Source organism: Aspergillus tubingensis (genome assembly GCF_013340325.1).
Source record: "Aspergillus tubingensis WU-2223L DNA, scaffold_7, whole genome shotgun sequence".
NCBI classification, from domain to species: Eukaryota; Fungi; Ascomycota; class Eurotiomycetes; order Eurotiales; family Aspergillaceae; genus Aspergillus; species Aspergillus tubingensis.
In genome coordinates, this window is record NW_023336281.1 from 2868775 (window position 1) to 2982640 (window position 113866).

Here is a 113866-nt window from a genome sequence, read left to right on the forward strand (position 1 = left end):
TGGCACGCCAACGCCAACGCTACACCTAAAATTGCAAAAGAAGATTCATGGAAAGTTCACTTCTTGTTCTAGTTTACTGTTTAGTATATTATTTTTTTTTGCCTCTTCGTCTTGGTCCCCACGTCCCATGGCTATACTACTTACTATTCAGCTCCGCTATTCGCTGTTCTTGTGGTCTTAATTTCGGGGTTCTTTTTTCGGTTTCCCGCGGGAATCTCGAGTATCTGGTTTTCTGCTCCTAGGGAATAATAGGAGGGATTTTAGTTGAGATACATCAATGCGATCTATGGATACCATCACAGATGGAGCTAAAGTTAGGTTTCGTAGTAGTGTTTTTTTTTTGTTTTATATCTCGCTTTATACTTTCCGTGGATGGTTCACTACTACTACTACTACTGGAGTGTAAATGAGTAGTAGTTTCGTATGTACTCGTATCTATGGCACATGATACAACTCCCATACCCTCATCATTTGTTTCTTTTACGTTGAAACAAGAAAATAAGCGCGCAGCACTAATCTTACGTACCCTCTTCTTGTTCCCTTCCTTCCTTCCTTCCCTAAGTATGGTATAGTCTGACCTAAGAATGCTATACTTACATCTATCCCTACAGTAAGATAGGAGCAGCAAAAGTAAGCCCAGAACGCCATCATGCCAATCAACGACGATCTGCCGTGTGGGATCTGCCAAGAAAGGAGCCCCGTGCAGATTGACAGATGGTGTTTTTTTTTTTTTAAAAAAAAAAACCCCCACGAAAATAATAATAAACAAAAAAAAAAGGGGGGGGAAGGAAGGAAATGCCTGACTCGTTGCCCAGCTTCTAGGTTGATAAATTTGATTGCTAATGGCTGCTATGCTTACTTAGGGTTATTAGTTCGACTCCATAGTCCTACTGTAGTGTATGCTGCTACTAGATACTTACTGCTTGGCTTTGCTCTGTGGTAGGTAGGGGTCCGCAGTTTGAATGATGATCGTCCGTGTTCCTGAAGAAAATGGGATTTTAGATTATTGCTTCGATGTTGGCGTGGGTTGGTGATTGGGAGAGAGAGAGAGGGGTGCTTGGTGCCACTTATCTATCTATTGATCTAGCTAGCTAGGTTAGCTAGCTGGTAGCTGGCTGGCTATTTATTGCCGACGTCAGAATGATCGACGAGATGCCGAGTTCAAGATTGTTGATGATGGTCGTGATGTTCTATCTGATCGGAGTGGAATGGTAGATTTAGTTTACACTACTACTGCTGCTACCTGCTTGCTGGCAATCATACAGTAGTCAACTCTATATTCAATACGTAGTATACAGTATTCAAGCATCTTGGTAAATATTTCTATTTCCCCCCTCTCCTTTCATCTCGGAATCCTCGGAAATGTTCTTGGTTCTATGTCCCTTGGCGCCGATAGTCAAGTGTATAGCCAGTCTAGACGTTCGTTGTTTATCCACCGCCCAGTGAAGAAGCGAAATTAAAAAGTCCTAATTATAACAACACGACGGATATGAACTCTCCCTAAGGTGGAAGAATGAATGGATTCACCGGCAACGATGGAGTACACCAACCATCTAATTAGCGAGAGGTGCAAGGGCCCTACTACTTACCCACCGCAAGTAGTAGTCTACTTCCTGTGTATGGCTCATATCCAATTGGCGATACTACTACTACTGCCCATATGTTGGATGTTGCTCCATGCTTTGCGTCGATGCTTTCTGTCACCAAAGTCAAAAGCGTGGAAACTTGGCTTCGGGGGGGAACAGACTACCGTCCAATCCCGGAGAATAGAGTGTCTTTCCCCGAGAGTTTCAATTGGTTTCTGTAAATTTTTCTTTTGTTCCTTCTGCTCAAGCCATAATTTTTCGCCACCGAACTAGTGATGCTTTGCCTTCTCAACCTACAGAGTAAGTGAGTACGTACTAAGTAGGCTGGAGCTATACAAGACAGAGACTAAGGTAGGTAAGTAGGGGAAAAGAAGGCTGGCTGTAAGGCCAGACCACAAAGCCAAACAGCAAATGAGGAAGGCGTAGCGGTTCCGTTCCAATTGGGCCCCGACTCGGTACGAGCTGACTGACTGACTGATTTAGTTTGATTTCTTTTTTCTTTTTGGAGAGAAGCAATTGGGAAAAGGGTTCCCCACCGGATTACCCGATCGGGACTCCCCGCAATGGTTTAGGGGAAAAAAGGGTCAGGACGGGCCCCCTCCCACCCCCTCAAAGTGGCTTGTGGCTGATGATTGGCCGACCGTTTCTGGGTCCAGTTACGCGTTTTTGGGGATGATGTGCCGTGTCAAGGGGGTGGGTGCGCTTCCTCATTCGGTAGTTTACGAGCTGCCGGGATAGGCTTAGGTGCAATCCCTGCAAAAGAGGGCAAACCTTATGCCGCTAAGGCACGGATTTGATGGGAACCTACACAAAGTCTCGCCGCTGAGTATGGAGTCTATCTATCAATGGACTGAGTCGAGGTGAGCGTTAGTTGCTGCTGCTGCTGCTGCTGCTACTGCAGCTGGGCCCCTCCTCTTACCCATCCCCTCCTCCCCGCCCTCCCCTTTAGTTGTTGTTGTTGTTGGAGACCCCCGGGGATGGTTGACAGCCATAAGAAAAGCGGTGAGATGCGGATGGTTGGCGCTCAACTTGGGTGGCGTTTTTTTTCTTTTCTAAAAAGGCACGGTTCCGCCCAGGAAAAGCGGATCCGGCGGTCAAGAGGCAAATCAGCCAAGCCGGGAGCTGGGCTTTTCAAACAAACACCCCCTCCATTGAAAGGAACGGAACTGGACCTCAAATTTGTGTGACCATCTGAAGCTGCGTCTCAGATGTTGTCGTCGTCAGCCAAAAGTACCTTTTCTGATTTGATCCTATAGTAATCGTTAGATTCTTGTTGTATAGGTTGCCTGAATATACACACATTCTCTCTGTCTACTCCGTAGATACTACTCATCACCCATTCCTTTCGACCAAAAATAGCCCCGAACAAAAATTTCGTCATTATTATTATTGTTATTATTTTTTTTTTGTTCTAACCCAACCTCCAGTTCCCTTTTCTCCCCCGTCCCCTCCAATCTCGGGTCGCGGGATTATTCTTGCTGAAGTTTACGCAATGCACACCCGCTTGGGCCTCTTCAACTTCCGTACAAGCCCCCCAGCCCGCGCATACCTATCGTTCTTTTTCCATTTAGCGATTTCGGCTCGCCTCTTCGGGGAATCCCACACCCTCCTCCTTTCTGGTGGAGCAAAGCAAGCAAGCAATCCTGGTTGCCCGAGAATGAGCAATTGCGTAGAATAGATAGATAGATAGATAGACAGATGGGAGTATTTGGAAAGACCAGACATAGGCGCATAGATCAATTTGCCTTTCTCTCGTTGCAAAATGAATTCGTTATTATTCTCTGTGTTATTATTATTACTATTTACTTACTACAGTAGTTTAGTTCTCTGCGACCGTAGAGTGTAAGTAACTAGTACTGTAGTAGTTGAGGTGTTTGTAAGCGGACTTTGAAGGCATTTCCTGGCCCGCCGTCGCCAATTGCATCATAACTAGCAACAACCCAACCCCGAAGTCGGCCATCACAGACATCCATTACCCGTCACGAGTATGATTAGGGATATGCGCTTATGTTCGTCTAACTACACTACTCCGTATAGTACTATGGAATAACCGAACCCTCTCGGTCTGAAGTTGCCCGTAATCATCATCATTATCCTCCATCCTCCCGTTATTTCCGTGCCGAGAAAACGGAGCTGATACGGTTCTAGGTAAGTAGAGAGTTGGGAAGTATCATGCGTCAAGAGGAAATACTACAGTAGGTAGTAAGTAAGTGTGATCGCGATCTCTATTGGCCCAAAAAGCCAAGTAGATATTACTATCACAGGTGGTATGTATTGTTAAGGAAAGCATTGCGAATGACCGGGGGTGGACGGGTGTGTTGAAACAACCCTAGGTACAGAATATATTATTGCACATGAATATGAGCCAGGATTCAGACAACCGTTCTGAGACGCTTCTCATAGGTGAGTAGGTAGTATTCCTCGGCCATTGACTGCAGGACTTGTTTGTGTGTGTGTTCAGTGGATACGAACCAGGAAGGTAGACTACGGATAGAGATGGAGTAAGAAGTAAGTGAGAAGGTAAACTCTCGTCGCTCTCGCCCCCTTCTGCAACGCCTCACTGATGATGCGTCCCTTTCCCACCCTCCTCTTCCTCCTCCCTCCTCTTTTCCCTCAAATAGGAACTCCGGATGGAGTAAGTATAATTAAAAAAGAAAAGAAGCAAGATATTACTACTACCACTTAGGTATAACTGTAGATTGTAAATTGGAGACTCGTGTGAAAACTGCGACCGGGAGATTTGTAATTAACCCCCCTCACAGCTTGCAATTTCATCCCCAACACCATACATACTACTAATTGGCAGTAAGCAATGAATGTTTGCGTATACACCTTCAAATTGCAGGCTGAGTTCTTCCTCTACCCACAGCCATATACAGTAGCTACTACTCACTACTGCGACTGCTTACTACTAAGCTAACATTTGATTGCCTCTTAATGCGGTTGGTCATTTAAAGTAGACGCCTCATAACCTTAGTGGCTAATCCACACCCTGCGCACTGGGACACTTGGTAGGTCCCGGTACCATGTTTCCATCCCATAGTTTCGCCTGTCGACTTGCCATTTTGCGTAAAAGTCCAATTTGTGTCTCAAGTCTGAAGAATTGGGGAGGCGAAAGTGGGAAGCTTGGCCTGGCGCTGTCACCCAGACTTATCCCGATTGAGACGGAGCCACGGACTACTATTGATTCCCCCAACCGCGATGAATCCACTCTAAATCACTGCTAGTGCTAGTAGTTCAAGGGGGGCGCGCGCGCGCGGATGGGTGAAAGGTGTGGCCCAACTTTGTTTCTTTTGCGGTTCCTCCATTGAATCGATCCACGGGCCAGAACTTTGAGCGTTTTGGAGATTTTCGAACCTTTTTGAGGATTTTCAAGGAAAGGCTCCTCTTGTCGCCCGCATGGCCAGCCTCGTGCCAAAAAAACCGTGTGGGCTCTCCGACCCACGTTCCCGTCGCCGCTTTTCTTCTTCTTCTTCTTCTTTTTCCTTTTTCACCTTCTCTTTTTGATTTCTTTTCGGCCAACCGCCCCTCCCTATTGGGGCATTTTAGCAATGGGGACCTGTTCTTGCACCTGCTCGATCCGGTATGACGAGAGGATGGTTGTTGGTCTTGTAGCCAATGGGAATTGGTCCCTTTTTTTCTCCCACTACTCCATCCATTGAGCTCATTCGAGAATTCCAGTCCCTTAGTAATGATTTTCTCCAGTTACAAATGTCACCAAGAGTTGTGCACCACGCGACAGCCCCCTTCCCCTAGTTGAGCCATTGTGTCTCCAGTCCCCCATTCAGCTCAGTCCCAGGGATCCGACCTAAACCGGTTCGCGCAGCCATCTCCGATGGTCGGCATGCACGACGAGTGACTCGATCTTGGCCCGATGCATGTGGTCATCCACCAGCATCAATCTAGTAAATTTCCCCTGTCGCTCAGTCCTGCAACCCTCGCCTATTAGGCTGTTATCGTCGAATCGAAGTGTTCCACCCTGTCTCCTGGAGGGGACCAGGAAGAAACTTTAAGTTAAGCTAAGCCCGAGAGGTGATGAGCTGTACCTATCATATTGATCCTTGGTGGTCCTCACCAGCTTCTCTTCCGGGCTCCAGTGGCCACACTCACAGACCATCGCCCTGGGGGCTAGGATTGTGGACAGCAATGAAAGAGAAAAAAAACGCCCCAGCCGAACGGTTGCAGAAAGTGGGCGTCCGTCAGTCGGAGTCATGGCCATCGCGGCCGCCACCTCCCCGGCATCCACCTTGACGTCGTTACTATAGACTGTGCGGCTTGGAGACGGGCGTAGGAGTAAGTAGTATTTTGGTACACATTTTGAATGTGGTGTTGGAAGTCTAAGATGAGCCTCTTGGAAGGCACGGCCTGGGTGGTTGGATTAAGCGTGATAGTCGGTAGTGCTTTCCTGACCAATTGCTATTCTTGGGTGATTTTTTTTCTTTTCTTTTATTATCTTTACCGTCGTAGTAGTAGTGCGTGTATGTTCAGCCGCTCATGGCCCCAACCAACAACAACAACAAAGCAAAGAGTTGGGGGGTTACCAGCTTGAATCATAGTATCTCGAGCCTCTCCGTCTACTAGGACAAACTCAAATCATCTCTTCTCAGCTGCTCTCGCATCCACCAAGTCCTTTCTCCTCTAGTCTATCTCCGTACCAATGATGGGTACTCGGCTGAGTGTTGTCAACTGGAGAGAGTGTGCCCCATCCTGCTGCTCCTGCTTGATGGAGGTGGATGTTGCGTGTGATGTGTTCTATCCTCCTCCTTTTTCCGACCTATAGCGGATTTCAAATTTCTTGAGCTGTGCCGCTAGCGTAGGGCGCGGCCTACCCAGTTCCCGCGCTCTGACGTCGGTGAGAGACGGTTCCTTCCCTCTCACCCACCCACCCACTTCCATCCCTAATAGTGTCAAGTCAAGTCACATCTTTCAGGAGGAGAAAAAAAGGACGATGGGGGGCAAGCTAAGACCAAAGCATGGACTCTCTTGCCCCGTTTCTCGTCTTGCTGGATTGGCTTTAATCCCAGAGAAGCAAAAGCAGAGCAGAAGACAACTGGGGGACCCAGAAGCAGGAAGCCATGGGAATGGATGGAAATTGGTTTCCAGTACCATGTCACTAGCCCAGCCAGAACCGAGGAAGGAGCGGGTCAGCCCATACAATCCCGGTAACGTGGTCGCGATCTGAATCGGAGATGGTTCCAATTAATTTATCTCTACTATCAACAGTAGTGTAGTGTAGTACTGTGCTCTTCCTGGGGGTGGGAGATAGTACAAGAGTAAGTTGATCACAAGTCTAGTGGCTGAGGAAATATCCGGTGTAGCGACCTCTAATGTATATTTTCTGTTTTGGAGGTCACGTTTGGAAAATTACCATGACAGGGTCTCGTAGCATTTTGCGACCGCAAGAGATTGATTCATCATCATCATCATATTACCATCACCATCATTAGCTTGGCTATTTTATTTACGGAAACAAATCAAGAACCAGGTTGGCGTGACCCTGAATTGACTGGTTTATTTTGACACCGCGGGTTAGAGATGAGTTTAGTGGTTTCTAATTCAGTATTGGAATGCCCGCGATGGATGGAAGTGCTCTCTTCCGCATCGTCAGGCGGGGCGTGTTGGATATTACTTGTTACCAACAAGAGGAGGGGGGAAGAAAGATCCCTCGCATCCACACAATCTCATGCAAGCACGGGTGCTTGTCTACCTACTTTTACCTCGTCAATAGTCTAGTCGTCCCTCGGAATCATTCTCGCACACCCTCGGGCTACGAGAAGGAGGATTGTGGTCGACTCCGCACCAAGAGAGGCAAATACCTCATGACGGCAGACTCCGACCCCCATATTAATTAACACGCGAGAGCTCCAACTCTGCAGACCACGCAAATTGCAAATGAAGTTCCGGTCCAACGCGTTGCAATAAAAAAGCCATTTCGTCATCCTGCATGACCCTCTGCCCTTTTCCGCAGCAACCCTTCCCCGATATCATCACCTACAGCATCATGGCTGAAATTGTGCAGCAAATGTTGATGATTAGTCCGATCTAATTTGCTCTACTTGCATGAGAGTGCGGGTTGAGCTTGCTAGTTATGTAGTATATGTACTGTAGATATCTGACCACCCAAAAAGTATGTGACGACAGTCGCCCTATAGTCTGAACCAACCTTTCATCCCGGTCTATACTAGTCAATCGGCTAAGAACCATGAACTGGTCGGACAAGGTTGCAATACGAGTTGACCTTTCATGCCACGAAAATAATACCAAAGAGAATCAAACTTTCATTGTTAGATCTCTGATGGATGGATTTTCCCTGTAACGCACGGTGCACCCCATCGCATGATACATTTGGGCCTTGCGCCAAATGCTGCACCGCCGACCATGCATGCACACAACGAACCCGAACAATACCTTCGACAGGAAGAATATTCGATGGAAACTCCGCGCAGAGAGGCATGGGAGTAGTGCTCCATAATGTGCAGCTGCAAAGGGGTACTTACTTCCTGTGTGTACCAAGAATCTCCCAGCATTCAGCATGAGCCGCCCCGTTGCGTTGCTATACCGCCTCAACCAGGATCCCTACTGCTTAGCGGTATTACGGGGATTCCTAGGCCCTGCAGCCAGCCCGCGCGCCCTATAGCCCTCCGGCTACGGCGTTCCCAGTCGGCCAAGTCATCAACTCTACCAACTTAACTCCTAACCACATCTTTACTAGACTCAGATGAATTATTCACCAATCATCGTGCTTGGAGTCTCTGGACTTGGGTCTTGGCTGCTTTCTTGCGCAACATGTCTTCTGCATTATGGCGTCGCAGGACTGCCGCCATTGGCTGCCGACTGTGATATAGAAATCTTAAAGGGGGGTGGATGAAAATCGACGTAAAACCAACAATCATTATTTTCTCCTTTGACAGAATGAGATCGAGGCAGCCGTTTGGCTATTACCCCCTCCTCCATGTGCCGTCTGCTGTTCTTCCTTCTCGCCTCTCTTCGGAAGAGCAGTTCAGTTTTGGTGGTGTACCTGTGGTAACATTACCGGTATCGCAGTTGAATGCGCATTTGGATTACCACATCAGCGTACTAACCAGGTACCTGCTAAAAGGCCTGCCAGATCCAAAAAGGCAAAAGAAAAGGAAAAGGGACAGCCAGTCAATCATGGCTAGCAGGTGGGGTTTTGGCCCACTCCTTTCCTGGGAGCTTTTTTATCTCTAGTCGTCCAGTGACTTCCTCCCCCACGGAACGGGTATACCCTTTGACGTATCTTTGTGATCTGCCGCCACTTCCCCGCTACCTTGAAACACCCTCAAGGGCTCAAGGCGAACCTTGGTCGCTGCATCTAAGCTTAACTCTTGGCGTTGCCTACCCTCCTGCAATCTTTCCCGTTTCCCTATTTTCTTTTTTTTTTTCCCTTTTCTTTCCCATTATTTTCTTTTCCCATTGATCCACACCATCTTCGTGTCTACCCTCCTCCTCCCACGCCTTTCTCTTTTGGTCACTGGTCACTCCCCTCCCGACACGCTACTTTGTATAGACACGGCACAAACTACACCATTCTCTCTTCCCTCCCCCCCGCCCCCCTTTGCACTCACAATCCCTTTTGGGCGTAGCCTACTTTCCTCACCCAGGTTCAACCTACTTGCCTTCCTCTGGAAGCTTGCGAGCCCACCGTACTCCGTAACCTCTTCCACACCCACGCCGCCCCCCTATGGATATGATGAATTCCCGCACGCCAAAACTGCCACAAATGGAGAGTGCACGGAACGAAACGTAGAGTCAAATAAAATGAAAAGAATTATGGAGTAGGTTCTCCATATTCCACAGTGGCTAACCATGAAGGAGAAGACTGTACAGTAAAGAAGAAGAAAAAAAAAAATTAGGACCTGTGCCTGACTGGAGTTGTCGTACTCCATACGCCATTCCATGTTTCCCTATTGCTTGTATTTTGCCTTTTCTTCTTTTGCGCAAAAATCCACACTTTGTTCACCCCCATTCATTCCGCGCTCTCTCTCTTTTCCCCTTCCCCTACGTACTTGCGTTCTCTTCTACTAACTACGGAGTACTATCTACCTTCTCTCCTTTTCGCTTTTGCCCTTTTGGTCTTTTGACTTTGGGCTCAACGCTCGTTTCTTTTTTGTGGCCGTCCCGTGTCCGCCACTTAGTAGTTTAGTTAGTTAGTAGTAAGTAGATATTTGTTGCTGCTTAGATAGAAAAACTACTTACTACTTAACATAACATAATACTTTATTATTACAAAATACATAGTCATTTGCCGTCTGCATCAGCAAAGTAAAAAGCAGTAGTAGTAGTAATAGTAGTAGTCCTTGTGTCTCTCGTAATTAATATACATACATAGTTACATACATACATACATACATGCCTACTTTGCCTGCCTGCCTACTACTTGCCTGCTTGCCTCCGCTCAACTCAACAGCGGAGTTTCAGGTGTCCCCTTTTCCGCACACCCTGCGCGTTTTAGCCTTCTTTTCTTTTAATTTCTTACAATTACTTAAAATGCTGCAAGTATGAATTATATTAACAATTTTCGAATTAAATCAAAACATAAGTAAGCAAAGTAAGTAAGTAAGTAAGTAGTGTCCGATTGCTAGCTAGCTAGTCTAGTTTCTTGTCTCGCATTTGAATCTGGAGATGACGCAAGATTTTGTATCGCCCAGTCCGATTGTTATTTCATCTATCTAACTAGATACCCTATGCATTTCGTTTCCCTTAGATTATGGTGATCATATTAGGAAAGTGAACACAAAAATAGAAAAGAAGCAAATGGGGAGAGGAGGGGAGGGGGGGGCTATGGGGAGGGACCTAGAAATTCATTTTCTGGAAAATGAAATGGGGCTATGGGGGTGTGGGAGTTGAGAGAATGAAGAAAAATAAAAAAAAAAATAAAATAACATGAAAAATAAAAAAAAAAAAAAATGGGAGAAAATAAAATGGAAAATGAATAGGGGAAGGGAAAGGGAAAATAGGTGAGAAGAGAGAGGGAAAAGCCAAAAAAGAAAAATGCAGGAAAGGGAAAAGGAAAAGGGAAAAAAAAAAAAAAAAAAAAAAAGGGCAATGCTCAATTCAGAAAAAGACCCCCCCCTCTTCCTCTCTCTCACTCTCACACTCTTTCTGCTCTCCCCTCTTCTTTGCTCTGCTCTCTCCCAGAAAAGAAAGGTATTAAAATAAATAAATTATAATTATAATAATAATAATAAAAAAAATAAAATTAAAAAAGAAATAAAAATCGATCTAAACCAGGGAAAGTAGAAGACCCATCCAAAACCTTGAGAGTCACCCGAGGAACTGGTTCCCATTTGGAGATTTCCACTGCCACTAAGCAATTCCTCTCGTTTTTTTAACACTGGCGCCGTTTCGAAGCCTAAGCGGCCCAAAGTAACGATCTGCAACCGTCCCCGACGGGACGTCGTCAGTGGCACTAGGCCATCACCAACACGGCAACGCCAGGGCTTCCCTTCGTCCCTGCGGTCCATCCTCATGCTGAGATCCTGTATTTGTTCATAAGCTTCGCCGATCCCCTTCGGGGCCCTTCCCCAGACTGTCTTGTCTTTCCTTCTTCCTGTCTGTCGGGTTCTCACCTTCAAAAGGGATTTCTGAATTGTTTTTCTACCTCGAGCTGACCTGGCTCTCTTCTACTCTTTCTCCTCTCTCTCATACTTATTTCCTGGTCTACTACCCTCAGGGAAACTACTTTTACTTTGCGCCTCTCCCATCATCCTCGAAGCTTGTCCTACACTTGCATTCTCTATACATTTTGCGCGGATCAATTCATCCTCTCCTCCCACTTCCTCCTTGTTGATCATCCTCGCGATCTATTTTCTCTCCCACCCCCTTCCATTCTTCTGCTCCTCCCCACCTTCTACCATTCCAGTTCACCCGCGCAATCCCCTTCTTGTGTCGTCAACCTTTTCGCGGGGAAACACCTGTGTTTTGGTTCCTGCATTTTCCAGGGATATCTTGCGCCGTGAATCTCGTGCCCCCCAACGTCTTGTCTCACTTTTTTTTCTTCTCTAAATTCAAATCCACGCGATAAACCAACTATCCTCCATGACGATGGTCATTGAGAACCAGAACCGCCAATACGGCGGGATGGGCTTCGATAACGTGTATCAACACAACATGCACCACAGCGCTCCGCAGTTCACCGACCCATGGACCGCTCAAACTTCGTCCCATTCCACTCCTCCGGTCTATGCGACTTCCATGGGACCCAGCCAGATTGGCCTCAGCCATGTTAAGCAGGAGGAAGTGAGCCGCCCACCGATGTCTATGCCATACTCGAGTATTCCCGTTTCCGCTCCCTCGATGGTCGCCGGGAGCAACTACCCTACTGCTACTGCTTCGAGTTACCCCGGACCGGAGATGATGGGTTTGTCGCACGACATGCCGCGCACTTCTTTCGATCAAGCCCCGGCCTACACTACCGCCTCGCCCATGACCAGCTTCGCACCCGCGAGCTACGCCCCGCTCAGCTACGCTCCGTCTATGCACCAACACCAGGACCGTCGGATATCTCATGCGTAAGTTTACTCTTCATCTGGAGCTTCCAGCGGTGTGGAAATATGCTTACATTTCATTTTCATCCTGATTAGTGATGCTCGCGTCGGTCAATCGCAACCCCCTTCCGCCCCAACATTCGGAGATGCTCTTGATGCCAGCCGTGGAATGGTCGCGCTCAGCCAGGATATGACACCCCGCAATATCTACGGCCCTCGCAGCTCGCGAGGCTCGGGTGACTCTTACGGTTTCCCCTCGACACACTCATCGGGATCGTCGATCTCTTCCGGCGGGAACTACCCCTACTATTCCGCCTCTGTCGCATCCGTGGAGTCCTCTGTGACTGATTACAGCTCTACTACTTCGGAATCTTACGAGAATGGCCATCTGTCGCGGACGCTGCCTCGCCCGTCAACCCTGTTGACGGGAAGTGCGCCTCCGGGACCCCAGTCGATGATGAGCCAATTCAGCTCCAAGATGCCGTCCAACACCCAGAAGAAGCACAAGTGCAAGGTGTGCGACAAGCGGTTTACCCGCCCTTCGTCTCTTCAGACTCATATGTACAGTCACACTGGTGAAAAACGTAAGTTCCAGAACGAGCCTTTACTAGTGGTCTGTGGTACTGATATTCGGGAATCTAGCATTCGCATGTGACGTGGAAGGCTGTGGTCGTCATTTCTCCGTCGTCTCCAACCTGCGGCGGCACAAGAAGGTCCACAAAGGAGAAAAGGAAGGTGCTTCGGGCGAAGACGAAGAGTAAATCAAGTCTCTTCTCAGTCTCGAACGCCTCCCCCTTAACGCCACCTTAACGGGGCGGAGGAACAGCGGACTACGATCCTGAGACGCATCGCAACACATTGTGCGACGTCTCACTCTTGAATCTGGTTCCGTATTCTTGTACAACAGCTTCGATTCCTCTTCTACTTTTCTTCTCTTTCCGTCTCGGCCAGTGTGGCAGAGAAACGATACCCCATTTCTTTTGTTTCCTTTGTTTTTCTCAGATTCCCCTGGACAGGCAAGACACGGTACAACGGCTCGGAGGGTTGCTAGTGATGTCTTTATTACCCAAGTTATGACCATAGAGGTACCGGTTGTTTTGCTGGTTGGTGATTTGTTTTTTTCCTTTTTCTTTGGTTTTGATTACCCATTTCCTTCTTATCTCTCGCTAGACTAGGGAGTTGGTCCGATGTTGTTTGATTTCCTTTTCTGTTCGGCATGGCTTTTTCTGCTCAGATACCAGCTGGGGTTTGGTTCTTGATGATTCACTTCTTTTCCTGCGTTTTCCGTGATATGATTGCAAATCGGAATATATACGCAGCAGGCCCTTTACTTTCTCATATCTTTTTTTTTTCTACGATCTAGAGTATTTCTCTTCTTCTCCCCCCTTTTTTCTTATGTTTGTTTCCATTCGGTTACTTGACCTTTTTCCTTGCTGTGCCGCAGAGTCTCGCGCGATGATTTGTTATCGGGAATTAGCATGGGCTGTTGATCTGAGTTGGGTTTGTTTTTCTGCTGGGATAAATTGCTATAAGGAGGCGCACTCGCCAACGCGAGTGCAGGGCTGATACCCGTTGCAATTGGGCGGAGCATGGGCTGGGAAATGCAGGCTGCTTTGTTTGCCACGGTTAAACTTGTTTGGAGCATACTAGACACCCACGGTGTCACCACGGTCGCTACTATATACCTTATTGTCTAATCAAAGATGCTTGAAATGCACCCCCGGGGTTCCTTGTAGACTGACGCTGTCCTTATCTCTGTACTTTTTTCTTCGAACCAGTCTTTCCATGCTCAGTGAACAGTGACAATGACCCCTGGTCCGCACGCGCCTCTGTTTGACCTGTACAGCCTTCACGGGGGAATGGATCCATCTACTTTTGCCCAAGAAGTATGAATCCAACTCCGTGCAGCAGGTAAGCTCAGACCCTTGCTTGCCTGCTTGTGCTTGCAGCCATCGGCGTACCTTCTTCACTGGGAGCTGAGCATGCTGAATTGGAAGCTAAAGCATCTGTGCTTTAGGGGCCAAAGCAAGGGTCACCTCCCGACTTTCTCCGCATTGTCCGAGTGTCTGTCAATGCTCGGAAATCCCGAATGGACGAACATCAATGTCTTTTGTCTCTATGTCCATGATGTCTTCATCTCTGTTCGATAGGGTGTGGTTTCTCAAGATTTATGTCTATTATCCCAGCTGTATGCAAAGACTGACGCTGGAGCAGCGGGGTTTGTTCGAGGTGATGTGGGTTGTCATTAGACCAATGAGTTTATGATGGAAGGTTGGGCTAGTAGCCTTGGATATATATATATGATTATGTATATCTAGGGCTGCTATATATGGGGAAGTAGTGGGGTTCACGGCCAAATCGCTAATGGTGATGGTGTAACAGGTTGTGGGTTTGAAGCGCCGGGCGCGTTCTTGGGGAAGAGGTTATTTCATTCAAAGATGATGGCGAGGCATGCTCGTAGCCTGCAGGAGCTGCTGTTTATTCTATTTCATGTTTATCCCGAACTGGTCTTGCATATTGAAAAGGCTTCAATGTCGGGGCCATCTCCCTCTCATCGTGGTCATCCATCAGCCAAGACAACCATCCGCAAGAAAAACACAGCAGAAGCACCAAGAACATGCGGTATACAGCGACATACGGCTCACGGCAACTGGCATGTTGAATCTTCTATGCGAAGCGACAGTAATTTCACATCGCACCAATAGCTATGGAGGACATCGTGTATCCTAACCTGCGCATGACATTGTGTATGCAGGTTGTCCCACAACCATCTCCAGTATATGTCGAATAATAATAGCAGGCGCTAACTCGGCTACTCTACCGCAGGTGTACCTAAAATCAAGAGATTTCTGGTTCGGAAATGTTCTCAAAGGCCGATGCATGGCCACGAGGGCAACGGCGCTTATATCAAACCTTGTTGGTTTTATGCGCGTCTCACACCCACTGCCGTCCGCGAATGCCTGTCAGACAGATCCCAAGGTAGATTACACAGGCGTGTGGCTATATCGGCAAGGCTGTTTTTGGGTGTAGCGCCTGTGCTGCCTATAGGATATGACTTGTTGGCCTGGGGGGGTCCATGCTATGCCCGACTGACTGACTTGGTTGAATGTTGGAGGGTTGTTGACTGTGGGTTGTCTTTGCATGCGAGATATCGGGCATACTGAGATTCTTTTCTTGTGAGGAAGGCTACTTTCTCGTTCACTTCAGTTCTCACCGGTTATCTCGTGTGGAGGCAGTGTATCTGGCTATCCAATATATCGATGCTTGTGTGTATCAACTGGACTGGATTGATTTAGCATGGTTGAGAGGGAATCCTGAGGGATGTCAAGGCAGACTGGTTATGTTGCTTCTCAGAATTGGAACAGAGTGAATAGGTGGTGATTCAGTGAGCATCAGTATCTGCAATAACTGAGTGGATCGTTCTCCTGCTACTTATATCTGTCGATGCTTCCTTCCATCAGAACAATTCCCTCACCACCACCAACCCACTTCATCTTCTGCTTCAGTTGAGAATAGAACTCACAACCCAAAACTACTCGCAAGCTACTCATCTCTCATTCAAGAAACAAACATCTACATCATGATGTTTCTCAACTACCTCCTCATCCTTCTCCTCCCCCTCCTCGTCACCGCAATCCCACACTCAACCCCCGATGATTCCAATAACACCGACACCGACATTGATACCAACACCAACGCCAACGACATCCTAACCACCACCTCCATCTTCAGCTCCACCATCACTAAGCTGAAGAATCTCCACCTCACTTCATGCTCGCTCAACACCACCACTCTCAACATGAACCACAACCTCACAACCCTCCCCACCCCAGCCACCAACCTCACCCTCCAGCACGTCGCCCTCGGCCGAGGAACCCAAAACTACACCTGCCCTTCACCTCAGAATTCCACCAGCAAGCCCACCTCCGTTGGCGCCCTGGCCACCCTCTTCGATGTCTCCTGCATCGCCTCGGCCGATGAGGAGCTTCTGCACCATCTCCCTGCCCTCGTACAAGGCGTTCCCTTCGAGACGTTGGACTTCATTGCCACGATGATCAGCCTGGCTGGAACGGGAGCGGGCATTCTCGGTGAACATTACTTTACGGGCTCTGGACACCCGTCCTTTGATCTCAGGTTCAGTGGGGATGACGATTGGGCTACGATGAAGAAGGTCGCTAGTGCCAATGCTCCCAAGAGTGTGGATGTGCCGTGGCTCAAGTTAGATGGGATTGATGGAGTGGGAATCAAGGTATGCATTGCCTCTATTTCTGTGCTTGTGTGCCTGAGTTACATGGTACTAACTGTGGTGTGTAGGAAGTTTTTCGTGTTTATACAGCTGGCGGTGTTAGTCCGGCTACGTGCGCGGGACACGAGGGCACGTTTGAGGTGGAGTATGCGGCGGAGTATTGGTTCTATGGATGATATCTCTTCTGAGGTGTAATGAGCCTCGTTGTTGAAGCTGTGTGCCCGTGCTTCGATGGGACAGAGGATATGCGTTTCTTATCTGGTGAATATGGTACTTTGCGATGGTCTATAATTGCCTAACGTATTGAGCAACCTAAATTCATGATAATTCTGCTCACAGACGCAGAAGCAATCCAAGCTCCACATTGTAGAGAAATAAACAAAGGGAAGAAAGATATCATTGCAACTTCCCGTCTCCTACAAAACCACAAATCACACTCCCCATCTCAACAGACCCATCCGAACGTCACATCTATACCTACACACGCTATACTCAACACATCCTATAACCCACGCCAACGCGCTTAAACCCAGCCACGTCCGGATCCCTCCGCCACTCAAAGGCTATCCAAGCACCACGTCAACACAAAGTCTATCTATGCTTTTGCTTCAGCTGGCAGCTGCGCCCAATCATTCCACATAAAGTTAAAGCAATAGACTGGCCCATCATATAAATTCAATAGTTAGTAACTTCAGCCACATTTTAACCGATAAACCACCGCCACCACTCAAACACTAACTACCACTAACTGGCAATTAAGCGGGATCTATCATCTAACTATTCCCATCTTTCTTTCTTTCAGCTGTCATCATCCACGATGGCAAAGTTTCAGAGTAGAAGTAAGCACACATGCATAATTAATATCCCGTCAAGAGTATCCTTTCATTCTGGGTGAATCCCATATTTTCCTAACAAATAGCTGAACAAAGTATACAGATTCATGCTAGAAGTTAAAATAGAATCAACAAGCGATTATGTCATACCCACCACACTCACATCACGTGACTTCCATAATCTCTCCCCCAAAACCGGTAAGCTCCGGCAGTAAGGCTCACTCACTCACAGGCCAGACAAGCCAGAACAAGCCCGCAGCTGAGAGAACAGAACTGGGAAGCCTGGAACACCCGCGTTTTCCCCCCAAAAACGCGTAGCTCAGAGCACCACCACCAGTTCCGGACGGACCTTCATCCCATCCACACCCATCTCTTTCCCCCCAATCATCAACCTCTTTCTTTCATCTCTTCTTTTTCAGTACAACCACAATCATCATACCATTCACGGATTTTTCCTTTTCCTCAATTTATTTGAATTGAGTTTTGTTTGAATTGCGCATGGTGGTTGTGAGAGTGTAATCGTCTCATTCGCTTTCTTCTCTTTCATCTATCTATTTCAATCCCCCTTCTTCCCTCCCATCTCATTCATCCATCTGTCGCAACTTGCTTGCTTACAGACTTTACCTTACGAAATACTCTCGTCTACTACGATACACACTTACCTATCTTCCTACCTACCTCACATCGCATATCGCAATCCAGATCAAAATGGCAACCGACTACAGCAAAAAGACCAACGCCGAATTGATCGAGATCCTCAAGTCGCGCAATCTCCCTCACACGGGCAAGAAAGCTGAGATGGTCGCTCGGCTCCAGGAGAACGATAACAGCGCTGCTGACAAGTCGGAGGAGAAGCCTGCTGCTGCTGCTGCTGCTACGAAGGGTGACAACAACACCGATGATGTGATTGACTGGGAAGACGATGAGGTCCCTGCTGGTGAGGCGGCTGCTAAGGCGTCGACTGCGACGGGCGCCGCGGCGATCGCGGCCGGTGGACAAGGCGAGGTAGAGAACCCCGTCAAGGTGCCGAATCAGAAGTTGGATGAGGAGGCGGATCCCGCGACGGCGAAGGATTTGAAGGTCGAACAACCTGGTGATGCTGCGCAGCAGCAGGAGGAGAAGAAGGAAGAGGAGGGTGCTGGTGCTGGTGCTACGGAGAAGGAGGGAGAGGAGGAGAAGAAGCCGGCAGTTACTTACTCCGCTGGGTTGCCCATTACGGAGATGGAGGAGGAATTGAAGAAGAGGAAGGCTCGCGCGGAGAAGTTCGGTGTTACGGAGGAGTCCAAGGCTGCGATTGAAGCGGCGGAGAAGCAGCTGGAGCGGGCGAAGCGGTTCGGTACTGCCGCTCCGGCTCCTGGGGAAGTCGGTGTGAAGAAGCTGGATGAGGCGTTGCCGGAGAAGGAGGAGAAGTCGCGCAAGAGAGGTCGCGGTGATGAGCAGAGCGGCGGCGGTGGTGGTCGCGGTGGAAAGAAGAGGGATCTCGGAGGGAGGAACAGGTTCCGCGGCAGAGGAGGACACGGTGGGAACCGTAACCAGGGTCAAGGTCGCCCTCAGAAGCAACAGAATGGCGGTGGTGCTACTGCTGCTGCTGGGGCCAAGACCAACTGGAGTCAAAAGGACGTCGCGGCCCTGGAAGCTCGGAAGAAGAGGTTCGGAGCTGCTGCGTAGACCCAGAGGAGGGTCGCAATGTGATATTCCGGTTCATATTCTGCTATCTCTTCTTTCTTCTTTCTTTACAGGTTACTGGCGTTTTAGGGGAAATTCAAGCTTTGGTCTGAAAATATGCTGTTGTGTACATGTTGCGAACTGGAGTCGCGGTTGACGGTGTGAGGGATATTGTGATAACTTGGCCTGGGTGCCACTAAGAAGTGCCGGACCTGGTCGATCGGGTCGGCCATTGTGTAACTGGCAAATACGATTCGGTTATTGGATCTGACGGTGTGACAAGAAGTCAGGGCCATTAAGGAGATCCCGGTAGGCATTGTTGGATATTGCCCGGAGATTTCCCCTGGATGTGGTCAAAGATCCGTGCAGGGTGACATGCATCCATCCAATCCGCCCTTGTGTTGCTTTCTTTTTCTTACCCTTCTTCAGTCATTGTTCTCCCCATCAAACATCACTCACCATTGACGAAGAAACGAGACGAATAATATAAAAGGAGGCTGGTGTACAGCATATAAGCTATCGAATCCCAAGTAAATAGTCGAGCTGCAAGCCTAATTCTGTAGTGGAACTCGTAGCATTCACACGTTCAGCTGAAAATCCCTGGCGCATGATCATGATGGCGCCCCAGTTCCTGCAGCGCCAACCGACCGACCGACCGACCGTGGCTTCTTTCCTGGCTGGCCTTGGGATCGGATCGGATCTGCAGAACTTAGTCTATCATCACGCACATTCCTTCTGTTTTCGCCCCGAGTCGCATGTTTTATCCGTCCTAGACAGACGCGTAAACAACCAACTGTGAACAAGTTCTAGATGCTCCGTGATTGGTATATGTCACATCGCTTAGGGGAGACGAGAGAGGGGGTAAAGTTCAGATATAGTAAGTAGGCCAGAAGTCAGTTAACCGCCGTCCCACTGAATCACATTCACAAAAAGGCAGCAGGGGCGGGGGCCTTTGCTTCACTCTGTCGGGCAAAGCCCTTCGTAGTTGGTTCAGTGCGCCCGTGGTGCTAATTGCTGAGCCAGGCTCCGTTCACCTTGGATCCGTCAATCAGGCGTGATTGTCGCCCCGTGTTGAATGTCTAGCGGCGGATCAAGACCCACGGCTCAGCGACTCCGCATTTCCCTCGGATCGGGGAGAGGCAATGAGGCACTTTTCTTACTTCTTAGTTGATTTTGAAAGGATTGCAGATAGGCAATTAGGGACCGATTGTGGTTTGCTAAGGCGGCGGGGATCCACCGGGTTTAGTCCTCGGTCTCAGCTGCTGTGTGCGGCCTGTAGCTTCGGGGATGTCACTGGTTGTGTGAAAGGTACGCGAAGGAACAAAGTATATCATGTCTGGCCGTTGTGAGAGTGGATCGAGGCAAATGTCCATTTCGTTCTGTGTGATGGGGGCAATAAACGATGTGACTGGATGGGGGGAAGTTGAATGGACCGGGGCGAACCTTCCGGTGTACCAGGGTTGGGTGTGGTGTAGTACCTTGTCGCTCATTCAGTGCACACACGGCAGAGAAAGTGTGAGATAGTTGCTCTCTAGAGATAACAAAGTAGACATTGCAGTGTAGTTGGTTCCTCCAGGGACTTCGAAATCTCATTGTGGGAGAAAGAGAATGAAGGGCCTGCCTGGCATCTGCATGTGTGGTGTTGCTATAATTAAAATCGAGATGGCTAAAGTCGGCCTCTCCGAATAGTCAGTGACCATCAGTGACGGTCAGTGACCACCACCTGACCGGCTTGGGTCGCCGCCGTGAAAATCTCCGATCAGCATCAAATCAGCGCCCATCTTCTCCAAAAAAAAAAAAACACACAGACCACTTCGAGCTTGAACCTCGCTTTTTAGTCCTTACAAAGCACTAGTTGACTGCGGCAATCCTGACTGACAACTGACAGAAGACTTACAGTGACCACCAGCATGCTTGGCTGATGCCTGCATCTGCCATTCGCGCGTTGGCCCACGGCAAATGGCCGGTTCAGCGCACGACGGTCTTCCCGCTATCTCACGCCACTCAACTCCATCTCGACCTGTCAAGCGATGCCGTTGAACAATCCCCAACCCTGGAAGACCATGGTACTTACCAGTTAGAATAGCCGTAACAACCAGGAGTGGGCCGCGGGCATGGATTCCTTCCACTGTTCACTGGCCTTGCCTCTGCTGTCATTACGGCTTGTCCCCGGCCTGGTCGAGCTTGACGGCTTTCGAGAGATTATTCGCCAGCCTGCTCGTGACTTCGGCTGATTTAGATAGACTCCAGGATTGAGACCGTCGATAACAGAGGGCGGGATCACAGGAGATAATTCACCAGATCAAGAAAGGGAAGCAGAGAAAAGGAGAAGTGCCTGCGCCAATTACCATCCCGGTCACATCACTGCTCGAATCCCGACCCAGCGTCGATCGCACAAATCGCGCCAGGATTATCTGTGATGGTTGACGCTCTCTAGACGGATCGTTTACCTACGAATCGGGTTACTGGTTCCCCCACTACGCACGATGTCGCCAAACGGGGTTCGAGGGTAGTCCTGGCTTGTCCAGGTTTCGCAGATGGTCCAGATCTATTCCTGGTACGGGACTAATTAAGACTTCCAGCTCCCAGTTCGCATGCCCTTCTCTTTCTCTCCCTCTTCTTCTTCTCTTCTATTCATCTCTATCGTTCTTTTCGTTGTTTTTTCCTGTGTAGCTGGTCTTGGTTGTTCTATTCTACGCCATTTAATGTGGCTTCTGCATAGTCTACCTTTTTTAATAGACCGACGCTCTCTGACGTGGTCGTGCAGACGGAGCTCGACATTTTTTTTTTTTTTTTTTTTTCTCCTGCATTTAGCCACTCTGAACGTCTCCATACTGTGGCGCAGCGCCTGCACGGTGTACTTGTCGGTCCTTTGTATACTTTTTAAATCTTCTGCTTTCCATAGTTGCAGTCTCGTATCTTCTTGTCGGTCTTGGTTACTATTCTTCTATGACACCTGGCCCCCGCTAAATACGACCGCTTGTTTCCCCAACGCTCCATCAAACCGTGGCCCTATTCTGAATAGCTTTCTTCTGCCCCGCCTCTACATACCCCGCTGCGCGGTTACTTTCTAGGTTTTATAATTGACCGGCACCTGTCACTGTCGCAACTCGCACAATTCCCTGACATGTTATGAAGGGTAAGTCATCCCCCAGCTGCTGGCATTGGTTCAATGAAAGCTCACAAGCCTTATCGCTGGTAGCGTTCTCGTCGGCTATAAATATCATCAGACGGAATGATTTCCTGTCTACCTCGTCCTACTCCTGTCGTTAGATCGTTGGTCTTCGGACTACAACTGGAGGCTGGACCCAGGTCACACCATGTCGTCGCACAAGTCTGACGGCGGTCGAATACCCCGACTGAAGAATGTCGCCAGCCAGTCCCGGAGCGTATCGTCGCCCGCGATGGCCTCAGCTCGGCATCACGACGCCCCTGCCCAGCTATTGCCCAGGCCGCAGATACCAAGACCAACGCTTGCCTCGACTAGGGCCATCCGAGCGTCATCGGTGTCCAGTGCTGAGGAATCTCGTCACAGTGTCGCACGATCAGACCCTTCGACGATCCCGGCCGGTCAGCATGCTCGTCCATCGATACCTCCGCGAACAGCCACGCATCCGTTGCCGCCGACACCCTTGCATCCAATGCCGGATGGAGGCGTTCGCCAACCCTTCCACATGGCTGCCGAACCCCTGAATGCCCTTGACTCCGACCAGAGGTCCCCTGCTCCCGGTCGACCGCGCAATGTCTTGCGGAGGAAGGCGCCGACAATCGGTCAACATACCGCACAGAACAGACCAACTTTGGAGAGACTACGACCTGAGAAGCTGAATGTAATCATACCAGATATCCCTACCATTGGGCCAACTCTGAGCGCCTCCTTACGACCCTCTACGAACCGTTCAATTTTAGCGTCACCAATGGCTTCGGAGGATAATCTTTCAACCATCGTACCAGAAGCTCACGTCCAAACCGGTCCGAAGGAACTTGCAAGCCTCAGGACCACTATCAACACACAAAATCTACCACCCCCAACTCCGATAATCCCGTCTGCCAGTAGTCCTTCCACAAGGTATTCAGAATCTCCAGGAGTGTGGAGTAGGACTTCGACACCAACTACTTTATCCTCGTACTCACCGGGAATCGTTCATTCCGCAAAAAGTTCTCGCCTAAGGCAACCTAGTCCATCCCAAAGTCGGCTTCCGGTGTTCTTTCATCAGACACAACAGACAAGCCCTGCGAGTGACCGAGGGCAGCCGGGCGCAACACAGTCACCCTTGTTGGACCAGAGCATCAGAGCAAAGGCATCTGTTACTGAGGCTGAGACGAAACAGTCTTCGGCACAAACCGGCACAACGAACACTACCAACGCATCTTACAGCCACCTTCCCCGTAAGACATCCGCAAGCAGCACTCGACGACTCTCGACCAAAGAGAAACAGAACTCTGAGGCTGAACAGAAGGTAGAGGAGAAAAGGGTATCACGGGTCATGTCTCACGCAGATAAAGTACGAGCAAATTTGCTTGAGAAGCCTCTCCAGATACCCAAAAGGCCGACCAGGGATGGTACTCACCAGTTAATACTGGAACCGTCACCTGTAGTGCAGAGCAATATATCGCCCAAAACGGTGACGGGCCACAAACGTCGAGACTCAATCGAAAGCTCACCCGTTTTAGAGAGACGTCCAGGGTTGAATAGGTCTGCAGCCACCTCAATCGACTCACTGCACGCAAGGGCACCATCCCAGACCCGTGTACCAGCATCTCCGGAACTACCACGGAAGTCGCCTCGCCAACCAGCTAAGGAAGAAAAGCTACAGCATGATTCCGTGGCCCCAGGAAAGTCACGAGGACTTGGCCTCTTCACGAAGAGGTCCAAACATGACATGGATGCACGAAGTGAAAGTCGTTCGGCTCGCAAGGGTCCAATTGCTGGGACCGGACATGAAGGCTACGGCCGATATGCCCAGCGTGGCCGCAGGTCAAGCGTAAGCAGCAGCACTAGCCGAGCAAGATCAACTAGCACGACCAGAAGCGGCCCCAAATCGGTTGCCAGTAGCAAGGGCAGCACTCGAAGCCGGCCGGAGCTAGACCTTGACGACTTTCTACTCGATCGCCTCGAGCCAGTGATCATAAGGGGTGGGAATGTGGATGGGATTGCTTCTCAGAGGAGGCCAAGCGAACAAAGCACAAGTGGATTCAGTACAGCATCTACCTCCAACTTGACGCAGCCGTCTATAATTTCCGAGTCTCCCGGATGTTCTACAGAGACACTGGCTAGTTCTCGAGCATCTGCAGACTCAGTAGAGCCGGCAATCAAGGGCATGAAGCATCAGATCTCATTCGAAGAGCAAAGGGTGGCATATTCTCGCCCGGAGACAGGTCCGAAGGTCACAAAAGCGCCTGCAGCTTCTTCAATCCAGGACTTACATCAATCGAACCTTGAAGTTCGTCCTATGCGTCCCAGAGTACCGGTAGAGACGCAAAGTCCACCAAAGCAGACAAAGCGAGGCCTGGGCTTGAAGTGGAATTTCTTCCAGAGAAAACAAGAACCCGAAAAGCCAGAAGGAAAGATTAAATCCCGTACTGCACCTCATCTTCATGCGACTGTGGCTCCAGCGCCTGTGCACCGACCTATTGCACACTACGCTCTAATTGACATGGACTCTGATCCCTTGGAGGAAATCGTACACAACGTGGAGAACTCACCACCCACTGAGGATGACGAACTCAGCTCCCCGGTGGAAGTACCAGCTGCTTTGAACATCAAGAAAATGCCGGAATCCATTCTCCTACCATCACCACCAAAACTACACGATGCTATATTTCGAGATCAGCCTCAGTCACCGAAAGTGTACTTCAACAAGAGCCTGGTATCACAGAGCCCAGAGGTAAAGCAAGAAGGAGAGCGTCAAAGTCGCCTGACGTCCGTTGGGCGCATCCCGCGTGTAGTCTCAAGGCGCGAGAGGCCGCACAAGCCGGCTGTACAGTCCTTCTCAAGGCCATTCAGTGTGGCTCAATCACCACCGTCTATGACTGCCCCGGTTGCTGAGACCTCGGGTGGTATCTCGTTTTCACCCATCTTCACACAGGGCCCTCTTTATCCTACACTTCCCGGCAAATCTGACTACAAGTTTGATCTCACTAATCCTTTTAAGGATCCCTTGAAAGGTAGTGTCTTAGACTTCATTGCCGGGCCCTACTCCAAGGAAGAGTTCATGCGATTCTCACCCCGAAAGGATTCCGTTTTGTCTACTTCTAGTGGCTCTGACAGTCTCGCTGCTGTAACGGCCGTCATGCCAGGTCCTGATTCTGAGTTGACCGAGGATGAAATATGGGGTGAATATGATGACTTAATCGACCATGTTCTTTCTCCGCAAACGACAAGCACGCTCTTCGAATCCGAATCCGAGGTAGATCACAAGCTTGAGCTAGCGACCATGGCGAGCAAGACTCTGCAGGCAGAGATAAACGGGGGACCAGGGATGTCTGCACCATCTGAGCAACCTGCAGTCGAGCTTACGGCCTCGTCACCTAGATCTAGCACTGGCTCTGTCAGGCTTCGAAGGTCCAGAATTGTTGCAGAGCTACATTCGTCTCTGGTCCCGTCATCTCAGCCTTCGTACAGTGAGATCATTGCTAGTTACTGTGACGATCGAAGCGAGAGTAGCATAGTGGAGAAGGAGGTAGAGGACAAGCTATTGGCACCAAATCCAATAGTCGAGCAACAGTCAGGCTTGCTAAGTTCGCCAGCCCTGGCTACATCACCGAGCTTCGAGATTTGTCGACAGCGCAACACCGTTCTCTTCGACATCGCAGAACGCGATCGCGAAGGGCCCACCGCTCATTCCAACATCCGATCTGGATCTCTGATGACAAGCCGATGGCTCTCCTTTGGGCGAGTCCTCTTTAGTCCAGCACACAACCATGCCAAAGGGTCTGACCAAGAACGTATCCTGGTGGTCGATGGACTGGGAAATGATGATTGGTCATTCTACTGTGCTTTGACATATCCAAACGCGGAGGTGTACAGTCTTACTGACGGGCCAAAACCAATTGCATCCAAGCACCCACAAGCATGGCAGCCTCCATCAAACCACCACACCATTCAACACACGAGTTCCAATGATCAGCTGCCTTTCCCAAGGGGCTTCTTCGCGGTGGCTGTTTTACGATTCCCAGCTGCCTGTTCCGAAAAGGCGCAGGATAATATTATCTCTGAATGCAAGCGCGTCCTTCGCGCAGGTGGTTATCTGGAAATGAGTATCCTCGACCTGGACATGGTGAACATGGGAATCCGCACGCGAAAAGCCGTAAGGACCCTGAAGGAACGGACGTACATATCCGACGCAAATATTAGCCTCAAACCTGCAAGCGACAGCATTCAACGGCTGTTAGAGCGTCATAAATTTGACAACCTCCGACGATGTATGGTACGGATCCCTGTTGCTGGAATGATCGTCCGATCATCAGCGTCCTCCACCTCCACCTCATCATCAAATCCATCCACCATACTTGCAACAACCTCCCCAAATACCACCGTATCCCCCCTTACAGGCCTGTCAACAGCTGCCAAAGCGAAAGCAAGGGCGCATGGAAAGTCCTCCTCCAACGACACGGACCTATCCCTAGGCGATCTCCTCTCAGACCCTTCCCCCTCGCCTTCTAACGACGAATCCATTCGGAAGATCGTTGCTAAAGTCGGTCGATGGTGGTACACCAGATGCTATGAAATTCCTGTGCTTCCCAACGGCGACGTTGCCCTTAGCATCTGGTCTGACAGGAAGATCCTCCGCGAATGCCAACAGCGCGGCACTGGTTTCCGGCTGTGGATCGCATATGCACAGAAACCGAGCGAAAAACGACGAACGGCAAGTGTGTAGCAGTAATGCTCATGACTTATTATTCTTTGTGACGACCGATATGATATGACTTTATGATAATGCTGTCGCTATTGTTGCACAACCGACCAACCAACCAACCAACAAACTATGTAATGATGTCTGTCACTCTTACGATACGGGAGTCAAAGGGTCCAGGAAAGACAAAAACAGATTGCTTGATTGATTATGAAACATGATACCTTGTGCATGTATTGTTTTTTCTATTTCTTTTCGTTTTGTTGTTTTGGATCATCTTTCAGTCTTAAAGCTGGACTTGGGGCGGCTGTCTGAACATTACATTTTTATTTATATTAACAAAGTTCAATCTGGCGTTGACTTTTTCTTTTTCAACTTCTCATTTCCCATCTGTATTTATTTATTTGCCCTCCATAAAGCAGGCTTAATGGGTAACGGTACTTTCTTATCTTTTTCGTTCAATTCGATTCCATGTTTCAATGAAGTTCCAAATCTGACTACAACACTGACTATATTCGTGACACCTACATCATAAATACAACACACATCTGAATCAGTAAACGTAACATATCTATTTACTTTCTTGTTTCATGCTGTTGCCTATTCCAGGCATCTGTATTCCTGATACATGAAACATAGTAACTATCTGGCACTTCGTAAGATTAAAAAAAATTACAACAATTCATAACTGCTGACTGATAAAGTACTAGGCAAGCTATAATCATAGTACTACCGATGCTATCAAACATACCATGCATGCATCCAAACATCTATCAGGCAATAATATTTCCAATACCAGGTCACTCTTATGAGCTACTAATAGCGGTACCTTTATTCACCTAGTAGGATAAGTTTAACTTTTCTTCAAAGAATTCGCTCAATCTGAATCTGTCAGTCAGTGCATAAGCACCTAGCTACCTCCGACCCCCTACTGATATCACCATCGCAATGTCGTCCGCCCGACCGATTGACCAACCGACCGACCGATCAGTTAGTTTGCCCCTTGAAGTCAATATGAGATCAGTAGTAGTAGTAGGAGTTGAATGGATCCGGATTATATCTCCTGGCTGTTTAATGTGCCTACATACCAATGTAGTAGTAGTTGTTGGTAGGTGTGAGGTGACATTGCCACTTTGGCAGGCTAGACTCACATACTGCCTTGCCTACATACAGACTGACGTACAGGAAGTAAGGGGTTATAGTTTGTTTGTGATATTATTCAGGTAGATATTGACTCTTAGTATGTGTGGCGAGGGGGGGGGAAAGGTGAGCGACCGATCGAATTGCTCTTACATGATGATGAGGAGGAGTCTATTGAATAGAGAAAGAAGGAGAGAGAGTGAAGGAGGTGTTGTCTGTGGCGATGGCTATGCTAGGAGGGTAGAATGGGCAGCTACTATGTAAATCATGATAGAAGTGGTGGTGGTGGTGGTGGTGGCTAATGGGAGCAAGCTCCCTAGTTAACTTTCTTGGACTACGTCGGGGTGCGTTTTTGTGGCTTTGAGGGACATTAGCTGGGCTATACTGTTGATGTGCTATTATGTCGAGCATGCATGAGTAAATATTCGCTTTTTGGTTTTGCTTTTGTGGCTTTGGATGCATGTCGCGTAGATTACCTTGCGCGTTGGCATAGGAGTTGTGCAATCAGTCAATATCCTTCTCCAGGTTTCTGGAAGACAGGTAAGGAGGGCATTCGACTTGCTTGGTGTAATGCTTGGTTCATGGGGTTTGTTGTATCAGGATTGTTGCTGGTTCGCTGGAACTTGTTGAAGATGGTGGTGTGTGCCATGGCTCGTGATCGGGGTGTGAGAGGGGGTAGACAAAAGTGGTGAGAACCTAACATGTGTGGTCGCATGGGGACTGGGATGGCCGCGGAGAAGGTTCGATACCGCGATGGTCGCACATGGTGATGAGTTGGCGGACCAGGGTTGTCCGGTCTGTGTGCTTTGTACCCCGCAATGTCCATCAGAATGAAGCTGAATTCGCGGCAAGGGTTGAGCGACGTGCTGTAGGTAGACTCTGGTCATGGTGAAGGAGGAAATAAGTTGAACTTACCATAGTGAATTGGGGTCGTGTTGGGATCTAGAACCGGATGCTCCTGTTACCTCACCGGTAACATTGTTTTCAAAGGTATACTAGTCCACCCTGGGCCCCCAAAACACATACCCAATAGCACTGCCTCTGGAAGAGGGGAACGTCGTGGGCTGTTGTCCACTGAGGGGTTGCGCGCTCGGACAGTGCCTAGTCCGAGTCAATGGCATGTTTGACATCCCCGTCGCTGGCTCCCACTGGCCAGGGTAGTGTCTGTGCTCCACGGACCCCGGCCCAGTGGCATTACTACTCGGCTTGTGCGGCGGAGGACCTACACCCGGGCTAATGAGGCGCCCCCGAAATTGGCATCGGACCATCCGATATCACTCGATGAAGGTCAATCTGAAGAGCGGGGAGGGAGGTGGCTCTTAGCTTAGGCCGGTCATGGGTATGGCTGTCATGTGTACACAAGAAAGATATTGGTAGGGCGCAGTCGGGGCGATCGGAAACCGTGGGGTGGATCGTATGCTGTACTATTACTCGCTCACGCTTGTGTAGAACGTTACTAATGCGAGTGAGCTTGCCCTATGTGGCATCGACACCTAACATGACGGCCAGATTTCCAACGCAGGTATAGTTCTCCGACCGATCCGTGTTTGACAGCTTTCAAGTGCGCCATATAGATGCTGAAATAATGCTACTCGGCCGTCTGTTCACATTGCTAAAGACTGTGTTTGACAACCCCCAACTTGAACAGACAGCCGCGCGGGCCGATATGAATTGCGTAAACCTGTTGGATCTGTACGAGCCACGAGAGATGCCCGCTCAGAGAACCCCACAAGTCCCTTGAGCCAAGGGCCTAGGGGCGGTTAGAATCCACAGCAGAACTGTACCAACTCTTCTGCCGTACCCTGGCGATCAACAATCAGGTGGTCAGGAGCTGCATGGTGAAACGGAACGTGATCGCTCTCAGAGGCCATGCTATTGTCTTCTCAGGATCACGGCTACGGATGAAGTTGCGACCATCGGGTATTGACAGGGTGACGCCCGTGCCAAGCATGTTATTGTTGATCGGAAATGTCAGTAGGTAGATTTATAGTAATATACCGATGAATCAATAGCCGCAGCGGCCTGTCCATAGTATACAGGAGAGTTCCTGCATCGTGATGCACAGCATAGCCGTCATCATGCGAGTCCCAAGAATGGTCGCGATGAATGATCGATGGAGGAAGTATCGTACCGATCACAAGAGGCATCAACGAAGATACGCAGCAAGCACGCAAGCACGCAAGCACGCACGCAGGCTCGCGCGGAGATCGGTTTCCCCGTGGGGTCTCCAGCTGAGGTTCTGCTGCGCCAGCCATCGTGGACGGCACAGCTTCCCCACTGCTCTTGGGAGAGAGAGTGCGGAGTTGAGAAGCTTGCGACGCAGCCCATGGGTCGAGACCGCAGCGGTTATCGGACAGGAAGAAGCAAGCCGTTTGCGTGCAGAGACTCCGCGGTGGGCCGGAGCGATAAGAGTTTCTGAGCTGGCCCACGAGCCAATCTGACATCCGTTATGTTGCACCCTGCCGCTAGTAGCGAGCTTCCCCGCCCGGCTTCGTAGGAGATACGAGCAGAGAGTAGTGTAAACTTCCTAGACCGCCTTTAGGTGATATGCACGTCCAGATTCATACAAAGTTTAACGTCTCCGGAACGTGTATCTTTGTCAGAAGTAGCGAGAAGAGGAGCTACCATAGACATAGAGGACCTCAAGCGCTGGGGCTTGAACTCGGGGGAGCGTGGGTTGTCGATCAAGGAGGACGGCTGTGCTAATCGGCGCCGATTACCCGCTCGGGCGCTCGACCGGCCGTTGTAGCGTCAGTCGTAGGCAGAAGCTAGTCGTCCGAGGACAGCTAGTCCTGTCAGTGCTCAAACTCAGCTAGTTTCAAGGGGCGTTGATGGCGTTATGTCGGAGATGAGGAGCACGCACGTCAATTGCCTCGAGAGGTTCTAGCGGATTTTTGAATAAGAAAGGCATTGTTGTTGGCCTTTTTCCTCTGCAGTGGGATCTGACCAGCCGTAAAACCAGCATTTCCCCCTTGTTTATCTAGCTTTTTCCTCGATTGCGCGGTAGGCTGTTGGAAAATAAGATAGACAATAGTATAAAAAACAATTAAGAAGCAAACAAGTTTAGTAGTGATAGGCTTTGATGGGCAGAGCTAAGATGGGAGAGTTGAGGGAGAAGGAGGAACGCGAAAGGCTGAGACGATGGGGGCGAGGAGCCACACTAGCGCGGTTCTGCAGCTGCACAAGAGATGTCGGCGCTCGTCGAATGAGAACAGCGCCATCCGGACCTCACGCGTTCGGAACGACATTACATGACTTCCATCGAACGAGGCCCGAACATCGCTCCCGTCTAGCCAAGATCGGTGGCTTCAAGATATCTTTCTCTCTATCACTGTCAAACCCCACCACCACCACCCCAACCAATGTCCTCTCACTGACCGTCCAGATCCTGCCGATATGATTTCCATCATGGCACCCAGCAGATGGACCACCAATTAATGACTATCCGCTGTGGCTTGCATGCCCGGTGGCAAATCAGACACGCAGCCAATCGATACCATCACAGGAATTGAGTTGAGAACTACTAAAGTCGGCCAGGGGGGCGCCGCCCCTGCCGTGCGGTGAGTCGAGCCATGATAAGACCCGGATGGAAAGTGAGACAAGCGCTCGCTCGATGCTGGTCGTGCGAGCAGGGAGGAGGAGAAGGAGGAGCCCATAGGCCCGTGGCATCGAAGCGTCGCGGATTCCTACTAGATGAGACCTAGTAGTATCTAGACCAGAGGCTACCGCAGACATAAATCTCCGCGATGGGGGCGAGAACAGCAGCTTCAGAGCCAGTCATCGTCCGAATAGCCCTCTGTCAATGAATGCACCCTGAATTTAGCCACCGAATTAGTCCCCCCCTCGATGAAGAGATGAAAGGGGGTGGGAGAAAGAGTGTCCAAGCATCGGACCGGGGTGGTTCTCTCCGACATAGGCCGTTACACAAGCGATGCAACACTCATCTGAAGATTCGATTAGAAACCGAAATTGCTCAATATCAAAGGGGGAGTGCATTATCAACTCCCGATGTCTATGCAAGCCCGTTGCACCAGGGCTGGGGATGATAAGGATACCTGCTGCTGTTTCTCCTCCCCTACATACAAACCCAAATCCATACAGAATTTTCCTAAGTCAGTTGGGAAATGGGTGGTGGATAATAATGTTAAGCGTCCATGCGCAGCGGCAGCCAAGAAATGCGACGTCGACCAGGTCACTAAAAACTCCCGATGCTAGAAGCCAAGAGTTGCTGCGCACAGCCAACTTCCTTTCGAATTTTACTTCTTTGGAGAGGTCCATCAATTCCGTGTGCAGGATAGCGCGGACACTCGGTTGGCCAGATCAAGGCAGCGCTGCAGCATAAGTCTTTTAAATTCTCCCATGGTCCGTGCAGACCTTCAGCATGACGACTGACTTGACAACGCGATTCGATGGGAATGGGCAAGGAAGCGAAAGGAAGGGGAGGGAGAGAAGAAAGTATCAAGTGAGGTTCTCTCACTCTCACACTCACACTCAGGGAAATGTATCTTTTCTGATGTCATACTGGCAAGGTGCCTTGGAAATGGGTCGTTGGAGTAGCGCTAAGCGACCGGGCAGCTATCCATTCATATCCACTTCCCAACCCAGTCTCCGTATATTAGTTATAGTCTAGTCTAGTACTAGTAGTAATCTGCCTCCGGTGTGGGTACCGCAATTACTAGCCGCTTCGGCCCTAGCCCCCGCGTCCCTCCAGAAAAGTAACAAAGACGGCGCCAATCTTCCATCAGCATATTATAAAAAATGACTTGTAGCAATTTTTAGGCTGGAAGTCGACCAATGTGGCTGAAAATTGGTCACTTTTCATCATTAAATATGAGCATGGCAATGCAGACATCTTACAAAAATGCATTTTTTTTTGGGAGGACCCGCCCCGGTGAAAGGAAGAAGAAAAAAAGCAAAGAAACAGGAGACAGTCTAGAATGTCTAGAATGTCTATCCTCCAAAGTATGAAAGGCGGAGAAGATGGTGATCGACCAACCCTCGTGCGAAGAGCACAAGTGTGTCTCAAGAAAAGCAAGCAAAACATGGGATGTTGCAGGACAAGACAAGACAAGACAAGAGAGAAGAGATGTGAGAGTGTGTGAGGGAGTGTGTCTGAACGTGCGCGCACTGACAAAGCAAAGGGACAGGTCTGCATCCGCAACCCACCCTCTCCCCCCCTGGCGTTACGCTCTACTAATGTGCGTCCTATGTAGGTTGCGCATCAGTGAATAAACCCACTGGATTCTCAGGCGAGGTTATAATTATAATCGTACTAAACTAAACCCACTAGTCAACCAACGTAGGTTAATATATCCTCAGATTACTTTATGTCAGACATATTCAGTGGAGTTAGGGTGGTTAGTTAATAGACCGACCGATCGCAACCACCCACAGATATGACTAACTGACAGAAGTTGACTTCAGTACTAGCTGGATACTCACTAGCCTCCCCAACATTTCCGCCTCTAGACCGTCCAGGCCTCCTTAGTGAAAAACCACTTCCGGTCCCGTTGGTTGGGCGGTGGCAAATTTAGACTGGCGCTACGGGAGGGCCTGAAAGACTGGAAACATCCCGTAAGGTAGAAGAAATGGAGGGAAAAGATACCAGAGAAATTGGGATGAAGGAAAGAAGAAGAAGAATGGGTGAGAGGGAGAAAGAAAGCTGGGGGTGGGGACCATGGTTGCCATACGTAAAACCGCACGGTCGGACGTACCTAGACTTACTACTACTGACTAGTAGTCGTCTACTTACTTTTACTGCTGAACATGTTCGGTCGGGGACGGCTACAGGACCAAACTTGGCTTATCGGTGAGATAACTACTTCCATGGAACAGATCAAGTCAACTAATCATCTCCTGATAAGAAAACAGATCCTCCGGAAAGGATCACCAGCGGCTACTACGTAGTACTAGAGATGGGGTCTGTCTCAAGTTTTGTAGATAGGTATGAGGGAATGGCGGAGAGGAAAGGAAAAAAGTAATTAAAAAAATAAATTAAAATCAATGGTATCATAAAGGAGGTGATGGATTTGTATGGCGACATCAAGGGAAAAGACCGGAAGGATGCACGTATGCCTTGATCCTGGGCATTCCTAGTGAGCACGTACATCATACTAAAGTAGCACATACATCGTTACACACATACCGACAGAGACAAAGTGGACTGGAATACTCCGGACATGCAGCCTTGAAGATCACCTGGCCTCCACCTTGAGCCACATGTACTGTGGACTGATTAGGTGCTTTTCCATCATTCTATTCATCTATAGCATGGGTCTGTGTCTTATCTATGCAAAACAATCCATGGTTGTTCTACTACGATGGTAGCATTCATTGATATTGATTGTCCTCAGTTTCTCACCTCCATGAGGCCCAAGGAGAGAATATGATAGGAAGATAAGCAGCCAATGATGCCATCCGGGTCCAAGGTACCGGCCGGGCAAGAATGCGATCGGAGAGGCGAAAAAGCCGGGCAGGGTTTCAATTTTTCAACTCAGTCAATCAGACAATCACCACCCTCCATGATGGAACCAATTTGCTACCAGACAGTTCGACATACGACACTTTCTACAGGCAGGACCGAGATATCGCTTTACCAAGGACCCACCGGGCCGGAACGCACTGACTGGCCGGCGAGGGATCGTCTCCAGTCCCAGACCGTTCGATCGCCTATTTTAAGTTGGTTAGTAGCGTCCCAGCACCCGTATTTACCGCTAATACCACCTCCGCCCGCCGCCATCATCATCCTCTCATTGCCCTCCGTCCTGTTCCGGGTACGGCGGCAACGCGGCAGGGAATCTTCTTCTTCTGCTTGTCTTTTTTATTTTTTTTTTTCTTTCCAACGGTCGTCATCACGAAACATTCCCCCCCTTCCCCATCCCTCCCTAACTGAAGCATAAAAGACTAGAGAAATACAAGAGGGGGGTCAATCTCTGATAACAAAATAAATAAATTAAAATACAGAATTAAATAAATAAATAGGAAAAAAAAAATAAATAAGGAAATGAATCAAGGTGAACAGACCTCTTCCTCTTCACCAAACAGGTATCATTCATTTCACCTTCAGGGGAAAAGCAAGTAGAAAGTGACGGAGAGGGGAAATCCGAGCAGTGGATTTTCCCTTCTGTTTCTTTGCCCCTCCCTGGCTGAAGGTTACCAACTTTACCAGGACGTACCGAATTTTCCTTGCCTTCGATCCCTCTTGACGTCCGAGCTCCCTTATCAATATCATTCCTGAGAGGTTCTTTTCCTTTGGGATTATTTTCATTTTTCTTTTCCAACTTCCATGCTTATTTTCTCTTTTGGATTTTCTTTTTCTTCTTTTTTCCCTTTTTCAAATTAATTAATTTTTTTCTTTCTTTCCCCGTCAAGTGCGGCTTACCCTAATATTTTGCTCTCTTCTCCACTCCGTCACCTTCTCATATACTCCATTACCCATCCATCCATCGCCCGTTTCTCTTTCGATTCACCACGAACTTCTTTGTATCTAATTCCTCTTCACTGTGCTGGAAACTACTCCCTGCTCGGCTGTTCGACACACTGCCCAGCTTCTTATTTGTCTTCTCTGTTTCTCCTATTTTTTTCTTTCATGTTTGTAGTTTCTTCCACGTTCAGTCCATACTAGATGTCGAGTCCGCAAGGTGAGTGTATTCGTCGAGTCGACCTCGTGCTTTTCTTTCGTGAATCCCTCTTATCGCATGGCTACTATTCTCCCCCAAACTGCCTTCAATGCGAATCTCGGCGATGATTTGTGTGTCTGGGATCTTGATCGTTGCTCTCATCTGTGCCACTGCCCGGGATCTCTTGTCTCGTAACACCCTGTTGGCTGCATCCGCCCTCCGCCCCCGGCTTTGCCTCCAACGCTCCTTCTGATACCCTGGAACACCCTGACCTCCCAGTCACACCACTTTCCTCTTCTTCTTTTTCCGACCGTCTGGCATGATTTGTAACATCGGCCCTCCATCTTCCCTTTTCTTGATATGATCGCCCTTGTGGAGGCAATGCTGCTGCTGCTGCTCATCCTCGCCACTGTTTGATATTGTTTCCAGGCGCCGCCTCCACACTCTGGCTAACGTGGGGAAACTAGAATATATCAACAGACGCCGTTTCTCAGGACCAGAAGCCTTCTGTTCATAAAGACCTATCCTGAAACGAGCTTCACCACCCTGTCGATCTTATTTTCCACCTCATTGCCCACTCTTGTGTCTGCTTACACAAGCACTCCCGGCCGGATGCCATACACTGCGCCGTTGAAGACGTCGCCTTCCGCGCAGCACATTGAACACTCTGAACTCACTCCACAATCCTGTCCTAGCTCTCCCACCGCTGTCGTCTCTCACCATCAACGCCAGCACCTGCCTCGCTCGTATTCTTCCACCTCATATGTGCGAAGGCACCGACGAAGCCCTTCAAGTAGCAAGGTCTTTGTCTTTCCAGAGCCCGAAGGTCATATCAAAGTGGATCATGTCAACGACCCTCATGCCAGTATTCGAACGTCGCCGCCTCCCATAAGTGATGCTGTCATCCCTCCTGGGGCTTTGATCTCACCTCCTGAATCTGCCAACAATTCAAGTGATGAAGAGGTGTCATACCCATCCCAGGACGGGCTTCAGCTGAAGAAGTTGGAGGCTGCTGTGAGGTCTATTGAGCAGAGACGAGTGTCCTCGCCGGAGAGACAGCCGTCGGAGGTGCAGTCCTCGTCGAGCATGGCAGCCATTGCTGGTGGCCCTGTTCAACCTCCACGGCCGCCCCTCTCCAGAGAGGCCCGCAAGATATCCCACTCTCGATCGGTTACAGAAACCTCAATTGACCGTAGACAGGAGGAGGCTTTGACTAGCTCTCCAGAAGAAAGTGACAGAGATGACGAGCCCCCGGTCAGGCACCCTATGGTCCGCAAGAAGTCTGGGGAACTGGTGAGGCCAGCTCTTCGCCCACCTTCGGCTCGGCGGCGCCCATCTAGCATGCCGGGGACTCCAACTTACGCAAAGGCCGTTCACTTCGACGCTCAGCTGGAACATATCCGTCATTTTCTGCAATTGGATAAGCCTCAAGCCGTAAGTGCAGACACATCGCCAGTGGAAGACTATGACGCAGCAGAGGAGTTTCCGTTCAAGAAGGGTCATCGGGACATGCCCGCTTTTGAATGGGAGCTTGGACTGTCGAACTTTCCTAAAGACAGCCCTTCTCGGGCTAAGCAACGCGTTCGATTGGAACGCCTGCACTTGTCTTCGGATAAAAACACCATGATCGGCGTCGTTGGGGTTGCCAACCTGGCTTTCCACAAGCACGTTGCTGCTCGGTTTACTCTCGACCATTGGAAAACTGTTTCTGAAGTCTCAGCCGAGTACAATGATGACCCCCGACGGAAGCCTACTCAGGATGGCTATGACAGGTTTGCTTTCAGCATCCGGCTGGATGACCAAGCAAATTTGGAGAGGAAAACCATGTTTGTGTGCATTCGCTACAATGTCGCTGGAGAGGAGTACTGGGACAACAACAACTCACAAAATTACCAAGTCAACTTCCGCAGGGTACAAAAGGAAATGCCCCAGGCCCGTGCTCCTCCCTCCGCACGTCCTCGTACAAATTTGCCTAGGAGCAGGAGCTTTGCTGGATCAAACAGTCGCCCACACTCAATGCCGCCTTCATTTGATGCCCTGTCTGAGATGGACAAGTACATCTCGTTCGGCAACCCACCAACGAATGGCAAGAAGGAACATTTGGGTGATGATGATCCGCATGATGTTGAAATGGTGGCTCCGATACGTCGCGATAAGCAGAACCATCAGGTCTTTGGAAATCGTTACGATTTCGAAGCCTCCTTGTCGGCAGCCATGCGGACCAAACCTACTCACGATCGCACGACATTGACAGCCCGAGCAAAATCGAAACTCCCGTCGCATGGTAGTCACGGCCATTCATCGGAACGGAAAGCAAGCCACAAGGAGGAGAACGCACCTTTGCCTAGCAGAGGTAGCCAGCAACCAGGGTCCCCAGACCACCATAAACCCTCTACCATCGTTTCTGGCAAGCCGCATCGCGAGTCGTCGGTGTATAAAGAGTTGGTTGATAAATACTGCTTCTTCGGATCCGGATCGATGAATTACCCAAGTGGTGCAGTTGGTCCCGTCACGGGAAGTCCGGACTATGAAATCCGGACGGGGTCTAGTAGCAGTTCCAGCTCGGTGTCTCCCTGCTCATCTCCTCCCATGGATGGGGTTTATGATGGTGATTCTCGACACTCTCCTGCCGCTCCGTCGTCACCGAACCATATCGGATATCCATATCTTCAGCCTATGCAAAACAGTTTTATGAAGGATACGCAGACACCTGCTATCATCCAAGGATGAACGAAGATGCATAAGCGCTTAGACCCCGCCGCCTACGAGATCACAACGCGAACGTCCTTTGCTTTCTACATGTCTCTGTGTCCCTCCGTCGATGGAAGACACGAAATTTCTTTTTTCCCTCTTTCTTCTGTTACCCCAGTGGGGATAAGCTTTCTGAAGGCTATCAAGCATGACTTGAAACTCTTAAACGACAGTGCAGTTGTCAACCCGACCTGCTCACCTGGTGTCCATGAAGCCGCCTCGTTCCCATCTTTGACTCGACTTTTGTTGATGCGCCCGCCTAAGTATCTACGAGGATCCTTTGCGATGTATTATAAACCGCGGGATCTGACGTTATGCTGGGAGGTGCATTGTTTCCTACCTATACAACACAGGGGGGCTTTTTCCAATACATTGGGGCGCGGCTACGATTTTGCTACAGTAACGATTACGATTTGATGTCTTGTATCTTTCCTTTGCAGTTATCTTTTTCAGTTATTTACCGGGGCTACCTTTGCTGAGTGGATGGGATGCATGGTAGGTTCCTGCGCAGCATTTCCAGGGAAGCGAGGAGGCGAAGCAAGGAAAAGTGTTCGCATTGAAGTGGTCTAACGCATTTGCATCATTGTTTTTCGTCATCTACTTCCGTCAATGATGAGCTTCTGTATGGTGTTCGGAGTATGAGTTATTCTGTTTCCTGTACCTTATGTTTCAATTCTTCTCTACGCTCATGATTTCTCCAAGTTTTGCTAAGGGTGGGTGGTGCATGGGTTTTCATTTTTATTCGAATTGCTGTGCTCCAGGGAGGGTCCGTGAAGCGCATGTAGCTGCTATTCAGATATGCAATGGTACACAATACAACTGATTAGATTGCAAGAGATGCGAGTTTGCCACCGATGTTAAGAGTAGAATCCATGTATGTTGTACAGCGTATAGTGGTGAGGAAGTGACATCCGGCCGCCAAGTCTCACGTGACGGACCCGCCGCCTTACGGCCTGAGCCGCGCGGGCAGCAGCAGAAGTTGGTCCCCAGCGGGAACAGCGCCAACCCGCAACCCGCAAAATCACCACCTCGAAAGCGGTCGTTCATAACGCCCTTTTTTACCCCCGCGGCCCGCCAATCAGGCTTCTCCATTGCTTTTGACCCTTCCAGATCACCCTCTGGGGCTTAGTCATTCACTCCAAGGGGCAAAGCAGCGAGATCACGCTCTCGCTTGCCGCCCGCACCGCGAAACCTATATAAACCGGTGGCTCCTCCTTCTCCGCCACCTTCTTTCGCTCTCTCTCGACTCTTTTCTTCCTCTCAGCGACCGGCCCGCAACGCGTCACGCCAAACCACCCACCACTTTCCATCAACCTTCCATCTCATACTTCTTCCAATCAATTAATCTCATCTCAGCAATATGACTGGACGTAAGTATTTCATATTCTTTTCTTGCTTCAGCTATTAGTTCCTCGTCGTTCCCTACGCTCGGGTTGGGATGGTGGTGATGATCTTGGATGATCTTGATGATGCACCCCTGGTAACACGTGACCGCGTACCTGTCACGCCCACGCGTCGTGTCCAAGATTCCATTTGATCTTCACTCTACCCTCACATACCTCCTTTACTTAATTAAACATGGTATCACTCAACATGTACTAACGTTCTCTCACAGGCGGAAAAGGAGGCAAGGGTCTCGGCAAGGGTGGCGCCAAGCGTCACCGCAAGATCTTGCGTGACAACATCCAGGGTATCACCAAGCCCGCTATCCGCCGTCTCGCTCGCCGTGGTGGTGTCAAGCGTATCTCCGCCATGATCTACGAAGAGACCCGTGGTGTCCTCAAGTCCTTCCTCGAGTCCGTCATCCGTGATGCCGTCACCTACACTGAGCACGCCAAGCGCAAGACCGTCACCTCCCTCGACGTTGTCTACGCCCTCAAGCGCCAGGGCCGCACCCTGTACGGTTTCGGTGGTTAAATTGTCTTCAACCACTCGGAAGGGATCACTGCTCTGGTGTTTGTCATCTCTCTGGTTGTGAACCTTCGACTGGGGTGTGGACTAGACCGGCAGGATCCGCCGTGCGCCTTGTTTCTGGTTTCTGGGGGTTATTTCTTTTGACTCGTTACGGTATTGGGGTTTGGGATAACTGGGGTTCTTTTTTCTACAATTGGAATGGATTATGTCCACGGGTTTGATACTCTTACAACTTGCTTATTTTCTTGTTAATGGGATCGGATGGATGGATTCGAAATCATTGTATCTAGACGGCCCTTCGAGGCTTGATGGACGAAATATCACGTGAATGATCGTTGATACTTGTTTTTGATTTTTGCTTTTCCAGCCGTAATATGTATATATAGCACAGCCATCGTAACAGGAAATCTTCCCCCTACCAAGATGTTCTGGAATCTGTAGGAGGCAGAAAATCATCCGATCACATGCACCCCCGCACAGGCCACCTCCCACATGACGTAAGGGCCTGGAAGCATGCGGTAGCACAGAGAGAGAGAGAACTTACCTCGGTCGGCACAAGCATCCATCACATCATATCATATATCACTGTACCTGCCTGCTTACTACCTACAAGTTAGTACTCAGGCAATGTGCAAGACTGGGTGGTCTGATGCACACACGACATGCATCTTCTCACTAGCCATCCTGCGTTGATTGTCCTGTCGGGTCAGTCACTTGACTAAATAACCGTCAATCTGCACATTCCTAGTAGATTATCTTCTCTCCATCCCACACATCTATCTATCTTCTGTGAAACTCAAGCACACCTAACTTGGAGATTTATCGGGCCGAGTGGAATCAATATGTCGGAGTACAAGGTGGAGTATGATTCGGAGCTGGTAAGGCCATTGAATGATGTCATTAATATTCCTTCTTTATCCTTGAGGAAGGGGGATGGGATATGAAGAATGCTAACGAGAATCATGATATGAAAGGATTCCTTCCAGCTCTACCACCGCTACGAAGAACCCCAACCGAACCTCGACTGGAAGCGCGCCGCTCTCAGCGGGCCCGCACTTCCAGCGCTGGGCAATGCCGTCGCTGGAGCAGTCGGCTCCGCACTCTCCAACGTCGCGACATATCCGTTGAGTTTGATCGTTGCGCGCTTACAAACGCAGAAGGTCAGAAGGGGTACAAAGTCGGAGGAATCTGAGTCGGACGTCGAATATACCAGCGTCCTCGACGCAGCACGCAAAATCTACGCCGAGGAAGGAATCGCCAGTTTCTACACGGGTCTAGCACAGGATACGATAAAGTCCGTTGCGGATTCGTTTCTCTTCTTCCTTGCGTACGAGTTCTTTCGTCAGCGGAGGATACGCGCCCGGTTTGGGAATACGCGCCGCAGCAAACATACTGTTTTACCGGTGCTGGATGAGTTAGCGGTGGGGGTTTTGGCGGGGGCGTTCGCCAAGTTGTTTACGACGCCGTTGGCGAATATTGTGACGAGGAAGCAGACGGCTAAGGATGTTGGTGGTGGGAGTACGAAGGAGATTGCGGCGCGGATTAGGGCTGAGAAGGGACTACGGGGGTTCTGGTCGGGGTATTCGGCTTCGTTGATACTCACGCTGAACCCGTCGATTACGTTCTTTCTGAATGCTGTGTTGAAGTATGCGTTGTTGCCGAGGAGTCAGCGACAGAAGAGACCGTCTGCTGTGGCGACGTTCTTCTTGGCGGCTGTTAGCAAGTCGATTGCTTCGTCGGTGACTTATCCGTTTTCGATGGCGAAGACGCGGGCGCAAGTTGCGGGGAGTCGGATTACGGTGGGAGCTGATGGGGAAAAGAAGGAGGATGAAGGGGTGTCGTTGATGCCGGCGATTGTTAATAATGTGGCTGCGATTGCGCGCACTGAGGGTGTTGCTGCGCTGTATGCTGGACTTCCTGGGGAGGTGCTCAAGGGGTTCTTTTCACATGGGTTTACGATGCTGGCGAAGGATGCGGTGTATTCGGCTATTGTGAAGAGTTATTATCTGCTGCTCATTGCGCTTCGGAGGTATCCGACCCCGGAGGAACTGCTTCAGCGGGCTCGCGAACAGGCGGAGGAGCTTGCTGATGCTGCTCGTGAGGGTGCTCGTGATTTGGCCGAGAGAACACGGAGTGGCACGGAAGAAGTCCTGAGTCACCAGGCTGGGGGTGTGACGGTGGATATGACTTCCAGTGATTTGGCGGATTCGAACGAAACGGCGGAGATGGTGGGAGATTATGTCGAGGATGATGGTAGTGCGAAGAGTCTGTATCATTGGTTTTGGGAGAAGGAGGGATATGGCAAGGACTGAGTGAATAGCAGAGCAATCGTGTATCTTGTTACATTAATTTAGCGATTAGTTACTTAGTGTTGTAGAATGTTAACTAGTATGGGTAATGAATGAACTTGGTTTCTTCAGTGGATCCGAGCCGCGATCGACCCGCGGGACGCCCGATCGATTGATTCGCTCTCCAACCACCGCCTGTTTACTCGCCCTGTCAATTACCTTTTACTCCTACTTCTCTTCATCTCTTTCTCTTCCTTTCCTCCCTTTTATGACATCCAACAAATCTATCTAACAACTCTTCTCCAACCAGCATACCCCCATGCCGACCGACCCCCATCCCGGTCCCGGTCTAGGGGACCTGGAGAAAGAACTCACCTGCTCGGTAAGTAAATCCATCATCATCCATCCAGAAAGTAGTAGTGTGGGGGGAAGGAGATGTGCGGAATGCGGTCTGCGACTCCCCCGCCCACGAAATATCTCACCGTCCCTTGCTTCGCCTTGATCGACTAGCGAAATAACTGGCCGGAAAATATTCCCAGTAGATGCTAGACAGACCAGAAGCAGCAAGACGAATCCTCGGAATGTTTCTGTGCAGTTTATTAAGGTTCACCGGCTAACTCTCCCCCCTCCGACCCCAGATCTGCACGGATCTGCTCTACCAGCCTCTCACCCTCCTCGACTGCCTGCACACCTTCTGCGGCTCCTGTCTCAAAGAATGGTTCTCTGCACAAGCCTCCCGCGCCCGGTCGTCATCTTCCGTCCGCTTCACTTGTCCGTCCTGTCGCGCGGTGGTCCGTGAAACCCGCCCGAATGCTACCGTTACTACGTTACTAGATATGGTCCTGGCGGCGAGTCCCGACCGGGATAAGTCGGCTGAGGAGAAGGAGGAGATTGCGCTGAGATACAAACATGGTGATTCGGTGTTCCCTGTTTTGTCGTCGGCGGATCGGAGGGGTGATGCTTCGGATGACGAGGATCGGAGGCTGTTGGAGGAGGTAAGGGAATTGAGTTTGCAGGAAAGCCGGGTCCGGTCGAGAAATGCTAGTGCTACTACTGGTCATCGGTCGAGGCAGTCGTCGCGGACTCGTCGCACGGAATCGAGTGCTGAGGTGGATGGAGCGCGACAACGACGGCGAGAAGAAGAGCGTGCTGCGCGGCGACGACAGGGCGAGACTGCTGCGGAGCGCAATAGACGCATAGAGCATCAGTCTAGTTTGCGGTCGTTGTTGAGTTTGTCGGATACGGAGACGATACAGGACCAGATTCTACGGCAGATTCTGGAGGAGGGGCTGTTGGATGATATCGACTTCGATAATTTGGGTCCGGCGCAGGAAGAGGAGCTTAGTGAGCGCATCGCTGATGCGTATCGTCGGAGGCATAGATTGCGCTCTCGCTCGCAGCAACGGTTGGAGGCGCGGGAGACGAATCAGACGTCGTCACGGGCTCGGGCTCGCTCGCATTCTACGCAGAGACCACAGGAAAATCCTACGCAAAATGAGACTAGCCGGAATCCTCCTGTGTCGAGACCGCATCTACTAGATCCGCTGGTGGCACGAAATGGGAACCCGGGTCATCAGAGGCGGTTGTCAGATCAGGGCAGCAGCCGTCGGCGAACGTCACCGGTGCCTGCGAATCCTGCTTCTTCGTCGGAGGTCACGCTGAGGCCTGCAGCGCGATCGTCTAGTGACGTGGTTACTGACCGTCCCCGAAATTCGCAGGCTGCCCGAGTCAGAACGGATTCGTCGCCGCGCTCTCGACGTGCCACGGCATCTGAGCAGAGCACACCGAATATATGGGTGGAAGGAGCTAGGGAACGTGCCATCCGACGAGCTCCTGGTAGATTATCCATCGATTCACCAAGGGTGGTTGCAGCTCCTGAGCAAAATACACACACCGGTTCCTGGCCAGCGAGTCCGGGGATGGTTGTGCCCGCGAGCAGTTCCTTGGTAGCAGAGGTGGGAGGGACAGGCAGATCAGAGGCGCGATCTCGACCATCTTCGTCTCGGTCCAATGCGCCTCGCTCTGCTATCATGTTCCGCGAACCGTCTATTTCATGCGATCGATGTGGCAAGGAGAAGATACAATATGATTTACACAAGAAATGTCACAAATGCAATGATGGCGAATACCACCTGTGCTTGAGATGCTATCGCACTGGCGAAGGGTGTCTCGAATGGGCAGGCTTCGCCAAATCCGCAGAAGCGGACTTTGAACGTATCATAGCTTCTTCAAGTGGCCATCCCACGCCACTTCGCAGCAATTCCCAGCAGCACATCCTACAGTCGTGCAAGTACCGTCGGGCACCAGACATAGCCTACCGACCCGACCGAGACGGACGACTTATGACCACCGACGACCCAGCCCAAAGACTCACAACCGGCTTCTTCTGCGACAGCTGCCAATCCCCTGCGAACGACTGCTACTGGAAGTGCGACCAATGCAACGAAGGCGACTGGGGCTTCTGCAACCGCTGCGTGAACCAAGGACGATGCTGCACCCATGCCCTCCTCCCCATTTGCCGCATACCACCCGACAGCAATTCAACTCCAACCGCAACCACAACCGACAACACGCCCTCCCCATCACCCGAAACATACAAGATCCTCTCCATCGCAACAAACTGCGACATCTGCACGCACCCCATCCCCGACTCCACCCCGCGCTTCCACTGCCTCCAATGCAACAACGGCGACTACGACATCTGCACCAACTGCTACCTCCGTCTTGTGGCCATCGGCAAAATCCGTAAAGAAAACGGCCACAACGGCTGGCGCCGCTGCCTGAAAGGCCACCGCATGGCCGTGATCGGCTTCGAAGACCACGAAGAAGGCCAACGCCGCGTCATCCTCCGCGACCTCGTAGGCGGCCGTGCCCTCAACGACGACCACCTCATCCAGCCCCCATCTCCAACCGCCTCCCCAATCACCACCACCTCCACTGCCAACTCCACCATCGCCTCCCCTGAAGTTGGCTCCGGCGACTGGAGTTGGAAAGAGGGCTCCGAGCGCCGCAAAAAGGCCTCTCGGTTCAGACCCTGGACTATCGGTGATCGTGACCGTGATCGTGACCGCTCCTCCGAACCAAGCACACCCACCATCACCACATCCTCCCCATTTACTACATCCAGCCCAGCTATATCCTCACAAATTTTATCCCCAACAAATTCTACGACACCCACGAATGGCACCCGCCGCTACCCACCCGACGGCGGCGTCGGCTTAGTCGTCCATGCCCTATGGTCATGGTACCCCGAAGACGGAGTCAAAGATGAACTGATGTTCCCGCGCGGGGCGGAAATCACCGAAGCAGAGAATATCAATGATGATTGGTACTGGGGGTGTTATGCGGGATTGACGGGGTTGTTTCCGGGGGCGCATGTATTTGTTGCGGGGGAGGTGGTTTGATTGATTGATGATGACAGTTCGGGGTTTCTTTCATGATGTTTCGATTGAATTTGTCTTTTGTTTTCCTCTTTCTGCGTGATTTGTTTATGGCTTCACTGACTGATGATGATGATATGTTTCATGACTTATGTTTTGTATGTAGTATATGTTGTTGTTACTTTGCTATGATGAATGAATGAATGAATGAATGAATGAACGCATAGGTCAATGATTGAGGAATAAGGTATGAGATAGTAGTGCTTTTGTATATGCTCTGAGTAGATGGATTTAGCTTGGACGTATGTATCTATCTGATTATCTCAGAGGTTTGTGTGTTTGGTGTAGTGCTCGTCTTCTTCCGTCTTTTTTGTGTGAAAATTCTTTGAAGACAGATCTAAAATAAAGATTGATGATAGGGTAGATTCACAGATTAGAATCAATCTTGATGGTCTCATTGATGGAAAGAACTAGCTAAGTAGAATTAACCCGCGTTGATGATAATCATCGCAATTCAGTAAACTAGATAAAGGCAAGAAGAAGTAGCCATCCAGCCCAGTCTATCATCGCCCATAACGATAATGCAGAAACAGACCCAGCCGCACCATACCATACCCTGCCCAGTCGTAAGTCATGGCTGTTTCGTCAAGTAAACATTAAAAAAGCGATAGCAAGTACGGCTACTGCAATAAAGCAACCATCAATCGCTGGTAATCACCGCTGGTCTCCCCCTTGACCCGCTCGATAAGATCTTTATGGAACCGATGGCGATATGCCCGTTTCACCTGGTCCAAATGCCCAGGCGCCCAGTGCAGGCGGACCACTCTTGTCACCAGTTTCTCGTCCTTGGTTCCCATTCCCTTCATGCAGTCTTCGAGCTGCTCAGCGTCGTGCATGGCCGGATCCAACGCAGCCCCAAGCATATGCAGCAGTGCATCCTTCATGTGCCCGGAGAATTCTTTCTCGATGTGCTTGGTCAATTGAATGTTGTAACGATTATAGAACGCATGATTGAGGGCACGGAGCTCGTTATCGGAGGCCCTGGCTATGATACCACATACTTCATCAACGTTGTTGACCATTCGCGCCGCCGTTGCTTGGTGAAGGGACTTGGCTTCTGCTTCGATGAGTTGCGGGTCTAATGGGGCTGATTCCTCGTGTCGAGACGCGCGAAGTACCAGGGTAAACAAGTTCCGGGTTTTGAATGACAAGTCATCTTCAACGTCCTTTTCGAGAGCGCGGTGGTATGTCTGGTGATAAGCGGCCTTTATGGCGTTCATATCAGCATTAGACCGGGATAGAAGGATGTCGTTGAGAAGCCATTCCTTCGTCCCAATGCCTTCGACAGCTTCCCTGGCGCAGGCCACATCGTACTGCAACGGGCCATCAATGATAGCTAGGAGACCCCGACGAAAGTAGCCGCTTGTCTCGCCTTTGACATCCTTGTAGAGATCTCGACGGATGTGGTGTGTGTAGGTGGATCGTAGGGCGGCCATCTGGAGAGGGTCTAGCTTGGCGAGAACCTGAATCAGGGTCTTCTCATCTGTCCCGAAGCCTTTCATTGCGCGACGGAGCTGATCGGCTTGGGGTCGGAAGTCCCCGTTTGCTTGCTGACCTCGAACGTAGCCCAATGATGGCACGGACGCAAGCGGGGGATAAGATTGAGGGTGTGGCGGCAAGGGAGGTGCCGCACCGAACGATCCATGAGGCATGCCTTGTGAAGGCCCATGAGGAGCGCCCTGTGGAGGAGGCAAGCCTTGCGAATATCCTTGTGGGCCCCCGTGGTACATATCTAGTCGACCTGGAGGAGCGCCTTGCGGGGGATGAGGATATGGAGGCTGATTAGGGTGTGGAGCGCCGTAGGGAGGGTAGCCAGGCTGGTTGGGGTAAGGTGGAGAGGCCATGTGGTGCTGGTTCTGAGGAGGAAATGGTGGTGGGTTCTGTTGTTGACCGTAGCCCTGCGGCGGGCCAGTGAATTGAGGATATGGAGGGCCTGTGATGAAGGGCATGATCAGCATGATGCAGGAACGCGGGGACAATTGTGGGGCATCACATACGGTTCTGATGGGGATACATGATGGTATAGGAATAGAGAAGAATCTATCTGTTACTAAGAAGGAAGAGGAAGCTTCAGGGAGAGGAGAGGGCCAGGGTATTTATTCCGCGAACAGAGGCGGAGCGAAGTCATGATGAGCACCGCCTCTCGAAGATCCCCAGCTTGGGAAGGAACCGTGGGATCGGAAGAGTTTAGCAGGATCCACCAAGTTCATGTCAAGCAGGCAGGGACTACCCTGGTTTGATATGGGCTACTCATACTGGACTGAGTGCTATGGTCGGGCAGGCGGCAGTAACACCGATTTACCTTGGTTGTGCTCGATTGGCCCAGTGGTTAAGGCTACAACCCACGGGACCCTTGGTTCGATCCCGAGATCGAGCAAAACTTTTTTAATTTTGCTGCCTTTTTGGTCTTATACTTTTTCTCACTCTCAATAGTCAAGCATCAAGTCATGATGATCGCAACCAATCAGGCAACTGTCATAAGCAATTCTCGGAGAATCTTCCATTCATCTGCAGTTCCAATCACCCGGCATTCGTCAAGTTTATGCTGGAAACACATGATCTGCGCTTCACCACCAGTTCGGTGGGCACCTGCCGTGGCGCAGCACAAGGCTGACGCACCTGTGCCATGACTCCGCGAATAAACTCTGCTGAAGGCGCTCACTAGGCAAACACGGTAATTAGCGGATTTGGTCCTCTGTGTACGAAACTTCATTTTTTTCAATTGATAATGAGAAGTTACTCAGGAAGTTTCGCGCGTCTTCGATGATGACATCAGCAGATGTATAATCACGTGAGCGACAACTCTATCTTATCATCACATGATCCGGGCGCATCACGTTTATCGCGTCCTGGATGTGCTTGGTCATTTCTCAACTCGCATCAACTCACAGATCCCCGTCGCAGACCCGTCGCTCATATCACAATGGCTGAGGCGACAAACGAGACTGCTGCAGCTGCAGCTGCAGACCCTCAACCACCGGTTGTCACTTTCAAAAAGCGTGGCGCAAAGGCCAGTCAGAACATCCGCAAAAGACCAGCACCGCCTCCCGTATCGCAAGACGACGATTCTTCCGACTTTTCCTCCTCTGAAGACGAATCTGGTCACCGGATAAAGCGCAGAAAGAACAAGGGTGCTGGGGTTGTTTCTGCTTCATCCGCCACAACCAAGCCTGTCGATCGGGAACCTGCGACCACCGCCACCGGTGATGGCAAAGTCCAGCTCGCAGATACAAACGACGCCACAAAACATGTCGACTGGTTCGACGAGGATTCTAAGGATGCGCGTTCGTCCAAAGCTCAAGCTATCTCGAGTGAGCCGCAGATGCCGGATGGCACATATAAGGGACTGGCGAACCAGACGTCGTTCATTAAGAAGAATCCGAATGCGCCAAACAGGTCATTTGGACCGATCAAGGCGGCGACCAATATCCGTACCATAACGGTGACAGATTACTCACCGGATGTGTGCAAGGATTACAAGCAGACTGGGTTCTGTGGTTTCGGTGATAACTGGTAAGTGTCATCACCCCTTACCCTTGACAGACATGTTTGCCACCTGATAGGGGATACTCTCTTCTTGAAACGTATGCTAACCATCATTGTATAGTAAATTCCTTCACGATCGAAGCGACTACAAACAAGGATGGGAACTTGATCGAGAGTGGGAGACCGTCACCAAGGGCAAACAATTGAAGGGAACAGTGGTCGCGAGTGCCGACCGGACAACGACGGAGAACAAGGACGATGATGAAGAGGCTATGCTGGAAGACATTCCGTTTGCCTGTTTTATATGCAAGGGGCCATACAGGGAGCCTATCGTCACGAAATGCGGTCATTACTTCTGCGAGCAGTGTGCTCTGCAAAGGTACAGGAAGGATCCAAGCTGTGCAGCCTGTGGATCCGCCACGAATGGATTATTCAGTACGGCTAAGAGACTGAAGAAGCTGCTAGAGAGGAAGAGGGAACTTGCGGCGAAGAGGAGACAGGAGGCTATTGAAGCCGGTGAAGAAGTGAGCGACGAGGAAGATGAAGAGTGAGATGCATGTACATAATATCAATTGTTCCGGATCTAGGGAATGTCAACAGGACGCTCTGAGAGCGTCTTCATCATTTACGGACACCTGCATAATTCTGAATTAGCGCTCTTGTGGTCATTATGCTTCATGTTGTGACCCAATATATCGTAGGCTTGACACTCGGAGTTAAATGCACGGGTAACCTTGGTAGACCCGTTCACAGGGGTTGCTCCTCCCCCTATACCAATACCGTGAACTCCTGCCAAACTTCACTAGAAAATCCGACAAATACAATGCCTTGTGTTTGAGGCGAAGCCAAACGGATAAACTTATACCCGGAAGCTTTCGAACTCCTGCTATTCGATACCGTTGACATGTTCAGCCCAGCAATGTGGCTATCTTTGTGGGTTGACATCTGCATGTATGCAGAACAGATAAGCAACACGTCAGCGAGCAGTCTCCCAAACGACGATGTGGCTTAGCCTCTAGATTTCTTCTCGAACAACAGTAGAATAAACTGATTATGTACATCAACTTTCCCAAGGCTGAGGCGATAGTGGGGGGGCCATACGTATGCTTCGATCCACTCCGAGGCGCTAATTGTGCCCTAAACGCTCTTATGGGGAACATCGACCGAACCCGGAGTGTGGCCACTTCGTGCTTCGGAAATCGGAATGATATCAGACACGAGTAATTGAGAGTAATTTTGGACATGCTGGACTGAGAATGTATGTATTCTACTTCATGACCATTTGTTCAATTTAGTGATCAATATTATCCACATTCAAATGAGCAGGCCCTCCCACAGCGCGGCTTGTCGGGAACCAACGTACCAAAAAATATGGAGACTACGAACCCTAAACTTGGTATTAGAACGCGCCCCCCTTCGTCTCAATAATATTCCCCAGTCTAATCCATGGATTCGACTGTTTGACAGCCCCTGATAGGCAACATTGTTTACTATTTCTTCCCCCTAATAATTTGAGTCATTGGGACACAGTGTCGAACGCGGAGGAGAACGGAGGGGTTGGTTGAACATAGAACCGCCGTCTCATACCCATAGGACGTAGTATTTATTTAGCAAACCAGCCACTAAAGAGCCCATACACACTCAACGATATCATGCATGCTATAATTACCACGGAGAAATAACTTAGTGTCCCACATCTGCTTTAAGAAAGGCGTTGCCTACTGTGGCCCCTCTCCCCACTCCGCCGCCCAAGCCTCAAGCAACGTGGTTATTTAAGACCTTAACAACCTTCTCCATCCTTAGACAGCACTCACATCCATCCTCACAACCTATTCACAATGGGTCTCTTCTCACACCATCACCACCACAACAACCCCCCTCCTCCTCCTGGTCCCCAGGGCCCCCATCCGGGCCCCGGGCCCTGGGACCGTCCTGGTGGCCCACCACCACCACCTGGCCCTCCCGGCCCTCCCGGCCCTCCTCATGATCCCAGAGACCCCTGGGCTCGTCCTCCTCCTCCTGGCCCTCCTGGCCCTCATGGCCCTCCTCCTGATCAAAGAGACCCCTGGGGTCGTCCCGGTGGTCCTCCCGGCCCTCCTCCTCCCGGACCGAGAGATCCCTGGGACCGTCCTGGCGGCCCTCCTGGCGGCCCTCCTCCCCCGCCAGGCCCCAGAGACCCTTGGGACCGCCCCGGTGGCCCCCCGGGACCTCCCCCTCCTCCGGGCCCTAGGGATCCTTGGGATCGCCCTGGTGGCCCTCATGGTGGCCCCCCTCCTCCTGGGCCCCCCGGGCCTTGGGACCGTCCTGGTCCTCCTGGTCCTCCCCCCCCTCCGGGACCTCCTGAGGTATGTTAGATATGGCACACGTCAACTTGTTCCTGTTCTTGTGCTAACGATGTGGGTAGTACCGCCGGTGGTAAGCGATCATTGGTGTCGGTTTGCTAGGAAGTGATAGCTGTTTTTTACCTGTATATATGTTATGTTTTGGTTGAGAGTTGTATATGATTCCCAATTGCAGTTGTTCTATGTTCGTCGTTAGCATGGTTCTTGTACGGATTTCGATTCAGTTAAGAGTTGTTTGTAATAATAGGTAGTATATACTGGGTATAAACACAAGGCTATAGAAAGCAGATTTACTCCCACTCCCCATCCAACTCAATCTCCTCTCCCCTCTCCTGTATTTCCAACATCTCATTAATCGTCCAATCCCGATACACATGACCGCGGGGTATATTTGTATCCTGGAAGGGCGTGCCCCGCTGCAAATGATCCAGTACCTTGCTGTAGTTCTCCTCAGCATATGTCTCTGGCTCATGGCCCCAGATCCACTCTGCTGTTAGATACTGGAGCCCCTTTGGTGTGAAGTTATCTTTCTTGGGCTTTTCAGAGTAGCTTTTGAGATTGATGAGGCCTAGCTTTTGGAGGCAGGAGACTCGGATGAAGCTGTATGTGGATTAGATTCATTATTAGTGAATGTTATACAATTACTATTCTTTTCATGAGAAGATGACCATAGACGTACCGTAGCCGATTGTGGATCCTCAACGCCCACGGAACCTGCTCTGTTCCTCCCGCCATTCGTAAACATGTAGCCAGCGACACTGCATCTTCAATTCCCTGTGTTGCGCCGTTGCCTGACGCTGGGATGTAGGTGTGTGCGGCGTCTCCAATCTGTACGATACGGCCTGCTGGCGATACCCAGGTGGGTTGGGGATCTCTCCACATGACGCGGAAATGGAGGAGTCTGTCTTTAGGTGTGAGACGGATGAGCCGATCTGCTACTTCTGGCCAGTCTGGGATAGTTGAGGTTATTTTGAGAACGTCTTCGGGGTCGGATTGGTGGGACCAAGATTCGGTGGCGCTTTCGTAGTCCTAAGGTTATTTGCGATGTTAGATCTAAGGAGGCAGGGATAGTATATGTTGGTGTGTTGTTAGGGCAAATGTCTGCTTGACTCACCTTGTGGGATAAAGTCCAGGACATGGTATCGGATGTCCTGATGACGAGGAAATGGTAGTGCTCGCTTTGACCGGATTAGTACAGTTTGTTCGTACTAGAAGCAGATATCTTGTGGAGGTATAGTCATACCCAGCCCAAAATTCGATCGGTCCTTCTTTTTCACCTACTACCGGAAATCGCTCTCGAACCATCGGATCATTCATGGCTATCTCGACCGGAAAAGCCGTCCGATAGAAAGCTTGTCCGGTTGGTCGTGCCCGAATCTCCTGCCCCAGTGTCACTTTGGTCGAATGGCTTCTCAACCCATCGGCAGCAATGACGACGTCTGCTTCTAGTCGTTCCCCATTCGTCAGTATTATACCTGCACGCCCAGTTTGGCTTCGCTCGAAATACTCCACCGCCCTGCAGCCATATTCGATGCTGATACCGATGGCATAGAGCTGCTTGAGAAGGATGCCGTGAAGTTGGGGTCTCCAATGGCGGGTGAGTTGCCCTGGCACCTTTTTGGAACCCTTGTCCTGCCTATATTCAACATGATTCGGCTCTGTTAAACGATCGCCACTCAAAGTGTAGAAGGCAAGATGAGGCACGAATGCAATCTTTTCGTTCTCTTCGGCCAGTTTGGGCCAATGTTTGAACGCGCGGGTTGCACTGGGGCCGATTGTGAACGAGTCACCTGGTGGGTTTGTTAGCTGCGATGTGTTTAATCATGTCGGTCAGGACGATGACTTGCTTGCCTGTAGTGACTTCTTCGGGAGATCTCTCGACGATTCGAACGTCGTGTCCATTGCGCCAGCATTCGAGAGCAGCCATTAGTCCTGCGACCCCAGCCCCGACTATCAGGACTGATATGCCGGTTTCTGGGTAGCGTTGGGTGCAGTCGTCTGTCACGGTCATTGTGCTGGTAATTGAAGTGTTTAGAAATGTTATATATGTCCTTCTTGGTCATAGAAAAAGAAAAGGGAATGCAATCTCCATTTATATCCTGAAGCATTGCGGGTAAAAGTTTATTGTATCTGACATCTATACAATCGGTGCTAAAGAATGCCGACACGGACGCGGGATGCCGCTTATGCCGACCGGCACCACCACCATCTCACTCTCTGCACATCTCCAACTCTCAACCACGCCTCAAGTCTGTCCCGTTCCCGACCGATATGTCCACTCCTGACGCTCGACATCTTAAGGCCTGCAGACCGTGTTCCAAAGCCAAGGTCCGCTGCGACCCCGGTCCGACCGATGCTTGCCAAAGGTAGAAACGGACGAGACCACCCGACCCAAGGATAAGCACTAACGACGGAGCCAGATGTCATCGCCTGGGGAAAGAATGTACCAGGCAGGCTTCGAAACCGCACACGGGAAAGCGGCATAATGTGTCGTATGTGTTTGCGCGTGCGCTTAAAATAATACTAATGGCTACTGACTAGTCCATATAGTAGTGACGTTGGTCGACTAGAAAAGAAGCTCGATAATGTGACTTCACTGCTCACAGCCTCGCAACGGTACATAGAAAGCATCGGTGGCAGCAATGCTAGTCCATTGTCTGCCACTGACAACACTCTGGTTCTTCCTCCTGTACTGGATGAGGATGTGGAAAAAATGCTTGCAGAGTTCAATGAGCGTATCACAGAGTTCCTTCCGTTTGTGGTACGCTCGCCTCGTATAGGTCTTGACGATTTACGCACTATAAAACCATTTCTGAACTTGGTTATTCCAGCGGTTGTCTGCCAAGATGGATCTGCACAGGTGGCTCATTCAATTAGAGCTAGAGACTACTGGATGGAGCATATGCTAGCTAACGGGGAGCATAGCTTGGATCTACTTCAAGGATTCCTCGCGTACCTTGGCTGGTGAGAGCATCTACATGCAGCGTATGATATGCAGACCTCTCACACTTCATCAGGACACAGACCATGGTTCCTGCGCCGCGTGCGACGATGATCAATAACTACCTCCATATTCTGGAGGCGCAGGTGATCAACCTCGACTTTCATCGGGAAAATAAGTTGTGTACTCCGGGCACGGTATTCTCCTACCTCCGGGTCTTCAAATATGATGAACGCATGCGCAATTCCCGCACCTTAGAGGAGCTGAGAGCTTACCTTGGCAGCTATTACATGGTCAATATGTGAGCCATACCATTCAACTCAACATCACTCAACGCTGACCGCAACAGGTTATCACTATGCCTGGGAGAAAAGGAACCCATGGAATACACGACCTACACAGACGACTGCTGCCGCAGAATCCAAGAAGCCGCCGAATGTGAAACCGACCCGTACCTTCTGCAGCTAGTTCGCATAGCACACATGGGCGAGAAAATATATCGCGCCGTCCAGTACCACGAAAAGGACACCCCTACCGGCCTAGCACCCAAAGCCATGGCAATACGCTGGCTACAGAAAGAAATCCAACAACTCAAAGATTCATATTCAGGCGAATACACTCAATCTCGTACGTCCCTCCACCAATCTAACCCAACCACCCTTGGACCTAACAAACACCCCAGTAATCCTCAACATGCACTACCACACCCTTGAGATGCTCCTGTACCGCATAGCCCTAGAGCGCGACTTCGAAGACACAACCTTCAACAACTACCCTATCACCCAAATAGACATTCTCTGCGCTTGCCTTAACGCCGCACGATCCCTATTCGACACCCTCCTCTCCATCCCACCCATCCTCTACCTCCAACTCCCATACACCTGCTGGACGCAAGTCGGCCACGGCCTCGCCATCCTGTCTCGACTACTCGTCCACAACGACCCCACAGGCTGCTGGGACCGAGAGTGGGCCCGGCAGACCATAAGCTTCGAAGATACCGTCGACTCTTTCTCCCTGAAAGTCGATGAAACCGTTGCGCAGGCGACGGCTGAGAATCTCTATGTTCCGCCTATCTTCACGCATATTAAAGCTAGGACGGTCATGTGGAAGGAGGCGCATCAGGCGCGCTGCGCTACTATGGATAAGTGGAGATGGAATCAGGAGCAGGTCCAGATGGCGGCGTCTTCTACAAGTGGGCCTGGCATTGTTGTGGATGGAGTGGTTCCTGATGTTAGTATGGAGGATTTGTTGGCTATGGGGCCGATTTGGAACTTGTTTAGTTTGTAGTTTGGGTAGATGGGTGTTCCCTTGTGTTAATGCCTATTACATTATTACTTTTTCTCCCTGTGTGAGTCATATGCGTGCTTGTGAGGACTGCAGGGAATTGGCCATGTAACACGGTAAGTACCTGTTCTAGCCCAGCTGGATGCTGTCATTCACTTGTAATGATCCAAGTGAGTCATAGATTAGATTAACTCGGCAGTTCACGTCGACGCGTCTCCAGCGCATACAGCTATTGGCTGGCCCCCCAAGAGTGGATTTTCGCGATAGTTTGACATCTCAGTCAACTCTGGGCTTTCACTGGTTATGGATGGTTGTGTGGTCTAGATTGAGCTGTTTATGCGTCACTATTTGTGGGGTTACCAGGTGGTTGTGTCACCAAGATAAGATGAGATGAGATGAGATCAGATCAGACATGGTACAGTTGATGTAATGATGTATGCAATGAACATTAACCAGGAGCTAATAAGTATCAAACAATCGTAACCAAAATATATAGTCAAAAAGTATACCAGAAAAAGAATAAGCGCTTATGCATCCCCGTTAGGTCATGTCAGGCAAAAAACAGAGTATCATAATCCTCCACGCAGCCCCGAGAGTATGTTCTCACATGTAATGGGGCTGCCTCCGTGTGGACATATCGTCCGTTCGAACATTCTGTTCATCTAGTCACCTTCCAAGCTTGTGTCTGGGGGAGCTGTTATCCCGCTGCCTCTTAATGACGGTAGAGGAGCCGGTAAACTCCTTCCATGCCTCCCACAGTATCCAACCGGGGACAACAACCCAGAGGCCGTTGAAGATAATGATATACAGCACGAAATACAGGAAGCTATCGGTAGCCAACGCTGTATTGCCAGTCAACATCTCCGGCAGGAAGGTCATGAAGCCTCCGTATATCTCGGCCGTCGCCAACACGATCATCATGAACCACATCTTTGCCTTGATCGCTTCCTTCTCCCTCGACTGCCGGCCGGCAGCTTGATAGACCCAATAGCTGATCAAGGAGGCCGTGATACCGCCGAAGATCACAGTGATCAGCTCGATCGAGATGATGGTAGGGTCGGCACCACCCCAGCGGTGGTCTGCTTGAGCATATTCATGCCACAGTTTGGCAGTCGGTGAGTTGGAGTATGTGGCGCCGTAGACGTGGTCTCTATCACCAAGGAAGACGGGGTCGCGGCTCTCGCTAGGGGAGATAGGGGCGTAGCTGAAGAAGCAATGGAAGAGGAAGAGACCTTCCATGCCGAAGTGGACGAGGGCATCGAAGAGGTGCCATCCAAACAGCCAGCGATCGCGTCGGGAGTGACTCGTGGCAGGGAGGAGATAGTTGGTGAGGAAGAAAGGAATTAGGAAGATGACGAGGAAGTAGAAGAGCGAGAAGACCATTTGAAGGTCGATGTTGAATGGCATGTTGGATGGTTCTGGAGGATTGGACCAGCCAATCTGGCTTTCTAGTATTTTCTCGGTTGTCTTAGGAATGTCGGTTTGGTTACCGGCGAGGGATTTGATGAATTGAAAGGCGTTCTCGAATTGGAGGCTCGAAGCTGCCCAAAGGGGCTCGAGCGATGTTATAAATGCCATAGTGATCGACACTCGCTCGCAGCGTGACCTAACAATGAGCAACAAAAGCAAAAGTGGTATATCAAAGACAGATGATGCTATTTATTGTTGACGGAGAAGCTATTTTTGAACCCCTGAAACGCGTGGATTTCCGTCATCGCCTGAGGCACCCTGAAACTATACCTATTTGGGTCGGCATGACCCACCGCTTTCTTTGTTGGGTTTGTTTGCTTTCTTTCAGCTTGACTCACACTTCTCCCTCTTGTTCATAATTTCATTTGGCCTGGTCGTGTTCATCTTCATTGATGGTACTTGTCGAGAATCCCTTTTGCGGAGGGAGGGAAGTACAGTTCCGTAATTGGCAGATACGAGCGGCTGTTGTCTGGACTGGATCCGGACGATGAAAGGAACTATGCGCTAACGCTAGATAGACTCCGCACGCACCAGCGGTTGATGATCTGCCCATGGATGTTGTTCCCTCCCTCATGGCATGGACAGTCCGTCACGGAGCCGATGCTCTCGGATCCGACAAGAAGGTTCATCAAGTTCATCTAGATATGGAATTCAATGCTATACAGCCATCTCGATTGCTGCTCACAGCATCCCGCGATAATGACCCTATGCATCAATGTTCGATTAGACCAACTTGACCCCAATGCAATGATCCGGGGTATAGCGACTCCGCTCTTTGTTGCTCCTGGGGCAAACTGAAAGGAACCACACCGTACGTCAGCCAACCATCTGTCGCTGAAAACGAATCTAGAGCGTTGAATCGCCTCGGAGCTATCACTTCCTGACACTGTGATTCGCACTTGGCCCGAACTCTATTACCTCGTACCCTAGCTCTGCAATGACAATCCCTGCTGTCCTACTTCATGCTGCGCCTCGTAGTGATCTTGCCCGTCGGTTGCATTGCCGATGCTCTCTCTACACGAGAACACTATCGTGTCCTGCCCAAGAACCGGGGGTTCTGTTGGTACACTAGAACTTCGCGCCATCCGCAGTATCGGAAAGAGTCACATGAAGCCCCCCATTTGCACCATCCTTCCTTCAAATTTCGTCTCGTGGCTTTCACGCCTAGTTGTATGTTTATAAGATACGTATGCCGAGCTATCGATCTGAGACACTGGCTACGTGCTGCGCCCTTCGTCTCCACCAGCCTCTGGCTTTGACACCAGTGTTTTGCAGTTGCTGCCTACTCGTGAATCACTCGTCAACTGACATTTCCGGCAACTTCCTATTCCTTTTTTTTATATCATTGACACAGGTAATACATCATAGCTTACTTAATTGATGGAAAGAGAAATGGCTTCCATTTTCGAAGCAGCGGATGTTCTGGAACTTACCAAACTGGCACGCGACCTATATCTTACATGCAATTCTATCTCCGGAGATGCCCCTGACGGCTTCAACCAGCTTGTGGCGAGCCTGGAATCCCTGCATAGCGTGTTTCAGACCTTGAAAGATGATGTCAGCTCCAGCAAGATCGAGCTTTCAGAGTCAGATGAGGAATGCAAGCATACCCTCCATCGGTGTCTGAATTCATGCTCAGGGACCTTGCAGCAGCTGAAGGAGGTGGTCGACATGTACCGAAATCTAGGGTTTGAGAACGGGAGACAGCTATGGCAGTCCATAGATTGGATGACACAGCAGGCATTCATTGAAGATCTTAAGTCTAAGATAGTGGCTCATACATGCCATTTGGGCGTATGTGTCGGCTCTCTCACCAAGTAAGCTTCCATAAATAGCCAAAATATTGACTGTATCTCACGTTTTAGGCCTTCGGTAGAAAGAATTGAAAGCTCGGCGACAAAAGATTCGGCAAAGGATATACCTCCCCCAACTCCTTCATCTTGGCAGGCACATGACGACGTCTCGCCTATTTCGATTTCAGTATCTACGCCTCGTCAGCAGAATGTCTTCATCCTAGCGGAGCTAGAAGGAACACAACCAAGCAGGTCAAATCCCGCCGCTCCACAACCCGCATGTCCGCCAGAAGACCCCTCTCATGTTTCAGCTTCCTCCGAATCCATTGTGTCGGGGCACTCAGACACGTCTAGTTTCACGGCTACTACGTACACCTCACCTACTAGTCCAGCTACTTCGACTTACAGCCCTTCGCATTCAGTTGTACCAGAGGTCTTTTCGACGGAGAAAGAAGTGGTTTGGTCTCGTGGACCAGGATCTGGATTCTCAGCTATCCAACATCAAGGGCGAATTCAACGGTCAACCTCAATAAAACCAGGCGAGTCAGCGCCGTGGGGTAGCCCTGGCCATTCAGGAGCTGATGCGATACAAGAACTCCACCGACGGCAACTACGAGAGCAGCTGTTCCGATCGCTGCGGTGCGAACCACGTGATAAGATGCATCAGCCTGATGCAGAACTTCTCGCAAGTTTTGATCATATAGCCCACAAGGAAGAGCGGGCCCAGCAACTCACTGCGAGATGCTGGCTGTTAGTTGCTGTGTGGTGGCTTCTGAAGGTATATATATACATACGCATTTAGCCTTTGACTGGTGGCAGCTGCTTATGTATGGTAAAGGCCAGGACAGCCCTTGCGAATAGCGAGAGATCAACAATTTCAAGCACCAGAGGCAGCGTGAGCCCGTCTGCACTGTCATGTAACTCGAGTCACCAGGCATATGTGGACCTTCTGAAAGCGTCATATATTCTATATGACATAGTCTTAAATTGTGACAACCCACAGCTGCTTTTGGAGGATGAGATCAGAAAAATGATCTCAGATCTATCAGACGTAAGCCAATCAGCAGACATCTTACTTTGTTCAGGCTAAGCAGTTCAAAGGGGCTCAAAGAAGAGTTTGGGCAATTTAGTGCCGTGGATATACCCGATTACGCTGCGATCCATTCGCAAAACCTCGACTTCTGGGAACCTATACAGCCCGAAGAGATGATTGGGAAGGATGGCCAACCAGCTAAGCCAGGGAACTTCTGCTATATTACAGTAGAACTGGAGGATGCTGGTAAAGAGGATGAGCAAGTTCTTTTCCGCACTTTCGTGAATGCAGGGATCGGGGCTAAGAAGCTCCGTATGCGATCCAGAGGCGCTCCATACATGTTACTTTTGTCTACAAAGTATGGTGAAAGCGAGCCCAAAATTAGCCTCTGTAACCAGTACGGAACATTTTGTCTACAACGAGACCGTAAGTGTCTATACATATGGCTAAAATGCCTAGAAACGACGAAACTAAATCAATCTACAGTGGCACCAGGGGATCTAGCTCAGCTGATCCAGGTATCAAATGCATCACTCACCAATCTATCCGTGCCAAAGCCAACAGAACCTCTGATCCTGAAATTTGACGCTATGACTTTGTCTATTTCATTTCAATACATGTCAGATATTATGCAAGTGATCAGCATGCCCAAAGCGTACTTCGATGCCGTCCAGATACGGGAGCCACTTGATTCCGACCAATTCACAGAAAAGGTTGTTTTCAAAAGTCCGGCCGAAACAGTTGAGCAGTTGAGGATGCCTAGCATGGTGTCAACCAGTCCTCCCACACTACACAGATCCTGCGAAGTGCGCATCTTGGAAAGGTCTTTTGGCGAGGCGTGGCGCTCTATCCGGCGCATGGTCATCAGTTCTTCAATAGCTGACAAGCCCGGGCAGGCTACCGAGCTTTTCATGCCACTGAGTCATGTACAAGTCAGCCGTACGACGGCTTCTGGGTTCATCTTGCTGAAATGGTCAGACACGGGCCAGGAGAGGTCCAGCAAAACAGACGGGAACTACCATCCACTTTTCACTTACGTGTATGACGGCAGCAATCCAAACATAGGCCTTGGTATCCAGTTTCGCTCACAGGAGGCTGCGGATAAACTGGAAAAGGCTGTTCTGGGCCTAAGCCAGAAGCCCGCCTTCACCTGGTCTCAGGCCAAAAGCTCAGGGCAGGTCTACGAGGTTGCTGACATTGCGCCCGATGAGAAACGCTACAAGGCGGTGATAATATGTCGCACTCGTGCGGAATGGAAGCAGTGCAGTCTACATTATCTCTTCAGGGATATGGACTACCTGTACGACCATTCTAATCTCCGTGTGCGATTTCCCCGTGCATTATTCGCCACTTACATATCATCACACGTTGACCAGCTATATCGGGCTGACGGTCGAGTGTTCTTCTCTCACTGCGAAAAAGAGTTCAAGGACATGACGGTGGAGTTTCACGAAGAGCGCGTGCTGATGGCATTCATGTCCTCGCTTGCATCAACATACAAGCTGGTCTTCTCCAGGAGAGCCACATCCCTCACGACTAAGGAAAAGCTGCTGGTCCTCGGTCCTAGAAAGTCAGTGAAAGGAGACTCACAAGTCCAGCTATGGCGTGATGGAAATATCATTCGCCTTGCTGCGCGTTGGAGCGACCGCATAACGGACAGGTGGCTCACAATGACCATACCACCATCTGAACCATCCAGAGCCGGAAACCTGGTCAGCTTCCCTCCAAGCAGCTATTCACGGGGGATGGTCCTCAACATGACAAAGATAGCTTCGGGGGCAGCCAAGAATCAGAAAAGAGAGCACAAAACAGGGCCAATCACGATCACCTTTCCCAATCTAAAAGGTACGCCTTCCTTTGCATAGACGAACGACGAGGCTGATGTGATTCAGACCGAGAAGTATTCGTTGCGATCATAACGGACAATCATCTGAAGTAAACGGGCAGACTTCATACTAAAGGATTAAATGTACTTTTCACAGGTGTACGGCTTCGTGCCTTTTTGCGATATTGCATGGGACCAGTATCCAAGATCAACAGGAGCATGTGCTGTTCGGGCCATGTCCCCACCGTGAGAATGAGAAATCCATGGAACTTGAAACCCAATTTGGAGACAAAAAAAAAAAAAACAAACAGTATACATTACAAGAAGACAGGGATTCTCAAATTAGGATTATAGATAATAGTAAAAAATACGAAAAAGAGTAGTCACGCCCGGGATCGAACCGGGAACCTTCTCGGCGCGTCAGATTGATGTGAACGAGAAATCATAACCATTAGACCACGTGACTGGACAATGGGAAAGGTGGTTGGATTTTGACTTACGGAGTAGACAGCTTCGCTCCCCAATTATCACGAAGGACTTTTTGAGAACTATACTTCTTTGTTGTAGCAGAGTAGTATCCAGAGTACTTATTAGCCAGCCAGGATGTATAATAACAGTCTATCACATGACACCAAGCAAGAAGAACCGGGGAGAGAGAAACCAGGTCTGTGCTGCAATGCAACAGCAACATGCAACATCTCTTCATCTTCGCCGCCAAACACTATGTGCTGATCGCTTCTCGTGCCGGAGAAAAAAGGCAATAAAGCTATCAGCACTCGCAAGCTTGTGATAAGAGCAAAAGACTGCAGATCACCCGTCCGTGTTCGGTGAAGAGGAGACATCGTTGACTTTAGTCACTTCATTGTACTCTGTACCCCGCTTGATCATGCCGCTCATCTGGAGATCCGCAAGAACACCATCTTTTACTAGTTGCGGAACCTGCAGAACCCGCCCGGCAGGTAGCTGTATATTTTCCCCGACAGAACGGGGGAGAATATCTAGGCATTTGATTTCAAAGCTAATGGATTTATCTAATATGATTTAAAATTAGTAAAGTAACATCCTTCCCGCCGCGCAAGCCAGTCGCTGACTCTAATTTCATTTGTCATAGCTAACTATTGCTCATCGTCCGTGACTCAATTCAAGGCGCATCTATCCGGTTCCCTACTAGCGGATGACCAGCAAAGGGTGCCTCAAATCATGTATTCTTCAGCGCCCACCCCCAGATCGTCTCAGTCAGTTTAGTCGCCCGGGTGATCTCTCCCCAGTGTTCTTGTCCCCAACGCGTGCGCCGTGCACGTGCGAGCCTCATGACCATGGGCAAAGGCTGAGCTCTTATAACGCGAGGCTTGTTACCAACTGCCTTGCCCCGGGGCTTTTTGTTGAGATGTGTCTTGTTTTACCTCACCATGATTAGTGCTTGCCCTGTTGGCAAGCCTTGGGATTCTTCTTGTCGAGGAGGAACTGACTGACTGACTGACTGAGATATCTGGGTATTTTGTTGCTGCCTGGGCTGTTCGTGTTTTCTTTGCTTAGGTATCTGTCTATCTATCTATCCCATTGGTATTTATAGTCAGTTGCTCTTTGTCCGTTGCTATCCGGTTCCTGACTGATTTATCTATTTCATAGCTATTGTTACTCTTACACTTTGTTGATATGCCACACTTAGTCCACCATCGACGACGCCACTCTTGGCCATATTGCGGCCCTGGGACACAGCTACGTGAACGACGAAACCTGCCGCTCGTCATCGCTGAGCAGCAACGTCAGTTCGAACAGCAGTTCTTGACCCCGGTGGGATCTGAGGATTTGCTCGAGGATGATGCCGCATCGGCGGGGATCGTTCGTTCCAGGACTGCCCGGTCCCATCGACGTTGGTACGCTCCATGGGATACAGCTTCGCCTGGTACCTCTGGCCATGTCACAGACCATCATGCTGGATCAGGATCGGGGTCCCTTCGGAAAATGATTCGTCCACCTCTGGATAAGGCCCGATCACTCTTTGTGCTACCGACCACGACCACTACTGGGGAAAGTGTGCTGGTTTCATACTGGATGCCCCAAGGAGCTCCTATTCTGCCACATTCAGGTTCTGTTGCTGAAAGAGGCAGAGTTGCCGATGTTAAGACCGGAGCTGGATATCTGTCAGTTGAACGATATCATCGGCGGTGCCATTCGGAGCAGCCTCGGTCGTGGAAAAGGCCCAGCGCCGCGTTGTGGCCACTAGAAGAGGAGCAATAACTTGTATGCAATGTCTGTTAGTTTGTGCTGTTTTCTTGGTTTATATTTCAGTGTTTGGTTTGGACAAGTTTGCACGCATTGCATCGCGAGGGTTGCTTTCATGGCGTTGAGTTAGCATTTTGCATGCGATGAGCTTTGTTGATGGCGGCTGCTTGTTGATTTAGTATTATAGCAAGACCAGTAGGTCATACCGAGACTAGAAAATGAAGAAAAGTACAGTCTTCGGATCAAGACTCGTCGTATACCAGTAGGATTCAACTCCTAATCTCCTTGTGCTCGGAAGCGCGTGCCGGCCAGCCTCTTGGCACGGGGCACGTGAAGGGCCGTGATGTCATTGGCGAGCTCAAGAGCCTCAAGTGGGTCACTGGCCGGCGTCCCAATTGGGAAGGCCGTCTGAGACTGGCTGTCTCTGTCTTGTCTGTCGCTGTTGTGTTGGCCTCGCTTTCGACTCCATCCGCAGCGCAGCGCCTACCTTGTAATTCCCTCATTTCATTCCATCGAGGCATTTTCTTATATCCCGCACTGGGAGCGTGACAATCTGAGCAGGGATCATGTTTCAGATAAGAGCCATTTTCACGCAGTTGCTATTAAAAGCAATCCGTGAATGTGTTCTCTCCGGTTCATGGTAGCCTGGAGAGGGGAAGGAGAGGGAGAGACCAGGGTGGAGATCAGCACTAGCTGAGACTAACACTTGGGAAACCACCTCCTGTGAGCCGTAAGCCCTATGTCCCGTCCCTAGTCCGACATCGAACATCATTCCCTATCCTGCTCGCTAAGTCCGAGCGATCATTCCTGTCTGCAAGGTGGGGGCTGAATTCTCACCCGTTCTGTTGCTTCGTGGGAAGAATTCTGGAAGTTGTCTGGAATGCCCTAGAGCTGACAGCTCACTCATATCCAGACAAAAACAACGAGGACGAACATTCCAACTGCCTATCACTAAAGGACACACAATCAATCTCCGACGGGCGCGCCCGAACAGCGGACAAAATCAAGGCAGCCTTGTGGACGCTGCTGCGGTGGATCTAGCGGTGAAAATGGAGCCCCCTGATGGGTCATTCCCCGGTGACAGGCACGATGATTGGCCGGCTCGTAAGGCATAGGGCAGACGCGTGGAGACGACTGGAGATCCTCACCGACTGGCTCATCATTCAGCTGCCGTCCGTGACTCAAGAAGGGGCCATTTGAGCCCTATCGATGGAGCCCCTCGGTGCTGGCATTCTTTCATTCGTCCGCTCGGGCTTCCCGGCAGGGGCCCCATGCCCCGGATAGGGCCAGTGCTGTTTTGATAGGCTGATGGGTGGGCTTCCAGACATGCTCGGAATGAGCACGGAAGGAGGGGACGATGGAACATAAATACGCTCATTTCCCCTGTGCTTTTTGGATGCAATATCCTCATTTTACACGAGCTGATCCCACTCTTTTCTGATCCATCCTTATTGGTATATCCTCAATCAAAGCAATGAACGACGACCATCAGACTTCCGCTCAACCAAACACCCTCAAGCGGGCTCTTTCTCAATCCACTACTTCCTCCACATCATCAACCACCACCAACTCCCACGCTACGAAGACTAGACCTCACAAAGCAAGCCGCCTGTCCAGCGTGAAACAATTCCTCCGGTCGCGCTCCCACTCTCCGACCGCGGCTTCTATCCCTTCGAATCGCTCCTCTCCCTCATCTAGCTTCGACATTCCTCGAAGCATTCCTGCAAACTCTACCCCTCGACGCTCTGCGAGCCCCGTCTCCACCATGTCTCCTGGCAGAATCTCCACCGATGACAGCGCGACCAACAAGCGTGTACATCCCACACACATGCGCAGAAGCGGCCACGACTACCGTCGTTACAGCGGCACAGTGAACCACTACGGCCGTCACTCGAATGACTGGCTGTTTGGAGGCTTCAGTCTGCGGGATACCGTACGAGATGGAGTGGATCGTCTGAGACACCATCATGCCAAGGATTGAGCCTACAACAATTTTCACGCTTATATCTTGTGGATTTATTCCATTCCTGGGTATCTTTGCGGTTCTTGTATTGCAACAGATGATTTTCTCCGGTCGCATTAGTGACCCTCCACCATCAGGCTTTCAGCGCTTCAGAAATCGCTCCGCCGTTTGTTTGAGGAGCAAATTGGGGCCAGTCTGGCAACAGAGTGCCAGCCAATTTCTTGAGAGTTTCAAGCATGAAAAGGGAATCCCTACGCGTCGAGTCAAATACTCATGCGTCATGCTTGGGTGATTTCGCTTCGGCACAAAAGGCCGTTGCATAGATCCCATCTTATCAGCACCAGAACGCCACGCGCGTCTGTTCTGTTCTGATCGATCCGAACTGGATCTACTTTATGACATGTTACGAACATATACCCGCTGCTATTTGTTTAATTTCAGTCATATCACTCTTATAGTGTTCATGCAATCTCACGGATTACGCTTCTAATTTCTTCAACTCGTAAAAGTAGTAGTACCTTGTAATCATATCTTCAATCTTTCGACTAAGAATAATAGTAGTTTTAAAGTCTTATGATGGGCATTTGACAGAACGATTACGGATGATCTTATCTATATACATCATCTCAAAATATATTTTCCCACCACACTGCCTTTAATCACAACAACAAATTCTATATACCATCATCACCACTCTTCCTCCTTCTAATCCAGACAGTATCCTCACCCTCATCCCCATTCTTACTCCCCTCTCCCAAAGTCCCCCCAGAAGCAATATCATACTTCACCAACAACAGCCCCAGAAACAACTTGATCTGAAAAGCCGTAAACCATCGCCCCGGGCAAGCATTCCGCCCATACCCAAAATGCAACGACGTCTCATTCACAGACACATAATGGTACTTACCAGTACTAGTAGCAGACAACCCACCCTGACTCCTCAACCGATGAAACCTCAACCCATCAAACACCTCCGGGTTCTCAATATACTCCGGATCCCAGCCAACATGGAACGCCGGCGCCGCGATATGCTCACCTGCCTTGAGTTGCGTACCGTCTGGGAGAGTAAAAGGTTCCAGGACTTTGCGTTCGAAGGTGACTATCATTCATACCAACATTGTCAGATGGTAAACTCAGAAAGTTACATGTTTGGAAGAGATTGGAAAGAGAAGACTCACCCGCCCCCGGCGGCCTAACCCTCTGCGACTCCTTCACAAAGCTATCCATCATACTCAACGAGCTCAACGCCTGTTTACTTATCCCATCACCACCACCCACCACTCGCTCAAACTCCCCCCTCAGCAACGGAACCATCTCCTCCCCATGCTCCGCCAAATCCACCAGACACTGCGCCGCGGCCGCCGCATTCGCCAACACCGTCCCGATGGACATCATCGCCTGTACATGGCTTTGGTAGGTTATTGTCCGCTCGTGTTCCTCGCAGTTGTCCCATATCCAGCGGGTCATGGTGTTCCTGTCTGATTTACCTGAGAGAATAGCTTCGTATTCTGGCGTGAGGAGGGTGGTGATTTCGTTTCGGATGGAGTCGAGTTCGCGGAGCGAGGGGATGAAGTGCTGTGCTAGGGGGCGGAGCACAGCTGGGTATTTCATCAGAGAGGAGATTGAGGACATCATTGTTAAGGGGTATTTGGTGTATAGGGCTAGCCAGGTCGGGGAGCGGCTGAGGGGGAGGCCGATGTTGATGCGGCCGGAGACGAGGGCGATGATGCGGAGGAGGGTGGGGAGGGGGTGGAGGGGGCGCCATTCTGAGGAGGATATGGTTGTTGTTAGGGTTTGTTGTATGGGGGTTTGGAGTAGTGGAGTAGTGGGTGGGTGGATGCTTACCGTGTGCGTTGCCCAGTTCTTGCAACAATGCGTATTCCATTTCTTCGTACATTATTGGGAGGAGGTTGCCTAAGTAGGTAGAGGGAGGGTTAGGTTTTGTTTCGATGATGTTGACGGTATAGGGCATGTTTACCTAGGTGATTGTTCAGATTGATCTGAACGCTTTTGGCGAATGCGGCACATTCGAATGTCTTTGTGAAGCGAGACTGCTGTTGCTGTAGAGGAGATTTCTGTTAGTTTGACTTCTGAATTCATCTTCGAAGACAAGAAGAGCAAGATCATACATCATGTACCCCCGCTGTGAAACTTATTCGATGGTCGGTTCGAAGCGATGGCAGCATGCTTATTGGAAGGATGCGAAGATGGTAGTCTTTTCTTGGGATTGTCCATGTTTGAGATGATGATTTCGCCTACACAGATAGTGGGTATATATTAATTAGATGCTACTTAGATGGAAGGTCTTGAACTATGCATACTTTGTAATATCCAGCCCAAATTGCCTTCTTTTCATCTGGGGCTTTGCCCAAGTTGAACTTCCCTGGACGTCTGAGGACATGGTAAATGGCGAAGATGAGGAGTGTGAGGGGGATTATTGTTTGATAGGCCATTATGTGACGATTTGTGTGAAATTAGGAGTATGTGTGTGTATTCCGATTTTTGCTATTCCATTAAAAGGGGGGCAATTCATGGGCAAGCAGGGGGCTACTTGACTACTTCCTTTAGAAGCTCGCTCTTCAAGAAAATAGGATTTTGGATAAGATGCATTTCTAGGACTTTCGGTTTCAATTCCGTAATATAAAGTTCATTGGTCAGGGTAGTTACACAGACACATCATCTACCTAGACAGACTTCCGCATGATGCTATACAAAGTTTTCTGAAGATCGTAGATCGACAGAGTCGAAATGCAAGTGTGAAGAAGACAGTGTCGTGAAGAATTTTACTAGACTGTTATTAAGGGTTGGAGGCTAAAATGATGATAGAATCAAGATTATCTTAGGAGTATAACCTTTTTTGAACTACTGCATGATCTGCATCTAATGGAAAGGGTTAAAGGACCTAGGATATGCACTGGTATCCATGCTGCCTAGATATTAGGGACGTGGACATTCCAGATTAAGCACTTAGATAGAATTTGGCATTGCATCAGACTGACTCGGCATAGATAATGAAGGTTCAATCCAATCGGAAACCAACACACTCACCTGCAGGATTGCGGTGGAGAACCCCAACAATTAAATGTGCCGAAGTCAAACTTGAATACCCCTTTGCTGACTCGGACGCTTCCTGTGTTACACAGCACAATACTATGGGCAGTATCTGGACTAAAGAAGAAACCCCACGCCTGTTGTTCGCCTGAAGAAGTCATCATGGCTGACCATTCACCGGCCGACTATTATACTCTAGCCGATACACCCCATCCGCTGGAACATTGGTGGGCTGATAGGGTTGGCCAGTGAGTATGGAGTTGGCAGCCTTTGCAAACTCGCGATAAGCATACTCTTGACAATCATGGTCGAAAATCCAACTTGGATGTGGAGGAGTAACGCCACTTAGATCCTTCCGCAAATCTCTGCAGGTAGTCTTCATCATGGATTTCAAAACTAGTGGCGCCCCACGTTGGATCACAGATGCTCGTGCGTGTCTATAGAAAAGGTAAGCCGTCACTGCAAGGGATAAATCTGTGGCTCTTGAGGGGCGAGCATACCTGATCGCCATCCCGACAGACAGAGCCAAAGGAACATCTTGTTTTCCACTTAGCTCCAGTGCAATCGCTAGAACGGCACCATCTTCAATTGCCTGACTAGCCCCTTGGCCACTAGAGGGAAGAGCGGCATGAGAGGCATCTCCGATAACCATCATCCTTCGACGAGGAGACAGCCATGTCTGCATTGGCTCCCTTGTCACCAACTTCTGATCGACATACCAACCTCCCTTCCCTTTCCGAATGAGTGGCTCCAACTGCGGGCGCACAGGCCAATCCTTGATGGTGTCAAGGACGTTCTCAACCACATCTGTACTACCATCCCATCCCTCTTCCGCAGCGTACTCGTTCTAAGCGTGTTGAGTATAGATCCGTACCTATATGGCCTGGGATAAAAGAAAATACCTACCTCATGGGTACAGTACCAGAATAGCTCCTTTCCCTTTCTCCCTCTCCACAGTGCGAAGTGAATATCATCTGATACCCAGCCAACTGTCTGATCATATTTCTCAGCGTTATCAAGGGCCCATCGGGTTGCAGGATCAGCCGCTACCGCATCCGTACTCAAGCAGCCTCGGAATGCGGACCAGCCAGTCTCCCATGAAACAAGCTGTTCTCCGGTAATTTTCTCCCTGCCCTTACTGTGCACACCTTCTGCACAGAGGACACAGTCTGCTGCAAAGCGCTCCCCGTGGACCACAACACCTCCTTCGTAGTCCGTCTCCCAGTAGTCAGTCACAGGAGAGTTTAGACGGATGTCTATCCCAAGTTCGCGCGCATGCTCATACATGACCGTAACCAACGTGCCTCGATTGAGGGTATATCCGTCACCTCGGTTATACCCACGTAGCTCAAACTCACCCAAGTCATAGCCTGTATACTCGATGACCTTGATCTTCTCGATAAAGAACCGGAAAGGTAACATTCGCTCGTGTACAGCCCCATCACCCCATTTGGCAGTGACGCGTGAGCCGTTCGCCCCAATGGTGATGCCGTCACCCTCTATTTCAAGCTTGATGAGTTGCAGGCTTTAGCTAGTACTTGTATAGCTTCAGACTTACCAACACCTTTCACTACCGGGGATCTTTCGAAAAGGGTAACCCTGTGGCCCTTTCGATAACACTCAATAGCCGCTGTTAAACCGGCCACACCGAGGCCAACAATAATAACATGAATTCCGGAGGAGTTAGGCGGTGCAGTCCCATCCGGGCCAACCCCAGGCGTAAAAGTCATGTTTTGGGACAGGTTTAAAGTAGGTTGAAAACTAGCCAGCAGTCGAAAGGACAAACCGTCTCGATGGATTGTAGAAGACTCAGTCCTGGGGTAGAACAGTAGTGTGTGATGCTCTCCGTAATATATGTCAAATTCCACCATTAGTACCAGGGAGGTCACGATGTTTCGTTTCGCCTATCGATATTCTTTTCGCGAGGAGGGTATGGGGGGAATCCTAGAAGTCTACTGATAGTAATTAGCCAATCAATCATTCCGATGATCTATGTAGGATGCACGCACGCGTTCGTATCTGCATCTGGCGAAGTATGTATCTCATATTGAGTCGGCTCCATTAAGGGATGGCCGTAACAACATCGGAGACATGACCAGAATGCCCTGGCCAGGCATATGTACCTTTTCGGCTTATTTGTGTCAGATGAACAAGATATTACGTTGACTTAGTCGGTGTGTCCACATAACAAAGTTTAAAGTCACCTGAGATTGGAACTGCCTGCGAGATTCCTGGCAGTGGCTTCTCTCACTCATCCCTTAAGACCTCCTATATGCGGCTGTGTAGACTAAGTGGGACCTCTGTCATAGAAGAAACAAACTGGATTGGCTGGATGGCATTCGGGGTTGATGTAGATCAAGATGTTGTGACATCAATTTAGGCTTGTTCGTGTAACACTCAGAGTAGCCTCGATTGTTTTTGGACAAATCATCACTTACTATGACCAGCTGCAGAAGATCTTCTGGCATTTGGTATTTTGCCAATGCATTCGAGAGTCATGATGCTTTGCAGAGCCAGGAAATACAGTCTAGAAGTTGACTTCAAAAGCCTCTTTTGTAAGCATCGTGCAGCATTTAGGATTCAGTCGCCGTATAAATGAAGCTTGTAAGAAAAAAAGGAGCATAGAGAATTTTGAGTACTTGATATGCTATCAGACGAACTTGCTTCGTATGTACGGTCAAAGTCCCAACATGACTGACAAGAACGACGAGACCGGATCACGTGGATCCCAGCATGACTCGTGTTTTCTACACAATCTTAGCACTAACTTGAATTCGACTGGAACGACGCTTTCCGTCTCTGAATACCAAAATTGCCAAAGAAATCAATCGCCATTCCAGGACTTGAAAACTGCTTGGTCTATTCTCCTTTCCAAGTATGTCAACACCTCTACGGTACTATTCGGAGCAATCTCGGCTAGCGGCACCTTGGAGGAATGGAAGGCGTCAATAAACGAAGAGGCACATATTCCGCAGGCTATCTCCCTATATAAAGTACGTGATTGGGAAAATAGAGAGCTGGGCTCTGACCATGACTTCAACACGTTCCTCCTCGAGAGTATTGGACTCAAGGCCATAGAAAGATTGGCTCAAGTAAAGGTTCGCATCGTGCAGCTTATGGTCTAGTGTGCATAGGCATTAACAACTGTGCCAGAAACATGTCGATCTTACTATAGGGATAGACTATTCAAAGTCCCGTTTCCGAATATGCATATACAGTCAAGAATCGTTTCTAGATCAAGATCAGGCAGAATTGTTGAACTCGGCTTTGATTCATACGTTGAAAAGCCTGCAGTCTACACTTCCGCTAAAGTCCATAGACCTGATCAGTGACTTGCATGGACGCCAGCTCAATAGGTGGAACCGAGCGACGTCAACAGGACCACTGGGTGACACAATTCATAATTGCATTGAGCGACAGTGTCTCAGGCGACCCGAAGCTGAAGCCGTTTGTGCCTGGGATGGGTCATTCTCCTACGGGGAATTGGATATGTTATCGTCGGAGGTTCGTGATGTTTTACATGCCAGAGATGTACTGTCTGGAATGATAGTTCCGTTACTCTTTGAGAAGTCAAAGTGGACAGTGGTGGCAATGCTGGGTGTGCTCAAAGCTGGAGCTGCTTTTGTCGCCATTGACCCATCATTTCCCCAAGCTCGGGTGCAAGCCATCTGTCACGATGTGAAAGCCCCGGTAATCCTGTGTTCGATCAAGCAGGGATGTTCGACATCATGTCTGGACTTTAAGTCCATTACCATTCCCACTACGGACCCCGTCACCCTTACGTCCGCAACCCAGCAGGAAGATATTTCGGCATCTGAAGCCCATCATCCAGCCTACATCGCATACACATCGGGTTCCACTGGGACCCCCAAGGGCGTTGTCATCAGCCATGGAAACTTCTGCACTAACATGGCTCTTAGCAGTCCTCTGCAGAATCTTAGCTGCTCCTCCCGCGTCTTGCAATTTGCATCATATGCATTCGATGTCAGTATCCATGAAACGTTGACTCCCCTGATGTTAGGGGGCTCTGTGTGTATCCCTTCGGAGTCTCAGCGGGTAGACAACCTTCAGCAAGCTATCCTAGATCTTCGGGTAAACTGGATAGAGTTGGTGCCTTCCGTGGCACGACTCCTTGATTTCAGCGCTATACCTGAAGTTAAGACCCTCGTCGTCGGAGGGGAAACTATGCGTCCGTCAGATATTTCCCGGTGGGCAGGCCAACTACACCTGACCCAGGCGTATGGCCCAGCAGAATGTACTATAGTCTCCACAATTCAATCAGGGCTCAGCCAGGTTAGTGATCCTCGTAACATTGGGTACAGTGCTGCGGGATCATCCTGGATTGTTGAGCCCGAAAACCATTCGAAGCTTGTACCCATTGGAGCAGTGGGAGAGCTCGTCATTGGTGGCCCGATAGTTGGTGGGGGATACTTGGACCGACCAGAGCAAACAGCACAATCATTCATTTCTGACATTCCATGGTCAAAGAGGCCCGGAACCTACTACAAAACTGGCGATTTGGCACGGCAAAACTCCGATGGCAGCATTGTTTACATGGGAAGAAAGGATACGCAAGTCAAGATTCGCGGCCAACGAGTCGAGCTTGGGGAGATTGAGCATCTAGCTCAGGAGATATGGTCTAACATCACGCCAATTGCTGAGGTTGTCACAAAAGGGGACCGTGATCCCATTTTGGTACTGTTCGTCGGACCGATCGCCCCGGGTTCGAACATAGCATCGGATGATGAGGATCTACTCATGAAACCCGATACACAAATTTGGGAGAGGGCACGAAACATACAGTGCACCCTTCGTGAGGTACTTCCTAGATATATGATTCCAGATGTCTTTGTTCCAATCCAAAGGTTACCATTGATGCCCTCTGGGAAGGTCGATCGAAAGTTGCTGCGCAACACTGTGTCCCGCTTATCTGGCAGAAATCTGCAATCTTTCCGGAGTATGATGCATCCCAGTGAAAGCCCTGTCGAATCATCTGATATTCTCCATGCTTGTATTGCCCAAGTGTTCTCGAGTGTGTTGGGACTACCTCAAGACCAAATCGGAGTCAGCGCGAACTTCTTTCATCTTGGTGGGGATTCAGCTCTCGCCATTGCTTTGGTGAATGAAGCACGTATTAGGCACAGTATCAACATCACCGTTGCATCTATTTTCGAAAACCCCACCATCGCCACGTTAGCTCAAAGCATCAAGACAAGCCCGATGGAGCCCGTATCCTGTCAGCAAATAATTCCATTCTCATTGATGGATGGCGAAGGGGAATATGTTCGCGGTCTTGCTGCAAGCAAATGTGGCGTCATTCCGGAAGACATTGAAGACATCTATCCTTGTACGCCCCTCCAGGAGCGTCTTATGGCCTGGACAGCAAGCAAGCCTGGAGCTTTTCGAGCGAATTTCGATCTCAGTCTTCCGCCAAGTATCGACTGGCGAAAGTTAAACAATGCGTTACGCACGGTCATTCAAGCTTATCCAATTTTGAGGACAAGAATAGTCCTTATTTCTGAATCTCTTCGACTCTCCCGCGGGCTTCAAGTTGTCGTCCGGGAAGACATAGCATGGAATGATGCGACAACCTGCCAAAATGAAGAAAATACCATGTCCCCAGGAACACCACTCTTTTATTGTTATACTGTGCATGGGCCTGGTTCTAGACTGAAGCTGACTCTGCATCATGCGCTCTTTGATTCGTGGTCTTACAGTCATATCATAGATGCCGTGGAAACTGCATACAACGGGACGCAGATCGTGACGTCTCCATTTGTCCCTTTCATAAAACATCTTTTAGACTTGGATGATATTGCCGCAAAATCATTTTGGACAGGTGAGTTCGACGATTTGGCAGCAGTTCCTTTTCCAGCCAAGGTGGCCCCAGGCCATATTCCCCGAAACGTCGCGAGGTGTGTCCATAGCTTTTGTCTTCAAAGGTGCAACGAAAATGAAATTACTCTGTCGACTGCATGTCGCCTTGCATGGGCCCTCGTAGTGGCCTGTCATACAGGATCATTGGATGTCGTGTATGGGGTGACCGTCACGGGCCGCAACAGCTCCGAGACTGCTAGTATTGTCGGGCCTACCATCACCACGTTCCCCCTTCGCGTCCTTCTACATAGCGACGAGAAGATATATGACGCATTGAAGAATTTACAGAAGCATGTCTTAAATATAATGCCTTACGAGCATTTTGGGGTTCATCGGATGCGACAATGCAGTTCTGAAGCCGTCAGTGCTAGCCAGTTCCAGAGTTTGCTTGTTGTCCAGCCAGCAAGGCCACCTTTGCCCAAAAAACGTTCTCATAGCCTATTGAAACTGATGGAAGTAGACGCATTAGAACAACAGACTGATACTAACTTTGCGACCCAAGTTCTTACTATCATATGCGAATACGCAGAGGACACTATGAGATTGAGGGGCGTGTTTGATCCTGAAGTGATCCCTCCTGAAAAAGTTAAAGGATACCTGCATCAGATGAGCGACCTTTTGAACTTGATTCTTATTTCGTCATCAGATACTGTGGGTGATTTACTGCGAAAGACCACCGAATACGTCGGCCCTGAAGTGAACGAAAAACGCCAGGTACTGAATGAAGTAGAACGAGCGGCTCAAACGCTTCTGGGACAAGAAACCCCGCTAAAAACAGAATGGGTTATTCCCATCGATACGAATACACCAAAGCTAGTCTTGTTTGTCGGGTGTAAAGACGACGGCTCGTGTGTTAACCATTCATGTGTCTTCAAGTTCCCGGACATTGATACTAGGGCCCGCTTGCATAAGGCTATGACACAGCTTCAAACCACTCTTTCAGATGCAATGGCGCCCGTTATTTGCCTTCCAGTACCTGTATCCCATGAGTCCGTTGGACTTCCCAGCAAAGCTGATTTGAAAAAGGAGGCATCGAAACTGCCGTTGAAAATTTTGCAATCATACATGTGTCCTCAGGAAGCCAATGTTATCACGGCGAAGTCCACGACCGACATACAGTCAAGGTTACGCCGCATAATGGGTGTTATCTTGCATATCGACATAGATGATGTTGGTCTCCACGATAGCTTCTTCACCCTAGGCGGTGATTCAATTTTAGCAATGCAAGTCGTTGCGCAGTGCCGTGACGAGAATATATATATCACTGCTCACGATATCTTTGATGCCAAGACGATACACCGTATTGCCTTAAGAGCGTCTCCGTCGTCGGAAAACAATTCTGCAGCCATTCAGGATATATCGATGCTTCCTGATAGATATCAGGATATTGCAGCATTTGAAGCCAATATGAAACAGTTGGATAAGCTACCGAGATCTGCCAAGGTAGAGGACGTGTACCCTTGCACTGATCCTCACATGGGACTGCTCCGGAAGATGAGCTCCTCATGTCATCTATCTTACACGATCTGGGAAGTTACTGTTAACGATGTATTGATTGACATTGAACGCTTGCTTTTCGCTTGGAATTCAGTTTCTAAGCGCCATGCTGCGCTGCGAACAATCTTGATGGAATATTGTGGTTCAGAACACCATGTTGTGCTGGGGAATTGCCCCACAGAAGCTAAGGTCTTGCGGCAACTAAGTTCCAATGGTCTCAGTACCGCTCTACGCGAATCACACCTAGACATTCAGCAGAGCCAAGTTACACCCTACAGGCTCACGATCTACCAGTCTGATGCCGGTCAGGTTCTGTGCAAATTTGAAGGCAGCCACGCGTTTCTTGATGCAAGCTCGGTGCTGATCCTTCTCCGTGAGCTATCTATGGCATATCGTGGATTACCTTTTCCCGCGCCAGCACCGTCATACCGCTCATGGGTGACATATCTGGATAGTTGGAGAAGAAATAGTCAACATCTCGATTATTGGCGACAGAGGCTCAGCGGGATATCGCAATGCCTTTTCCCGACAAAATCCACAGATTGCCTTTGCCCAGATAACTGCACTACTTCTCAGCTCCAGTACGTAGTTAATCCACTCGTTGACACCAATATTCTGCAACGCTTCTGCAGCAAGTACGAAGTGACGATAACAAACGTTCTCCAACTATCATGGGCACTGGTATTGCAAGAATACTGTCAATCGAGCGATGTCTGTTTTGGAACGACGATCTCTGGACGCGATGCACCGATTAATGGAGTTCAAGAAATGGTCGGCTCGATCTTCAATGTTCTTCCATGTCGATTTCTTCTGGACGCAGAGTCCTCTTTCTTAGAGACACTAGAGTGGAGCCAGAAAAGCACTCTTGAGGACAAATCGCATCAATTTTGCTCACTTGTGGACCTTGAGGGTTTTTTGCTACCAGGAAGCCAGGATCAACCACTGTTCAATACATGTCTGTCAGTGGAGAGCGCATTGTCCAATGATACGGGAGGGCTTTCCTTTCGACCGATAGAGACGCATGAAGAGACACATGTATGTGCATGCCGCAACGAACCTTTCGCAAACGATGCTGACGTGGCTGTCTTAGAATGATATTCTTGTTGTTGTTACCGCCCAACCCGACAAGACTGAAGCTCAACTCATGTACTGGTCACATCTGATGAACGAAAAGCAAGCCATGGAAGTAACTGAGGCGCTTCGGAAATGGTTGATGAGGATTTTGGAAAACCCCCATCTGAATATATCCAACCGTTCGACGCCGCACAATACCATTAGCTGAGCCGGTAGCTGAGCATTGTTACTAAGAAAAGGAAGAACTCTTCTACATAATCAAATGTCATCCATTCTCAAAATCTACTCTTGCGCAAGCTATCCCTTTAATTAGTACGATAGAGTACACTCCATTAATGATTAATGATACAAACTACGCCTGTGGTACAGCTGATGGCAAGTATCGCCCTTCTCCAGGCAACCCGATTCCCAGATCGCCACCCCCTATCTATGAACCATCACCAACATCGCCATCCTCACCCAAGCTGTACAACCACCACAAAGTAGACACAATACCAATTAATTAACAATCCAGCCAATTAATCCCACAGATACCCCCGCCACCACCTACCAAGCATTCCAAGCCAAGATATTTCAATCTTCCAACCGAAGCTGAATCGATATCCCAACCAGCCAATAATCACGCCCCGGTCCCTGAGCCCTACGTAAGTGGGAGAATCCTTCAGCCAGATGATCATAGTATATTTTACTACAATACTAACATAGTATTCGTATCTTAATATTACTCACGATCGATCACTGCAGCAGCAGCAGCAGCAAGCTCCACAACATCCAAACACCGAAGATCAAATCCCGATTTGATCATCAATCACTCACTCGCTAACTTATGGACGGATCCATTCAGTCGACTAAGAATCCTGCTACTATGCTGAAAATGCCCAAGCGAAGCATCATCATTTCCTCTATGGGAGTAGTAGCCTTTGAATTTAGTTACATTGAGATTTAACTGCCTGTTCATCGGGCTAATTTCGTCCTTACCTCGGGGAGATTTCCTGCGTGAGTGGGAGTGAGGGTTGATGCCCAGTGAGGACCCGCTTAGATATTATATTCAGGTGGTAGTATAGGAGTTAGTTGAGGGTTTTATAGGGATCGGTGCTGGGATGGTGTGGGATTGAAGTTTTCTTTTTCTTCGAATTTTTTTTTCTTCTTTCTTTTACGAGGGGTTGGGAAAGCGGGTGTTAACTGTTTGTGGATTTGAGTAATTGAAGATGTATTTAATTGGTTCCTGGTATCTACATAGGGATGGTTTGTTATTTGGATGGGGTGGTGATGGTGTTGAAGAAGATGATGGTTGTGATGAGAGATGAAACAGGTTTCATGGATCCTTCTGGGAAATGTGCTATTGGTGGAACTGTTCTATCAATTTCTAAGGGTCTTGATGCCTGATCGTCATAGAGGTTTATCCATGGTGGGTTCTGCGATTTGACTATTTGTTGCAGGGATTTGGATCGGTGTCGCGTGGCCCACGATTGGCAGATGTGACGGTTTAGTGCCGGGATGGGAAAATCCAATTAAAGTTGCATTCGCTAAATCTGAGCTTGTGTATCACATACTAGGCGGTAAATAGAAAAAAAATAAAATAAACTAGATCGTAAATCGTGTGGTGGCCAACACTCTGCACTTCGTGTCTGGCCCGCCTGAACAAAGGAAATTCACATGAGTGAGCGAGAAAGTTGAGACACAAGCCTAAACTCCTGGCTGATCCTGACGCGATCTTCACAAACACCGAGTAGAACCGACAATTAAAACAAGTAAAGGAGGGTACGAAACATGGCTGTGCTCCAAGGCTTCTATGCTGATTGCCATGTCGCAATGTCAGCCGCAGTAATGTCGATGTTTTCCGGGATTAGGGTCTGTAGCTTTGAGACCTGAGTGGGTGCTAGAAATGAGTTAGCTGTGAGATATTTCTCACCTATAGTCACGATGGGACTTACTAGGACGTGGTGTAGCAGCGCCTGCCTGTACTTGAATAATACCCGATTCAACATATTCTTTCGTGGTGACGCCGTTGAAAGAGGCCGCTCCTAGCATAACCCGCATCCGATACCGACCAGGCTGTGTGAATTTGAGAGGCCCAAATCGAGCGTATCCGCTGGTGCCGTTGCCATTGCGACTGCGCACGCTAGATGTAAGCACGCCTGTGAGTCCTGAAGCTGGAGCAGTGCCTGCTTCATTCCTCAGCGAGGCATGCGCAACCAATTGTTGCACTCCTCGTGGGTTACCCACAGGTCGGACCCCCACAATTACTGGTAGAGTCACTGGTACGCCAAGGGGAACTGTTGTAGGAGGCGCAACCTCAAAGTTCATGCCATATTCGCGGCTGGAGCTTCCGCCATCGTTCCTTCCGTTTCCTTGAACCATGATGAATGATGCGCGGGTGTGTATCGACTCAATGGCAATTTCGACAAGTAGTACTCAGCTAGGGCTCTGAGACTGATTTCCAGAGGTCAAAAAGAGATTGATCGCGAGGGAAGAAAGAGAAAGCGATGCGACAAGGGCCTATTCAAAGCAGAAAACCTGAGATTTCGAATTGAGACTGTAGGCTTGAGCTTGTTGAGTGAGCGAAGACATCGAAGAAAGGCTTCTTCCAGGGCCTTCATATATGCGTCCTCTCGTATATAGTAACAACGGATCGCTAGGGTGCGATATAGGAGTCTCGAATTGAACCAGGAAAATACTCAAGACGGTAATGGTCTTTTGCCACCACGAAGGAACTAAGATCAATAGATACTGGGGGTTCCAGTAACCGGGATCTGCACCAGAGGTCCCGTATGCCCCTAGGCTGCGGGATATTGAATGTTACCGGACGTTGGGTACTGCTAAACCTGCACGATCCTGCAACAGGGCGCTTGCATAGACGATATCCGCTTGAGACGATTTATTTGTCTGTGACTTGACGTTTTCTTTTTCCCCCCTTCCCCACTAGTACCCAGATCAACTACAGTTCGTGGTCTTTGGTACGCGTCAATTTGGGTCCCGTTAGCGCGGGTAGAAAGGAGAGAACCTTGGACAGTCCCAGAGTTGAACTTCTGGTCCCAAAGGTTGGAAAGCAGAGCGCACTGCGATGTCAAAGTGCGAATCCATGCCAGGGGATCTGATTCTGAAGCTTAACATCACTGGACCCAGTTGGATCAACTAGTGACTATCGGATGTATGACGATCAAGAACTATGGTTCGTGGCAGGTTTGTTTTTCCATGTATTTCATTACTTTTTCTGGCTGATATTGTACTTCCATGGCTTGCTCCGCCCGCGAACCATTTCGCTCCATAGGACGACTGCATATGGTTTGGGGAGGCGGAAATGGTCCCGTGGAGAGAAAGCTAGAGCCTGGGTGAGGAAGGATCATTCCTCATTAGTCTCCTTGCATTGACCTCCCGGGGAAATTGCGAGATCGAGCTAGGGATCTAGAGATACGGGTGCTAGGATCCCTTCCCAGTTACCCAAGCGCCGGATACCAAGCCCGGAAACTCAAATCTGTTGCGCAAAATCCGAGCTTTGGCGACTCCTGCTTACTACCTGGACCGTGCCGGAACCACGTTTTCGACAGCTCCCGGACGGGTGCTCACTCGTGCAATACCTATCCATCCTGCTCCCATCTGTACTTTTGTCAGACCGTGACTTGGGATACTGTCTCATATGGCGGATCTCCGGGACTTTCACAGCTATATTGGCCCTGGGAGTCTGAAGCGTCCCTGTCGCTCGTCTACCCGGTCCAGCGGTCAGAACCCAGGTTCAGACCCAGGAGAGCGGATCCGTCTAACTAGGGTCTGGACTGGTCATGGAGTATCCACTAATTTGACATTCCAGACTCCAAAGCCCGAGCAAGGTAAACAGAGACGATCCGACAAGGACGGGAACGGACAAGGTCCTGTCGCACTGCAGAAAAGGAGGGGCGACTGGGCGTCAAGCCCCAGGGGCTACTTCGCCACACAACATACCCCTTTGGGTCTAGATCAACACACCAGCCACATATACCTCCAGCCTCATTATGGCTGGTGTGTTCCCTGTGTAATCCCGAGATGCATGATAGGCTGTTCAGTAATAGAGGAGATAACCTTAGACTCCGTCCTAGTAAACTCTGTCTGAATGCTGTTGCCTTGCATAATTCTCTGATGGCACTCCTGACACCGGTCTGCTCGGCTAGCAAATGACATTCTCCTCAAGATTTCCGTGAGATAGACCCGAATTATGCCGGGATGATACTGCAGATGCCTCTTGGTCCCACTGCCTCTGAGACCACACAACATGTAGATCTTCTTTCTGTAGTTGGGGGTTTCGGCCGGATGAACGGTGGGTCCACTGCATGATACCCAGTACAACGGTGTGCGTGCAAGATCTAGACCCTGGGGTCTTCACCATCAGGGCTCCATGTCTGAAATGATGACATGTAGTTTCTGCATTGCACTTATCGTGCTGATCCCTCGCACTTCGCGGATTACGGGTTTGTCATGCAGTGAGATAAGTGTGCAGTATGTCATGTTTACGTTCCTGAAATTTAACCTTGAAAAGGCCGTGATCGATCAATAGACGGAGTTCCGGTCACACGCGAAGCCGTGACTCCCGCTGGTATTGAGATCATCGAATCTCATTTCATCATCGACAAGATCAAGATGGTGGTCATCGGGGATGCTTGCTTTTTCAGACACCAATCGTTGAGTGTTTCTGCAATGCAATGCAAGATCGATCGGCGCTACTTCCTCCTGTAGGTTCCATGCCTCGGGATGCGTGGGACGAGACATGCTGCATGATGATTGGGCGACTGCGCTATGGTTCACTAGTAGCCACTTGTGGCTGACACGATGATCAACGGCCCATCTGTGGCGGTGTAGTGAAACCACGGCCTTCCTTACGTTGCGGCGGGTGTGGCTAGTGGTCATCCGGAACTGTCATAGTTCAGCAAATAGTCCCGAATTGTGGCGTCGGGCACAACTTGGAACATCCTGCAAAGGGAGCTCTTACACCGCATTTACTGCAGGTGATGTGTTTGTTTCTGATCCCGTAATCCGGATCGCATTTGCAAAGTGGTCCAGTTCCAGGATCACCCATGCTTGAAGCTGACTTGTCTTTCGTCAATGCTGAAAGACATCGTTCATCACCACTCCACCCCCTAAATCCTCGTCTATTCCACTAGCGTCTACCGCTTACCCTTCGCCGTGGGGTGCCCCACGGTACGTTCTCTGCTTACTGACATGACTCGAGTCCCTGGATTCGCTCACCGTGTGACATCCATGATCAGTGAACTGAGAAGAGGCAAGTCATGGATGCAGCGAGGCATTACCAGTTTACCTGCCCCTTTTTGCCTCTGTCCAAGGGAGACAACCTTGCTCATCTGTGAATATGCGATGCCGGTATGGTGTGATACTGTCGTAAGAGTATATGTTCCAAATGCCGACGATATGATACACACGGCCTAGCGAATCATGTTACTATTCCTTTGCTTTTCCTGTCCGTCTAGACATCAGAAAAAAAAAATTGGTGGGCCATCACCGTGCATGTAACCCTCCATGAACGTGGTATGCGGTCGATCATCGTTTGGTAGATCTTTATCTATACGAGGCTCAGGCTCCGCAACAAATCCCGCAACAATTAGGGCATAGGATGTCGGAATGGGGCAACTCAATGTAATGAGTGTATGTGATTGCAGCAAGCTCATCAATCAGAGGTGGCAATCCCTGCGGTAGTATATCCATCCCGCCCCGGTTGGAGCCTGGTGCCGATTACAAAGAGATCAGTGGCTTTAGGAATGTAGTATCCCGGTAAGATAGCATCGGTGAACACACATCTTGGTCCTTATTCTTTATTATTTTTTTCTTTCTTTGCCATCCTTTTACCCTTGCTCATGTTCAGCTTGGGACTACTTCGTTGAACAATCACATGGATGATGGCTGATGGTGTCACAGATATCGCGAGTTATATTTCCCATATGTATCAGATATCACATGTACCAGGAAAATTTATAGGGCAGGGGATGTTTTCCGTTGCTACTGCCACATGGGGCATGTCCTGTGTATTCCTGTTTTGGACCGAAGAAGGGCTAGACGGCGATCCGAAGCGGCCAAAAGTACAGGGCTGGAATTCACAAGGACCCAACTGTGTCTGGAAGCCTTCCGGCAAGCCGGTCGACGATGGCCTTAGCAGACGACCTAGTAATGATTCTAATCAGCCACTGAGCGCCATTGACCAAAAGAGGTACTGGACGTCAGCCCTAGATGTGCTAACCCCACAAGCAGCCGGGGGTATTTTTCGCCGCGGGCGTGTAGAAGTGTAGTAGCTATCCCGGTACTTGGTAACCGTGCCTTTGACCCAGAACCGGGGTTTAGGTATAGGCTATGGGTCGTGTAACCTAAAGGCAAAAAAAAACTTCAGTAGAATTTCCCTGTTTTCGCCGAGCTTGTTAGCAGGCTAATGAATAAAGTAATATCCAGGGGGCAATGCAAAAAAAGGGGGAAAGCCTCGTTGCGTTCAATTATTGAAGCAGCTGGGAGGTAGTCCCCTTAATGGATTGAAATACGGGCTGGAGTGCTCGGTTGTGCTGACGATGTGAGGACCATCAGGGGATCTCGACCATTGCAGCTTTCATTAATTTTTCTTCACTAATGGATTGAACCGAGACAGTGATGATCCTAGCATCAAACGATTCATTACTAGAAGAAAGAAAGGCATGAAAAAGAAAATATGAATACCTATAGCCACATGTGCCATTCAATTAAATTAAGTGTGAAATGAATGGGGGATCGATTCTCAGGCTCTGAGCCTTGGTGTTGATGAGATTGAAGGGAAAAATGAGGCGAGAGAGTGAGGCGGGAAACCGACCATCTACGGTCACCTGATCTGAACATCCCTCATTCAGCAGGAGCAGAACGGAAACTCCAGAATGACGATAAGGGAAGTAATCGAATGTGTCTGTGAGTGCTAGGTCCAAACCATAACGAGACAAAGTCCTCAAAGCTATGGCGTGCCCACTATATCCAAGTTCTCTGGCTCTGTAACCTTGGACAAGCCTGCGACATATCTTGTCTAGATTGACACCATGTGTCGATCATCAATGCAGTGCAAACACAGCTGAGCTGACACCTATTTTTAAATCCAGGCCCTCTGAAAAGGAATAAATTCTCGCGAGAACTATAGAAAAACCCGACAGCCTGGTTCCAGATATGAGACTATCACTTCTACAATGCCTCTGCCAAGAATAGTGAAGACAGCCACCAGGACAAGGCATACCCTTGTCTTTGTGTTTTGAACAATGTTAACATGGACCAGCCATATTCTATGGGATCCAGTCTCACCGACTGCATACTTGTGATATGCTATAGCTATCATTGCGAATATATGCGAGAAATGTGTCGAATCTCTGAGATCATCGCTGTGATTTGTAGCCTTGAGACCGGCAGCGTTTTCTTGGCGCGGTGAACCAGATGAAAGACCTTACCTCCCAGGAGTAGCCTTGCAATTTGATGGTTCCGAGGGAAGAAGAAGCTATTCTTTGGTATCCCTAGAATTATGTTACAAGGGACCACTCCCTAGGAAGACAAGTGCTCAAGTTCGAACCAAACAGACGGAATATTCTGATCAATGTAGCATAGGATAACTCGGAAAAGCATTCGTATGAAGCCCAGTGTCTCTGAGCAGGTAGAGTACTACCTATCAACGGCTTCATTTGGTTGTTTGAGTACTATGGCGCGGGAGTGGCTTTGTGGTAGAACATGCAGCATTCCGGAGGAAAAGCGAACAAAGTCTTGCTATATCTTTCGTCTTGTTCACATGGACAGTTTCATCGTGACAATCTACCCCAGATCTGGGGCAGATTATGATTCTGATCCTCAAGACAAGTTGGGCAATCAAATCAAAAGGGAGGCAAGGTCAAAAGCAAGGCGCGCAAACGTGTCTGAGGCCGAGGGATGCAACAATTTCGGGTCAGTGTCATGATTATGCAGCACCAGCCATTCCTTCCCTTTTCTTGCGCTTCCCACAAACCGCAAGACCACTCTCCACTGAAGCGACTGATACTCCCAGTACATGACCTGGACGGCGCATATCTTATATTGTTACCAGGATGACTATCCCTTGCTTGTTATTCAATGAGGCTTCAATCAGATGGCACCCGTCTTGATGTATCTATATCAATCCCAACCCTTCACTCGATCATATGAAAACGCTCATGCATCTGTCATACAAGCCACGAAATACGTTAGTCTCAAAGCGTTGCTTCAGCTTTTCGCAGGCACAGTGTTATTCTTTATTGCTTCGGTTTTCTTCTGGAAAATTGCGAAGTTCTGTCGTTTCCTCACCCAGGGTAAAGTGCTCAAACAAGGAAACAAAACTACAACACGCTATAGCAGGACTTGGTATGGTTGGGTCTCAGCAAAACGACATAAGGAGAACAAAGCGCTAGCACGGAGATTTCTGCAAAAGCTCCATGATTGCGCAGTCTGGAGATCGCCGAGCGATGACTATCACTGGCTTTGGTGGGATCCTGGACAGAAAATGCAGAATAGATTTTGCGAAGAAAGGAGAAACCTGCGATGGCTACCGACCTGGTTTAAAAGCTATAGCTACATTGCTGCTGATACTATCTGGAACCCAGGGCCCCCTCCTCGCCACAGGAACACTACTACGTCGGACTTCTGCAGTGGATATGCTTCTCTCAAAGCTATGACCGGGGCGCTTTCGAGAAGTCACACACCTGGATCCATAACAAGTCGAACAATCTACTATGCGCTTGGAGGAAGCAATGTTACGAGCTCGCATAGCCAATTGTTCTTTCAGCGTGGCTATCAGCGAGCGTCAATGCGAGGAAAGGCAAGACAAACTCGCCAGTATCGAAGCGAATGCACAAGAGAGTGCAGGTTTGAGCGAGAACCTCTCAAATATGCAAGCAACATAGACATACTTCAAAGCCAGTCGCGCCATACATCTTGCAGCACTCGGATGCGCTTAAGATTTGCAGGTCGTGGCACAGGAGACATACGCAGTCTTTCGCTTCCATGCCTCAGCCAGAATTATGAGAGTTCGATCGCCTCAAATGCACCACACTGCGCGAAGGCAAGTTTTCCAGAAGGCGGAATAAAGACAATAAAAAGGCTCCGAGGTTTCCGTAAGCACCAAGTCTTCTCTGCTCGGATGGCACTGCAACCGTCCAAATATACAGAGCTTCTAGGACCACCTGCCGGAACTCCGCGATCTGGGCTTTCTGTCACCAGTTCATCCGATCAGACATCTCTATTGATCCTGAACCAATCAAGGCGCAAAGAGGATTTCTCAACAAATTCCAGCACACTGATACCTAACAATCCTAACAACCATAATTATGTCAAGAATGTGGAAGCAGCGGTAAGTGTTGATCATATTGCTGGTTTAGCTGTGCGCTACTCTGCAGTCCCTGCATGTGGTCGATCAAGCTTACCATGTCGCCTGGAGGCCCGCCATCGTACAGGACTAGGCTTGGAAGAAGAAAGGGATTCAGATGGTCGCACGCGACAGAAAGAGCCATTGCGCATGCATCGCTCTAGAACAAGGCAGTCCCGGGAGAGGAAGAAGCGGACAGGGCTTCTGGAAAGAAAAGTTCCTATTAGCGAGCTAACTAGTTGGGAGCTACAGTTCATAGATGGGCTGGACCGGAGACTGGAATGGCTCTACAACCAGCTCTGCCCAGGCCGGAGACCTTACCATTTCGCGCTGCTTGCGAACCACTGGCTCAATAAAGAAACCTGGCTGGTAATTGACCCACCTACGCGAATACCTATCGATGCTAGAAGGCGACTAGGAGATCCAAGATTCAACTCGCCATATCCAAAGCCTGACTGGGCCGCGAAACCAAAGTACCCAAGGGTGCCACGCAAAGCAATTTATACTCCTAAAATTAACTCATGGAGGCTAGCTGTGAACAAACACCGAAAAGCATCTGGACTACGTGACATGGTCAAGACAATTAAACTTTACCCCGATTCGACGGCTGATCCATCAGATGGGAAGGTTGACCCATCATGCTGGATGCTGCGCAGACCCCCGCAAGGACCGTTCATGTCAGCCCGACAGGGAAAAGTCTATTATGAAGGAGGGGCAGGCTGGCAAGAGACATTCGATGATTGGCAAAAGATCCGCCATGGCTATCTGATTCGGAAAGCCATCCATGAAGGCAGAGTCAACAGAACAAGAGCAAAAGAAACTGCAGGAGCAATCAGCCGGTATTTTCATATGGCAACAGCAAAAGGCTCTTGATCTGCAAACAACTCATGTCTGGTCCGCTGACAGCACAGCGCGTTTTGGGCAGAAATTGTGTGGTTGCTCTGCAAACAGTTCGAATGTGTCTAGGGCGGTTATATATCTGTGTGAAAGGATGATGTACGGGACAGATAACATGATGCAGCCTCTTTATGGTCTATCTGTATTGTTATGCTGCCTTCAGGCGCTTCCATCGGTTCCCAAGGGCCGCCTATCCTTACGAATCTGAAAGATGCCATCAAATGCCAAGTCTCTGAAATCGAATTGAATCCTGTGCCTTAGGCTTGAATAAAGAACATGGTAAATAGCGAGGCGAACAATGCAGTCATGGTGTCATTCCCCAGTTGCCAAAAACTCCGGTAATCCTTTCCGTGCCTTCAACAACGCTCGTTGTAGAGCATCGTGGCGGACACAGCGTGTGGTGTATAGTACAGTTGAATAATGCAGGTACAAATATGTAAAAGGCGATTGCCAGCTTCCCAACACACTCTGCGTGTATAAGCTGTTTAGAAACCCGGGGGGTTCACTCTCTGGCTGACACGGGTCCACTTGGGTAGCTCTGTAAGAGAAATAGCATTAGCACACGAAATTCGAACAGAATCCCCTTCGTTTGAGTCCCTCTGGGAATGGCAGCCCTTCGACTTAGATGGGCCTAGGGTGTAACGTACTGTGAATGCCCTTGCGGTACTTCTTCTCCTTCTTGTCGAACAGTGTGTACTTGTCCTTCGGCAGCATCTCCTCCTCGCGAGGCATTTCCCTGTACCAGCGCTCGACGGACTTGGTGGTGTATCCATTGCGCTCCAGCGCGGCGGAGACAGTGTCGACAACCCGGTCAACGCCACGGAGGCGCTTCCTCTGGCGAGCCTTCTGAGGCTGGGAGAGACGCCACGGAATCTTCCTATTCGATTGACGAGTGATATTAGCTTCAAGGCGCATGATGATGATGATGGGGGTGGTTGTAGCAATGCGGGATGTCCGGGCGGGTGACAGGGGCAGTCAGATGGGATTGCGACCTACCAAAGAAGACCCGAGAAGAGCGGCGATGAGGGCTTGAACATCATCTTTGCGATTGACACCGAATATAGTCACCGAAAGAAGGACGAAGGGAACGAAGGAGTGGGAGGTAAGCTATCAATCACAAGGAGCGGAAAGCCGAGTTGGCGGACGAAAATCCCGTCGAGGAGGTTTGGGGAGGTCCGTGCACGGCGAACCTCCGCGGGCCAACAATTGATTTCCTTCCCCGAATTTCTGCGAGGCCAATGAAGATGCCACCTGCTTTCACGCCGTCGATCCGGGGTTGTTCCCCCCTCCTCCTCTCCTCACTTTCTGCCTTGCCGCTACGCTGTATTATATTACTTGCCCTTCTCCCTGTTACTGCTTGGATGGATCTCGGTTAGAGCGGGCTGAGTGAACAATGTCGCGCTCTACGGACTCTGGCGGCGCAACGGCCGATGCGCCCTCGCTTCCTTGGAGGGCATTGTCCTCCACCACTATCTTCGGGGTTGCAGCGTTATGCCGCTCGTTTTTGTACCTCTGCAGTCGGCCACAGGCGAATGGGTTGGATCAATTTCTCGAGCTCCTCGACTCGAGGAGTGATCCCTCGCAGAGAACGAGAGGCTTGCTCACAGGTATGCTGTCTAGTCTTTTCCCTCTTAGATCACTGTACCCAAAAGTTCTTATATCGGCTAACTGTTTTGGATTATTAGTTTCGAACCATACCAGCGTGTACGTGCCTACATTGTGTCTCGAAAGCTGAGGCGACCCGTTCAACTCCGACGTCAGAGAACGCTGACCATGGCCGCTTTAATTGAGTAGGATGGATGATCCGATCATGTGGGGATTTCTACCGATGCGATATAACTTCGGACTTGCGAATTGGAATAAGCGATGGGGGTTTGGAAGCCACGACATCTGTTATCAGACTAGGTACGGCAGTTCTCTTTGCCTGGTTCAAATTTGAAATGATTTGTTGCTGACTGACCGGACTGGTGTATAGGCCGTTAGCCCTTTTCTTCACCATGGGCCAAGTCCTGCCGACACATCGATCGGCCCATTCGCAATATGGTGGCCTCGCCCAGCCAGTCGTCACCCAGGCGATCCGACTCCTTTCGAAGGGACCGTTTCCCGCTGACCCTCATCTTGCTGTCCCCGAACGTCAATCGTGGAGTCTACAAAATGTTTGCGTCGATCCGTTTTCCGATCTGCCTACAGCCTACACTACCGACGGGCATGACTCCCACTTATCGCCGTCCTCCTACGCCTGCAACTCGTATTCCTGGTTCCATATATTCCCGGAGGGAAAGATCCACCAAGCGCCGAATAAGACTATGCGCTATTTCAAATGGGGTGTGGCACGACTGATCCTCGAGGCTAGCGAATGCCCGGATGTGGTGCCGATCTGGCTCGAGGGCTTCGACCAGGTTATGCACGAAAGCCGCGAATTCCCCCGGTTCCTGCCTCGTGTCGGAAAGGAGGTCAGCATAACTTTTGGACAGAAAGTGGATAGGGAGGCGGTTTTCGGGGAATACCGACGACGTTGGCAAAACATCAGGGCCAAGGCTGAACGCGTAGCCCCCGAGACTCGCGATCTGCCGTTTGGAGTGCTAAATGACCAGCTCTTATATGACCCTGAAGCAGTTGAGCTGCGAAAGGAGGTCACTAAGAAGGTCCGGGATCTCGTCCTTGATGTCCGACGGACGAGAGGATTGTCAGACGAAGACCCGAAGGAAGGTCTAGTGGAGACATGGATGCAAGAGGGCCCTAAGCGCGAGGGTAAGATGGACGATGATTCATGGGTCCGCGATATTTGACGATGTGCATTACTGCGAAGCAAAAAACAACTGTACAATAGAACCTTGCATAGAAATAAAATATGGGCACAAGCAACATCGCACGCTATTCCTTGTCTTCTCTACCGCAGCCTATCGACCAAAGAAGACTCAGCCTGGCTATACGGCAAGCTAGCAATTGACCAATGACTCATTCTCACTCATAGCAAACTATCTCGTGAACTAACAAGCTAGTTGGTTAAATCGTGGCTCAGCCTTACTAAACCGAAGGGGCGAAAACAGCTGCGGCGAACGATAAGATGGGGAGGTGCTCCGCCGATCGGGCTCATCCCACTTCTGCCACATTGAAACCTCCCCCTTGAGTCTACTACTCTCTTCCCATCCCTATGCCCAAAAAGCACAAGAAGACCGCCTTTGCGAAACCAGCCAGCACTGCTCACCATACCCTCGCTTCCTCCGGCCCGCGACACGACCACCATGATCGTCTTCGTTCATCCCACGCTTCGTCCTCTTCCGCGGAGCAACCCTCCGTCAACGACCTGATTCACCACCTCCGCCGCACGCAGGTCTCCAATGGACCTGAAAGCCCCTTTAGATTTGTCGCGCCTCGATCTGTACATCCCTCTTTACGGAACCTTCTTGAGCTACCGGAAACCCCGCCTCCCCGCCCCCGCCCGGGGGCGCGTCGTGTCGGGGTTGTTGGCTCGTTGCGCTTGCGACGGACTGCTGGACCACCACCACCAGAGAGCTGGCTCCTGGGCAGTCGGGATGATGCGGAGGAAGACGATGTTGATATTGCTGCCGCGGAGAAAGAAAGGGTCATCTACCGGCTAGAGCGTCTACCAGGCACGACCTTCCCTCCCAAGGGCAGTCTTGTCGAAACGGTGCTCAGATCGATGGCAACATACTGGGAATGGCATGTTGAGTATGACGGACTGTTCCTGGGAGCTCTTCCAAATCACCTCAAAGTGCGCCTCCTCAGCTACATCGCTATATACGCCAAGGATCGACCACTAGGCGGGCTTATGCGCGGTCTGCGACCTCTATTCGAGAAATCCCGCGCTACCGATGACCCCGATATACATCAAGAAAGCGAGTCCGAAGTCACCCGTCTAGACCTAAGCAGCGCCATCGGTCGATGGCTAAGCTTGAAGCAGCTCTCCAGCGAGCTCCTCATCACCGAGAAGACAAATACTGTGCAGCGCAAGCCCAAAGAATCCGTCCCCTCCTCCTGGGAAGAGGAATACGACGAAGTCGAAGAAGAGGGCAACACCATCACCCCAACAGCAAGCAATCCCACCACTATCCCTCATACGCCATCCCCAACTCTCCGCTTCTCCAACCTCCGCTACCTCTCCCTCGCACACCCCAAACCCGGCACCGTCAACTGGAACTCCCTCATAAGCCTCCTCTCCCGCCTCTCCACCATCACCCACCTCTCTCTCGCCCACTGGCCTATACCCACCGTCACGCCCAACGCAATCAACGCCCGAATCCGCCACCCCAACCACCGCTCCCTAACATTCTCCTACGGCGGCACCGACACCTACTCCGCCAGCGAAAACAACTGGGCCGAAGCAGCAGGTCTCCTCCGGCGCCTATCCCGCGTAACCTACTGCCTGAAATGGCTCGACCTCGAAGGCTGCGGCGACTGGATCCCAGCCCTGAAATGGCAAGACAGCGAATCATCAATCTCATCCGCGTACGCCTCCTCAGGTCCCGAATGGAACACCTCCTGGCGAGACATCGAATACATTCGTCTCGGACCAGGCTGGCTGCCCCATATTGACGACGCCGAACTCCTCCCCGAGAACAGCATCAGCCAGAGCGGCTCCTCTTCCTCGTCTTTGTCGTCGCCTACCCGCTCCCTGGCTTTCTCAGCGCATGCGCCACCGCCGCATCCCGCTCTTGCGAGCCGTGTAGGAGGCGGTGGTGGTGGAGGAGATGTGGAGCCAGCGTCGGATTTACCGTGGGATGTGGAGGTCGAGCGGATCAAGTATCGGAGGGGGAAGGAGCTAGAGCGGTTCCGGGAGACGGTGCAGGCTGCGAAGGAGGTGCAGCAGTGGGTTTTGAGGTTGAGGAGGGAGGGGAAGGGCAAGTGGGTGCAGTTTTCTTTTGGGTTGGAGGGGATTGAGGAGGATGGGTTGAAGAAGTTGTTTGGGAAGGAGTGGGTGGGGGTTTTGCCTTGATGGGTGGTTTGTTTATGGGGGTATGCATATATATTGATAGTTGGTTAGGAAGTGGTAGGTATTTGTGAGGGTTGCATAGTAGTAGTTAGTATATAATACCTATAAGCTTAGTAGGTGATGTTAATGCTGTGGGAAGTATAAGTTAGTTCCTGGTATATAACCTACTGAAAGGAAATAAGGCTTATATCAGATGGTGATAGAGAATTACAGCTTCAAAGCGAAATACAAGTGGCATATTCCACAATCTCATAATTTTACATGCAATTATTTGAATTGGAGTTCTATATGCACGCACTATCCCAAACCGAATATGATGAACTTTTTCCCATGGAACCAAGAACAATATGTACATAATCCCTCATTCATCCACCACTGATCCCACACTAGTACAACGCCTATTTCCGGCCCCTATTAAACGTCTTCAATGGATCAACCTTTCTAACACCCGAGGGCTTGCGGCCCTTGCCCTTGGCGCGGTTCTTATCTCTGGCCTTGCGGATGCGGTTGTCGCTATTTTTCCGGAACCCAACGAAGCCGACATCCTCGCTGGAGATGCCCTTGCGACCCTTGGACGGCATCAGGTACTCGGGGATGTGTTTCAGGTGGGGTTGGATACGTGCGGAGCGCAGCTCGCCATCGTGACGGAGCTGGCGCAGCTCGTCTGGGTTGTCTTCGAAGTGGCGCTTCAGCTTCTCGCTCTTGACCAGCTCCTGACGGATCTCACGAGCACGGGCTTCCTGGACGGCAAGGCGTGTGATGGCGCGAAGACCGTCGGTCATACGGTAGCGGAAGGCGTCGACTTGGCTCATCTCGAAGTGGTAGGGCTTGACTTCGTGGCCATGTTTGGATTGACGTTTGACGATCTTGGCCAGGACGGCTTCGTCGTGTTTGGCGGTGGGGAAGGAGGTGGGCTTGTGCTTTCCGTACTGGTCTGCTGGGACGACGAACGAGAGCGCCATGCCGGTCTTGCCGCCACGGCCGGTTCGTCCGATGCGGTGTGTGTAGGATTTGGCGGTTGTGGGGAGGTCGAAGTTCAAAACGCAGGCCACATTCTGGAAGTCGATACCACGAGAGATACCATAGTCCTTTTCTTTCGCGGTGAGCTTGCGACGCTTGTCCGGGCGATTCGACTTGCTCTTGTCATCTTCGGCCTCTTCGTCGTCACTGGATCCCATGACACCAGCAGCTTCCTCCTCTTCATCAGCGTCGGCGTTCTTGGCCTTCTTCGACTTGGATCCTAGGACTTCCTGATCGTCTGCAGCGATAATGATGTCGTAAACACCCTTGTTGAATTCCTGGACGACGTGGATTCGGGAGTTCACTGGCAACTCGGAGTTGAGTACACAGCTCTTGACACCGAACTGTTCCAGGAAAAGCTTGAGGCGGTAGCAACGGTCGATGTCTCCGACAAATATGATGACCTTGCCCTTGATGAGCTGGAGCTTGAAGATCACGTATGTCAGGAGGAATTTCTCATCCTCTGCGCATCTGGTGGGTGAAGTAGTTAGTACAGCGCTTTAATCGTTCGTCGTGTACAAAGTATGCTTACTTGACAACAAATTGGCTAACACCGGCGCCCTTCTCCTCCTTATCCTCCAACTTCAGCACAACAGGGCTGCGACAGAACAGTCCCTTCAGAGTATCCACTTCCGAGGTGAGCGTAGCACTCATGAGGAAGGTCTGTACGCCACGGGGAATCGCCTTAGAAAGTGCATTGATATCTTCATCGTATCCGTATGAAAGGACCAAGTCGGCTTCGTCGATAACAAGGTGCGTCAGGTTATCCAGCGAAAGAGAGGAGTTTCCGAGGTTGGCAATCACACGAGCGGGAGTGGAGATGACGATATCGGGGTAATCAGAGAGCATAGTGCGCTGTACGGCCTCGGAGACCTTCTGAGTGAGGTTCACAGAGCGAACGTCCTTTCCGCAGAAAGCAGCGAATGTGGTGACGACGTTTTGGACCTGCTCTGCAAGCTCTCGAGTGGGGACGAGGATGAGGCCTGTGGTGGCTTTAAATGAGGGGTCGGCCTAGCAGCAGAATACGATTAGTTTGGCTCTTTGATGTCTATCGATATAATCGGGGGAGTACTGACAGCTTTCTTCTGAAGAATGGTCTGAAGGATAGGGAGGACATATGCGGCGGTCTTTCCGGAGCCGGTCTTTGCACGAGCTGGTATTGTTAGTATGCTTATCATCCACCATAGACACTGGGATATACACACCAAGAATATCTTTGCCAGCGAGCGCCAGTGGAATGGCCTTCGCCTGGACGAGCGTAGGCTTGGTGAACTTCTCTTTGATCAAGGCTTGGCGCAGTCGCGGATCCAGGTTGAGGCTTTCAAAGTCGGCCTCGTTCGCATCGGGGGCCTCCTTGGTCTCCGCAACCTCAGGGGAGGGAACATCATTAGCATCCAACTTGCGCTTCATTGTGGCGATATAAATTCCCAAATTTCACTGCTAGTTTAAGGGAAGGGAGTCTGGGGAAGCTGGTGAACGACTGGAAAGTTTTCCTCATTCAAGCGGGCTGGAAAATCCGTCGGGCGGTGAGATTTTCCGAGGCTCTGATTTTGGATGAACTCCACTTGCGCTCCACCGATAAGCCTGTTGGCTGCTATCGCATCTCCATTCCCTCGTGCGAAGTACACTTCAGTATCTCTTGCCATTTAAGGGTCAGCAAACTGAGGTACCTTCTAGTTCTTAGCCATGTCGCTGCTCAGGTATCAGATAGCAGTCTATCAGGCTGACCCGTCGCTCTTTCCCTCTTCCTATGGCTTCGCTCCTTCTGCGAAAAGTTCCTTAGGAGATTTCCACGATGTCGCTGCTAGGGCTTCCCTGCAGTTCATCGACTAAATAAGCCCTATCACTCGCGCCAGATTCTATCCATTCTATTCTACTCTCATTTCCAATATGCTCCCTGGGAATATCCATAATACCGGCTTCCCCTCTGGAGATAAACCTGATGGTCCCAATACTTTAGAACGCAATTTTCCCAGCCATCCACCTCCCTTTCCACTGAACACATCAATTGAATCCAAATTCAAAACTGCCTCGGAACCCCCTCCGAGCTTGGCAGAGAACACCTTGACAGGGAATGTCAATGATTTTTTAGGGAAAGTGGACTCCAATTCAGGTTTCGTATCACACAGCAAGGAAGATGGGATAACGCAATCTACAGCCGATGATGCAAACTGCCTGCCTAGGAAACGTCATTGGGGACACCACATACCACCAGTTGGTGATATTGATATGGTGGAGGCTTATATAGCGCAGAAGGAATGTCATGAGCAGCAGAAGTTGATCGCTATAGATAGGCACAAGGTGCACAAGTTGCGCGCCATGATGTGGGAACAGAGAGAAGAGGAAACGGCTGTGAGGGATTCTATCAGAGCACATCTCAGTGCTATTACATGCTGCACTTGCCAATCTACTTCACAGCTCATTGAAAAGGATTACGCAGCACTCCGGTCGATCGCGCTCTATCATTTGGATTTGGAATATCAGCTTAATCAGTCTGAGGATGAATTGGAGGAGCTTGAACAGGAGCTCGCTCGCTCAGCCGCCCGACTGAGCCGCCTATTCAACCTGGCAGTTAATAGAGCACCTCAAGGTGTTAGGACCAAATCCGGGGTTGTGCGTTCTAGTTCTGATCCCCGAGGCTTTGATACCAAATCGGTCCCGCTGACCACATCTGAGAGGAAAAATGATTCGCAGCAGCAGCAGCCCCTTCTGTTCACATCACAGGTGCAGGAATCCATATCTGGCGCAGAGAGAGTCCCAGTCTCTCAAACAAGCACGCGTCCAGTAAGTCCAGATTATAGGTTCTCGGAAGCTTGGGATCGGATAGAGGCACAGCCATGCTATGACATCGCCGACTTCGAGTCAGACCTTGACGAGATAGCCCAAAGTGATCCAGGATTCGCAGGGGGCACAGCTCACTTCTTGGGCATTCGCAGTCGTTCTGCAGATGACATCCGTTCTGCAGATGATCAAGTCAAAGACCCGTTCAAGTTGACGATTCGTGAAAGGTCCTCCCCGTATGATCAGAATGATTTCGATAGCACTGGGCCACCCTTTCAGCGGCGTAAGTTCATAGACAACTGGATCCTTCACCAGGTTCGCACCTCATCGCTGGAAAGTGCACGTCTGAGATCCCATCCCGTATGGGAAACTTTACGTACCCAGGGCTTGACCGATGAAGACATCAGTAAATTGGCTCTTGGAAGCTGGCACTCAAATGAAGCAGGTGCGGTGGTGTCTAGTGGTTCGACAATCAAACCTTCTAAAAAGCCGGAACAAGCCAGCACTGTTATATGGCGCGGGACCTGCAGGTCTTTCAACAATCGAAAGAGAACTAATTCCATGGCTTTTGGCACTCGACCACCTCTTCGTCGCATGTCTCGCTATGATTCCGCCTGGCGGGGGCTTGGGCTTGAAGATGAAGGCAGTCAGCCGGCAGACTTGGGCAAGGAGAATGAGTAATTGGTATATTTTAGCATCCGTTCGTTTAGATGGTGTAGCATAGCACAGAGATTGGTGGCTAGTCATGGCTTATCGTTAATGACAATATGCCAGCACTTGGATAGCTCTCAAAATGCATACTAGTATCACATATCCCTTACAAGCACAAGTAGATAGCACAACTCTAATCAATAGGACCAGAGATCTCGTGTAACATCACATAGTCAATTTCACTGCAATCAACTACCATGATCAAAAATCCCATCCCATAGTATCATCTTATATCGTTTCCCTGCCATATTCACCCTTAAAGTAGAAACAACAAATAGAACAAGAAGAATAACAAGCACACTGCATTATGTACATCCATTGCATATCATATCATAGCATATCATAGCATACCATATCCATATCCATAATAATTTCATATCAGATCATTTACTTTCCGAATAACCCAATGCATCCATCAAGCAAGCAAGCAAGCAGTAATCAACCCAACAAATCAATCACTCTCACTCAAACTATCCCTTCTCCTCCCCCGTCCCCCCTCCCTTCTATACCCCTTACTCAACCCCGGGATCGGATGATGATAACTCCTAGTTCCCGTATCCTCCGTATCCACATTCGAATACTGATACTCGGACCTCGACGGCGCCGACGACGAGAAATCCAACGGTTCCGTGTAATGGCCCCGCACGGACTGTCTCTCCCGCTTGCGGGGACTACTAGTCCGTGATCCGGAGGACTCACTCGGCGGGGGGTTCCTGCGTCGTTCACGCCGACGATTATGTCTTCTCGCTGAGGGTTCGCGGCTATGACGGCGGTCGTGGTGGTCGTCGCGGGTCGGTGCCTGGCTAAGAGTGTCCTCGCTGCCGGGTACGAAGGAGAAGTCACGTCGTCTGCTCTGTTTCCGGGATGGTGCTTTAGCAGGAGCCGGAGCCGGATCGTAAGCGTAATCGCGGACCTGACTTCCGCTGATTTCGCTCTGGTTGTAATGACTCGCTGGGTTGGAGAGATCGTAGTCACTGCCGTAATAGGTTCCCTCTCCCTCGCGATTAATGCCCCCGACACGGGCGGCTTTTTCCTTTCTGTAAGCGGCAACGTCCTCGTCGACTTCGTTTTCCCAGTTCGCGGTCATTTCGTCGTCCTTGCGCCGACGACGGAATTTCTCGCGGAGCTTGCGGCGCCGTTTACGTTCTTTCTCGGCGGAGGTGGCCCCCGTTACGCCGGTCTTTTCGGTCAGGTTGGTGGCGGTTTCGTCGGTGTAGGTGTAGCCGTCGTCGCTGTAGCCTTTGTGGTAGACGCTGCCGCCGCCGAGTTTGGTGCTTTTCGTGGCGTTGGATAAGGTGCGCCCGTCGGGACCTTTGCGGCGGAGAACGGTCGATTTGTACTCTTCCCAGTCGCCTTTGCGCCAGATGAATCCGCCGTTTTTGGCCCAGAAGAAGAACCAGATTGCGGCGAGGACGAAGGCCGCGCCGAGGATGGCGAAGAGCGCCATTAGGCCTTTCATGTTGATGTGGCTGGGTTCGACGGTGCCGGAGCCTGGGGCCCAGGTTGTGCTGGACCGGCCGAAGAGGTGGGTATGAGGGGCGGCATTTTGGTCATGTTGCTCTGAGGTGGTGATGGTGGTTTGAGTGCTGGCGGGGAGGAGCGTGGCAGAGGGGTGGATTGGAGGCATGGTTGTTGGGGTTGAAGAGCCGTCAAGAGCTTGGAGCTCTAGACGGGACTCTGGATGGAGGTGATGGTGGTTAGCTTGGTTGTGGGATGGTGCCGGTATGGGGTATGATTGGAATGTGGGTGTGTACCTTTATCGAGGTTGTCAGTGTGAGATCGAGTTTATGGTTCTTATCTGGATTCCGATCGGTCGGGATACTATGTAGATGGTAGATGGTTGGAATGTGGATCACACGATGTGGTGTATTGCTAGACAGACTGGTTAGTCTATGCAACGGGGATAGTGACCAGCTCCGTCAGGAACGGAGAAGGGCAGAATTGAAGACACTCAGCGAGCAGAATGGACGAGCAGCCGCCGAAATTGAGGAGGTTGGAGTAATGGCGAGGCTGGGGATGACGCCGGTTTGTTTGGGGGTCCGCCGTGGCCCCGGCAACTCGCTGACTCAGCAGCCCTATCTTATCAGGATCACCATCTGAAAGTATAACTCTACAGGTGGACAGTCCTTGAGCTTAGAGGGACCGGATCGACAGTGCGTACGAGTCCAATTACGATGCTTGCGGTTATTCCCGATGACAGTCTTAGGTTTCAGCCAATCTTCTTCACTGGAAGTTTACGGAGCTCAACAAGCAGGGGGCGGGAGGCAACAATGAATCCTGCGAGTTGACAGCGGGGGACCCTTGAGATTAGCCTGGAGTAAAGATAGTACAAATAAAGCCGGAACACTGGGATCGACGGGTGGTTGGCTGTGGATAACACTAGCAACTCCAGGGAATGGAGTTAGTCTCGTCCAGGAAATGAGTCACGAGTATTGGGCATCAACGTCCGGATGATAGAAATGAAAGACGGGAAGATTGAGGGATATACCGAGGTGATCGTGGGCTGAGTCGACAATGATAACCCGAGATGTTATGTCTTATTTGCATTTTAGGTACTCGGAAATGAGGATGAAATTAATATTTACCCGATAGTTTGACATGAAGCGGTAGATTTGAGTCCGTGGCTCATTAAATTGGGCCAATGGCGACAAATGTAATCCTGGTAAGCTAGTATGACGCAGAAACCACGTTTAGAGTTGTGCCTCACTCAGCCTCAGCTGAGCAGGGACAGGGAGGTCGTCTGATTTCAAATTCCAGATATCGCCTTTATTGTCCTTCACAGTCCGATCGATGCCAACAGTATCCGTGTAGATGCATATTAATTGCGCTGTGGATAGGCAACCTCTCTCTGTAGCCAGACGTGTGAAAACACGACAGTGTTCTCGCAATATGACTCACGGGATCTTTGATTTCTAAACCCCTTGTCATGAGGTTAATGTAATATCAGTGCCCGAAGAAGCTTGTTGAGAAGCAGCAAGAACTAGGTTGATTGATTCATTGACCAACATTGCCACAGACATGGGTATCCAACTCATCCGAGACCGGAAGACCTTGGAGGAGTGACGGGAATGATGGACTATCACAGGTTCGTTTATGCCTGTCATTCGCAGTTAACTGTCAGGACTATAACAAGCCGGAGCAGAGAACTGCGATGCAAATTGTTTGCTAGCGGGCAGTGTTGTCGGGAACCCATTTTCTAGCGTGCTTCGACTCCATCTTCCATGCCGTTTGCTCACCGGAAACTCCACTAGGATGGAGGATCAAGATATCAGCCAGCTAGACGATGCCGGTAAGTGGGGTAGAAGAGCAATCTAGAGTAGATGACCACTTCTTTATGTCATGGGGAGTTCAATCTGCAGTAAGTTGAAGCAAAAGCTCTTCTATAGATTTTTATTTCGCGCAGGACAGCTTAGGATAATCGCATTTGAATGGATATACCTGAGTGACACCGATCAAGTTTGCGTGAACCTGTTTTCCAATTTGACATCGCAAAATCTGGATGGTAAACTTTTTTTTACATTTGCCCCTCCGGTTGAGAGATTTTCACCTGCAGAGGCGGACGGCAAGAAGCGCCGCAGTGGAGGCCGCAGTCGTTATTGGGCCGCAACGGGGTTCCTGCCAGCGTCCAGGACTTTTGGGCAGCCAACAAGACGGGATTGTCTCGGACAGAGCATGGATCCTATCTTATTTGACTATTGCAGACCCATGACGATGTTTCCGGCTCAGCGCTGATCACACGGAATGGGAAATGACAGATTTGGGTAATGGTTGAGGAAGCTCCCCATCCATCCTCACCATCACCAACACCATCATCATACATCAACCTGCTAGTCTTGTAAGTTGTAGTGGCAGTCAAGCCTGGTCCGTGGTTCGGTTCCGCTCAGACCCAGGGTTCCTCCGATGGAGCCCGGGTTTATTTGGTGGGGGAGCCTAGCGGTTTTATTTCCACTTCCCCTGGCGTTATGGCCGATACGCAGTTTATGGCCAGTGCCTTTCTGGCCTTTTGAGATGACGCACTAGTGGTTAGGTTGGGACTTGAGAGAGAATGAACGTTCGATGATATCCCGAGAGTAAGGTTCTGAAAGCCACCGTGAATAAGGCTTCGTGCTACACTGTATAGGATCTTGTTGGAAGGCGCGGATCATTGTCCATCACGAGGCAGGATGTTTCCGGCCAGTTGCTAAGCAGTCCTGGTGCGACGCCGCCATGACAATGTTGACAGACTCACAATGGACGTTGCACCAAGCTGCCAGCTAATCTAGCTTTTCAGTCTGGAAGAGAAAGACAATCTCTTTCACAATATGCCTTGGTTCATTACTGTGTCATTGTGCCACTCTGTCATGGCTGAGTACCGACGGGGATACCTGGTACAATAAACCGCCATGCATACCCGCTTTTCAGCTTTTCGCAAGCCTTACTATGCATGCACTTGGAGGCAGGGAACGAAGCATGTGACGTATCTGATCGATTCGACATTTGAGGCTGGGGTCTTCGGGGTTGTCTTTCCTTATCTGACCAGGGACTTGGGACGCAACTGACGAACCGACTCGATAGTAACAAGCATTGCGCACACGCTTTTGAAGGAGTCCGGATTTTAGTGCTGGCAGGTTATCATATTGATAGCCTCGCAGGCAATATCCAGATGTTGGAAAGTGATGGCGATAAGGATGATGGGAGGTAATGGATCCGGGGAATAAATGCCACGCGCTCGGAATAAAAGGCTACAGCGTAGGTACCAGGGTTGAATACCCGTGGGAGTGGGAACGAAGTATACTCCGGACATCAATTCCTCGACATTTGGATAGATCAAATCACCTCTGTCATGGAGCGGTTGATTGACCGTGCTTATGGTGCTGATACGCCAATGGATGAAATTGATCCCGACCTTGCATCTGCAGGTGAGTTCCCTGTCGACAGGCCAAATATAAGATCCTGCTGAAGCAGACCCCAGCATGTGTGACGTATGTAAGGTTCGTGGGTGGTAGAAACTGTGTGTTTACATCTCGAGTCATCCTCAATATTCAACCCGGGTGTTTCCTTGCTATACGACTCGCGCTGGCAATAATCCGCCATGGTGCCTTCCTATCCATTGTAGAGGCGGGAGAGAGTCCTGACGGACGGTAACGAGCGGTAATACCGGGTGAGTTAGCGGCAGATCAGGCATCGACCGGCAGCCAGTCAGGGTGGCATCCCCACCTCCTTGCGACTTCAACCGTTCCGACTCTTCTGTCTTCTTTTCCCACCAGGAATGCCTCGGATAGAGAAGAGACGCGATGCGATTGCTGACAGACCCGAAACGGGAAAATGAAGACTAGCAGGGAAGTGTCCATGAAGACAGAAAAGGTAAAAAAAGAGAGGTTCGGGAACATGGAAGGGACAACAACCTGAATAGAGAGCAGGGATGTTTGGATATGGAAGAAAGGGAAAGCATGTCGAGTGTGCAGTTACGATGTCAATACTTGTATGGTTCGAAGCACAGTGGGAATTTTCCTTCTCGGTTGTCCTTGATGGACTCAAAGAAAGAAAACTTTGTAGTAGTAGGTAGATAGTGGTAAGAGTAAGTATTCGCGTTGAGTCACGATGATAATTTTGATTGGCGCGTGGTGGTATTTCATTCCATTCTTTTCTTACTTTTTTTTCAAGTTCAATGAATCCGATCTGGAACTCTGTAATTCCGCCTTGCATCCGTCCTCGGGTCTGATTCGATCCGGGGTCTGTTGGTTTTCCACACAGTCAAGTACAGTATTATGGATCCCTTTCAACTTTTTTTTTTCTTTTCTTAGTTTAATTTCCCAGTCTACAACAGAGTAGGGACACATCGTGAGATTCGTTCCGATCCGGTCCAGGGATGATGGGATGAAAGCTGACCGACGACGATGACTGACTGACTGACAGATTTACTCATTAAAAAGGCTATATCCATCCATCCAATCTACTACTTACTCTGTACTCTCTGTCGGGCATTCCTCTCCAATCCCATCCCCACCATTATTACTCTTAGCACAAGTCAAAAAGCAGTCCGTTCATCTTCCAACCCCACTTCTGTCTGGTCTCTTCTCTTTTTCCCCTCCATCCACTCACTCGGTTATCCACTCTACTCTACTCTTTCCCATCTACATCCACTTTTTTTTTCTTTTCCCCTCCCCCTCTTCGTCAGGCCCCGACGGGACCACAGAAACTCTACTACTGTTTTGAAACCATACAACCAACCTTATCATTTTACTACCACCACCGCCACAACAAAAAACCACTCAATTTACGATACAAAAAAAAAAAAAGAAGATAAATATAATCAAACCAGAAACTGAATAAAATTTCCCGCCAACCGTCTATTCGGTTACACGCTGCCCGACTGCATTGAGACTTGCAGCCCGTGGACATTTTCTGCCGGTCATCCTCCACTCACCGTCTGCCAGACTACAACTGCAGGCGCGCGCGCTCCTCCTTCTGTCTCGTTTCTTTCCTTTCTTCTGCTTCGTTTCTCCGTTGGTTGACTTGGTTTGACCCACGCCTGCATCTTCCTCTCTCGCCGTCCACTCTTTCCGCCCGACTACTTTCTACTAGTAGATACGGTCTCGTTTCCACCGCTGACCCTCCTCGCGCCAAACCAACCATAACCGACGCCTTCTCTTTTTTTTGGCCCTTTCTTTTTATTTTGTTTTTCATTATTCTTCGATGGAGCCTGTGCAGCCTGTGGACGACGATTATTTTCACCACGAATCCACTCTTCGTCGCTGACCTCCGATCTAGACACGCACCGTCTCCTGACTATTTTCTGGCCCATCTGCTGCCGGTCTCGTTTGCTTTGTTGAGGCTACCGCAGAAGTGGGTTCCCCGACACTGGCACTGGGCTGAATGGGGAGAGGGTGAAGCAGTCCAGCACCACCACTAAATTATCACTGGACAAAAGAGAAAAAAATTAACAAAAAGAAAAAGACAAGAGGAAAGACTAGTAAAGAAAAGTCTGTCTTCGTTGAGTCATTCGCATGAGCAGCAGCTGGTGGCTGCTGTAGGCCACCCGGAGTCCTGAAAGCCTGTTGGATCACCACGTTTCACGTCATCCACACTGCACACTGTCGAGCCCTTTCCCAATCAATCCAACCTCTCCCCTCCCTCGCCTGTCTGTCTGTCTTGTCTGTGTCTCCCCTTTCCACTCAAACCCACACCCACAGTTTCCCCCCCTTCCCCTCTTAGGGTCGGGCCTTTCCTTGGCCGCCTTTCCAGAAGTCATGTCTGGAAAAGTCCCTCACGCCGCCTTCTGTGAGGAATATGATGAAGATGCCCATGTCATCCTTCCCGACACTCGTCAAGTCGCCAACCTCACTTCTAAGCGCTCCAAGCCTGTCTTGAGATCGCCTGCAGCCCCCCTGGTCGACGTTGCAAGTGACTCCGGCTATTCTAGTCGTACCGCCGCCACCGTCAACAGCACCCAATCTGGGCCGTCGGGCCGGAAGAGTCCTGTTCCTCTTAAATTAGACACCACCCTCGTCAAACGTGCTGACCTTGGCCGCGTTCGATCCAAAAGCAGCAGAGAACAATCCAAACCTCGGATCGTTCGTCCCTCTCGTGAGGACAAAATGCAGGTCGGCGCCTATCCCAACGGCGTGAGCCATGCTCCTGCCCACGCTCAGCGGTCTCCCTCCAGGCCTCGTCGCCGTGAGACTTCGCAGATGCGCCACTACCCTGGCACCTGCTGGGAGTGTGATCAGGGCTTGTACCATGCTTCGTCAACTCCAGTCGACAGCCGACCATCCATGGACTATCCTTACTACATGTCGCAGCCTCCCTCATCGGCTCACGACTATCCTCCTCCCCCTTCACCTCGCGGGGACCCCCGGTACGCTCCCAACCCGGTCCAGGACATTCATGTGTCCCGCTCCAGCCGCCCCTCCGCCCGTGGCGGGGGTCCCATCTACCATCCCAACAACCGACCGGTGAGCTTCCATGGCATGCTGCCTGGAATGGGACAGATGGTGTACCAACCCTCCAGCATGAGCCGCTACGAACATGGGCCCCCGCCGTCCTCGTCAGCGTACGCCTACAACCCCTCCTCGTATGCGCCTTCTCATTACTCGCAACAGTCGCCTTATTACAGCGGCATGTCCGACTACGGTGCCCCTTCCGAACATCGGCAGGAGCGATCAGTTTCCAGCACGCGGGATGGGCGGGGGCGGCGCCCGTCTGTATATGGTGCGCCTGTGGTTGATTACGACTCTGCCTCAGCTGCTTTCGATGACGACGAGCCCTTGGATGCTGCCCCTCCTGCGCCGCCACCGCCGCCTCGGGAGCCTCGACCTCGCCTTCCCTCTCATTCTTCTCATGATCGCGACGAGGACTACTATCGCCGGCCACCGCTCAAGCACAAGAACACCCCGCATATCATCCAGAAACGCCCAGAGCCGCGTAAAAATGTATCGGCACCCTCCGTCACGTCCGACCGGCACTCTGCTCGGTCTTTTGATATGGCTGATATGAAGGATGCTTTGCCTGACGGCTACGGCTACCGCCGCTCCTCCCGGGAGACGGTCGTGCCGGCGCGAAGCCGCAGCTACCGGCGCCCTACAGCGTATCACGAATCTACTAGACCCTCGCGAATTGCCGTGGAGAACTCTCGTCGCCGTCAGCCAACTATCTACGACTTCCCAGACGATGACGATGAAGAAGACGACGACGACGAGGAAGAGGATGACGAGATGGATGAGAAGCATCGCGAGGCGGAGGAGTACCAAGCTACCCGCACGGCGAAGCCACCAGTGCCTCCGGCGCCACCCGTGCCGCTGACGGCAGATGCTCTCTTCAAGGCCAAGTCTTCCCAGCGCGCCGAGAGCGATAGTGGCAGCCAGAAGAGTCGCAGCAGCCGTGGCAGCGATGCCCGCACACAGAGCGGTAGTAACGCTGGCTCCAAGCCAGAAGAGGATAACAACATTGTCATGACGCTAAATGGTGTCACGATGAGTTTCCCTCAGGATGGCGGAAAGAAGATCAGTGTCCGGACCGGCGAAACTGGGGCGGTCGAGCTGAACATCGAGGGCAAACAGCGACCGAAAAAGTATTTGACCAATGGATCGGAGTACACTGGCAGCGTGGCTCATAGTCGAAGGGAACTCGAAGATGCCCGACGGGTAAGGGAGATCGAAGATTCCCGGCGGGTGAGGGAGATTGAAGATGCCCGACGGGTGAGGGAAATTGAAGATGCCCGGCGGGTACGGAGTGATCGCAAGTCAGATCGTGCCAGTCGACGCTCTAGCCGATCGACCTACGGCGGTCGATACTAGTTGTGCTTGACGACCATGATGACCTGGGGATATCGCTCCCTACCTGTCCTAGTATTTCTTCTGATCCATGTTTTGTCTCTTGCACCTCACGCACTTCATCGGTTAGACTTTCGGAGCAAGGAGCACTGTTTGCTAAAAGTTCTTCTTCTGTCTTTTATTGGGCGATCATTATGCGGCGGATCTCTGAACCATCACGATACCAAATGGACATCTGATCCGTTCTGCCCTGGTTCTTGAAAAAGTTGGAAGGTTCGTTTTGGGAAAAAAAAAAAGAGCTCTGCTTTGCCATGGGAGGCTATTTATTGCATTGGTATGGTTTACGACTTGGTTTTTGGTCTCGGGTGTTATAAAGAAGAGAGGCGGGTTTCACCGATCACGTCCATCATGGCGACATGATTGTATGATTCTGATGACCTGCATGACCTTTGTTTATGTCTGATGTTATGTCTTATGTTTGATGTCATGTTGATGCCCCATCATGTCCTGTGTCTGGTATTCATGTTGCGATTTCGATGTCTGGGAGCGTTTGTATTATTCCTTTCGAATGGCCCGCCTGTTCTATCTGCCGTATGCTCGTCATGACATGAGCAGTGGCAGAGGAAGAAGGTATACCCGGTTATGTGATTCGATGTATTTCCTTGTCTGGTTTCCTTTATTTTACCCCAATTCCCCTTGAGTTACTTTTTTTCTCCCTTCGCGTAGTAGGGTGCCGTTACCCACTTTCATCCATCTTGTACCTTGTGTGTTATCTTCATGGATACCTACCTCTGTTTGACCACCTTTGATGATTCCCCTTGCTGCTGATCTTCGTATTGTTCAACCATCCATTGGTGACGGAGCCATGGAATGAGATGTGTTCCTAGCGACGATGTCTCCATACTACCTTGTTATGTTTTTCCGTGCTTCCAGTTCTAGCGATTGTTTCAATACCCTTGATATGTTCACCTTTACCCATTATCGATTACCCCCTAGCGAAAATACAATGAAAACAAACATACCATCCTTACAAATCGGCTATAAGAACCTTATCCTTCTCATACATAGTATATAGAGTATATGTTTTACCGCGATCCACAGATCCTATCTCATTCTTAGACTAGTTCTATGCCCTGACCCTTCCATTCAGCTATCACCTGTCACCCAAACACATTTGAATAAGATGCAGACAGACGCCAAACTCACTCTTCAAAAAGTTTCATCTTAATCTAATAATTATAATCAAGCAATTAATACAGTATCCAATATCCCAACCCCGACACTTACTCGGTTATATCATATAATACGATATCACTATCTAACTCATGTCCTCCTAACCACCAAGGCAATATACGCAAAAAGCCGATACACAGCAATAATCCCCACCAGAATGCCCACCCACTTCCCCGTCCTGCCCGTGGCATAGCCATACTCCTGAAGTACGCCCGTCCCCCGGATCTTGCACTCATTGGCCAGGTCCGTCTGGTACATACATTGGCAGGAGTCACCGCAGGAGTAGATTCTATGTTGGAATTCGTTGACCATCATGCCTTGGAAGACGTATGCCTATTACCATTATTAATATTGAATTAGTGTGTGTGTTGGGGTGTAGGTGGGGATTTGGGGGAGGGGTACCTGATAATCAATGTAGTGGAAAACATATTTCCAGAACGGGTTGAGGATCTTGGGGGTGACGAGGAACCCGCCGACACTCATCCAGAGGCCGTTGGCGAAGGCGACTAGAGCGAGGGAGATGACGAAGTTGGGGAAGATGGAGGTCATGAAGACGACGAGGGATTCGGCTGCGACGAGGTCCAGGAAGAGCCACATTACCCAGGTAAAGAAGGAGGTGGCGGTGGGGTTGAAGTTGGAAAGCCAGTAGGAGATAATGGAAAAGAGGAGGGAGATTATGACTGTACTATTTGTCAGTGGGGTGGAGTAAAATAGTGGGTGGGAAGGGGTGATTTACAGAGGAAGGGCAGGCCGATGATGAAATTGGAGACGATGAAGGGGAGGGCGCCATAGAGGCCGTTGGCGCGTTCTTTGATGAAGGTCATGCGGTCTTCGATGAAGGCCGGGACGTAGGCTACGGCCATGAAACTCATGAAGGCGGAGCCGAAGAACTGGTGAGGATGGAGATATTAGTTGTGTTGTTCTAGTTGGAGGGTCTGAGTTGGTGGGAGCAGGCTTACGATTGCGTTGATAAAGGGCTGGATGTAGCTCTGTTCGGTGTGCAGACGCAGCCAGACGGTTCCCATCATGATTGCCAGCCCTAATGGATCGGTCAGTTTTGTTTCTGCCTCGTTGGAGATTTTTGATATACGCACCCAGGTACATGACGATACGGATGCCATATGCCACGACATCACGGTAACTCTTGATGAAGGAGCGGTGCAAGAGAGTAAGAGTGATGCTGAGAATGCCTGGGCGACTTAGCTCGTCCATGTCGAGTTTCGCCGACTGCTTCTCGGATAAGACGGTCCGCTGCGAGACCTGCTCTGCTAGCGCTGCGGCGTTGGAGGACTCAGTCCAGCTTGTATGAATCCGCTGGACCTGATCCTTGGACATGGCGTGTGTGCTGCCTGCAAAGTCGGAGCTGACAAGATCGAGGATGAACTCGGCCGGGTTGGTGTTCATTGGAAGCGTATAGCCAATGCTGTCGAAATAGGTCGGCACTTCTGTGACAGGACCGAAGTAGCACGTTTTCCCACTCGAGAGGAGAAGCAGCTTATCGAAAAGCTGGAATGTAGTTGTGGATGGCTGGTGGATACTGGCGATAATGATGAGCTGCGAGATGTTAGTAATTGCAGATCTGCAGATGGGATACACATACGTTATTCGCAACCGCCATCTCCTTGACGTAGGAGATGACCTCGAAACTAGCCGATGAGTCCAGTCCGCTGGTCGGTTCATCCAAGAACAGGATCTTAGGGCACGTCATGAGTTGACTCGCCACGCTAACACGCCGTTTCTGACCACCACTGATTCCCTTGCGAATGGGCGTGCCAACCAAAGTGGATGCCTGATTCTGAATTCCAAATGCCTGTAGAAGGGAGTGAATGCGCTCTTTCCGTTGAAATTTCGTAACCGAGCTAATTCATTAGTATCACCGCCAATTAACACACTCTTGGATAATACACACCTGGGCAACGAGAGATCTGCGGCGAATTTCAATGTCTCGCGCACCGTCAGCGACCCGATCAGTGCATCCTCCTGTTCCACGTAAGAAGTGAGCCGACCAAACGTCGCATTATCGACCGTCTTGCCATCTACATAGCAATCTCCAGTGGTCTTTGCTCCCGACGATGCTGCGCGACGAGCCAAAACGTTGAGTAGAGTAGTCTTGCCGCATCCCGAGGGACCCATCAGAGCGACTAGTTCGCCTGTTTCAATGGTAGAGTTAAAAAAGGATGTTCGTCCGGGATGGGTACATAGAGTTCCGGGAAGTAACCACCAACCTTGCTGGACTGACCCGCTGATCCCATCGATCAGATTCCGGGGCTGTTTGGTATGGCGGTCCTTGACGGTGACGGTGAGATCGCGCCAAGAAAAGTCGTTGACGGTATTGTTCTTGAAGTAGCTGGGGGCTTCGTTGCGCTCGAGGTCAGAACCATCGAGCTTAGATGAGAGGTCATCCATTCTCTGTGGTCTGAAAAGAAATAACAAGGTCTATAGTATTGTAGCTGGAGGTGGGAGAAATCTTGAAGTATGGGAAAGTTTCAAAGAAGGGAAAGAATAGTAGAAGGCTTCACAATGTCACACTTCCAATCATGCCTAGCTATTCTGAGATAGTAGTCAGAATAGCGCCTAGTAGTAGCAAATTGTAGAGCAGAATTAAAAATCAGAAAAGATAAGAAAGAGGAGGGAAAGGCGAAGTAAATAAACGACTCACAGACCACTGCAACCGAACCCCGGTCCGGTCACAAGGGGAGGGACAGCGAGACGCAGCTAGTCTCCAGCACATTGCAGCAGCATCCATCATAGTGAGAAAGAACAGAGAATGCCATGTGGAAGGGAAAGTGGGTGACATCTCCGAGATTCTCGTGTTGCTTTCGCTGCCACACTTTGGGACCCGAGATGAGAGGCTTCTTGGTTCAGGTCCCCGAAGCCCGCACCACAGGTCGCCACTTCTCACCTCCAAGCCCGAGGACGGCGTCTTCGCTCGTTCGCAACGATCATAAGCTGGCTGAGCCACGATTATGTGAACCATCTCGATAAGTAAGTTAGATAGTCTAGTTAGTCTAAGTTAAACCATTAGTTTGTTGTTTGGGCGGGTGGATCGCCGTCGGGGCTCCACCCTGGAGAATGGAGAAAAAGAAGGGAAAGCTGAGAACGCCGTTCATCTGCTGAACCGAACGAACGCCTTGTGGGTAGGAAAGAGAAAGAAAAAGAAAAGAAAAATGACCCAAATAAGCAAGCATAGGGGAACTATTAGCGATGAACTGGAGATGGAGATAAATCATGGGAGGTGATTGGTGGCATTCTTCTCCAGACCCTGGACAGGATTCTTATCAGCTTCTGCTATTAAATGAACTACTAAGGTAAGCAACCTAACTAGTCGCACTTACTTAGTCTGGCCAGCTGAACCATCCTCATCCTCCTCATCATCATCCATCAGGCTGAAAGATGCCCCTCCTCCTCCTCATTCCCTCCAATTGGATTATCTTTACTATCTACAGTAACTACCACTAGTAAGTAGTAACATGATAGTATTGATTAACTGAGTAGTAACAAGGCTTTCAGCCCCGCCATGTCATCAAAGACCTGCTGCCATATTTCCCCTCCTTCCCATGCATGTGAGGAGAATATATTATTACTACTACTATTATCGCCCATTAATCATCTAATCGAGAGTAGTAGTAACCTCCCTCCAGTGGTCCAGTCCGATCCAATCTAAATCCATACATAACATCACTAACAAACAATATAATATACCTGGCTGGCATCACATCTTGGTGTAACGGTCGCCTGCCGATCTCCTACTCACTCCGTCTTAGTCTAACCTGCACAATGCAATTCATCCTCACTTCATCACCACTCCTCGTTTCTTCCCCCATCACGCAGGTGGAGGCTTTTGTTTTGACTTTTGAGTTTGGCGGCGGAAGATTAAATCTGCGATCGGAGGTGGAGGTGGCTTCTTACTGTAATAGGATTGTCTGCCTACTTATTGAACGGAATAATAATGTGCATCTCGCGTTAGATTTTCAAGGATGTGCCAGATACGTGTGGGTAAAATAGTTTGTGCTACAGTGAGTGTAAGACAGGTGTGTGTGATCACAGCGAGCAGATCTGCTTGCGTGGCACCTCATGAGAGCCGCGCCTGGTCGGTCCGGATGGAAACACGCCCTCACTTGGAATGGCGCTATACTGAAATTACGATGGATTGCTTTGTCTTCTAGATTCGCTTTCAGGGACTGCTTTTGTTGATCGTTGTAGATTAGACTCGAGTCATCTATTCTTCCAATGATACTCTAAACATTAAAAGCTAATACAAACACTTCCGGCATTCGGCCAGAGTCCAGAACGGAAAATCCCTCACGCAGCCTTACTACTAGTTAAGGCCCAACACCTCGACATAGCTATCAAGAGACCGCTTAGTCGCTGCAAGAAGCGCCCGAGGGGACGTTCTTGCACTTGCTGCTCTTCTTGCCGCCAGTCACATCAACACCGCTCCAGGTCCAGTTCGAGCAGCTGCCGGAACCGCACAGGATGTAGATGTCAGTACCAGAGCTCTTGACGCTGCCGGTGACCTTCTTGAAAGTGATGTCCTCAACCTTGACACCGTTGGTGGGCGTGCCGGTGGGGCTGCCGTTCTCGTAGTCCTGCTCAACGACGATACCGTACTTGCTGATGTCGGACAGGGTGATGTCCTCGAACTTGACGTTCTCAACAGTGCCGGTCTTGCCGTAGATGGTCTTGATACGGACACCGTTCTGGGAGTTGAGCACCTTGGAGTTGGAGATGGTCACGTCGTTGACGGTGTTGTCGCTGCGGCCACCAATGGAACCAATGGAGAGACCGTGGCCACCGTCACAGTAACCGTTGGTGAAAGTGATGTGCTGTGTTCTAGTTAGTCTCTGATGTTTTGCAGCTCCTGGACAGTGACGGCTCTTTTTGCAACAGCACATATACATACCTCACCCGAGTTGATGGCCAGGCAATCATCCTGGTTGTAGACGGTGGCACCGTCGATGGTGATGTAGGTACTCTGACCAATGTCAAAGGCATCGGTGTTGTGGCCCTTGCTCGTACCGGCGGAGTTGTCGATGGTCACGTCGGTGATGGTCAGGTGGTCAGCCAGAATGCTGAAGCCCTGGACAGGGGTGTTGTAGATCTTCAGGCCGGTGATGCTGGACTCGTCGAGCTTGTGAGCCTGGAAGAACTTGGGCTTGGTCTTGCCACCGTTGCTACCCTTGCCGTCCCACCAGCGAGCACCGTCGCAGTTGATCTTGGCACCGGAGGCCTGCTTGACGGTGATGTCGGTACCGGACATGGAGATCAGGGGACCCTTCCATTCCTTGTAGCCAAAGGTGGTTTCACCCTCGAAGATGACCTGTGAGGGGAGAAAATTAGTCGGTCCAAGAAGGGTTGAGAAGAGATTCCAGGGAGCGAGGCAAGACGTACGGTAGTACCCTTCTTGAGGCCAGTCAAGTCAAGAGTCTCACCGGCGGGGACCTCGATGTTGTCGAGGGTGATGGTGGTGCAAGAGGACTTGCCAGACTTGGCAGCAGAGGCGGAGGTGAAAGTGCAGGAGCGCTTCTCAAGAGGAGCAGCGGCGGCCAGCGCAGCGCCCATAGTGGCGGCCACGAAAGCGTTCTGGAGGAAGTGCATGGTGAAAACGAAGGAATGGAACCTGGATCAACCGGGTACAATTAAGGAAGGACTAGAGAGAAGCTGGGAAAGGAAAGAGAAGAAAGAGAGACTGAGAGCGTGATGAGGGAAGAAAAGACCAGCCATGGAGAGGGATGCAAAGATATCTATAAGTAGTTTTTTCGCTCGACTCCTCGTGCCCTCCACTCATCCCCTTTTCTTGGATATAACGGCGATACATCGGAAGTATGAGAATTGGTTCAGGACCCTGGAAGCCACATCGAACGATCGAAGGAACCCGTTGGAGACGGCGGTTTGAGGATGAAATGAAGTGGGTATCTAGACTTGCACGGAACAGGAAGGAAGGCTAGCCAAGCTCGCTAAGCTC

General features: G+C 50.1%; 31 protein-coding genes and 2 non-coding genes across 33 annotated transcripts; 21 read left to right on the forward strand and 12 right to left on the reverse strand.

Moving 5' to 3' along the window:
• Positions 1-11645: 11645 nt before the first annotated feature.
• Positions 11646-12855, forward strand: AtWU_05912 (C2H2-type zinc finger protein; the record flags this gene model as incomplete). The annotated part of the gene is made up of 3 exons (XM_035501022.1): positions 11646-12118; positions 12191-12678; positions 12737-12855. 3 exons carry the CDS (start codon positions 11646-11648, stop codon positions 12853-12855), a joined length of 1080 nt encoding a protein of 359 aa, XP_035356915.1.
• A 2819-nt stretch (positions 12856-15674) lies between these two features.
• AtWU_05913 (DUF3455 domain-containing protein) lies at positions 15675-16516 on the forward strand (the record flags this gene model as incomplete). Its single annotated transcript, XM_035501023.1, has 2 exons — positions 15675-16343; positions 16409-16516. 2 exons carry the CDS (start codon positions 15675-15677, stop codon positions 16514-16516), a joined length of 777 nt encoding a protein of 258 aa, XP_035356916.1.
• A 1365-nt stretch (positions 16517-17881) lies between these two features.
• On the forward strand, positions 17882-18841 carry AtWU_05914 (SAP domain-containing protein; the record flags this gene model as incomplete). Its single annotated transcript, XM_035501024.1, has 1 exon — positions 17882-18841. The coding sequence occupies one exon, from the start codon at positions 17882-17884 to the stop codon at positions 18839-18841; it is 960 nt and encodes a 319-aa protein (XP_035356917.1).
• A 3317-nt stretch (positions 18842-22158) lies between these two features.
• Positions 22159-26718, forward strand: AtWU_05915 (uncharacterized protein; the record flags this gene model as incomplete). The annotated part of the gene is made up of 1 exon (XM_035501025.1): positions 22159-26718. One exon carries the CDS (start codon positions 22159-22161, stop codon positions 26716-26718), a length of 4560 nt encoding a protein of 1519 aa, XP_035356918.1.
• A 9347-nt stretch (positions 26719-36065) lies between these two features.
• On the forward strand, positions 36066-38183 carry AtWU_05916 (protein phosphatase regulator GAC1; the record flags this gene model as incomplete). The annotated part of the gene is made up of 1 exon (XM_035501026.1): positions 36066-38183. The coding sequence occupies one exon, from the start codon at positions 36066-36068 to the stop codon at positions 38181-38183; it is 2118 nt and encodes a 705-aa protein (XP_035356919.1).
• A 1381-nt stretch (positions 38184-39564) lies between these two features.
• Positions 39565-40121, forward strand: AtWU_05917 (histone H4; the record flags this gene model as incomplete). Its single annotated transcript, XM_035501027.1, has 2 exons — positions 39565-39574; positions 39820-40121. The coding sequence occupies 2 exons, from the start codon at positions 39565-39567 to the stop codon at positions 40119-40121; spliced, it is 312 nt and encodes a 103-aa protein (XP_035356920.1).
• Positions 40122-40960: 839 nt separating this feature from the next.
• On the forward strand, positions 40961-42430 carry AtWU_05918 (putative mitochondrial carrier protein; the record flags this gene model as incomplete). The annotated part of the gene is made up of 2 exons (XM_035501028.1): positions 40961-40996; positions 41093-42430. The coding sequence occupies 2 exons, from the start codon at positions 40961-40963 to the stop codon at positions 42428-42430; spliced, it is 1374 nt and encodes a 457-aa protein (XP_035356921.1).
• Positions 42431-42725: 295 nt separating this feature from the next.
• On the forward strand, positions 42726-45810 carry AtWU_05919 (SH3 domain protein; the record flags this gene model as incomplete). Its single annotated transcript, XM_035501029.1, has 2 exons — positions 42726-42788; positions 43045-45810. The coding sequence occupies 2 exons, from the start codon at positions 42726-42728 to the stop codon at positions 45808-45810; spliced, it is 2829 nt and encodes a 942-aa protein (XP_035356922.1).
• Positions 45811-46466: 656 nt separating this feature from the next.
• AtWU_05920 (annexin) lies at positions 46467-47862 on the reverse strand (the record flags this gene model as incomplete). The annotated part of the gene is made up of 2 exons (XM_035501030.1): positions 46467-47779; positions 47844-47862. 2 exons carry the CDS (start codon positions 47860-47862, stop codon positions 46467-46469), a joined length of 1332 nt encoding a protein of 443 aa, XP_035356923.1.
• A 295-nt stretch (positions 47863-48157) lies between these two features.
• AtWU_t153 lies at positions 48158-48223 on the forward strand. The gene has a single exon. It is a non-coding gene (tRNA).
• Positions 48224-48769: 546 nt separating this feature from the next.
• AtWU_05921 (U2-type spliceosomal complex subunit CWC24) lies at positions 48770-49883 on the forward strand (the record flags this gene model as incomplete). Its single annotated transcript, XM_035501031.1, has 2 exons — positions 48770-49359; positions 49454-49883. 2 exons carry the CDS (start codon positions 48770-48772, stop codon positions 49881-49883), a joined length of 1020 nt encoding a protein of 339 aa, XP_035356924.1.
• A 1432-nt stretch (positions 49884-51315) lies between these two features.
• Positions 51316-51776, forward strand: AtWU_05922 (CCCH and RING finger protein; the record flags this gene model as incomplete). The annotated part of the gene is made up of 2 exons (XM_035501032.1): positions 51316-51677; positions 51737-51776. 2 exons carry the CDS (start codon positions 51316-51318, stop codon positions 51774-51776), a joined length of 402 nt encoding a protein of 133 aa, XP_035356925.1.
• Positions 51777-51964: 188 nt separating this feature from the next.
• Positions 51965-53685, reverse strand: AtWU_05923 (FAD-dependent oxidoreductase; the record flags this gene model as incomplete). Its single annotated transcript, XM_035501033.1, has 5 exons — positions 51965-52274; positions 52354-52703; positions 52789-52852; positions 52918-53480; positions 53566-53685. The coding sequence occupies 5 exons, from the start codon at positions 53683-53685 to the stop codon at positions 51965-51967; spliced, it is 1407 nt and encodes a 468-aa protein (XP_035356926.1).
• A 260-nt stretch (positions 53686-53945) lies between these two features.
• Positions 53946-55902, forward strand: AtWU_05924 (ABC transporter family protein; the record flags this gene model as incomplete). The annotated part of the gene is made up of 6 exons (XM_035501034.1): positions 53946-54040; positions 54095-54166; positions 54225-54638; positions 54692-54916; positions 54965-55242; positions 55298-55902. The coding sequence occupies 6 exons, from the start codon at positions 53946-53948 to the stop codon at positions 55900-55902; spliced, it is 1689 nt and encodes a 562-aa protein (XP_035356927.1).
• A 663-nt stretch (positions 55903-56565) lies between these two features.
• On the reverse strand, positions 56566-57477 carry AtWU_05925 (EXPERA domain-containing protein; the record flags this gene model as incomplete). Its single annotated transcript, XM_035501035.1, has 1 exon — positions 56566-57477. The coding sequence occupies one exon, from the start codon at positions 57475-57477 to the stop codon at positions 56566-56568; it is 912 nt and encodes a 303-aa protein (XP_035356928.1).
• A 1284-nt stretch (positions 57478-58761) lies between these two features.
• Positions 58762-62134, forward strand: AtWU_05926 (uncharacterized protein; the record flags this gene model as incomplete). Its single annotated transcript, XM_035501036.1, has 6 exons — positions 58762-59186; positions 59235-59940; positions 60001-60213; positions 60264-60621; positions 60682-62040; positions 62088-62134. The coding sequence occupies 6 exons, from the start codon at positions 58762-58764 to the stop codon at positions 62132-62134; spliced, it is 3108 nt and encodes a 1035-aa protein (XP_035356929.1).
• Positions 62135-62400: 266 nt separating this feature from the next.
• AtWU_t154 lies at positions 62401-62486 on the reverse strand. The gene is given in 2 exon segments: positions 62401-62436; positions 62450-62486. It is a non-coding gene; the product is annotated as a tRNA-Val (tRNA).
• A 1190-nt stretch (positions 62487-63676) lies between these two features.
• Positions 63677-64261, forward strand: AtWU_05927 (uncharacterized protein; the record flags this gene model as incomplete). Its single annotated transcript, XM_035501037.1, has 1 exon — positions 63677-64261. The coding sequence occupies one exon, from the start codon at positions 63677-63679 to the stop codon at positions 64259-64261; it is 585 nt and encodes a 194-aa protein (XP_035356930.1).
• A 1459-nt stretch (positions 64262-65720) lies between these two features.
• Positions 65721-66227, forward strand: AtWU_05928 (uncharacterized protein; the record flags this gene model as incomplete). Its single annotated transcript, XM_035501038.1, has 1 exon — positions 65721-66227. One exon carries the CDS (start codon positions 65721-65723, stop codon positions 66225-66227), a length of 507 nt encoding a protein of 168 aa, XP_035356931.1.
• Positions 66228-66883: 656 nt separating this feature from the next.
• Positions 66884-68662, reverse strand: AtWU_05929 (cytochrome P450; the record flags this gene model as incomplete). Its single annotated transcript, XM_035501039.1, has 4 exons — positions 66884-67308; positions 67388-67975; positions 68055-68187; positions 68531-68662. The coding sequence occupies 4 exons, from the start codon at positions 68660-68662 to the stop codon at positions 66884-66886; spliced, it is 1278 nt and encodes a 425-aa protein (XP_035356932.1).
• Positions 68663-69420: 758 nt separating this feature from the next.
• fqzB (FAD-dependent monooxygenase fmqB) lies at positions 69421-70990 on the reverse strand (the record flags this gene model as incomplete). The annotated part of the gene is made up of 4 exons (XM_035501040.1): positions 69421-69697; positions 69761-70107; positions 70167-70759; positions 70819-70990. 4 exons carry the CDS (start codon positions 70988-70990, stop codon positions 69421-69423), a joined length of 1389 nt encoding a protein of 462 aa, XP_035356933.1.
• A 960-nt stretch (positions 70991-71950) lies between these two features.
• Positions 71951-77916, forward strand: AtWU_05931 (gramicidin S synthetase 1; the record flags this gene model as incomplete). The annotated part of the gene is made up of 3 exons (XM_035501041.1): positions 71951-72358; positions 72414-77669; positions 77725-77916. The coding sequence occupies 3 exons, from the start codon at positions 71951-71953 to the stop codon at positions 77914-77916; spliced, it is 5856 nt and encodes a 1951-aa protein (XP_035356934.1).
• A 1582-nt stretch (positions 77917-79498) lies between these two features.
• On the reverse strand, positions 79499-80069 carry AtWU_05932 (autophagy protein Apg17 family protein; the record flags this gene model as incomplete). Its single annotated transcript, XM_035501042.1, has 2 exons — positions 79499-79587; positions 79643-80069. 2 exons carry the CDS (start codon positions 80067-80069, stop codon positions 79499-79501), a joined length of 516 nt encoding a protein of 171 aa, XP_035356935.1.
• A 6760-nt stretch (positions 80070-86829) lies between these two features.
• On the forward strand, positions 86830-87927 carry AtWU_05933 (uncharacterized protein; the record flags this gene model as incomplete). Its single annotated transcript, XM_035501043.1, has 1 exon — positions 86830-87927. The coding sequence occupies one exon, from the start codon at positions 86830-86832 to the stop codon at positions 87925-87927; it is 1098 nt and encodes a 365-aa protein (XP_035356936.1).
• Positions 87928-88436: 509 nt separating this feature from the next.
• On the reverse strand, positions 88437-88991 carry AtWU_05934 (mitochondrial 54S ribosomal protein mL60; the record flags this gene model as incomplete). The annotated part of the gene is made up of 3 exons (XM_035501044.1): positions 88437-88489; positions 88599-88828; positions 88948-88991. 3 exons carry the CDS (start codon positions 88989-88991, stop codon positions 88437-88439), a joined length of 327 nt encoding a protein of 108 aa, XP_035356937.1.
• A 353-nt stretch (positions 88992-89344) lies between these two features.
• Positions 89345-90740, forward strand: AtWU_05935 (tafazzin; the record flags this gene model as incomplete). The annotated part of the gene is made up of 4 exons (XM_035501045.1): positions 89345-89558; positions 89637-89655; positions 89746-89856; positions 89927-90740. The coding sequence occupies 4 exons, from the start codon at positions 89345-89347 to the stop codon at positions 90738-90740; spliced, it is 1158 nt and encodes a 385-aa protein (XP_035356938.1).
• Positions 90741-91105: 365 nt separating this feature from the next.
• On the forward strand, positions 91106-92908 carry AtWU_05936 (uncharacterized protein; the record flags this gene model as incomplete). Its single annotated transcript, XM_035501046.1, has 1 exon — positions 91106-92908. The coding sequence occupies one exon, from the start codon at positions 91106-91108 to the stop codon at positions 92906-92908; it is 1803 nt and encodes a 600-aa protein (XP_035356939.1).
• Positions 92909-93303: 395 nt separating this feature from the next.
• dbp9 (ATP-dependent DNA/RNA helicase) lies at positions 93304-95335 on the reverse strand (the record flags this gene model as incomplete). The annotated part of the gene is made up of 4 exons (XM_035501047.1): positions 93304-94396; positions 94458-94936; positions 95002-95078; positions 95131-95335. The coding sequence occupies 4 exons, from the start codon at positions 95333-95335 to the stop codon at positions 93304-93306; spliced, it is 1854 nt and encodes a 617-aa protein (XP_035356940.1).
• Positions 95336-95815: 480 nt separating this feature from the next.
• AtWU_05938 (uncharacterized protein) lies at positions 95816-97387 on the forward strand (the record flags this gene model as incomplete). Its single annotated transcript, XM_035501048.1, has 1 exon — positions 95816-97387. The coding sequence occupies one exon, from the start codon at positions 95816-95818 to the stop codon at positions 97385-97387; it is 1572 nt and encodes a 523-aa protein (XP_035356941.1).
• A 481-nt stretch (positions 97388-97868) lies between these two features.
• On the reverse strand, positions 97869-99044 carry AtWU_05939 (uncharacterized protein; the record flags this gene model as incomplete). Its single annotated transcript, XM_035501049.1, has 1 exon — positions 97869-99044. One exon carries the CDS (start codon positions 99042-99044, stop codon positions 97869-97871), a length of 1176 nt encoding a protein of 391 aa, XP_035356942.1.
• A 5602-nt stretch (positions 99045-104646) lies between these two features.
• Positions 104647-106692, forward strand: AtWU_05940 (uncharacterized protein; the record flags this gene model as incomplete). Its single annotated transcript, XM_035501050.1, has 1 exon — positions 104647-106692. One exon carries the CDS (start codon positions 104647-104649, stop codon positions 106690-106692), a length of 2046 nt encoding a protein of 681 aa, XP_035356943.1.
• A 1299-nt stretch (positions 106693-107991) lies between these two features.
• AtWU_05941 (putative ABC transporter) lies at positions 107992-110307 on the reverse strand (the record flags this gene model as incomplete). Its single annotated transcript, XM_035501051.1, has 8 exons — positions 107992-108234; positions 108304-108581; positions 108638-108791; positions 108861-108940; positions 108996-109455; positions 109502-109760; positions 109811-110051; positions 110127-110307. The coding sequence occupies 8 exons, from the start codon at positions 110305-110307 to the stop codon at positions 107992-107994; spliced, it is 1896 nt and encodes a 631-aa protein (XP_035356944.1).
• A 1955-nt stretch (positions 110308-112262) lies between these two features.
• On the reverse strand, positions 112263-113499 carry AtWU_05942 (glycoside hydrolase family 28 protein; the record flags this gene model as incomplete). The annotated part of the gene is made up of 3 exons (XM_035501052.1): positions 112263-112727; positions 112805-113221; positions 113293-113499. The coding sequence occupies 3 exons, from the start codon at positions 113497-113499 to the stop codon at positions 112263-112265; spliced, it is 1089 nt and encodes a 362-aa protein (XP_035356945.1).
• Between the last annotated feature and the right edge of the window lie 367 nt (positions 113500-113866).